This window comes from Cimex lectularius, unplaced genomic scaffold (assembly GCF_000648675.2).
Source record: "Cimex lectularius strain Harlan isolate CLEC.00 unplaced genomic scaffold, Clec_2.1 scaffold8, whole genome shotgun sequence".
NCBI classification, from domain to species: Eukaryota; Metazoa; Arthropoda; class Insecta; order Hemiptera; family Cimicidae; genus Cimex; species Cimex lectularius.
Window position 1 is genome coordinate 3,499,750 of NW_019392656.1, and position 124,491 is coordinate 3,624,240.

The 124,491-nt window shown below is 34.9% G+C and overlaps 12 protein-coding genes and 3 long non-coding RNA genes across 27 annotated transcripts in view; 6 read left to right on the forward strand and 9 right to left on the reverse strand.

Moving 5' to 3' along the window:
* LOC106664671 (cationic trypsin-like) overlaps positions 1 to 5,179 on the reverse strand; it is a 5,709-nt gene extending 530 nt beyond the window's left edge. The window contains exons 1-7 of one of the 2 annotated variants that reach the window (XM_014390606.2): positions 5,071 to 5,178; positions 4,930 to 5,012; positions 4,589 to 4,680; positions 1,602 to 1,740; positions 1,031 to 1,144; positions 744 to 908; positions 1 to 638 (exon numbers count right to left, since the gene is read on the reverse strand). The exon at positions 1 to 638 is cut by the window's left edge and continues 530 nt beyond it. In XM_014390606.2, coding sequence (XP_014246092.1) covers positions 423 to 638; positions 744 to 908; positions 1,031 to 1,144; positions 1,602 to 1,740; positions 4,589 to 4,680; positions 4,930 to 5,012; positions 5,071 to 5,116 — 855 coding nt within the window. In that variant the 5' untranslated portion in view covers positions 5,117 to 5,178 and the 3' untranslated portion in view covers positions 1 to 422. Of the gene's footprint in view, positions 639 to 743; positions 909 to 1,030; positions 1,145 to 1,601; positions 1,741 to 4,588; positions 4,681 to 4,929; positions 5,013 to 5,070 lie in introns of both variants that reach the window. The other variant, XM_024224748.1, reaches the window with a different exon arrangement.
* A 147-nt stretch (positions 5,180 to 5,326) lies between these two features.
* LOC106664536 (transforming growth factor beta regulator 1) lies at positions 5,327 to 12,904 on the reverse strand. The gene is made up of 7 exons (XM_014390349.2): positions 12,586 to 12,904; positions 9,455 to 9,566; positions 7,343 to 7,450; positions 7,132 to 7,271; positions 6,930 to 7,072; positions 5,613 to 5,844; positions 5,327 to 5,551 (listed from the first exon to the last, which is right to left on the reverse strand). Exons 1-7 carry the CDS (start codon positions 12,724 to 12,726, stop codon positions 5,375 to 5,377), a joined length of 1,053 nt encoding a protein of 350 aa, XP_014245835.1. The 5' UTR covers positions 12,727 to 12,904; the 3' UTR covers positions 5,327 to 5,374.
* Positions 12,905 to 15,501: 2,597 nt separating this feature from the next.
* On the forward strand, positions 15,502 to 25,114 carry LOC106664535. Of its 2 annotated transcripts, none has more exons than XM_014390348.2 (12): positions 15,502 to 15,678; positions 18,178 to 18,527; positions 18,588 to 18,785; positions 18,874 to 18,975; positions 19,257 to 19,425; positions 19,514 to 19,635; positions 19,746 to 20,293; positions 21,846 to 22,083; positions 22,777 to 22,984; positions 23,941 to 24,146; positions 24,209 to 24,507; positions 24,586 to 25,114. In XM_014390348.2, exons 1-12 carry the CDS (start codon positions 15,669 to 15,671, stop codon positions 24,983 to 24,985), a joined length of 2,850 nt encoding a protein of 949 aa, XP_014245834.1. In that variant the 5' UTR covers positions 15,502 to 15,668; the 3' UTR covers positions 24,986 to 25,114. The 2 variants fall into 2 exon arrangements, with proteins under 2 accessions (XP_014245834.1, XP_014245833.1); XM_014390347.2 differs by lacking the exon at positions 15,502 to 15,678 and adding an exon at positions 16,282 to 16,473.
* Positions 25,115 to 35,998: 10,884 nt separating this feature from the next.
* Positions 35,999 to 66,958, forward strand: LOC106664623 (serine proteinase stubble). Of its 2 annotated transcripts, none has more exons than XM_014390531.2 (10): positions 35,999 to 36,101; positions 52,827 to 53,024; positions 59,883 to 60,404; positions 60,527 to 60,937; positions 60,994 to 61,644; positions 63,487 to 63,563; positions 65,506 to 65,606; positions 65,696 to 65,964; positions 66,028 to 66,182; positions 66,262 to 66,958. In XM_014390531.2, exons 2-10 carry the CDS (start codon positions 52,937 to 52,939, stop codon positions 66,421 to 66,423), a joined length of 2,436 nt encoding a protein of 811 aa, XP_014246017.1. In that variant the 5' UTR covers positions 35,999 to 36,101; positions 52,827 to 52,936; the 3' UTR covers positions 66,424 to 66,958. The 2 variants fall into 2 exon arrangements, with proteins under 2 accessions (XP_014246017.1, XP_014246018.1); XM_014390532.2 differs by having other exon boundaries at positions 52,859 to 53,024.
* LOC106664624 lies at positions 38,083 to 42,218 on the reverse strand. 3 transcript variants are annotated; one of them, XR_001340210.2, is made up of 3 exons: positions 42,137 to 42,218; positions 38,473 to 38,605; positions 38,083 to 38,401 (listed from the first exon to the last, which is right to left on the reverse strand). It is a non-coding gene; the product is annotated as an uncharacterized LOC106664624 (long non-coding RNA). The 3 variants fall into 3 exon arrangements; XR_001340209.2 differs by having other exon boundaries at positions 38,473 to 38,611; XR_001340211.2 differs by having other exon boundaries at positions 38,083 to 38,408; positions 38,473 to 38,611.
* A 1,353-nt stretch (positions 66,959 to 68,311) lies between the features above and the next one.
* Positions 68,312 to 70,329, reverse strand: LOC106664578 (trichohyalin-like). The gene has a single exon (XM_014390429.2). The coding sequence runs from the start codon at positions 69,973 to 69,975 to the stop codon at positions 68,374 to 68,376; it is 1,602 nt and encodes a 533-aa protein (XP_014245915.1). The 5' UTR covers positions 69,976 to 70,329; the 3' UTR covers positions 68,312 to 68,373.
* Positions 70,330 to 70,366: 37 nt separating this feature from the next.
* Positions 70,367 to 76,955, forward strand: LOC106664576 (synaptonemal complex protein 1). 4 transcript variants are annotated; one of them, XM_014390425.2, is made up of 10 exons: positions 70,367 to 70,529; positions 71,942 to 72,087; positions 72,145 to 72,305; positions 73,590 to 73,717; positions 73,773 to 73,922; positions 73,978 to 74,166; positions 74,222 to 74,347; positions 74,424 to 74,530; positions 76,013 to 76,112; positions 76,173 to 76,955. In XM_014390425.2, exons 2-10 carry the CDS (start codon positions 72,002 to 72,004, stop codon positions 76,935 to 76,937), a joined length of 1,812 nt encoding a protein of 603 aa, XP_014245911.1. In that variant the 5' UTR covers positions 70,367 to 70,529; positions 71,942 to 72,001; the 3' UTR covers positions 76,938 to 76,955. The 4 variants fall into 4 exon arrangements, with proteins under 4 accessions (XP_014245911.1, XP_014245912.1, XP_014245914.1 ...); XM_014390426.1 differs by lacking the exon at positions 70,367 to 70,529 and adding an exon at positions 71,636 to 71,721; XM_014390428.1 differs by lacking the exons at positions 70,367 to 70,529; positions 71,942 to 72,087; positions 72,145 to 72,305 and adding an exon at positions 72,474 to 72,754.
* LOC106664579 lies at positions 72,014 to 72,973 on the reverse strand. The gene is made up of 2 exons (XR_001340205.2): positions 72,811 to 72,973; positions 72,014 to 72,382 (listed from the first exon to the last, which is right to left on the reverse strand). It is a non-coding gene; the product is annotated as an uncharacterized LOC106664579 (long non-coding RNA).
* Positions 76,956 to 78,646: 1,691 nt separating the features above from the next.
* On the reverse strand, positions 78,647 to 83,366 carry LOC106664571 (ras-related GTP-binding protein A). Of its 3 annotated transcripts, none has more exons than XM_014390420.2 (9): positions 83,274 to 83,366; positions 83,113 to 83,199; positions 80,010 to 80,109; positions 79,886 to 79,952; positions 79,606 to 79,828; positions 79,449 to 79,544; positions 79,168 to 79,382; positions 78,989 to 79,104; positions 78,647 to 78,931 (listed from the first exon to the last, which is right to left on the reverse strand). In XM_014390420.2, the coding sequence occupies exons 2-9, from the start codon at positions 83,122 to 83,124 to the stop codon at positions 78,846 to 78,848; spliced, it is 915 nt and encodes a 304-aa protein (XP_014245906.1). In that variant the 5' UTR covers positions 83,125 to 83,199; positions 83,274 to 83,366; the 3' UTR covers positions 78,647 to 78,845. The 3 variants fall into 3 exon arrangements, with proteins under 3 accessions (XP_014245906.1, XP_014245905.1, XP_024080493.1); XM_014390419.2 differs by adding an exon at positions 80,204 to 80,288 and having other exon boundaries at positions 83,113 to 83,282; XM_024224725.1 differs by having other exon boundaries at positions 83,113 to 83,293.
* A 48-nt stretch (positions 83,367 to 83,414) lies between these two features.
* Positions 83,415 to 92,392, forward strand: LOC106664570 (pantothenate kinase 4). Of its 2 annotated transcripts, XM_014390416.2 has the most exons (15): positions 83,415 to 83,992; positions 88,618 to 88,709; positions 88,790 to 88,986; positions 89,049 to 89,232; positions 89,295 to 89,387; positions 89,593 to 89,755; positions 89,816 to 89,922; positions 89,995 to 90,157; positions 90,262 to 90,469; positions 90,532 to 90,684; positions 90,799 to 90,886; positions 90,957 to 91,161; positions 91,219 to 91,373; positions 91,529 to 91,698; positions 91,787 to 92,392. In XM_014390416.2, the coding sequence occupies exons 1-15, from the start codon at positions 83,764 to 83,766 to the stop codon at positions 91,995 to 91,997; spliced, it is 2,418 nt and encodes an 805-aa protein (XP_014245902.1). In that variant the 5' UTR covers positions 83,415 to 83,763; the 3' UTR covers positions 91,998 to 92,392. The 2 variants fall into 2 exon arrangements, with proteins under 2 accessions (XP_014245902.1, XP_014245904.1); XM_014390418.2 differs by lacking the exon at positions 88,618 to 88,709 and having other exon boundaries at positions 83,904 to 83,992; positions 91,787 to 92,391.
* On the reverse strand, positions 86,885 to 88,207 carry LOC106664572. Its single transcript, XR_001340204.2, has 3 exons — positions 87,459 to 88,207; positions 87,300 to 87,402; positions 86,885 to 87,239 (listed from the first exon to the last, which is right to left on the reverse strand). It is a non-coding gene; the product is annotated as an uncharacterized LOC106664572 (long non-coding RNA).
* Positions 92,393 to 93,825: 1,433 nt separating the features above from the next.
* LOC106664642 (putative malate dehydrogenase 1B) lies at positions 93,826 to 100,817 on the forward strand. 2 transcript variants are annotated; one of them, XM_014390559.1, is made up of 19 exons: positions 93,826 to 94,060; positions 94,123 to 94,329; positions 96,690 to 97,018; positions 97,072 to 97,306; positions 97,363 to 97,638; positions 97,708 to 97,837; positions 97,891 to 98,079; positions 98,154 to 98,222; positions 98,293 to 98,337; positions 98,425 to 98,685; positions 98,747 to 98,782; positions 98,842 to 98,883; positions 98,949 to 98,996; positions 99,332 to 99,367; positions 99,476 to 99,550; positions 99,620 to 99,679; positions 99,869 to 99,949; positions 100,379 to 100,498; positions 100,562 to 100,817. In XM_014390559.1, the coding sequence occupies exons 1-19, from the start codon at positions 93,923 to 93,925 to the stop codon at positions 100,792 to 100,794; spliced, it is 2,610 nt and encodes an 869-aa protein (XP_014246045.1). In that variant the 5' UTR covers positions 93,826 to 93,922; the 3' UTR covers positions 100,795 to 100,817. The 2 variants fall into 2 exon arrangements, with proteins under 2 accessions (XP_014246045.1, XP_014246046.1); XM_014390560.1 differs by having other exon boundaries at positions 93,872 to 94,377.
* A 3,783-nt stretch (positions 100,818 to 104,600) lies between these two features.
* LOC112126174 lies at positions 104,601 to 105,414 on the reverse strand. The gene has a single exon (XM_024224737.1). The coding sequence runs from the start codon at positions 105,317 to 105,319 to the stop codon at positions 104,630 to 104,632; it is 690 nt and encodes a 229-aa protein (XP_024080505.1). The 5' UTR covers positions 105,320 to 105,414; the 3' UTR covers positions 104,601 to 104,629.
* Positions 105,415 to 108,825: 3,411 nt separating this feature from the next.
* LOC106664423 lies at positions 108,826 to 116,202 on the forward strand. The gene is made up of 7 exons (XM_024224747.1): positions 108,826 to 108,975; positions 109,368 to 109,559; positions 109,618 to 109,737; positions 109,905 to 110,162; positions 111,360 to 115,319; positions 115,512 to 115,898; positions 116,140 to 116,202. The coding sequence occupies exons 1-7, from the start codon at positions 108,961 to 108,963 to the stop codon at positions 116,200 to 116,202; spliced, it is 4,995 nt and encodes a 1,664-aa protein (XP_024080515.1). The 5' UTR covers positions 108,826 to 108,960.
* Positions 116,203 to 118,214: 2,012 nt separating this feature from the next.
* LOC106664484 (protein unc-45 homolog B) lies at positions 118,215 to 121,352 on the reverse strand. The gene has a single exon (XM_014390229.2). It carries the CDS (start codon positions 121,148 to 121,150, stop codon positions 118,352 to 118,354), a length of 2,799 nt encoding a protein of 932 aa, XP_014245715.1. The 5' UTR covers positions 121,151 to 121,352; the 3' UTR covers positions 118,215 to 118,351.
* Between the last annotated feature and the right edge of the window lie 3,139 nt (positions 121,353 to 124,491).

Here is a 124,491-nt window from a genome sequence, read left to right on the forward strand (position 1 = left end):
ATTCAGTGAAATTGTATGCTACAATATCGTTTTTTGCTTTTGATTAAGCCAAAGCAAGGTTCTGAGAAGGAACTGATGGTACACACCATCGCACGTGATTTTATCATCGATAAAACAATAATAATTAGAGAAAGAAACATAAATAAAAATTTAAACTGAATAAGTCTTGAGATTATACAACTGTTACAATATAAAAATTTAACATAATACATTTAAATTGCAACTAAATTTGGTATGATTAGTGTCTTTTATTTGGAATAAAATGTGAAATTCTTAGTATAACCTTATGAAAAATAATTTAAAACACAAAGTAAAACAAAAAAAAATACAGAGAGAATTTTTATGAATGAAAATTGATCGATGAAAATGAAATTGAATCAATCTAAACGTTTTGGAATATCAATGGATTTTTTTAAAGTATATTAAATAAAAAAAATTATAAAACACATGAACAAGCCAAGACTTATCAGAAGAAATGTTGGATGCAATGATTCGGATGAGTTCTGTTGTATTATCCAATCCCGGTGGGAAGCGATTTCAGTGTAAACACCCGGTATGTGAGCCTCTCCACAGCCAACTCCAAATGAAACTATGCCAACAAGCTTGTCTTGGCAGACTAGAGGACCACCAGAGTCACCCTTAAAAAAAAAAATTAAATGTGATTAGACTTTTTATTGAATAAAGAAGGTGCGAATTTCTTACTGACTTAAAAATTTCTATGATCATAGTAAAATTAAAATTACCTGGCAAGAATCATGACCACCGTTTTCGTATCCAGCACAAATAACTCCTGTTGGAAATGAAATCTCCATTAATTTGTAAATAGTCTGGCATTGTTTTAAACTGTAAAGAGGGACTTCGGTGGACATGAGAAATATCGATGGTATCGCTAAACCTGAATTGGGGGGCTGCAACATAATAAGTTACTTCTATGATTGTGTCTAAAATTTGTCTCTATGAACCAATAAATCAACAGTCAAAACAAGTAAAACTAATTTATACATTACAATAAGTTTGAAAATGTATGGACCTCAATCAAACTTCCCCAGCCGCTTACGATACAATGAGTTCCATCCGGAGGTGTACTATTCGCCAAAGCGACTGCTCCAATTGTGTAATTATTCAACTGTATCTTGTTTTTTGTCTGGAAATATTTCCGAGTTTTAAAAGACAAGGATTTGAAATAAATTAAATTTAGCTGAACAGTCGTATAAATACAATACAGATAGCAGAAAAGAAGCAAAAGTTGAAAGCTAAAACAAATTCACATGGCATATACAAACTGCCAAAATTAAAAAACATTTTTTAGTTTCTTGAATAATTTCATTGCAGACAATATGTTTGAGCAATATTAAATATACAATTTTTGTTGAACTATATCTTGCCTTAGATCTCCAAGAAAAAAATAATAATTGGCAGACTATAAATCACTTTACTATGTTTGTATTTTATACAAGTCAATACATTAAAAAACTTTAATTTTCTTAATTAAATTAAATCATGATGAATAATACATTGAGAAACACTCACTAACAAATAATCACAGACGGGACGAAAGCTTCCATAGACAAACTATTGACTTTATTGATTTCCACGCTTACTTTTAACACGGCTACATCATGTTTTATTGCACTTTTGTCATACATTGGATGTACAGCAATGTGCACGACTGGGTTGAGCTGTCCTCCTGTACTGTAGTTTTCACCGACGACACAAAATATATTTCCTTTCCTTTTCGCTCTGACAAATGATATAAACAGAAGTGGTTAAACAATAATATATATTCAATAATATATCAGGTAAGCTTTGGTTTATATAGCAAACCACATTAATGATATAATTCCACAATGACCAGGGAACAGAAATAAATTACATTATCATCAGGGCAGATGTTCCTCAAGGAAGCATCTTTGGCATATTTCTTTTCACAATATCACAAAATAACATGCTTATGAATCTTAGCTGTAATTTAGAAATTTATCAGCTGAAATATACAAGATGCAAAAATGGTGAAAGTGAATAAGAGCGTTCAGGTTCTGTCAAAAAGCGTTCTTCTTTACTAAGACTAACCTATTGACATGAGCAATATCTTGTACTTTTGACAAATATGAAGTCCTGTGACAAGACTTCAGAAAAGAAACTTATGTTAAAATGACTAAGCCTACTTGATATTATATTTGAATTCAAGTAGAGTTCGAGGTCCAACAATATATCCTGGCAACCCTTCCATTCAAACCTTTTAGGCGAAAATACTTAATGCTCCCAATTTTATGTTGAATCAAATAATAAATAGCCTTTAATACCATTGTCCAAGGCATAACCAAATTTTTACAAGCGATTCTGCTTGAGAGTATTCCAAGACACTTTAAAGTGAAATTGGATAAAAGATGTAACAGACCAGCTGGACTAGTCCTCCTAAAATTATTTTGCAATGTCACAATTGTTTTGTTTTTTTAAATCTTTTTTAATCAATTAACAAATTTTGACACATTTTAGCCTTTCAAAGAACCAGAAGACACCATAACATTGTATTAGGGCATCCCGGGGCTAATTTTGCCAAACCCCTATATGCAAGTCTAATATTTTTCGATGTACTAACAACCCTTAAAATTTTATTCAAATTTAACATCTATGTCATTGTCACAAGTCAACATTTTATGAATACTAGCTTCTACGCCATAACAAAAATAAAATGAAAAATATTGTGTAATGAAGGTATGTGGTATCTTTGATTCGGACACTGCCAAATGGGACAATAATGAAAAATAATATTCAGCAGATACTTGCTGCGCAGTGGAAATAATACAAATAAAACAAAATCCAAATTACAAAAAAAAATTATATTCCTTTCTAAAACATAAACAAACAAATTCAATTTTTCAAAATAAAATATAAAAAATCTCAATCAAAATAATCTTACAAAACAAGAATTAAAATATTTTCTTTTGCCAACCTGTTAACGTTAGATTATACGAAGAAGACGCTTCTACTGCCCTCAAGCTACTACTCGTTATGGCAAAAGCAGCACTAGTTTTTCAACTATTTGTTTGGCAAACGAACTATTTACATTTTTATATAATACAAATCAAAATAACAAAATTTTCTTGACAACAATTTAAACAAATACAAAATAAGAATTTTTCGAAACAAATTATTGTTTGTTTGAAAATAAAATAACATTTGCTTCATTGTTAATAATAATAATTTAACTTCAAAATTACAACATAAAAAAAAAGAAACAAAAAGTCAATTAAATAAAAATTGTCGTGATTTTTATGACAATTGTTACATTTAACAATTAAAAATGGTTTTCGGAAGGCGATAGCCCAGAAGGAATGTCAAAGGATTTCTATTCTACTATTTTTAGACTGAAGACAAATCATGGCCTATGGGGTAGCTACAAGAAGAGAATCGGTTTGGCATCGTCTCCGAACTGTCCCACTTGCGATTGCCCTTCAAATCCTTCCCACATAATTTTTGAATGTCCAGAATATGAAAATGAAAGAGACAAAAAAAATCTGAGCAAAGTCCCAAATATTTCAAAACCAATAAACTTAGAATCTGTCCTAATAACCAACAACCCATCAGCTTTCAACACAATCTATGGATTTCTACAGTCCATAAACGTTTCTTTTTGATTATCTTCAAGCATGAAAATTTAGAAGATGAGAAGATGATGGAGCTGAATATTAAATATACAATGGTAGAGTGGTGCGGGCGTGCGGCGGGGACCTGGCCCTGGTCGGCCGATCACGCTCGACAGTAAAATGAAAATAGAAGAAAACTTCATGGGTAATATGCCAGCGTAAACCAAAAAAAAATAAAAAAATAAAAAAAGAATTTTAGGACAAATTTCTAGTTGAAAATGAATTGTATAATGTGACAACCTTTCTGAATTTTAGTTAGTTTTTTTAAATTCGTTATTTGGTTATGATCATTATTGTTTTTTGTCCTTTATATTGTTTGTATTTTCTTTCTATTGTATTTATATGTAATATTTTTGACTATGTTCATACAATTTGAAAATATATGGATTGTCACTGAATAAAGATATTTTGATTTATTTATTTAATTGATAGTTTGAAATTGATTGAGAGAGCAGCTTCGTCAAAGCAATTTTTGATCATATTTAGACCTAAATTTTTTTGTTCTCCTTCGACCCATTGGTCAAAACCCTTGGGCACATGTTGAATATTTTTCAATCCAGTACCACCAAAAAAAGTTCCAATGAAATTAGTGAAACTTCTAAGTAAAAAGCATTTGTTTTAAAAGACTTCTACTCTGACATGGTTTTATCTGTTCAGGTAAAACTACTCAAGATGGTGTAATCATTTAACTGTCAAAACTAGCACGAATTGAATCAGGATGCTCGTAAAACAACCTATGCTGGAAGTTTGTTGGACTTGTTGTTTTTAAAAACTTGGATAAACCAGCAGTTGGAGAAATCATAAAATATTAAGGATACTGATAAATTGTAAACATTTAAAAGATTATTGTGCAAATTTTTCAAAAATCATAAACATATAATAGACTATTTAATTTGAAAAGGATAACAAATTATGATAGATAAATGTGAAAATTGACGTACCTAGTAACACAGTGGGCTGCTGTGACAACATGGTATTCATTAATTATGGAACCGCCACAAAAATGGTAGCCTAAACCATCACGGATAGACACCTGTAAAATTTGAATATCTTGTTATTCTACAATATAAGAAAACTTAAAAAAAAAATTAGATTAAATTAAATTTACAAAAAAAATTTTTCTGTTGGTGACAGGCAGTGATTATTGCCAATTAATTTTTTTTTTTTTTTTTTAAATAATTTTAGGCTAATAATTATTAAAACCAAAGTCTGGACTACTTATCAAATTCATTTTTTTATATGCCAAGAATCGGACAGTGAGTATGGCAGTGCTTGTGCTTACCTGGTATTTTACAGCAGTTATGTCAGTCCTGTTCCCTCCTATAATTTTAACGATGCCCTCTGGGTCAGTTTGATTGCATTTCGCTTTAAAAACAATAATTAGAACATGCAATTATTTTAGTTTTCCCTTTAATATCTTTACCTTCAGGGGTAACAACAATAAATAGAACTATTAGCAGGTAATGCATTTTGAGACTGGGCCGTGTATCCACACCTTAACGTTATCTTATCTCAGGTGTAACACGTCACGGAAGTAAAGTACTCAAATCTGACTTCAAGATTACAAAAATTTCATTCAAAAATTTTATCATATGAGTATTTCACAAGTTGGAAGCAAATATGAGGGAAAATTAATAATAACAAGTATATTATTATTCACATTTTATTTGCAAAATTACACAAATTTACAGTAAATTAATATTTAAAAATAATAAAATCAAATATAATTAAGACAGCAACATATTTCTGAGAGTGTTCACATCCTCCAAATAATCACTACTAGAAGATTCATGTTTGATCATTGATTCAAGATGTGATTTTGAAAACAATATACTTCTTAGGAGAGCATTGTAACTGAGCGATGCTTCCATCTCATCCGCTACGTACTCATAATTTGGGTTAATCTATAAAAAATAAAATCAAGTAAATAAAATAAAAAATCAAATTGAAGAGAAGACAAATTACCTCGAATTTGGTCCAGACGTATCCCTTACATTTACGAACCCCAGGTGAGCCCTGGATTAGGTGATGTATCGTGGGATGGGATATGCCAAAGAAATCAGCACCCCGGCCCTTTGCATTGACAACCTCGGTGCCTAGGCATGCGTTAATATGAGAAAGTAGCATCGAGTGACATTGATCAATAGAAGCGCTCATGATCGGAACATCCAGATCTGTATCAGCAACTATTTCAAACCTAAAATCATAACATTTTATATAAGCTTCATGTTATAATTATATTATTTATTATTCTTATTTATATTTATATGTTATAGTCCTAATCAACTTTAAAATACCTGTTAGAGCAGACTGGGAGAAAGGGATTCCAGTTATTGCTCACCATATCTGGTATAATCATGGCGCCAAAATTAAGTATGGGTCAGGAGTTGGTATTTATGAAAAAACCAAGGACTAGAATTCATAAAAGGCTTGGACAATATGTCAATTTCAGGTGGAGACTGAGGTTAGTGAAAAATGTACTAAGGAGATGAAAAGGCTAGTTATCGTTAACAGAAGAATAACCGTCTACTCGGACGGCCAGGCGGCTCTGAGGGCAATTACTGCATTGGTAATAAAGTCCAGTCATTTGGGATTTTGTTAGTGTTGACAGACAATGGGATAAACAACAAAATTTCTTTTGTCTGGGTACCAAGGCAAACAGGCAAAGGGCAACAAAGTGGCTGATAAATTGACCGAGGAAAGTTCACTGGCCCTGAACCCTTTTGTGTCTACCAAACTGCCAAAAAAGTCGATCCATAATAAGTTCTCCATTCAATGGGAATGAAGCTCAGGACAGAGGCATGCGTTTATCAAAGGACCATCACAGAAGCTAACAGCAGATCTATTTAACCTAGGATGTGTTAGGACAAGAATAATAGTTGGACCGCTAACTGGACGCTGTACACTCCAGAGGCATATGTATAGATTCGGAGCAGCAGAAACAAGCCTGTGCAGATATTGCAAAGAAAAAGAAAAAAAACAATGGAACCTCTATTGGTGCGAAGGCTTATTCAGGCAAAGATTTTTACTCTTGTGAGAAGAAAAGCCCGAATCATAAGGTAGTCCTTGAAAAAGCTTTGGGATCTGGTAGCTTAATGAGGATAACAATGGAGATACACAATAGACCAATACAGGTCATGTGCACGGGTCGCAAAGAGGCCAAATCCTATAATCTAATCTAATCAACTTGTTGGATCTGTGAAAAACTTCTTTGCACAAATAAATATAAAGCAAACAGCTGTCGATCTTTAGTTTTCATTTAAAATTAATTGTAAAAATTACCTCGGTGCAGAGCCACCATCCATGACTTTACAAGTATAAACACACTGTTTCTCTGGGTCTTTCAAACTTCCGTAAATCCTCGTAGAACAGTAGCCAATGGGATAAATGAGATCTTCAGTGTGATAATCTGGCTTTTCACATACCTAAAAAAACACAGTTGAGAAGTGATGCAGAATATCAATAATTATGTTAATAGCCTTACTTCTCCGAGGCTGTGCACGGTGAAATCGCCGAGAACGATGGGGAAAATCGGTTTTCCACTTGCGTCTAGTGGGATCGACTTAACGATCTTCTTCTTCCTTGGAACGGGAGGCTTTTTCAACTTTGAAGATTTAAACATGTCTAATATTGTTAAAATTTTAATATTAATTAATTGGTGAGAGATAGAGAGAGTAAAATCAATAATAATTTACCAGGAGATTCTATGAAACTTTTCTCGCTCTTCTTTTTATTTGTGTTTGGTTTTTTTGGAATCACATTATCAATACTGGTTGGAATCGGCATTCTAAACCCTTCAAAATCTAAAAACAATGATAAAAACAATAATAAAATTTATAATTAAATAAACAATACATTCATTTTTTTAAACTTTAATAAGATTACACTAGTAAGATGTTAAACATATTTATATTTGAGAAATACACAAATAATTAATTATCCATTTGTTTATTTTTGTAATTAATCTTGTATGCATCAAAATTAACAAAATATCAGTTTTTCTATGTAATTAAAATTTCAGCAAGAATTGTTTAACTTAAGAACGGAAAATGAACTCTGCATAATTCATAAATTCACAAGAATTCGGAATAAAATTGCAACGACTAGAGAAATTTTTACAATTTAAAAACTGTAAAATTCATCATGGGCGTGAACAACACATTTTGGATTCAAAATAAATTAATTGTAGGAGAAGTTAATGTGACAAAAGATATTATGACCTGGAGTGTCTCAGCAACAAGTTTGTTGTCTGGGTATCCAGACACTTAGGTCCAGAAGGTAGCGAAAAGGTGGATGAGGTAGCTATGGCAAGGACATCCCACCCTCTAGACTTAACCACCATGATCCAGCCCTCTAGCGCTAAATATACATGGAAAAACTGATGAAAAATGATTAAGAGAGGCAGTGTCGGTGGGCCGGATCAGCAGAGAAGCTCTTGTATATCAAGAGCACTGTCAATAGGTGGCCCTCAAAGGATCTGACGCATAGAAGAAGGGTCATCCCACACCAGATTAAGGATAGGCCAAGCAAGGGATGTGTCTGACAAGAAGGGTACCAATCCTTGGCTCCATATAGTGTGTGTGACCACCCAATGTGAGAATTGTGCTTGAGCATGGCAACTATCTGTGTCCCCTGTTTTGATTCTTGAAGTAAACAGGGTTGTAATGATGTATCACTGACAGTTTTGTGTCTTTAGCACGTGTTATGAGTGAATGCACTTATTGGCGTGACTTTGTAGAGTGAGAGGGCCAATGGCGGAAAATTGAGTTGACTGACCCTCTGTTAGGTTAGTTATTATACGATGGCTGATGGGTAATAGTTAGGGATGATGGAGAAATTTCAAGTGCTCCACAGCCCTTAACTGAGTTGTATAAGAAAGAATGTATTTAAGAGTGAGTCAGAGTGTGAATGAACTTAAGAACCAGCATTCCAGGCTGAATGAGCAGCTGTTGATTGCCTGGAGTGAGGTTGGAACCTTGGTGGCTCGGATAAGACCAAGGTCTGACCATAGACTGGCAACCCTGGGATTAGTGATTCTCGAGACCACTGGTGATTTATTGTAAATTAAACAAAAGCTGGGATTGTCGGTGAGCTGTGAGAAGTGATAGTAACCCAACTCTGATATACATGCACATGCAGATGTGAGCTCATATAAATCAGTAATCAGTAATGTCAGTGACAGTCACAGACAACTTTTGTTGCATCCGTCATTTGTCTAATATTCTTTAACAATAATGCTCGACTTATCACCAATAATATTCACTCAATTTGTCAAATCAATTTTTTATTGATGTCAATACTAGTTTTCATTGTCTTTTCATATCATAATAGAATCAGAGAACAATTATCAAGTTAAAATTGTTGTTTTTTTTAATTATTTTATCACATTAATAAGATATTTTATGAGGGGGACTCATTAAAGTAGTAAATAAATAGTAAAAACATAAGCAAACAAAACTTATTTATCACTATCATTTAACAAGTTTTCTTTACTTGCTGTTCTTAATTGCGTTTGTTAATCATGCATAAAATAAAATCCTTATTATAGTTTTTAAAGTTACAGTTTAAAGAAAGAAATTACTTTACATGATACTCACAAAAAACAAAAACAAAAAATTATTTATTTTAATACATATATATTACAAAGATTTCTTGCTTTGTTTACAATACTTTACAGTGCAAAAACAGTAAATAGAAAACGCCCACGCTCATCTAATTTTCCGAATTGTTTCAATTTGTAAAAACAACAAACCTTGAACATTTGTTTCAAGCATGCAAAATAAAAACTCAGGGAATCGCAGACTTGCCTCCTGAAGGGTTGTACTGTTGAAGCTTTTTGAATAGGAAACTGCGCTCCTCGATGAGGAGCAGCGTCTTCTCTTGGAGGATCGCTATCTGGTCGCAAAGCGCTGCATTTTCCTGCAAGGGAACATCGCATACAACAATTGTCAAACTTGGCAAAACTTGGAGAGGCTTTGCTCAACCATCTAATCATTGCATTATTGGAACAAATAATAATAAAACAAAAATATAACATAAAAATTAGTAATAGGAGAAGATAGTTTATTTACTTTAATTAATTTTTTGTTAATTTTGTTAAATTTTCAAAGTTTGTATCCCTAATAAATGTTTAAGGAAAAAACCAACTACATTCATAATAGTTAATTTTAAAATAAAAATAAAACAATAAGTGTAGAACAATTATCCCGTTATTTTGTACAAAATTTTTAGTTTTTTCTATCAAAATAAATTTTCCCATTTAAAAAGAGAGTAATTCATTCGATAACCCAGATAATTGATTTCCATATTGAACTCTAAGATTACAAATCTGTTTTTTGGTCCTCCAATGGGGAGGGGAAATTGTTTTTAACTTCAAAAAGTTTAATACAATGAACTACAATTGTCAATTATGCTGACGGTAGCTGATTAATCAATTGATTTAGCTCTTGTTACATAGAAATAAAAAATAGTAAAGTAAAGTAACTCTTGTCATATAGGAGGGCTTGACGTGTAAATTTCTTTTAAGAACAGCCAAAGTCACCATTTATAGGAAGATTCTGCCAGTAGTCATATGGAGATTGGAAATGTGGACATTCACCATAGCAAAAGAAAAAAAAATACTCACTGCTGGGCAGTGTTACGAGAATATTCTATGCAGTGGTGGAACATAGCGATTACATGGCCCATAGAGTTGTATAAGAATGAAGATTAAGCCACAACTATACAAAAGGGGGACTTCACTGGTTGGGCAAGTGTAGGATGGAAGCTGACAAACTCGTATACTGCGGTAAGGGCCATGCTAATTCTGTATCATTCCATTTTTAGTATATGTACTGCTTAAGTGAGTACCGTGGTAAAGGCATCCTGCGAGCAAGAAATCTAGAGGCTGACCAAGCTTCCATAGGTTGAAAAATGTGGAGAATGACCAACAGAAGCTAGACAAATGTAGAGTCTTACAAGGGTTGTAATACTGGGAGTCATGGATGAGAGGTCCACTCAATTTACAATGATTATTCAGAAATCGTGAGATGCGGTCTGGTGTGGTGTAGGTTTCAGAAAAACATTTTCTTTATTGTGCCATTATAAAAAATATATTTTGCATTGTATAAATTCCCTTTTTCCACATCCTACATGTATTTGTTAAATTTAAACAATGTTTATAAATCCCAGGCCCTGAAGATGATCTCAATAAAGATTGAAACGTTGGCACGATAAAGAAAATGTTTTTCTGAAACCTACATCACACCAGACCACATCTCACAATTTCTGAATAAATCATCGACTAACAGTCACTAATCACCACACATTTCAATTTACAATACTTTTTTAATATTATGTTCAATTAAAAAGTCATGGTCTATGTCATATTCACACATCCTAACCACTCAGCTACTGTGGTCTCTTAAATAGAAATATAAAGAACTTGTAGTTTGGTTGACTTCAATCATCCCAGTCTGCTAGTCTTGCTATGAACTGTCAGGTACATTTTGCTATCTTCATGGAAATACTTCTATATAACCCACCAATGAAGATGAAGAAATGCCATACTGCATTTGACGTATAAAACCAGCAAGGAAAGGAAATGCAGTATGACTGAAAATGTCCAATTTGTTGGTTCATCCTTCCACAGACTAAGAACAAATCTCTGTGCAACCCACCCATAAAGATGGCAGAATTCTGAAATGTGCTTGACACCCCAAATCAGCAAGGACATGAAAGCAATATGCACTGCAGAGTTCAAAGAAAAATCCCATGATAAATATACAATATCCACCAGCATTCAAGATGGAGAAATGATAACATGAAAAACAAACTTACAGAACGAATCAGCAAGGGTAAGAAGACTGGATGATTGGAAATGACCAAACTCTAATAATCTTATTTTAAATTTTTATACAAAGACAGTTCAGAAAATTAGTGTCACATTTGGATTCAAACCCACGATCTTCATCTAGTGAATCCTGCTCGTGACACTAATTTTTCTTCTCAACTATCTTTGCATAAAAATGGGAAATAACAATTAATAATAAACAGATAACTAATTAAATAATTCTAAATCTTATACTAAACTTGAGAGACCACCATAAGAAATTTCAAATTTGAATCCTATCCAAGCTACCTCCAACATCCAATCACCTTATACTTATCGAAGACTGGTGCAAAAGGTGGAGGACAAGAATGAATGATGAAAAATGTACCAACGTACGTTCACATTGAGAAAACTGTCTTGCCCTCCATTGTACTATCAACAACAGATACCGACTTCCATTCAAATCAAATAATTGGGACTGTACCAAGCAAACTAACATGGAAACCCCAAACAAGACTTACTTGACAACTACAAAAACTCCTACGACCAAAATCTGCCTTGACTGTAAAAACTAAAGTAAACTAACTTTATACAAGTCTTTACTGTGGCCACTTTGGACATATACAGATTGGAACTGAGGGGTTCTTCCAAGCCATCTAACATCCAATCCTTCCAATCAAAAGTCCTCAGACTAATTGTCAAAGCTCCTTATTACCTCACTATCCACAACGACCTCGACATTTTATCAACAAACTGATCTATTCCCGATTCAAAGAGTTTCAAACCACCCACTCGATCCATCCTAACCATACTGCTCGAGCCTGGCTACATTCCCATCCTGAGAACCCGTCATGTCACCTTAATCGACAATGACATCAAAACCTCCTTGCCTCATAATCCTTCACACTGAGTGCCAGCATTGGCTGATTTCTCATGGCATGTGTCCTCCAGAAGCAGTGCTGATATTAGTGTTTGTGATGTGACTTTGTGAGAAAAAGTTTTGTATTTGTAATATGTACGAATATGAATAGGGTAAAAATAAAATAATTTTTAACAAATCTAGTTTCATAATGGTATGTTTAAGAGCCATGTAATCAAAATATGTTTTTGATTTTTGGAGGAACTTACGAAAATAAGTTCCTTGACAAGCTTCCGGATCTGCTTGTACTTGGTCTTGTATTTGTCCGTTTTACCGATGGACCCGACTGGACCTGGGCGGATATCCTTCCGCGACGGGACGGTCCCCTTGCCTTGTCGGAAACCTAGCATCCTGGGCTGCCTGCCTCGTCCATCCTACATAATTGACAACTTGGAAACAGTCGGCGGTTCTTTTGTTTCGGGAAGCAGGCACTGAAGCACCTAAGTCGCTTGCCAAGTTGCCGGTTATCCAACAGTGATGCGAACATGTATGTAATAAAATATCCTACATTCTTGTTAATTATTTCAATTAATTATTCTTTTTTTCTAAGGACTTGGTTGGAATGAGAAAGTTAGTGTCATGAGCGGGATTCGCACCCAAGATCTTCGGCAAATTAGCCGAATCCCTCTCGTGACACTAACTTTTTTCATCTCAACCAAGACCTTAGCTAAAAACGAATAATTAATTGAAATAAATAATATGGTCAATTATGACCACTAAACATGTATGGTTTCCTGCTAACTTTTAAGCCTTAGCTTTGTTGATAAATATTAGCTAATATTCAGATTTAATAAAATACTACATACATATTAGCATCCAGTGTCTAATGCTGCTAAGAGCCACTGACTCATTCACACACACACACACACACACACACAAAATTCTTAGATTAAGACAGAGTTGTAAGATGATGTGTAATAAGACTACACCCTGATGCATAAAATACAGAAAAAAAGTGTTTAAGTGTACTTGATTGTCAGAGAATCTATTAATAATGAATAAAATATATGCATTCAGTTCTCGGTTTTTCCTGGCATGTGGCATTTATATTATTTAATATGGTAAAACTCCTAGCGTTTATTGTAATTCTCATTGTAACTGTGAACATTTTTTTAAATAAATTATATTTTGTGTGATTTTTTTTTCTTTTTTTTTTTAACGCGGTTAATATATTTTTCAGCTTTCACCATAATCGGCTCAGCGGGAAAATTAAAAATTATAATTTTGTCTAACTAGGCAAATGGACAGCTGGGAAGAAAATAAAACAACGGCGTTTCGAACATTCTCATTATAATTATCAATGAAACAATGAACTAATTAGTTCACGGCCTTTTTCCGAAGAATGTTTCCACCAGTGGGCAGACGCTTTCAGAAATAGTTATAAAATAAAATTTATCTATTTTAAAGGTACAAATAGGTCTTTAAGCCCCCTTACACGTACATACATTAGAAATAAATTTAGTTTTATAAACGTAGTAAAATAATAGCAAGGAAGCAAAACGTACTTCCCGGTGAAGCAAATTTCATAGTCTTGACCCTGCAATTCTGAAGGGTAAGGCTAAAGGTCTAGGAGAGTTATATTAATCCATATTTATTTAGCGGTCATAATTCACTATATTAATTATTTCAATTAATTATTCTTTTTATATAAGGTTTTTGGTTGAGATGGAAAAGTTGTTGTCACGAGCGGGATTCGAACTCTTCAGGTCAATACGCCGCTTCTTTAACCACTTGAGCTATCGTGTCGTATTTTGGGTACAATTTCTGGAGCGACCGGTATCTGAGATCTAATAGAAATAACTTAAACTGGCAACTAACACCTCCACCGTTAGCTGAAAATCTAAAAACAGGTTAAAACACCCACTTTTTCGATTTTTTTAAAAAGATATTTTAGATGTTTCACCAGTTTTATAAGGGGTTGTTGGGGTCAATTTCTGGAGCGATAGGTATCTGGGATCACGATCGTCCAAGAGGTTAGAGCAGCGGCGTTTTGACCCGATGGTCGTGAGTTCGAATCCCACTCTTGATATCAACTTTTCCATCTCAACCAAGATCTTAGATAAAAAGAATAGTTTAGAAGAGTTTTGAAGGCTTGGGATAAGATTGGTCTGGATAAGGAATGAAGGAAAAAGTTAATAGATATTGAGGAAATTTATTTGATTTAATTTAAAATGTATATATAAAACTCTAAATTCATAAGTGCTTCGAATGTAAGGTTGCTGAAGTTTAAAACGTAGTTATTGGAGAAAAGTAAATTTTGGTGAAGTCTATTTTAGACAAATGATAAATCATTGAAGAAATTGGTAGACCGTAATCATAACTTGTGCATACAACAGCTCTTAAGCAGTATGACCACGACTAATACAAATAATAAACATAAATTGCCACAGAGGGGAGTCTGTTTAGATTTATTAATTGCAATTATTTAAAAAACAGATTACTTCACACCTTTGTATTTACGTAAACACTTATCGTCCGCGCGGGACCCGGTTTTTATGTACCTTTCTAATACCAAGCAAAGTGCTAGTATAGCTTTCTAATATAATGTTTCGATTCTCAAATTCTTCTCTTCTTCAGTGCACTTCAGTCTATACATGGTAAAAAATTGTCCATATGACCCCCTTAGGGTTGGAATTTCAAAGAATCCTTTATTAGCGGCTATCCATGGCATTCTAGGGATGCACTGTCGAAATTTCAGCCCTTTAGGTCCAGGGGTTTGGTCTGTGCATTGTCTGTCAGTCAGTCCCGGAACTATTGTATATATATATATTGAAGATAGGGATGGAATTTCAAAAAATCCTTAATTACAGGCTATCCATGGCATTCTAGGGATGCACTGAAGAAATTTCAGCCCTTTAGATCCAGGGATTTTGTCTGTGCGTTGCCTGTCAGTCAGTTACATTACCGTTGTATACATAAATTTTATTTTCTCTAGTTGTGTGGTGTATTGAAAAGCATTGCAAAAATAAAAAGAATCTAAATCGATAAATGAAGTTGCCGTACAAATAACAATTTTACAATTAATTGTTAAAAGTTTTCATACTACCGGTGGGAAGCTGTCTTCTTACTGTTGCGTAATCGAAAAAAAAGGTTTTTTAATCGATAAAATTGCCAATTTACCTCTGTGAGTCACCACATGTTACGACAAGTTTTTCAAAAAGTGTTTATCCTAGTCCGTTCGTTGTTAAATGTTCGTTTTCGCCGGGTTTGTTAGTTGATACCCTGATATTAAAAAATCTTGATTTTCTCTCGAGGCAGAACAGCTTCAAAGTCAGACGGAAATAAAAGGAAAATGAACGAAGGTGAGAAATTATGGCTATTTACATTATTTTTATGGCCAAGTTAAATTTTGCTATTTATTTAATTGATATTAAGCACTAAGCAGATGGAGGTCTGCCATCTAGGCTAATCGACTTATTAAAAACTATGTGTAAGGAGTATGCATTATTTATGGATTTTATGATTTATACCGATGGAAAATGAATCTAGTTTCTATTTTTTTAGTTGTTTAAATTTAAATAAATGCCATAGTGTAGTTTCTATATTAAGTTTGTTTCGTTTACCTAATGTTCATTTTTTTGGGATAGTTTTGGCTTTTGAAGGTTTTATGATACTTTCCATTATACATTTTCCTTTGACCTGTTTGGAAAAGAATTATCCTGCGGTAGAAGAGGAAACTCAAGGGCCGGCAACCTGAACGTGCCACGTCCGGTCGGTTATTGATCCTTAAGCTGGGGGGTGGTAACTCGAAAATCAATACTTACAATCCCTCTCCCCGGCCTGGTTTGAATTTTTGAAAAAAGGGAGATTATTCTCGATTTTTGACCCCTTCCTACGTGTCAAATTTTCCAGAAGTTTTACCGGAAAATTTCCCGCCGGGACGCGGGTTTTTCCGCATTTAATTTAAGCCGGACATTGCCCTTGTTCGGCTCACGCCGGCCGCCCCACCCACCGGTCGCCGGTGCTGCTTCTGTTCCCAACCGCTTGGCCGGCCTTGATTCCCGAACTATTCTCTCTCTCCTTCCCAAGCTGATTGCTTTTGACTTGCAAGAAAACTTTTACAGCCAATCGTTCAAAAATGCCGCCGAAAAAACGAGGTAAGACGGAATTTGTTGTATTTATTATTTGGAATGATCTTGTTTTGAGAAAACACTTTTCCTTTTGTCGCGTTTCCTCCAATTCCGTCGCTCCGCCTAACCTTGGGATGCGTCGTCGGCTTCACCATCTTAATACTTTCCAACAATTAACATTTTGCCGGATTTCTTTGTAGAAATGTAATTTCACATTCGCAGAACATTGTCGTTTGTTAATTCGTTTCTATTCTTTAAAGTTGATTTATTGATTTTCCTTTCACATCTCTTCAAAATATAATCGAAATATCCAGTTCTTTTCAATTACAGCTAAAACGCATATTTTGAAAGTTCACTATCGTCCCATAATTTAACCTCTGTTTTTTTTTTTTTTAACAATTTAGTTTTAAGCGAAACAAAACCAACCAGAAAACTAAATCAAATTGACCTAACAACTGAAAATCAATTAATTGCAATGGAGTCTCACGGATCCGAACTAATTATACTGTGTCTCTGTTCAGATTAACTGAAAATTACAATAATACAGAAGCAATCTGTAAAACAGGTCTGGTTTTAAGAAATGGTTTGCATAGACACATAAGCTGGATGTTGGTGGTAGTTGTTGGTCTGCAAGTTGGTGACTACATGCTATTTGGTCAATACTGATCATTGTGGCCCGCCTTTCATTGCCGGTTTGCTCTGTTAGACAAGTTTTGACTTCTTGCCATCTTATTGGTAAAGTAAAAGAGTCACTATTGACAAAATGCCATTCGGATGAATTTCTGGCTACGACTGCAAAGATAGGTTCACAAAAATGAAACGAGTAAACTACAAGTTCATCACCATCCTCTGAAAAAATCTCACAAAGACCTCAGTAACAGATTGTGATTTACATTTAAATTCTGCTGGAAATTGCGATAAATGCATATTTTGCAAACTAAAAAATTAAATTAGGTTGTCAGGGGTGCTTGGTGGTCGTTGGTCTGTGAGTTGGTGAACACGTGTAAAATGGTCATTACCTTTCATGACTGGTTTGGCCTGTTAAAGATACTCATTGACTTAGTGCCATCTTCAATGGTCTATACACTCCTAAAACAGACACTATTGTCAAAATAAAACAAATTTCTAACCACAACTGAGGATAGGTACACCTAAATGATCACAAACGACCGAACTGGTTACCAATACTGTAGTCAGGGTGCTACCCCCACAGACCCCCATAACTGACAATGATTTTCATTTAAATTCTGCATGAAAAGTAAAACAGTAAAGTCATATTTTGCAAATGTATGGGTCACCAATGGAGGTACCCTGTCAGGATGGACCGTTGATTAGCCTTGGACCCTAAGAGGACATGGAAAATAGCTTGTAACCAAGTCCTTGAAATAGGCTGTTGTATGCTCAAAATAATGGCTAAAAAAATTAGATAGAGAATCCATGTGCTTCTGCCTGCCAGCATTGTTATCCTGACTTCCTTTCAATCCCATACTGTGTTACATGTGGCCTAGGGGTGTCAGTGGCCGCAATGATTGGGGTATTCACTCTGTGACTCATCATTGTAAGGTCCTGGTTTGAATATTAGCGGATCTAAATTTGAACCCAACTTTGTTGCACAAACTTTCAACATGGCCAATGTGTTAGAGTTTACATTAAGATGAGTGATGTTTGGCGCACTGTATAGTAGTGAATTGAATGGTATTAAATTCCTTAATTTAAAAATTTCTATTGTAGGAGGTGCAGCTGGAAGGACGGCGACGCCAGTGAAGGGAAAACCGGCACCCGCCGCAAAGGCTAAAGTCGAGGAGTCTGTGGAAGAGGAACCACCGAAAGTCGAGTTGAAAGAAGAGGAGCCTAAAGTCGATGTAAAAGACGAACAGGAGGTTCAAGAAACAAACAAAGATGAGTCGATGGAAGTGACCACTGGTGAGGAGGCGAAGGTGGATGCCAATGGTTCACACGTTGCAGAGGAGGAAGACGAGGAAGAAGAAACGGCTGAGGGTGACAAGACCGCCTTGGATGAGGAAGATGCTAAAGAAGAAGAAAAGAGTTTGATCGTCAAACTAAAAGGATTTCCCAAAATGGTAAAAAAAAAATCTAAAAAATTATATATAAAATAATAATTTTGTATTTTAATATTTTAGACATTGTACGGAATGCATTTGATGTTGCACGATCTTTTTACCAACGAACTCAAGATTGCCCTACCGAAGGTCAAGTTGCCAAAGGGAAAAGAAAAGTGGATTTACGCCGAGTGCGTGACTTTAGAGGACAAGAAGAAGATACTAGAAACTCTCAATGCTACGTACAAGTACAAAGATCAACACCCCCTTCAAGCAACAGTTGAGTTTTTGTTTTTTTTAATATAACGCTACTTTATGTTATTTTCCTCCAAGTAAATAATTAATTTAATTTTTTTTTTTTGTTTAGTCTGGGTGGGTTGCAAGTGAATACAAAGCTACTGAAGTTCTTGACAAGGAAACTGCTTTGGACCTTCTATTCAGGCATAGAAAACTTCCGTACAGAGAGCAGGTATTTTTTTTTATTTTATTTATTTTTTAGGGGGCCGCGGTAGCCGAGTGGTTAGCATGAGAGACTCTCACGCCGCGGTCGTGGGTTCGATTCCCACCGTTGCCCCTGGCCCTTTTTTTCCCAATAACCCCCCAAATTTGAACACACATATACGAATTTGTCACATGGCTAATATGCATAGTTCATAACGCAAAAAAAAAAAAAAAAAAAAAAAAAAAAAAAAAAAAAAAAAAAAAATTTATTTTTTAATCTTCACATTGTCTCATTCGTTGTGCTTCCAGTTGAACATCAAGAGCGAGGAGACTGAAAAGATGATGGACGAAATTTTCAAGAACTTGAAAAAAATCAATCCTAAGTTCTCAAAGATAATCAACAAGTATCCGGAAATAGGAAAAATCGTACCTTTAGTCCCAACCTACGGTTATTCCCTTGATTCTTCATTTGCCATTGGTAAAGTTATTTATATTTAACAAGTGTCATGTTATAGGTACGTTTTTTTGTCACTTTTTTTTTTAAAGAAATTATTTTCATTTTTTAGAAATTGATCCTGAGACAAAAGAAGTCGTTGTTGGCCTAAGGGCTTGCAGCAAAAATGCAGAACGTATCATCCCTATTGATGAGTGCCCTAGTGTCCCAAAGACAATGGCTGAAGCTGTTAAGGTTCTTATTTTATTTTCTATTTATTTTATACATTTTTCTGTTTTATAAAAAAAAGTTTCATTTATGGTTTATTGATTTCTTAAGTCTAAAATTCATTGTTTATTTTTTAGGATTTTGTTTCCCATTTGAGTGAATATGGGTTAGAGCCTTTCAATCGTGAAACCGAGTCTGGAAACATTCTTGGCGTTCAGTGCAAGATGAGCACAGCATGTGAAATCATTCTTTCAGTCCTTGTGCCGAAAGAGAATACATTCTTGAAGGAGTTTGTCAACATCAAATCGCCTGAGGAGGTCAACAAATTGAAGGAAGAGGCCAAGCAGAGAGAGGAGGCTAAGAAAGCGGCTGAAGAGGCCAAGAAAGCTGAAGCTAATAAAGCTGCAGAAGAGGTGAAAAAGGAGCCAGAGACCACAGAAAAGAAAGAAGGCGAAGAAGAAGAAGAAGTCAAGAAGGAAGAAGCGCCTAAACCGACTGGAGAGAAGGCCGACGAAAGCGTTCAGTTGATTGAACTTGAAGATGAAGACGTCAAGGCGACAGACGAAGAAAAGGCCAAATACGGACGTCAGCTCAAAGAAATCAAACCTGGCCTTATCAGATATTTCCAAGAACGCGGAAAAGCCCTCGGAATCGTTTCTATCTTCTCTAACTGGATTCTTTACAAGTTAGTCCAAATTTGTCCTATTTCTCGACTTACAAAACAGTTGGACAAACAATTCTCGACATATAAATTTTCACAATTTTTTAACACTTTAGTTTGGTTACAGGGATCATCTTTCACCCATCCTCCTAAAGATCTTTTGTAATTAGCTTGAAAAGATCAAAGAGACGGAGAGATGTGGTACATTCTTTGTCCGATCCAGGGATTGTACATGTTGGCAGGATCCAATACTACATTGAGTTCTGGTCATTCAGGCCGAAACAATATTTCTTACAAAGCACTTTATGCTTTTTTTTTTTTTTTTTTTTTAATTAGTGAACTATGGACTAAATTTGATTGGATAAACTAAATTATATCATAAAAGTAGTAACCCTCAGTAATTTGTGCAATGTTAAAACATAACAGGTTAAAATCATAATAATCTGTAGACTGCCTACCACCATTTTATTAAATACACCCAGTTACTTTTTTTTTTAGTCTTTATGTTTTCAGTTATGTAAATCTGTTAGCCTGGATAATTTGCAAATAATTATCGGGGTTTTGCTATATTTTCTTATCTTAAATGTGTAATGCTAAAAGAATTTTTTATTTTTTCCGAGAAAAACATTGCTATGACAACACACTGACAAATTACCAAAACAAGACTTGCTCTTTTAATTTTTATTTTTATATTACATTAATTTACTAATTTTGACTTAACACAATTACATTTTAAATTGATACTCAATTTTTATAATAATTTTTAGAAATTGTGAATAATCTAGTCTAAAAAGTACAAATTGAAATTATGGGCTGCAAAATGGTTTTAAAAAAATCTGTCGTGTGATTTTACATTATAAAAATTGAGTATTCAAAATTATTTACTAGAATAAAAATAATTAACAAAATATTAAGGAATAATTTTCTCAACAGGATCATTTTGTGTTTGTCTTCTTTTATTGTACCTATTTTTAAAGAAATGGTGGTATATGTGCTGGATTATGTTCTTTCTTAGATTGTTCAATCTGCAGTTAGTTCAAAATATGCCATGAAAGTAGCAATAGCACTGTTTTATATACCAAAATTAACCAAGTGAAATTGAGGATTCTTATTCTTTGGTTATTTTACTTTTATGAAATACAGTTTCAGGCTCAATCACCAGTAGTGTTAGTACATTGTTTCTTCCATAAATACATGTTGAACAATAAACCCATGTTTCGTTTTACAAGAAATCATGGCATTTGAGAAAATAATTTCTGTTTGTTTGATTAACGAATTGCACTCACATTAGTCTACATCAATGGTAATTTTGGTTGATAGTAGAGAGTGTTATTCATCAAATTTTCCTCATTAAATTTTTCTTTTTCTCTTAATATTATTGTTGATGAATCATAAAGGCTGCATTACAACCTTGCAGTTTTTGAGCATTTGTTTGTGACAAGTGTTTTGCACTATAAATGCCTTCGTTCTCCCATTTTATTCAGTTTTTTAACCATTTTGGTTAAATGTACTTAAAAAAAAAATATTTTTTAATTGTACTTTTGTATTACAAAAAGAATCACTCTGTTCATTGCAGCCGTCGTGGTGCCTGGGCTAATCGCCAACATTTCTACCATCATATATGCGGAGCGACAAGCGTGAAGGAGCAAACCCTAAATCTGCATTACGATTTGTGGCCATACAAGCAATGGAGCCCTCGTACATCAATTTTTGGAACAATTATCAATACGATTGACAGCCTTGTTCATCTTGACAAGTCAACATCAGTAGCAGTAGCTTCTGAGTACCGCTTAGTGGCATTGTATTATGCCAAGGTTTGTTATTGAATCATGTTATACAACCATGTCCAGACGGCCACAGAGAAAATGTGACGGTTGTCTTATTTCTCTCTGCCGTTTCTTAGCCGTGGCTTTGACCATTTTTCAGCATATCGCTGAAAATGCCAATGCTGTCGCTCTATTTTCCAGCCCACAATTATTATTTTGTTTATTAATTGATATGTTATAATTAATAAACCTGCAATTAGCCTCAACTATTTACAAAATCTCTATTTTTCTCTTACCAGTGTAGAAAATAGAGATTTTGAAACATTTGAAAATTGAAATGGCAATTCTTTTTTTCTTTTTCTTTCTTTCTTCTTTTTATATATATATATTTTTTTAAACTAAAACTCCACGTTACTAAGTTAAATAGATAACTAAACCAAACACCAGTTTGGAAGAAGTACTATTCTCATTGTTAAAGAATAGCTTCTATTATATTTAAAATAAAGCCAAGATGAATAAAGGTCAGTGTCTTCCCAAAACGTATCAAATTTCACCTTAACTAAATCAAGCAAGGTGATATGTGAACTGGAGGTAGAGACTTTGTGCAGGAAACATATTTTTTTTCTTTCTTTTTTTTTCCTCCTTTCAGTTTATCTAACGTCACTTAAGCTGGCTAAATTAAATTGTTCACATTTTCGTCATGTGTAGGCAATCCGTTTATACCGTTTTTCTGTTGTTTAGCGTTGTAAAGACGTCATATCTATTCATTTCTGGTCGATGAAGAAGTCCAACATGCATAATCGCGGTGGCTTTTCTTGGTGGATTCAAAAGCAGGGTGTGAGAAACATGGAGTTTGTCGCCACCAAGGCGTCTGCGCTCTCAACCCTAGACAGGACCAACTTTGCTCGCTCCCAGGCACCCAAAGTGGCCATCATTTGGGGATTCACAAGTAAGAAAAAATAATTTTTAACACCTTGTAATACTTTTTTAAAAATTTATTTACATCAATATTTTTAAAGGATGTTATAAAATTGAAAAGCTAATAATTTAATCAAATTACAATAGTGGGGCCTGGTGGATTATGGATCTTAATTTTTTATGGTTTAGTGGTAAACAGGATGTCCCAGTTCCTTCTGACGAAACTCTTCGTTTGGAGCAAAAAATGCCCAGGAGAAAATTTTCGGAAAGTTTTCTGTTTTGAAGATATTCGTCAATTTAGGTTTTTCCAACTTTTCACTACCTTACCACATAAAAACGCTTACAACTTCCAAAATGTTGAGACTACAACAAATCCAATTACACCATTGCTGTAAGATACTTACATCTATTTGCAATAATCTGAATGATATAAAATGTTAGCCAATATCAGTTGGAACATGTCAAAATTACAAAATTTAAAATTTTGGTCATGATCGCACGTTCTACTGAGGTTACAAAAAAAATACCTACAACTTGTCAAATTTCACAAAAACTTTTTCATCTATGCTTTACGTTGATATATCCAGGTTTTTAAATAACGTTCTAGTAGAGTTGAAAAATAACAATTGAATGTTCGAAAACGTGAGCTGAGGTAAATTTGAAGGGTGGGGTAGAAATAAATAAATTAGAACTTGCAATCCTTAACTATACAGGGTGTCCCAGTTCTTTCTGACGAAAAATAACAATTGAATGTTCGAAAATGTGATTAAATGGTTAACATTATGGTTATGTCTGTAAAGTAATAAACATGCAGGTTTATCATCAGTGATCTTACTGTTCATTTTTGCGGTTTTGTCTGTCAGATGCTTCCATGAAGATGATAAAACACATAAAAGTTCTGGTTCATCACATCACCACATCATTAAATTATCATAGTTCTCTAATGACTGTCACTGCAGATTTTTAAAAAAATAATTTGTTTTGTAGAAGTCGCTTTGTTGCGCAAGCTTACCAGCTTGGGAGTGAAGCGAATCGTGACTGTTTTCAACATCAACCGCAACGTCCAGAACATACAGGCTGACATTCAGAAGTATTTTGAGGCCATTGCTCCTAACATAGCAGCAACCAAAATTATTCCGGTTGACATTCAGCCGCATGGAAACCAGTATACGCTTGTTTGCTATCTTGAGGAGGTGAGTTGACGGACAGCTTTGTGTTTTGAACAATAGGGCTTATGGTGGATTGTTTTTTTCAGGTGATGGGAATGGCCGGCGGTCAAGTTGGAATGAAGAGAAAAGGGCCAGTCGAGATGCTTCACGGAAATGCAAAACGCAAACGACTCCCTTCATTACTCATGCACGAAGGGCCGAAAAAGGCATGGGAGACAGCTCGTCCTCCGCCAATGGTGCAGAACACTATGGATCCCATCAACTCGACCATCAACCAACTGACTGGCTTCATGCAAAACCAGATTCTCTTCAACGAAATGGTCAAGGCTGGAATCCAGGAGATCTTCCCACAGAGGGATCAAAGCCGGCCCATGAGTCCTCCTAGGTTTGTTTAAAAATTGTTTATTTAAACTACCCTTGTTTTATATAGAATAAAACTTTATGACTTATATGTCTTATTTAGGTTTGGTGGAAGAGGATCAGGTGGTGGTAGTGGTAGTGGTAACTGGGTAGGAAGAGGTGGAAGAGACGGTGGTGACAGATTCGATGACTACCCACAGAGGTCTGATAATTTCAACGGGAGAGACCAAAGTCCAAACCGCTGGAACAACAAGGGCGATGATGGCAACTTCTCGCGTAACAGGAATCCATCGAAGCCGATGAAAGACAACGTATGGGGCAACCAGGGGAACAGCAGTGGATCGTACGGCAATAAACAAAACTGGCTCAATTCTGGCATGGAGAAACAGGGCTTTAACAAACAACAGAACTTCAACCGGAATGACTCCCGCGGTGACTACAATTACGACCGCAGGGATAACCGAAGATCCCGTGGCCCAAATTCTAGTGGGAACTGGATGTAAATCATTACGCCGACCACCCAGACCTTGTGAATTTGCTTCTTTTCCTTAATAACCACGACCCACTTTTAGGGTTTGTAAACTTTATTTTAGACAGTTTATTCTAGTAAATATAACTAAAGTTTTAACTACCGATCTAGTTGATAATTCTAGATGTACTATTCTGTCATTCCTTTTTAAAATATATTATTTGAAATAATTACAAATATATTAATTAGGCTTTGACACAAGTAATTTTATTACATAATTTTCGACTACATGATTCATGTATTTATACAAAATAAATGTTAAATTTTTTTTAAAAGTTTGTTTATAAATTTTCCATGCTCCCTGTAATTCCAGGAGACAATCTGTAGATTCTACTTCGAGTTTAGCTAATTCAATGTTGAGTGTCGCACCTATTCTTACATTTGCCCCCCCCCCCCAAGCAGAAAATATTTTTTTTGATGAAAGAATATGATCTGATTTCTTGACTTAACATGCTGGCAACATCCTATGCTTGACCATTTTGGTTGTCCACAGTGGAAACCAATTTATCACTATACGTTTGTTACCGCACTGATTTGTAAAGACAGTGACATAATAGACATAATAAAAAAATTCTTTTTTTCTAAAATTTGTAAAAAAAATTCAAAATGTCATTAAAAACGGATTTCACAGCAATGTTAACAAATCCTATTACACGACATTTGAAAAATGGCAAAAAAGGAGGGAAAATTCAAAAGGTGGGGTTGAGATGGGAAGTGAGTGTCCGAGTGGATCGAGCTCACGATAGCTCAAATGGTAGAGCAGCGGCGTAACTAGCCGAAGATCATGGGTTCGAATCCTGCTTGTGCCATTGACTTTTTTATCTCAACTGAAAACCTTAATTAATTGTAATATATTAATTGGTCAAGCGGACTACGAAATTAGTGAACTTAATGTTAACAATGTGATACCAAAGGCTGAGACACCTGATTGAGATTTTACAAGCTTTGAAATTCGGGGGTTTTCTAAAAGAGGTGTGTCCTTCCAGAACGTCAGCCATAATGGAGGTGTTAAGATCGCTCTCGTACTTGAAAATAATAATTATTTTTGTATTCTTTTACCGTTTTCCAAAGTGATAAAAATTAATTGACGCAAGAGTGGTGTCCCCACAGTGCTAAATAAATGACCTAGGCAACCTGCAGAACACTTGTTCAATTTAGGTGTGTAGTGTTTGAATAACATTTCTACTTTCTTAAATAATTTTTCTTTTATCTTACATAATCATATAAAATTGGTAAATGATTAAATAAAATAATGCATGCAAATCTCATTCCTTCTCTTCTCCTTTTTCTTGTTAATTGTAAGATAGTTTGCTATTTAAATTTTGAGATATTAAAATTTTTTTATTTATTTATTCATTCCCTTTTATTTGGTGGTTCATGATTTGAATCCCACCTTCACTTTCATTTGGGAATAATTGGAAAAAAGTATTCTAAAATGATCTTCCCATAGTCCAAGGCATCCAACAGGCAGCTGGACCAGGAATTGACTTTGTTTCCTTTTTAAACACAGGCCTCCTTTCCATCCAAAAACCCACACTTTTACCGCTTCCTATATTTGTCCATTTTGGTTGCCCATAGTAGAAACAAATTTACTGCGTAAAATAGTTCTCTGGTACTTAAAAGTAATGTAATTTTTAGAAAATACAAACAAAAATTTGTTAAGCCTCCAGTTTCTTCTGCTATCGTACAGCAAAGCATAACCGCATTCCAATTGGTGTTCACTTCTAGGCGCTCACTGCACCATATTCTCCTGAGTTGGAAGTGATGGGCTGCAGATTTGTCTCAAACAGGCATACGATAGAAGGCCTCAGCCAACTTCTCATGTTGATAAAGGCCTTGCTAAAACATCTTTTACTTCATTTAGGATTTGGTGGGCACTATGGAAAGGGTTTTGTCTTGCGGCAATGACAATATTTCTATCCTCCCTTAGCGTCATAATGAGCTGAGAAACACCAAATGTCTCTGCGATATCCACTTGCCGGTGACCTCGATGACTCATTCTCACAATAATATTGCGAACTTCTGGTTCAAGATGATGTCTTTCCACAGTAAAAAAGAATACGACTGGATTAAAATGGAGAAAAGACGAGAAAAGATGTTTGTTTACAAAATGAATAATCTTCATCTTTAAAATTCTTAAGTAAATGTGTTATTAAAATTGAGGATTAACAAATTTTTTGCTTTTTAGTTTGTATTTTCTATTTTGCTTTAACCAACTAACAAGAATATATCGATTAATTTAATTAAAATGATTCGAATAAGAACAAATTACAAATAACCCTATTCATTTTTGCCAAGTTTATGATACAAGAGTTGTGCCCACATGGTGCTAAACTTGCCCGCAGAAGAAAGTGTTTTGGGAAAGTAGAAAATATCAGTTGAAAAAATTCAACCATTGAATGCAAGCCCACTAATCAAATTTCTTGATGAACTAGGTGTGCTATAGGTATGGGGGATTCAATAACTCTCAGGTGGTGTACTATATTAAATGTTACATCTTATGTACGTCAAATAAATGCCCTCACTACTTAATCAACTTGACATGTTGATAGAGTTGGACTTGGTAAGATGCCCTAATTTTTTTCAAAAAAATTAAAATGGGAACTACTTGATACACGTTTGAGCTCAAGAATTATTTTCAAATCGGGCTTAATATTAAACAACCATAAAAATATACTTTCTATGTAAGGTCTTGGTTGAGATAAAAAGTCAGTGTCACGGACCACGAGTAGGATTCGAACACACACCAACTCTCCATCTCAACCTAGAACCGTTTGAATTTTCCTCCTTTTTGTCATATTCAATGAAATGCATAAAAATATAGTTGAAGAAGAAGAAGAAAAATAACTTTATTCTGGGACTGGTGTCCCCTAATAGTAATTTACATGAAATAAATAAAGGAAGTTCCTTCTATGAAATTAAAAGTAAAAAAGATAGAAATCTTGGCACAATGTATACCAGTAAGGCGTGCCAGAAGAGAAATTTACAATAATATTAAACAAAAATAACAAATGTTAACGTGAGGTCTCTTCTTGGAGAGAGAGGAGGTGATTATACAGGGGGATCTAAAGGAGGAAAAGGAGGCAGCGCTTCTCGGCCTTTTGGCTAAGATCAAAGTGTAGTAAAAATATAGTTTGGTCATTTATGACGATGTGTGGGTTCACCTTCACTCGCAGTTTGTGTAAGTTTCTGTCATCTAGTTCCTCACTGAAGATGGAGCAATGCCAAAATGAGTATTCAACAAACTGTGAGTAAAAAGAGACCAATAAAATTGACCCAGTGCCAGCATCATTTCTGAACCCTATCATCAGTTGATTTGGTCAGTCAGTTGAATTTCAACATATTGCCTTCTCACCATCTTCAATGTAGTAGTAGAACTACAAGAACAAAATGTCCCACTTTTTATTTGTTCATTATCATAATAATAAAAAAGTGTAATAAATTCAAATATACTTCTTGCTTTGACGGCTCGTAAGTATTTTAATACTAAACTCAAGACAGATCTGTTGTGCAATTTGCATATGTGCTCATTTCAGGGGCTCATGGAAATAAAAATGGATTTAACAAAATATAATAAATTTCCAATAAATTCTTATCCTCCTATGGTCTGTAATTTGATCCTTGCTGATCATCTCGATCTGCCTAAGCTCGTAAACATCTCCCTGGAGTCAATATGAAAAAATCTCCGAATTTGATCTAAGAAAAAAAGGCAAATTTAGTGTCATCTTTTTGGATAGTTTTCAATTGAACACTATTTAAAACTTTGGGCTAGTGGACGTGAAGTCTGACGAAATGGCAGAAGTTAAAGATATCCTACTTCTCTTTGTCGTACTCTTTCAAAGGCAATAACGATCCATTCTCGAAGGGCTAGATAATGAAAATTCTCGATAATAATAAGTCTCGGCATTGATCACAAAGAAATCAACTCGGTCAGCTAAAGCCGGACTTAGACCAGAAAAGCCTTACTCAGAGTTGAATACTTCCAATGTCTATTTCCGCAGGAACGGTCAATTCTATAAAATGAATCCAGCCCAACAAGATATTGAGAAAAAGCGGCCTACATTTACCGAATAGAAATGAGTCGTCATCCGTCCTCGAAAAAACCCATCATATTTTGCTCGTGACTTGGCAAAAATGCCCAGCCCACTCAAGCTAGGAAATGCTAGCTCACCCTGAATTCGTACATATTTTTGATTCGTATTGTATTGATTTAAGATAGAATTGTCAAAAGTATTGCCGATACATTGAAAAAAAAAACAAAAAACAATTTGATTTTCCATAATATGTGGGAATGTAAGAAGGTATTTGAGGAGAAAGGGTATAAGAAGGAACATTTTGTATGACATAAAAAATAATAGTCAATTTTAAATAATAGTTGCAGGACTAATAGATAAATATATAGAATATGTTTTATATGGTTTATAGACTTGTTAAAGCAATTTTTTTGCATAAGTGTCACGGGAGAAAAGGAAGACGCTCAGGGAAATGAAGAGGTCCAGACCTTTTGTGGCCGAAATCGATTGGTTTCGCTATTTTCACATCGTTCGTTTTCCTTATGAATAACAACGGCAGACGGTTTTAGGACACAATAACACACATAGAAGTACAAAACCGCCGCTCTATATTTCCAACACTTTCTTACCGGGGTGCTGTTAAAGCTCCGTTATACATTTATCCCAGATATCGTTCCGGTTCGATTATATTTATCAATTCGTTTCTGGTCCGGATCTTAAAAAATATATCGGAGATAACTTCGATATGGCACTGGAAGTCGTTTAGAATGGGAATTTTTTAACCGTGTTCCGAATAAAACGAGAGTCACGCTTGTGACTGTCATTGAAAACCATTTCGAACGTAATGAGAACCGTTATCAAAAAAACAATTGAAATAACAATATTACAATACAATTCTTGTTATTATATGTTATTGTACAGTTACCAAACTGCTCATCTGTACAAAAGATTTACGCCAGGAAATCATAATTTTTCGTAAATAAACTTAACAATCATAGAAAAAACTGTGTTCGACTTACAGTTGATGTAACTGGTTAAAATATGTCGATTCTTTAAACACGTTTAAGTACGACCAACAGCGAGGTTAGGCTGCGAAACAGCCCAAATGTCGTAAAAACTTTACACCAGGCAATCAGTTTTTTTTTTCATAAATAAACTTAACGAACTTAGACAAAACTGTATTTAATTTACAGTTGAAATTACATGTTAAAAAGCTGTCAATGCTGTGCTGAGAGTACTTTCAAGTCTGACCGACAACAAGGTTAAGCCATCAAATAGATTAAATGTTAAAAACCTCATTTACACCATACAATCATATTTTTTTCATAAGTAAACTTTACAAGCACCCATAAACCATATTCAACTGACAGTTGAAATGACAGGTTAAATTATGTTGCTGCTTAAAGTATATTAAAGTCTGACCGACCGCGAGGTTAAGCTATGAAACAGCTTAAAGGTTAAAAACGTTAAACCAGGCAATCTTATTTCCTTCACAAATAAACTTTACAAGCACCGAAGAACTGTATTCAACTTATAGTTGAAATGACAGGTTAAAATATGTCGCTGCTTAAGTAAGTTGAAGTCTAACAGACAGCGAGGTTAATCTATCGCATAGCTTAAATGCGAAAAAACTTTAAACCAGGCAATTATTTTTGTTTCAAAAATAAACTTGACAAGCATGTAAAACTATATTTAACTTACAGTTTATATAACAGGTTAAAAACATATCGATGCTTAAAGTACATTAAAATCTGACTAAACAGCAAAGTTGAGCTATCAAACAGCTTCACTATTAAAAAAAACATTAAACTAGGCAATCCTATTTTTTTTTACAAATAAACTTGACAAAGAAAGTGTATTCATCTTACAGTTGGTTTAATATGAATGACAGGGGATCATTGGGGGTGGCCGCAACGGTTTAGGCGTTGACACGACGCTCATCACTGTAAGGTAAAGGTCCCATGTTCGAATCCAGCGGCCCTGTGTTCAAACTCAAACGGGCTTTTTTTTCAAAAACACCGGCACCCTGAGGGGAAAAAACATGAATGTCAGTAAGGTTAAGCTATCAAAATGTTTCCCTGTTCAAAAATTTACGCCGGTCAATAATTTTTTAATCAAAAATAAATAAGCAGCAAAGAAGTAATATATTTGGTAAAAGATTAATACCGGTTAAAAGTGGATGATCTAGTGTAATTCATTTATTTTATATCTACTTCATATGCGCGCGCGCGTGTGTGTGTGTGTGTATGTGTGTGAAATTAAAGTTTTAAATTATTATTTTATCTGTTGTTTATTACAAAAATTTAGTCGAGAAAAAAATTGTTTTACTTCTTAATTTTGCTATCTGGTATATTAGAAAATGAATCGCCATGTGAGAGTCATCTTGTCTTTGTACAATCAACCTTATGACTAAGCTCTACTTTCACTCATGTTACGAAATAAAGTCAAATTTACCAAAGCCCAGCCCTTTAGGAAAAGATGCAAGCTGGAGAAAGTTTCTCATTCCTGAGTTATCCGGGTACTCGATTTTAAAACTGATCAGGACAGCAAATAAGAATAAATATTATTGTTTTATCTTGGAAAAAAAAGTATCTTCGATGAGGTCAAAACAGAACGACAATTCTCTAATCTTTTGCCTAGCTTTCCAAGTTGTTCAACAGCAGGTCGATACATCATCCCATCTTTAATTATTGTTTTATGTTGTGAACTACTAAAAACTTCGTATGTTCTGGGCGTTAAATTTGATCAGGCTTTAGTCAGCCTGGATTTTGGACCGTCTATTTCAAATATTGTGTTTATATTTTGACTTTCACCCACAGTGTTTGAGAAAAAAAATATCTAAGAACAAAACGGCGACCATCGGCGGACCTATAGAACAGAAAAGATAAATTACCATCAGAATCAAGATTCTTTGAATTATTCTTGGATCCAATAGATTCTGCCTTTTTTTATTTTGGATGAGAATATTCAATAAAATTCTTTTTTTTATTGTTTCAAATGAAATTAAAAAAAAATTAAATGAGAGGAAAATAAATAAAGCAATTCTTGTACATGCAACCGCAGTCTCCAGTACCTATTTTCTTATTATTTTTGTTCTTATTATTATTTCTATAACGGCAAAATAACACACAGGCCAACTACTCAAGATGTCGATATCTTGAAACACCCCTGTCAGACAAAAATCAGATTAAACCAAGAAATAAACAAGCTTTTTGTTTAAAATTTCTAAAAGTGGGCTTTACTCTCCCCCATCAAAAAAGTTAAGTTGTACCAAGCTATGATTCACCCAAATCCCTTTTTTCTCTTTTATGGACTTGCAAAAACAATGACCATTATGCATCCAAGCGATTAAGTAAATAAGGTAACAAACGACGCTTGGCAAAAATATGTCATGGAGCTTACCTACCTACTATTTTATTTACGCTACTGCTGGTGCCACATGCCACCAGAGTAACTTATTCAGGGAGTTTCTTTACCTTTTTAAAAGGCCTAGGAGGTCATTAGTGATGCTATTTTTCCTTCGTCCTTTCTAGTTTGTCTATCGAAGATAACGACTGAGCCATATTCTTCCTCCTCAAGCCTACAGAAAAGATCAATTTTATCAATACCTGCTTATATTATTTTAATTTTAGGTGACAGCACCTTATCAAAAACCTGACCGTAGTGTAATACAGATAGATCTTTATTTTATTTTATTTTTTTTAACGCCTGGCTTTTGGATTTTACGAGTCCATTTATATTTATGCTGACTTCTTTTGTCCAAGACGATTGATTGATAATGCAAAGTTATTGAGATTAAAATAATGCTTCTAGCAGTAGATTCTTTTCCCTGACAGTATTCAGATTGGTTCATTTCGTTAGATTTATATTATCACTAGTGTTTTTCATTTCTTGTTGCCCAGTTTGTTATCACTTGTTGCTTGGTATTTTCCGATTATATAGTCCTACCTAACCTCGCTGTTTTAGTATGTCAATATGTTCCAGTGACTGTTCTGACAAAAGTAAAATGCGACAGACTAAAATGCGAGTGTAGGCAGGACAAATAGATCGGGAAAAGAGCAATATACCCATATACTGTTTACCAACCCACTGACCTCATGAGGAAATCTCACGCCTACATGTTTTATTGAATTATGCTCAGTTACTGTGCCGGTAACTTAGGGTAATTTATGCATTCTTCCTTTAGTTTTGCATTTATTTATAATTCAATGCTTTCAGTATCTGTAGTTTGGTAGTTGTCGATCATTTTGTCCTTCCTATCTATAGCTATTCAACGATTGTACTGTAATGATGGCGAAAGTCTTGTTCATTATCCCCCTGTCTCCAGAGGATATATCAGGCTTACATATTTTATTGATTGATCCTTTTTTACCGTGTTACGGCACCCAAGTAGTTTAGCACAATATTTGCATTTTTTCATTAGTTATGTGTTTATTTATAATTCAAGGCTAGCAGCACAACGTGACTAGTTGATCTGATCCTTTTTCCAATAGTACGACTTGTTCGAGAATTCTTCTTGGGTTTTGCGGAGTGATAAACCGGTAGTTTGCTCGTTACCGATCATTTTGACCACATTGGACAAACCAAAACAAGGATAGATGGACCGAAATGATCGGTAAAGTTAAAATTACAGAGTACTCGCAGACAATGTTGTTACGAAGTTTTGGATGCATTTATTATTGAAAGCTTAATCAAGCATATCATTAAGCATAGTTTTTCTAACATACAACTTATGTTGTTTCCACTTGGGTTCTGTGGGGTGATAAACCTGTAGCTTGGCCATTTTCAATCATTACAACCTGCCTATCTTCGGTGTTTTGGCTCGTCTTTAAACGCTTAATAGTTATTAATTAGTTAGCACCATTTTTGGCCGAAAAAATATCAAAAACAATATCATACAGTTAATTTCAAAACTAACAAAACACAAAACCTATAAATATTTGTATTTATACATTAATATTTAAATATTCTAATTAATTATGTTTTTATCTAAGGTTTTTGGTTTAGATGAGAAATTAGCGTCAAGAATCAAGTGCGGGATTCGAACCCAAGACCTTCGGCTCAATACGCCGCTGTTCAAGGGATTAGAGCAGAGGCGTATTGAACCGAAGGGCGTGGGTTCGAATCCCGCTTAGATAAAAAGAATAATTAAATAATATATGGATAGAGTTGAAAATCACAGTACTACACATTGATCAATCGGAAAAAAACATCACTCCGGTGTTGGGTTTGCTTCAGCGTCTTGCCTCGCTTTACTTAGAACCCTGATGTCGCATCATCTGATTACTTTTCAGAGCAATGATAACTTTGAGAAATACATTAGAAAACCGATTTTTTTCCACTGTATTCTGACATATTTTTGGAAAAGAGCAAGAAGTGCGAAGAAATATATCCAGTAGAAGGTGAAGTTATTGCACTGTACTACAGCAGCCTTGAAACTTGTAGCCTTAGCGCGTCCGACTCGTATTTGCCATGCTAGCGGTCCTGGGTTCGAACCCCCTCACAGCCCATTTTAATAAATAATGGCTTGAAAAACGTTTTCTAAAGTGGTTTGACCTCTAGACCACAACACCCAAAAGGTAGTTGGACCTCCTGTATGACAGGAATTACCTTACTTTTGGAACCGCGGTGGACGATGGTTAGGGCGTCTGACGCGTATTTGCCACGCGAGGGATTCTGGGTTCGAATCCCGGCGTAACCCATGGTTTTTAATGGAAAACGGTACGAAAAATGTATTGTAAAGTAGTTTGACCCCCCTCGACCACAACATCTAAAGGTTAGGTTGGACATTTGCTTACCCGTACATGTAGGATGTGGAAAAAATATGAATTTATACAATGCTAGAAAATTTTAGATTAAAAAAAAATATTGTGTTTATAAATCCCAGGCCCTGAAGATGATCTCAATAAAGATCGAAACGTTGGCTCGATAAAGAAAATGTTTTTCTAAAACCTACGTCACACCAGACCGCATCTCACGATTTCCGAATAATCATTTATATTGATTATTTATTAATTATTTATTTACCAATTAATTCATTATTAGGTGAGGAGCCTGGTTCGTTCTGGGGGTGCTGGGTTGGCTGGCTTGGGTTTTCTACAAGGGTGCTCCACATGCAAAGACAAATGGTCTCCGGGAAACGGGAAGGATGTGGACTTTTCCTGGGTCATCTGTTGTCATGTAAGGCTTTTATCCACAACCTCCTGATGCTACCGACATTAGGTGTATACCCGAATGAAAAATGGGTATATCGGGTAGTGCCCTTTGGGGGTGGGCGCGAATCGTTGGGGGTAGCGAGAGGTTTCTCACCAACAAAATGACATTGTCAAAAAAAAAAAAAAAAAAAAAAGAGGTAAACCAGAATGATCCGACACGACCAAACAAGTTCATCACCCCATTGTCCTTAAGTGAAATCTCATGCTTACATGTTTCATACATTTATCATTATCGCATCCATGGTAGCATATGGTTAGTTCTGCGCCTTACCATTAGTTTTGTATTCACAATATAATTCAAATCTGCAGCACAATCTGACTTTATTAGTTTTTCTAATAGTATAACTTTTTGTCATTTCTTCTTGATGATTCGGAAGTGATAAACCTACAGCTTAATCGTTTTCCATTATTACAGCTAGCCGAAAGTTTTTGAAATAAATAAAGACATTAATGAGGTTTCCTTTGGTTCTGCATCATTTGCGTAAATTGTGAGTGTCTGTGATGACGTGACCCACCAGAACCACCGTTCGCTTCGGTTTCGGGTTTTCCGCGACCGTCCGATTTCCGGTGGCCCCCCTATCGTCCTATACAGTTTAGGGTCAAGAGCTAAAAACCACCGAATAGCGCCCAAGAGGGACGAGTACCACCTCCAGTTGCAGGAAGGCGGTAGACACCCCTTTCCGTACCCCCTCTAATCTTGAGTCTCCCCCCTCCGTAAAGGGGTGGACCGACGGGTCAACAGCCTGCACTTCTTCTCACTCTTCACTCAGCTGTGATCAAGGACACAAGTCGGCTCCGTAAATCGTACCCAAGTCAAAAAAATTTCGTGTGCTCCATCCACATTTTGGCTTACCGATACCAGGTAATTTTTTTTTTTAGAAATATTTTCTTAATATAACTTAGCCATAAAACCCAGGTTCTATGCCTCCTCAAAAATTACAATTTTCTTCTATACCAAATTTCATTTTTTTTAAAAATAATTGTTAAGTAGTTCACTAATTCACGTGACAATATGCCTACCATGAAGGCTTTTTTTAAAAATAAATTTTGGGAATAAAACTATAATATACTATACTATCATTTGATTTATTATTAGTACTATTCATATGCAGTCACAAATTTAAAAAAAAATCAATATTTCTTTTGAAGATTTACGAACAGGGGAAATAAAAAATATGTCTTAAATAATCAAATCAAACCTACTTTACAGATGAGGTCTCAAGAACAGTAAAACTATATCTTTTTTAATTCGAGCAAAATTTGACCAAAAATGTCAGAAACACCCTACAAATACGCTAAAATCCCCGTACAGCAGAAAAATATAAAAAATTGGTTTCGAAGATCATAAAAAAAAAGTTTGGTTTAATATTTTGAATTTTGTAGGTCACGCGTGTGTGTAAATTTTAAACGCGTTGTAAAACCTCACACGCGCACAAATGATTTTGCCTCGAACTGTATCATGAACAGTCGGATTCTTGCCGATTTGAGTCGTTGAACTTTGACAATCCATAGCACTTTTTTTTAACATGGAACGTCGTCCAAAAACTAACATTATCCAGTAATTAAGAAGCATTTTTGACCATGAATAATTTTTAACGATCAAACCTCATCATTTTGTTATTCTGCAATAAACTCGAACTTCTGACCTTAAAAATTTGCCTTATTTTTATACTTCAATGTGTAAAAAATGTGACATTTCATCGAAACCCGGTGAAAAACTTGGATGAAAATTGGTTTAAAAAACACCGGATTGGATTTATATGCAGAAACCACTGAAAATTAACTTTGTTGGCGCTTCCGGTTTACATTTTAACCGGAAGATGTTAGCAACAAGTGTTTGTGTTTATAACATACTATTTATAAATATATTGCATAAACCCTGCGCATAATTCGATTAAATTAAGGGAAAAAATGCGTAAAAATTAATCAGTTGATTACGCGACATTTTATGTTTTTCTAAATTGTCAGAAAGAATGTATACTAGTTTATGAAGGTTCTACCTTTGATCTTTATGAACTTAAAAAGGAAAAGCTTTTTGAGTAAAATGTATCACATTTCATTGTAAGTATCTCACCCAGTTTGACTCAAAGCTGGTGAAGTACGGAACGTCGCGAGAACAAACGGACCTATTTGCCAAAAATGTCACTTAGGTAACACAACTGTGTTCAGTTGAACAGTTGTCGCAATGATTAAATTGATTTGATTTCGTGTTAATTATAAATTAATTGTAAACCGTTAGGGTTTTTTAATATCTATCAACTAAATAAAATATGAAAAATCAGTCTAGATTGTGATAGGATGTCGTCTCTCTTTCGAAATTTTAAGTCTCGCTTGGTAAAGGAAGAAAGGAAATGCTCCTTTATCGGCTGTTAAATTGGTCTTCTGCCACCGGGACGGTCGGAAAATCGGCGTGAAAATTATGAACCGTCTCCTTCCGGGTCGTCCCCAAGGGCAAGGCTGCCAGGACGTTCTGGTCTTATCAATCGGCAGTTTTTCCGTGCCGGCGTCACAAGATAAGCAGAAGGGAGCAGGAGAGCCGGGTTAACTGTTCAGGTAACTGTATGCGGCATTTTTGGAACGAGCCCTCTCCCACCAACTTGCTCACCCTATTGGGTTTTCATACGTAGGTATGTAGGTCATCCCCTCTATCTCTTGAACCGACGCGGGCTTGACACCGCTTCCAGAAATCCAACCCCCGGCCAATTTGATAGTCGTGCCGACGGAGGTCGAAATTTCGCGATGTTAGTCCTCCTTACCATCAATTATAATTTTGGTTTTGAAAAATCCTCTCTTCTTAGCTATTAGGACACCTTATAGGCACCACCCAATAAGATTAGGTAAAAAGAGATAACTTGGTGGTTTATTGTTTTTGGTTTGCTTCTATCCTCGATGTTTTTGTCTATCAGGTTCGTCTCGGTCCTTCGCCACTTAAATGGCGTTCCTTTTGTTAGGCATATGGCAATATATAGGCAGGTGGTAAGATCTGACCAAAGATGGCAAATTGTATCTGACAGCCTAAACAGGCAGGTATGCCATAATTCAAATTGTGGCAACGAAAGAATGATCGTTTAAGATCAATCTGGTCCACCTGTCTTTGCTGTGACTATCAGCGTTCCACCGTTTAGCAATCTCCATCGTTAAATTTCATCAACATCTGTTTATCTGAAAACTTCAATCAAAGTAATACCTGTCTCAAACTGGCAAAGATAACATCATTTCAATTGTTAGATTACCACGTCGGGTCTGCAGAGTGATGAGCGTGAAGTTTAGTCATTTCCGATCATTCTTGTCCGCCGGTCCTCGCTCTCTTTGCCTGTCAGCCTGCCATCTTCAGTGCTTTGTGAGTTATTTTTTTGTTGTTTTTGACTGTAACTAGGATATCGTTTTTTATTGCCAAAACGCAGTTATAACTAATCAATAAGTGTTGTCCCACAGTCCAAAACAGCAACGATAGGCAGGGGAATTGACAGAAAACTTTGTTCTCTTGTATCGGTGTAATTTGTTCATTACCCATGATGTTGGTCTATCCTCACTGTTTTGGACTATCCACTGTGACCAAACTGATCGGTAATGAGCAAACTGCGGGTTCATACTCCGCAAAACCCAAGAAGAAATCACACTCAAGTCCTACTATTAGAAAAAGTAACAAAACAGCTAGTCAAGTTTTGCTGCTAGCATTGAATTATAAATACACACAATACAACACATAAATAACTCTAGGCTCCAAGCGATGGCACGGTAAATAAGATATAAAATATGTACGCTGAGATGTCCTCTTAAGGTCAGCGGGGTGATGAACCTGTATTTAATCGTTTTCCCATCACGAGTCTCGTTCGGCCTTTCACCATCATCAGTGACATACAGAACAATCACTGAAATACGTCTAACCAAAACAGTAAGGATAAGCAGGTCAAAATGATCGAAAACGACCAAACTACAAACTTTGTACTGTTAGGAAAAACCATCCAATTAACTAGTCAGGTCGTGTCATAGGTTTTGTATCATAAACTAATGCAAAATTACTGAAAGAATATTAAACTACCTATCCTAAACTACTTGGGCACCATGGCAAGTAAATCAAGATAACTATAAAACATGTAGTATAAATATATTTATATTTGAAGTCAGTTCATCATCCCTCAGTCATTTCCGATCATTCCGGTCCGCCTGATTCGTCGTGTCTGTCTGACAGTTTTCCATTCCACCAAAATCAGCGTAGGTTTTGTGTTAGTTTTTTAAAATTAATATGTAATTTTTTCTATTGTTTCGGTGAAAAAGTAGTTTATGACTAATTAATAACTATTAAGTGCCTGATAAAACAGCTTGGATAGGCTATAATGATCGAAAACGACCAAGATACAGGTTCATCACCCTGCAGAACCAAAATTACACAAAAGATGTATTATTAGGAAAAATATCAAAGCAGATAGGCTGGTTGTGCTGCCTGTTTTGAATTATAACTACCAAACTAGTGGAAAGATGCATAAATTATGCTAAGCTAATGCTAGCATAACACAGTAAATAAGATTATTCGAAGATCGTGAGATGCGGTCTGGCGTGACGTAGGTTTTAGAAAAACATTTTCTTTATCATGCCAACGTTTCGATCTTTATTGAGATCATCTTCAGGGCCTGGGATTTATAAACATTGTTTCAATTTTACAAATACATGTAGGATGTGGAATAAGATGGATTTGTAAAATTTAAACAATGTTTATAAATCCCAGGCCCTGAAGATGATCTCAATAAAAATCGAAACGTTGGCATGATAAAGAAAATGTTTTTCTAAAACCTACGGAACACCAGACAGCATCTCACGATCTGCGAATAACCATTGACTAACGGCCACTAAACACCACACTGTAAGTAAGGATAAATATATAAAATATGTATGAGTGAGATGTCATCTTAAGGTCAGGGCGTTATGTACCTGCAATTGGTCGTTTTTCGATTTCATTTCAACCTTTCGCCATCATCAGTAACGCGCGTTACACCAAGATAGCAAGGATGGGCAGGAAACGAAACTATTTGTTGCTCAGCCTGCGGAACCCAAGAACATCCATACAAATGTTGTACTATTAGGAAAATTATCAAATCAACTAGTTTGGTTCTGCTACTAGCTTTGAATAATAAACAAATTGTCATGGTAATTAAGAATACATCTGTGGAATATTTAGTGGTAGAACCTATGTCAAGCATTAGCCACTTTTACAAAAGTTATAACAATCGTGAAATTTCCTCTTTAGGTGGACTTGTTTGGTCATTTTTCGATCATTTTGGCCTGCCAATCATCTGTTTTTGGCTTGTCAAACGATTTTCGGCCTTTCACCATAATGAGTGACAAAGAGAACAATCACTGAAGGACTAATTAAGCCTAAATGATCGGAAACAATCAATTACAAATTACAACAAATTTGGTAATAAGAAATGAAAACCACCTGTGTTAACGTGTAATTTGTAAACATTTTCATTGCTTTATATTTTCAGACATTAGTTGTAGTTTTGTTATCTCGACTTTTAATGGATCCCTCCAAATCATTTAGATGATACTGTCATTTAGTTCATTTCATGTGAGAGATTAAAAACAGAAATTTCTGTCGAGACAATCACCCCAGGAAGATTTTTGTTTAAATTTTAATACAGTTTTTCTAACATTTAATTAATTGTATATTTTATGTCTGATGTCCTCGTTGGCTTTGTTCCCCGTTTTTTCTCCCTGTTTTGCTTGTTCATCACGGTAGAACAGGTGGACAGAATAAGGCGGTGCTTTGTACGTGTAGTGCCGTACCTGAGGAGAATCCAGGGTACAATTGATCCCCTGGTTAAACAGGGTTAAGCCCCGGGACCTTTGTCGATCAGATCACAACAGACATGACAAAGTTCAATGCCCATTTTGAAAGTGCTGATTTTCAAGTTATTGCACTTTCTTCGCCTTTACGACTTTACGTTAAGCCTCCTAGGCGTTCAATTGTCCTCGGGTGTGAGTCGAATCCTTTGTCGGTGTTTTGTACCTGGATAGAAAAGGTTCCTGATTGACAAGTATAAATCCCATTTTCTATTTCCTTCCTGAGATTTTTTTTTTAATTATGAGAATGTGAAATAACGGGCTCGCTTTGTTTTCAACTTCCTCAGTTACCTACTCACATGTCCTCCACATATAAAGTCCTATTGTCGTCTGATAAAGTTAAACTTTTTTACACGGCAAGAAGTAATGTGTAAAATGAAAAACGCACGTACCGCGGCGGCCGTAAAGGATCTGTAAAATTCTCAGGAGAAGAAGATGAGAAAAAATCCCCCGTCTATACTAGACCCAGGAATCTCAATTAAAAATAATTGTGCTGAAGTTTATGTTCCTGGCGTTTAAATAAAAAGAGAAAAACTAAATAAATAAATCTTGCCCAACCCTGAAACCAGGTTTCTAGAGAGATTCAGGCCCCACACTTCCCAACACTTCCCAATAGGGAATGCGAGCTACAAACTAGCACCCAGCAGACTTGTCTAATCGTCCAAAAAAATTATCCAGTTGAACTCACCTCACCAAAAAACACTTCAAAAAACGCTGGGCTGACAAAGGGACGTCCTAGCTTCCACAACACACCACTGTCATACACTTATTAAACCAATATACCTCAAAACTTCGGTTTTTTCTCGGAGCGGAAATTCTTGTTTGTTACACGTTTTATAGTCAGGTGATCTCTATCTATGTTTGTTATTCGTGTTTTTGCACTGCGCTATAACCAGTTAGTCCTCTTTTATAAAAAAAAAAAACAAAAAAAAACAGAAGATGCCTTATCGAAGGACTATTACTCCAATAAACCCTCATTTGTCTTTATATGCTCTGGTGAGCTGGATCACATGATAATTACTAAATCATAGATTATTATATGAAAAAACTCACCCCAGAGGTTGAAAGTTGTCCCATTACCTGGAAATTTATCACATTCATCAGTCAACATCATGAACGATCCAATTTTTCCTATCTTTACATTAGTATTATTTAAACATATGAAAAACTAATGGTTGATTGGTCATTTATTATCATAAAACTTTTTGGCGAGTTTATCAATTATTGTAGATTACAAACCTAGCCTGGAATCCTGGGAGACTGTTCCAAATTTTTTTCACGGATCGAGGCATGAAGGACCATTTAGTTTCATGAGCTGGTGAATCAACCTCAACAAATTGTTTCCTTTTTAAGAAAAAAAAAGAGAAAAAGAAAAGTTTAATCATTTCAATTCTACTGCTTTATGGTTATAACTATAGGACGGGAAAATTAACCTTTTTAAAGAATAGAAGAGGTTGTTGTACTTTCGAGTTCTTCTGGGTCATTTGGAGATGTCATTTTCCAATCGTTGGTCACCTCAGTAGGATCGTTTAGCCTGAGCGGTTCAGCAAGAAGAAAACAAATCCAAAAAGTCCCGGGAAGTTCATGGTGTGATGAACCATTGTACGTCGACCTTTTCTTGTCTGTCCTTTGAACTCTCTCGTGACTTATTGCGGTGGAAATGAGAAAAGCGAAGCTCGATAAACTTTTTACTAAAAGATAGGATAACAGGAATCAGGAGACAGGTTATCGTCTGAGAAGGTTAAAGCACTTAAGAACTTGAAGACTTTTTTGGTTCCTTTTTACAAAAAGCTTGAAAATTATTTAAAACAGAACCTATACTTTTTAGTATATATATTTTGTGAATAAATAGATAAATGTTGATCAGAGAGAAAGTTTTTAATTTATGAATTTGAACTGCACCAGGAACAAACACATTGGTTGCTTGAATTTTCAAAATTTCGTCCTAATTGGTTTCTGATGGACCGCCAGTGCGTAATTTCGTAAGTGACCATTAACATAATTGTTCGTGGTGTTTAAAGTCTTTTTAGAAAGGTCGGGCTTTCACTATTTCGGGTGTATGAAAAATTGTTGGAAAAAGAAAATCTTACGAATTGGTTTTAATCAGACGTGAAGAATGCTTAATATTGAGATTTAAAATTAAAACCCATTGCTGCCATTTTTACCTATTAGGAACATACAATTACAATAGTACAATAGCCAATTTCATAATCCTGGTTTTATTGTTAGATGAATTTTTCTTTTTGTTAAATGATATGAACTGTAGGCTATAAAATAGAAAAATAAAAGTTTTTATGTAAATAACTGTGACCAAACGAAACGATACAGCGAAGCTGGGCGTACCAGAGAGCATTTTTTTCAAACCGCTGTTCAATTCGTAAACAATCCTACTAGCCTTTTTTTTCCAAAACATCGTAGGAAGTTTATTGTTATTTGGTTGCATCTGCCCACCCCTGTTGAATTGGCCTGTTTCTCGTTATCATCAATGTGTGGTGTTTAGTGACCGTTAGTTGATGATTATTTGGAGGTCGTGAGATGGGCCAGTCTGGTATGACGTAGGTTTTAGAAAAACATTTTCTTTATCGTGCTAACGTTTCGATCTTTATTGAGATCATCTTCAGGGCCTGGGATTTATAAACATATTTTTTTTAATCTAAAATTTTCTAGCATTGTATAAATTCATTTTTTTTCACATCCTACATGTATTTGTAAAATTCAAACAATGTTTATAAATCCCAGGCCCTGAAGATGATCTCGAAAAGATCGAAACGTTGCACGATAAAGAAAATGTTTTTCTAAAACCTACGTCACACCAGACCACATCGCACGACCTCCAAATAATAGTTATCATCAATAACACACTGAAAGACCGCTGATGATGGCAAAAGGCCAAAATACACCTGTCAGACCAACCTCTGCTAGGATAGGTAGACCAAAATGATCGGTAACGACCAAACTACAGGTTCATCACTCAGCAGACCTCCACTTTTTTTGGATGTTATTTATGTTCTTTGCTTTATATCCGTACATGGTATGACTAGAGAGGATTTTTGAAGAGCTGTTGAAATAAAGGAATTTGGCATGTCATTAAACTTTTTTTTTAAATTAAGGAGTAATGTAACTTCGTAATTTGGCCATAATTTAAAGGTATGATAAAAACCCACCGGCTTAATCAGTAAATTAACCGTCCCAAATTGCTTGAAGAAGAGAAGAAAAGGTTGAAATGACAATCGCATTGTTTGTGGCCGGCAATTAGACCCGATGTCTCAGACACGATCCTGTTTTTTTCTGCCGCATCGTGATGACTTTTTGAACTGCCCAACATCCAGGGGGATCTGCTGTGTTTTGTTAATGATTTGTGAACTCTGCTTTGTATATTTGATTAAACCGCTTCGGCAGCTCGACCAGAACAAGAGATGACTAACATTTCTGAAGTCATGGTCTGCAAAGCTGGATGGTCGGGAGTAACGGTCCGGTTGGGCAGCCCTGCTCGGCTTCTGTAAAACCGATTCCTCAACAACTTTATCATGGAAAACCGCATCAGTTTTGATTTATTTTGACGAATGGAATGTTTACGGCGCGAATATTGTCGTCCTATTCGAGTCCAAGAGAAGGAATTGCGATGCCCCTCCTTCCAACTAAAATCCCTTTCACAATTCCAACAGGAATCGATGTTTATGTTGTCAGCCGGCTTTCACAAACTTTACAAGGCTTCTTCAATCAACGGGTGAAGGGGCTGGTAAACCGTTATGACCCGATAGAGCCGGTTGGATTTCGGTTTAACCACAATGGTAAATGAAGAGCATCATATGGGGTCTTTGCCTCGGAAACATCTTTCTCACTGGGTCGTTTTCCGCTCTGCCGGCGCCAGCCGACCGGCTATTGGCCTCAGTTCCTTTACGTAAGTCTACGGAAAAGATCCTCTGGCTGACAGTCGGCATGTTTAAAACGGGAAATTCTCTGTGTATGATGTGATCTCTGGCCTCATTTCAATGCATCAAGTTACAGAAAGCTTGCGCGATTTTTAATTCTATAGGACTAAATGTAAAGTTTTTTTTCTTTCAACATACAAAACGAGTGAAGACAACATGAAGCTAAAGCGACAGAGTTTACCTAATACCTAATGTCCATTAGTACTCTCCGGAAAGAAGTTGTTATGCCAGAATGCCAAGGGTTTTAACTAATTTACAGCTTTTTAGCTGGTACGATCTTTTTTGAAGTTCATTATCTTCGGACTTGGGCCGGGTTAAAAAATTTTATCTCGTAGATCCCCCCGGTACATTTAGCTGTACCACGCCTTGAAAGATAGACGCGTTTATGTCGAGAATTCCACTTAACCGATGCGGTTTCTTGGCCTGTCGAGAGGTTATCTGGGTTCGCTCTCGTAATCCGTTTTTTCCAAGCCGAACACGTTTTTTTTCGGGTTTTCGAACCCATATGTCACGATTGACGTGTAACCCCCCGGGGGCACTCACTATTCAGTCCGTTTCATTATGAAAAAATCCATGGGCGAACGGACAAAGCGTCCAACAGCGGGACGTCGATAATGATTTTCTTTAATTTTCAAGAGGCAAAAGAAAACTCTGAAATCACGTTTTGCAACGTTTTCCCCCTTTGACTCTTTTATGGTGTTGGAGTGCCATCTTCCTCGGTTAATTCAACCTAATAAAACTGTGCGAAACGGACCGGCATAAAACTCAGTTTCACATCATTTAGAATTTCTTATAATTGCATTCCTCTTGAACAAGGGGCCTTTGAGAAAATTGTTTAAGAAATACGGACGATCCCGTGATGATTCCCACGTTTTCAAAATTTGCATTTTTGCGAATTAATTACTTCTATTCTTATAAACCGTTATTCAGGTAGTTCAATAAGACTTTTGTTTTCTGTATAGTGCGTGAATTCCGGTTTATAACGTGCTTAGTAACAGTTAGGCCGTTTGTTGATTTATGTCCCTGATAATCCTGGTTCATTTATTCTTGCTATATGAATCGTAACCGAATTTTCAAAATTACTTAACAAAATTAAAAATTCAGAATCACTGACTGCAGAAAGAGGACACGTCCCAAAAACTAAATTTTACAGGAGAGGCAAAAACTGTTTTAATGAGGTATTTTCTGTTTATGAAATTGTGAATAAATTACAGAACCACAATTAGGCTATTCTACAAATTTATTTTGAGATTTTCCTCAAATTCACCAATGCTTGTGAGCAGGTAGCCACTTTTGTGGTGTGGACATGTCTCTGTTCTGCCCTCAACACTTTTTTGTTGTTGAGAAGGTATCGTTTTCTGCAAGGAATGAAGTTACCACCTCCAAAATATTTAATACAATTAAACATACATTCAAACACCATTAAGAAAACATGAGACCCAAAAGAACAATATTAACTTAATAGTTTGTTTTAAGGAGCTGTAGGTCAAGCGGAAAACGACCTCCAACAAATCTGAACTGCCTTTTGTGGGATGTACTTCTTGAGTCTCTTCAAATTCCTTCGTTTTTGCAGCATTGACTGGAAACTTTGACGTGTACAACTGTGCAGTTGGTAGCGCAATATTAGGAGTATTTTACTTCGTCAGGTGAAAATGGTAGGCTACTAGGCCATCAATGAACTCAGACGTTTTAATGCCTGGTGCTTGGGATGATACCTCAAAATAATGGCATGATGAAATCATGAATTTCATTTGACCTTTAGCAGTTAGTCTTCGTCTTTCCAAGGGCGTAGTTTGTTTAAAGACTCCTTTTTGCGCTCAAGGCAGATTTGAAGGCCCGTTGTTTTTCCATATCCAATCAAGTGAAATGTCTCATATTAGCACCAAACATAGTTCTATTTGTAGTATATAAGATAGCGGGAAAAAGTAGAAAAAAAATGGACATGTCCCTTTTCTGCAATAAGTGATTCATATGAGGTATACTCTAAATGAGTAAAAGAGAATATAAATCGTGCTTCGTTTGTCGGTCAATGAGTTTGAAAAGGAAACCAGCACAAGGGCTCGATCAAACTGCTAACAAGTAAGCATACTCTGGAAACTTTTCTCCTAAGACATTTGCAAGCAACATAAAAACATTTCTTTTTTTGGTGTGGGATTTGATGAGTTTTTTCAAACCAAGAACCATAAATCACGAACACTGGGAACGCTTGCATTGGTCATGACCGTTAAGGGTTTTTCTATTTCCTAGTTAGCGAGTTGATATTGATGTTTGATAGTTTATACGTGCGAGTGTACGAAGAGAATGACTTCATCTTGGGCCAGCTTTAACATAGTTCGGTCAACGGATATTTTTAAGTTGGAAGTTGTTATAAAGGATTTGTCAGGGGTCTGCCGAGGGGAGACGATTAACCCACTTATTTTCCTTGGAAGGCGAACTAGCAATTAAATCGGCAAGGGCCGGCAAGGGTCGGTGAACCCACGGGCATCAAGGTTATGGACTTTTTTCTCAAGGTCATCCCGTGACTTCAACGCCCGAGGTGTAAATAGCGCGTAATGGCGTTACGGATCCTGAACTCGACGGCTTCGTTCTTCTTCGTTCAAATCACTCGGATTCCTCGTTTCAGACGATCGAAACCTGCATGGGTCGGATCGTCGAATTGAACAGAAGCTCTTTTTGTTTCAAGTAGATTAAAATGATCCATTAGAAATGAACAATAAAGAATCTATATGCTTCCATAGTTCTTTTCTGAAGATAGCGTAAAGCGGAAACGTATATTAGTAAAACCTATCCTTTACATATTTTCGAAAGGTAACATGATAGCGTTACCAGTTAAAACTTCATGAATTCCATATGAACAGAGTGTTTCTGTCTGATTTTCAGCAATAAAACCAGGTGAAGAATATGGGGGAAGAATAAATGAATGAAAAACTGTTGTATTTTCAACATAAACCAAAATACAATAGAGAGAAGAAAAACAACAGTAAATATACAATGGATCGAAAAATCCGTCTGTCGTAGTGTTCGCCAGCAGCCAAATACAAAATGGCGCCGACGAACACCACCGAAGATAGGAGATATAATTAATAAGAAGATTGTTTGTTTCGGCACCAACGGGAATGGAAGATTCCGGATTGATTAGGAGATGTTAGTTTAGGAAGAATTAAATGAAGGAATAAATAACGAACGAAAGGAGTAATTGAAGGCTCACTGTTTAATGAAATTTCTATGGCTTACAAGATGGATGATGATCGTATTGGAGACCTGAAGGCGATGACGGTCTGAAGGCGATGAAGGCCGGAAAGCGGTGAATGCCTCTGCAGGAGATATGATGCGTTGTTTGGCGATGACTAGGGCAGTGCACCGGCCTGGTTCCAGCAGCGTCGATGATGATGGATGATGAAATCCATGTGGCGACGGCAATGAGATGATGCAATCTAGGTGGTGATGTCAGTGAGATGATGGAGTCTTCCGGGGATAATGTCGATGGTCTATGGATAAATGGAGATAAGATATTAAGGGAAAATGGTGATGATAGGTTTAGGACCATGCGGTCGGGAGATGGGATGCACGCGGAGTTGAAGATCGTAAGGCAATTTGAAGGGGGATCCGTGAAGATTCGCGTGGCGATGAGACTTTAGGAAACGGCGATCTTACACGGTGGTTAATTACTATTGTGCAACACTTAGGGGAGATGACAGGGCGATAGGAGATGTGCACGCTCCAAGAGCTGGCGGAGAAGAGAGCCAAAAAGGCTGGAAGGGGGACGGATTTTTTCAGGAAAAAGGAGGGAAGCGTGTTCTGATTGGTGGATTTTGAGAAGATAGGGGTTGTTGATACAGGAGTACAGTGTATATCACAAATTGGGCGCTTCGCTGACGGCGACGCACCCGAACACCTAGGTCGCGGTGTTAAAATAAACGCATTTAAATGCTTCTGTCAGCTCGTATATGTAGCTCCATGTCTGCATCACCAACCCAATCAAAGGCTTGAACAAGGCTTCAAAGGATCTTGTACCAACCAAAAAACCCGGAAGTTCACCCATTGACAGAGTGAAGCAACCTAGGTGAAGCAAGCTCCCAGAATTGAACACCGCCAAAAAATGAAAAACAGATTGAGGGCATGCGAATTGCAAAGTGAACAGAAGCCCTGCTCACCACCCATATACAATTATAACTGTCTTGTTGTATATGGGGAAAGTATAAAGCACGTACTTACGATTCTTCTGATACGGGGATAGCGAAAGCACCCCGATACGACGTTAAAATTTAAGTTTGAAGAACCGCAAAGTTCCTCTTCTTTCTTCTCCTTCATATTCGAAAGCATAAATAAAAGTGAGAGAGAGAGAGAGAGAGAGAGAGAGAGAGAGAGAGAGAGAGAGAGAGTGAGAACCGATTGTTCCAGAATTTGAGAAAACCCTGTTCTACCGTTGCGGGAATGGCCTCCAACAGCAGTAGAAATATACAATTAATTATAACGATAGCCCATTTACGTTGTAGTGGTCAAATGACCAAGTTACTTCTTTCAAATAATTATTCTTTCTATGTAAGGTCTTGGTTGAGATAAAAAAGTCAGTGTCTCGAGCGGGATTCGAACCCACGACCTTCGGCTAAATACGCCGCTACTCTACCACTTGAGAAGTCACGATAGCTCAAGTGGGAGAGTAGCGGCTTATTTAGCCGAAGGTCATGGGTTCGAATCCCGCTCGTGACACTGACTTTTTTATCTCAACCAAGACCTTACATAGAAAGTATAATGATAGCGTCGATTCAAACATTTTGCGTGGTTTTATGTTTAAATGGTTCATCGTCCTCTTTTCTTAAGAAGCAGAAAGGAGTGACCTATTATAGGTAAAAAATCTTAATCAATTCAATAAGAGCAATCAAAGTGATTGAGAAAGAAAAAAAGAGTTTTAGACTGTAATTTACGAAACAAACAAAACTAAACTTTTGACAGCAAAATCAAACAAAATGTAGTTCAAACAGACGAAACCCTCTTTTTCCGATAATTTTCTCCCTAAAAAATCTGAAATTTCAAAACATCAATCAGCCTGAAATCTTTAAATTTTCAAACGATAGAATCCGAAATGGAACTGCCAACCAGTCGTGGTTATCCAGAAAAGGCGACGGCTAGTTGATAATTCAACTCACAGCGTTTTGTTCCGCACGTCCGATTCTTCGGAATCTCTTTAACTGATGGTTGAAGAATCTTCATTTGAAAATTGCCTTCAGTCTTAATTTAAATTTTGAATATAAACAATGAAATAAGAAAGCGGTAAAAAAAAAACTACCAACAAGAAAAGAAGAAGACCATTTATACTTCATAACCCTCAGTCTCAACAATTCTGTGAATTTCAAACTCAACAGACAGACAGATAGATATAAAGATAGAGGGTAGAGAAATATAGATAGATATATGGAGAGAGAGAGAGAGAGAGAGAGAGAGAGAGAGAGAGAGAGAGAGAGAGCGATGAGACAAGAGAGAGTAATTCAAAATCGCTAAACTTAACGCTTTCTATCCAACATTTTTACCAAAAAATTTGTAGCGAATAGGAGAGTGCAAAATTTTAATTAATTTTCAATTTAATATTGGCATTTCTTATTTTTATATCTGATGAAACCAATATTTCCTGTTCGACAGGTTTTTGTCATGATAATCAGGATTAAAACGGTTATACGCGCACACCACAGGACAGGAAGATCATCACTACCTTCTTTAGGAAGAATCCGGAGGAATAAAAAAATGTCTTTTATTAATTGGTAGCGTTTATTGCTTTATTTTTGACTTAGTTTCTTTACCATTTAAAACCCTCTGGTTGGACGAATAATCCACTTCCAAAAAGAACAAAGGAGACTTTTTGAATCTGATCGTAAAGGTAAGACTCGGCTTCTTCTTAATTATTTCCGTTTCGCTAATCAGGCCGATGCCCCTGGCTCTTCAGGAATAATATAAAAGATTCTAAAAATAATAAAAGGACCTTATACAATTCTTCTTCTTCTTCCGAACGTGGAAATTAGTGTCATAGCGGTTCAAAACCAGTTCCCAGAAGCCAAGTGTGTAAACTACAGACGAGTTTAACCAATCCCCGTGCTTGACCGAAGGTTATTAAGCGTGGCCGAGTTAGACTAATGTGGAAATGGGAGAAAATAGTTCTCTTACGATTAAAACGTATGAAAGAGTATACGATGAATATTTATTGTTTCCGCGTTGGCCGATATCAGCAGGTGTTTATATTTCGCTTTTTGGTATGCTGGCGGCAGGTGCACCAATCATGTTTATTTAAAATCTCAAAGCCTCTGTGTACTCAGAAACGACCCGATCTATCATCGTCAGTAAATCATCAAACTGAAAGCCCTAATCATATTAAAATTTCATGTAAAAAATTTCTCAATCAACGGCTAAAACGTTTTCAAATTAATGTTAATTCAATCAATTCAACAATATTTACACACGTTATTTACAACACAATATTTACATTATATTATCACTTACAACACTCTGGACCAAGGTATGGTCTTGAAGAAGAAGAAAGCAAATTTAGTTGCTTATACCAAGCTTTCGACCTATTTTAAGGTCATCATCAGGGCAAAACAAACTTAAACATGTCTACCGATTGATATATATATATATATGTNGAGAGAGAGAGAGAGAGAGAGAGAGAGAGAGAGAGAGAGAGAGAGAGAGTGAGAGAGCTACAAAGATGAATGGTTATATAGAGAGAGCAAGATAGAAAGTAGTAAGTAGATTGATAAATAGAAGGAGATTGAGAATAGTATATAAATAATGATAAAGTAAACTAGATTAAGGGGGAATGTGAAGGAGAAATAGAAAGATAGATAGATTTATGTACATATCATCTATTGGTGATTTTGATCATAGAAGATTATTAATCATTCTGTGGTTGGAAATGTTGGAACAACTTCACTGGGAAAAAAGTCGATCAATTGGTGTTAAATGTGCTGTTTTGATTATATTGCTTAAGTTACACCAAACTGGGCCAAAGCTGAGATTTTTTCGTCTCATCCAAATAGCGTTACGGGTGTTGCATAATTTGACCTTTTTGAAATAATTCTCCCCTAGAACAAGCGGAAGAAATCCGTCGGGCTTCCCCGGGCGTAAGGTGGGCGAAGACTTTCTCCAGACACTTTCTGGGTGACGCACGATTCTTCGTATTGTTTACATTTGCGACAAGTATGTCAGTATGCCCTCTAACGGTTCAGCCGCACCCACGCTGCTTCCCTTCTTGGGCAAAACAAAAGGGAACTTAACCTTGCCCACTCTGGTTTTCTATCAAGACGTAAATAAATTGGGTTGGGTTAAAGAAAATGATCATAAACGATATCGTTGTATCGACACCCTTTGGACACCAACATCAATGCAGACAACTCTTGTCGTTGACATGACCATGACAATGACATTGAACTGTTATGGTCGGCAGCAGTTTACTGTTTTACCAGTGATAATTTAAACGTATTAGCAAACATACAATGAAAACTTGGATGGCTCAAAAGCTAAACGCCAAAACACGAATTGCCAATGAAATTAGTGTTTATGACTCAATGTCATTCGTCTTTCTCATAAGGAGTCTTAAAATCCAAAATTTTAAAAAGCTGTGCTTAACATCAAAATTGTATTTGTTTGTGTATATTAGCAAGTCGTTGACCTTATAAATATTTCAAAATGCTTATATTTGAACGGGCCAGCAGGTACAAACAAGAAAGGGCATACTTTCTCACAGGCATTGTCCGTAAACCAATTTGAAAGTCACAAAATATAAATGAAAAATTATTAACCATTTTGAAATATTGTCCTAGGCCTCATTTCACGAGAGTTCACAACGTTCCAGATGCCGTTGAGCAGTAAGAAGTAGCGCAGCCAGCAGGACAGCGAGTGAGGAGTTGAGAGTTTCAGAAGAGGAGCTGCTATGTCTAAATCTCGCATTGGTGTCGGTGGCGTCTTCTTCTTGTATCTTCTCCACTCGGTATTGACAACACCACTTTGGAATCCACAAGGTAATTTTAAGAAATGTATTCAAAAGAACCAACTGTACAATTAAAATAACTTAGTTATTCAGATATCGTGAGATGCGGTCGGGTGTGATGTAGATTTCAGAAAAACATTTTCTTTATCGTGCCAACGTTTCGATCTTGTATTGAGATCATCTTCTTTAAATTAAAATAACAGTTTGGACGTTTTGACTTAAATATATTGGATAAGTTAAGTTATGAGGTTCTGGTTAACTTTTAATCACGCCAATCACTGGTCAAATATTTATTAATTATGTAATTTATGTAATAATGCTTCTTGAGATCTGCTGGGAGATGTCGATGTCATTTTCGATCACCTTGATCAGATTAGTTTCGCCATTTTGTTTTTAACCAAGTTAAGTTTATATAGCCTTCCTTCCAGTTCTGAAAGAATCTGGGAAGAAATAATTATATTTGCAAATAAAAATATTTGTAGACCCGAACTTTGTTTATATTATTATACTTCGTTCTATCTATTTTTCAGCATTTTATACCTCTTTCTTCTTACAAACATTTTTTTGTCATATTCAAAAGAAAGAGATACTACCACTTTTTTACCACATTAAAAATCACACTAGGACGACAGGATTTGTTTGTCTTTCTCGAAAAGTAAAACTAAGTTCCTACTTTTACCCATAATTATCATCAATTTTAAGAAGATTCCTGATTTCCTAGAATTCTGCTAACACCCTTTTCTCACAAAGTCTACGGGGACATGGATTGATACTCAAAAACTTAGTCTTACTAAAAAAAATTACTATATTACTTTCTGATTTCTCAGCATTTTGATACCATCTTTTTCACAAAGTTCACAAGGGGATGCAGATTTTTTGTCTCTTTCAAAAATAAAAACTAAGTTCCTTCTTCTTTATTTATCTCAAAAAGTTTAAAGTTTAGAAGGAGATAAGAATTTTTTGTTTTACTAAAAGAAAATTAAGTCCCTTCCTGCTTTTCCGCAATTCTGATATCACTTTTTCTCCCAAAGTCCACAAGAGGATATGGATTGATGATCTGTCTTACTAAAAAAGAAAAACTATGTTCCTTCCCGATTTCTCAGAATTCTGATACCACCTTTTTCTCACGCTTACAAGAAGTTATGGATTTGTTTGTCCCATTTGAGAATAAAAACGTAGTTCCTACCTGCTTTCCCACAATCCTGATACCGCTTTTTCTCAAAAATTCTACCAAGAGATGTGGATAAATTTGCCTTACTCAAAAAGAAAACTAAGTTCCTTCCTGCTTTCCTAGAATTCTGCTACCGCCTTTTTCTCACAAAGTCTACAGGGGACATGGATTGATACTCAAAAACTTAGTCTTACTAAAAAAAATTACTATATTACTTTCTGATTTCTCAGCATTTTGATACCATCTTTTTCACAAAGTTCACAAGGGGATGCAGATTTTTTGTCTCTTTCAAAAATAAAAACTAAGTTCCTTCTTTCTTTCCTAGAATTTTAGAACTTTTTAGAATTAGAAAGAATTAGAACTAGATTTAGAATTAGAACTTTTGTCTCACAAAATCTACACTTTCCAGCATACTCTATTTGCAATTAAAAGTTTTTTATTAAAAATTTTTTGTAACAAAAACAAACAAATATTGTTTTTCCAAAGTGTTTTTTTTTATATGTTGGTCAGAATACTAAAACATGCTTGATAGACTAAAGCAAAGTATAGGCAAAAAATATTGTCTGGAAGATGAATTTTATCAAAATATTAGATTAAAAGACATCACAGTGGACCTCGTTTGAATAATAAACGTTAAAAGCATTATATTGAATCGATTCATCAGTGATAGATGGAGAAATTAAACGTGCCCGAAAATAAGGTCTTTCTGACGCTTGTTCAAAAGCGAAGGCTGGATAGACGTAAATTCCACTTGATTTTTATGAGTTTTTCGTGACTTTCTGGCTAGTTGATGTTACACCGTTTGAAAATCTCTAATCTTGTTACAACGTTGTCAGGTGGTGTTTCTTTTTCACAGGAACACTTTCCCCTGTCGCGAGTCTTTACTTTCAGCGCGATCGCGACCCCATAACATATTATGCTATGTCGACCAGAGGCCGGATAGATTTTCGGTCCACTGGTAACGGTCTTCAGATGAGGAGCCGGTGGAGAAATGTAAGATGCATATGCTCATTCACATTCCCGGTAACGGTACTTGTAAAGATTTGGGTCACCGCCCTGGAATCCTCCGGGCTCAGGTGTGCCCCGGAACACGGCGAGAAAGGGAAAACACTGATGTCACCTCGGCCACTCTTTTAACGGGACAGTCCCGCTAGTCCGTGGGACTTTCTCGGTGGCCGGCGGCCTAGCAGTAGAAACTGGCCGGTGTTACAAAACCTCAACTGAAAATCGGATCCGATGTCGATTGATCTCGTGACCTTACCGGGCCGTTGCCTTTTACCCGATGAACCGTGCCTTCCAGACAACCAGACATAAGCTATAAGCCTCAGCTTTATTATTGTCTAATTTCAAAAGAAACAACGGAAGCAAACCATTTACAGAAGTTAGAGAAAATATAACAGACAAAACCATGAAAAATCAAGAACGATCAAGAAAGTCTATAAAGACTAAACGTCGGAAACATGAATGAAAGGAAAAAATCGTTAAAAATTCACTAAGTTACTTTAAAGTGAAAAAATATCCATCTATTAAAACTTCATTGAAAGGATCTGCAGTCTTCAGTAGTAAAGACGTTGCGGATCAAAACGTTCTGACCAAGGTTAACCGGCAAGAATAGACCGATCCAAGGATGATGAGATTTCTTAAGGTTGCCGAGTGATGACCCTATAGCTTGGTCGTTTCTAATCATATTGGTCCGCCGATTCTCGCTGGTCTCTCGGACGCGTTTTCGCACCATATTCATTGGCGTAAATTAGAAAAAAATGAACCCCTACCTGGTACTTGCAATAATACCCTTGTGATTACTTAAATTTTTCGACCATGAGCCAGTGTCAAGGTCGTTTATTGAATATAGGCTATGTCAAAATTGACTGGAGATTGAGTAACAACCAAGTTTCAGAATCCAAGTATGATAAAATAGAAGTTCACCCATGAAGCTTGAAAAAATTAAAATGCAATTCTTCCCCATATCGCTGCCCAAAGATCTTCACATTTAATAGAAACAGAGTAGATGGAAGATTTATTTACAACATACTTCTTCAACCAAAAACATGAATTATAGCTTATTTAATTTAAAAACAATTCCTACCTAAATTGATTCTTCCTTGTAAGGATCAAATGACCAATTTGTCATAGTTTTATCGTCAGATCAAGACTCCTGTAATAGCTGCTTAAATGCGGTTGCATAACGAGGTCACAAATTGTTGGGATGAAGGTATAACGGTGAAATAATGAGCATATACAGTCGAATGATAGAAAACCACTCGATTTCTTTTGAGACCCCCGAATAAAACTTCCACGGTTTTTTTTCGTTTCAATTTTCCGTACAGAAGAATCTATCCTCTTAGAGATTTTCCCGTAAAAGGATGTTTTTTCTTTTGGGAAGACGGGAGAAAAGCCGAGAGGAGGTTGAACGTGACCCGATCACGGGACGTGACCCCTCTACAGTTATTCCCTTCACACTATAACATTGACCCCATTCTCGTATGCATTATTCTACTTTTTCTTTCACGCCCCTTTCACGTCAGGTGCATCGTCCACTTGCATCTTCAACATTTCGTTTCCGTGAAATAAACTAACTTCGGCGGCTTTTTTCCCTGCAATACATACCTGCAATAAACATATCTAACTCTGTTGAATCGGCAATCAACACAAATATCGACTTAAAGTTTGTAATTCAAACGGTAAATAGTCTAACTTTTGATAAAGACCATCCCTATTTTCTGGCCAAATATTTTCTGCTTGGTCGTTTCCGAAAGTCCTGGTTTTGTTATGTCAGGCGTGTTTTGGCATTTCATCACCTTTTCCGAAAAGAGCTTGTCCAAAAAAACAAAGTTCTCTTTTTTAAGTAATCGTAAGTCATATCGATTTGAATAAGAAATTTGTGAGTAATGAAAAAATATTTGTTTCCAAACAAAATATCTTGAAAAATGTAGATTATGTGCGAAAAATAGGTACCAGAAGATCGAGAAACGGAAGGAACTTATTTTTTTGAGCCAGACAAATCTCCTTGCAGACTTTGTGAAAAAAGAGGTATTGGAAATGTGGGAAAGAAAACTAGAAGAACTTACTTTTTCTACTGGAGTAAACTAAGTTTCTTCCTGCTTTTTCAACATTCCGATACCAATTTTTTTCTCACAAAGCTTACAAACAGGTATTGATTTTTTGACTTACTCCAAAAGAAAAATTAAGTTCCTTTCTGATTTCCCAGAATTCTGGTACCACCTATTTCTCACAAACTTTAAAAAGAGAATTATTCAGAAATCGTGAGATGCGTTCTGGTGTGATGTAGGTTACAGAAAAACATTTTCTTTATCGTGCCAACGTTTCGATCTTTATTGAGATCACCTTCAGGGTTACAAGCATTGTTTACATTTAACAAATATATGTAGGATGTGGAAAAAAGTGAATTTATCCAATGCAAAGTATATTTTTTATATTCAATCAAAGTATTTCTACTTACTCAAAGTGTTTGTCTTCTGTGTAATTGTGCCATTCTTGCGTGTCGTGTTGAGAGTGCCAGTGAGATTTTGCTGTTTTATGTTTATAACTGGCTCTCTGGAAGACAAACACTTTGAGTGAATAGAAATACTTTGATTGAATATAAAAAATATATTTTGCATTGTATAAATTCACATTTTTCCACATACTACATGTATTTGTAAATTTAAACAATGTTTGAAAATCCCAGGCCCTGAGGTTGATCTCAATAAAGATCGAAACGTTGGCACGATTAAGAAAATGTTTTTCTGAAATCTACATCACACCAGACCGCATCTCACGATTTCTGAATAATCATCGACTAACGGTCACTAATCACCACACGTTTCTAACAAGAGATGTGGATTTCTTATCTTGCCCAAAAAGAAAATCTACTAACTACACTACTTCAACAAGAAAAAAATTGTATAAAATGCTGAAAAAGTAAATGGAATTTAGTGTTATAATGTTTCTCTAAAATTCTGGGAAAGCAGGAAGAAACTTAATTTTAGGTTGCTATAATTTGTATAATAATGACCCTCAAGAAGAGTGAAGGTTCAAAAAAACCTTTGACAAAAGGAGTTAATTAAAACAATAAATAAAGGGCATGTATTATTGGAAAAACGACTAACTACACTACTTCTTGTTAAAGTAGTGAGATTAAAAAAATGGTATAAAATGCTGAAAAAGCAAGATGGAATTTAGTATTATAACGTTTCTCTAAAATTCTGGGAAAGCAGGAAGAAGAATGAAGATCCAAAAAAACTCTGACAGAAGGAATTAATTACATAATAATAAATATTTACAAAGGACATTTATTATTAGAAGAACGACTAACTGCACTACTTCTTATTAAAGTAGTGAGATTAAAAAAATGGTATAAAATGCTGAAAAAGCAAGATGGATTTTAGTGTTATAACGTTTCTCTAAAATTCTGGGAAAGCAGGACGAAACTTAGTTTTAGGTTGCTATAATTTGTATAATGATGACCCGCAAGAAGAGTAAAGGTTCAAGAAAACCTTTAACAAAAGGAGCTAATTACATAATAATAAATATTTACAAAGGACATTTATTATTGGAATTTCTTAATTGGCAATTCAACTCCGGACGAAATTATTTCCCTTCTTTGCCAATTAAACTGATTATTTATCCACGAAATCCTCAAGAAATTTTTCAGGTCATCAGGACACCTGTTGAATTTTTTCCTTCTACTCGTCCCGTCGATAGGTATAGATCATGGGTCATTTGGATGGTATCACTTCCTTCATCCTGGCCCAATGCAATAATAATTAATAATAACGCATCTCTTATCCACATCCTTTATTTTCCATTTAATTTCTATTTTTTTTACTGTTAGGCATTATTTGATCAAATTCTTCATCCCATCGCTGACGACCTTTCAACCCTTTTCTCTTGACACGTACGACATGCGCCCATATGCTTTACGCCCATCCTCTTCTCGAATATAAATTTCAAGCATAAGAATTATTTCAGAAGAAGAATTATTTCCAGGAAATGCCAATGGCGATTAATTCCCTTGAAGGCTCCTATACCTTTTCTGTTTATATCGACCTCAGGCAACTTTTTTTTTCTTTCAAAGTTACTTAAAAATTCGTTATATTTAATACCTGGAGAATCTTCGAAGATAACACCTTCAGCAAATGTAATTTATCCACGAAATTCTCAAGAAATTCTTCATATCATCAAGCCACCTGTTGAATTTTCGACTATAAATCTGCTTGAAATTGAAAAAGATTCACTAAAAAGAGCAATTTTTACTGAATGTTTTATCTCAATCAAGATAATGAAAAACTTCCTGAAGAACAGTTAAACAAGGGTGACAGTGATCTCCCTGTTTAATACCCATCTTTAGGGCAAGTTCAGACCCAGTTTTGTCCATAGATAATAACATATAATAGCTTGTCACCTACGGTATCAAGGTATCAATTCTTTGAAATATTGTGCAATATTACAGTCAATATTTTGTTAAAAAGATGCTTGACTAGTGAAGTGTATAAGACTACTAAACCATAAAGCAGGAATAACGGAAATCATCGAAACGCAGATCACAAACCATGTTTTTACCGTACTTTTCTTGCTTCAGTGATTAGTTAAATATTCCTGATAAATAACTTCTACAATATAGGTATGAATGTATTTGCAATACATTTAACATTATAGATGTTACACTTTGTTCATACTTTCCACAGCATTGTTTATTCATTAAGAATTTATGTTTAGTTATAGGAATCGGACGAAATATCAGAGAATTGCCATGCCTGAGCCGGAAAACTGGAGAAACTGGGACATGCATGTTTGCGTTTTCTTGCGCCAAAGCCAATGGGACGCACCTCGGAACGTGCATCGATAGGTTTTACTTCGGAAGTTGCTGTAAGGTGCCCGAAAACGATCTAGAAGCGGTTCCTCCGGTCGAGGACAACCACTTGGGAGAATGGGACAGCACTACAACGCCCAGGAACAGGCCGGCGATAACTCAAAAACCGCAGGAAACCACAGGAAGCGAAAAGCCTCCAAAGCCGAGGCCGACTTCCAGCAAGCCTCCTCTCACCACGACGACCTTCAAGCCCACGAGCCTCAAGCCTTCGACTTCCAGGCCGTCGGTCAGTTCATCCAGACCTCAGCCAAGCAGTAGCAGGCCCATAGTCAGCGGGGTAAAACCGTCTCTAACGACCCCAACTCCGACGTTGGTAACTTGGACCACTTTAGAAGAATCGCCATCTAAGAAGCCCACCAAACCTCAAGGTAAACTAACTAAAGATCTTAATTAAAATATTAAATATCGCACAAAAACTAATTCAAATCTGTTATGTACTTGTTGTTGCAGTGTGAATTATATAAATTAATAAATGTACTTATGTTTTCAGTTTCAACACCGTCGGTTGCAACGCACAAACCGATTTTTGTCAATTCGAGCTTCTCACCTCCCAAAAGGCCCTCAACGACTCCGACTCCAGCCAGACCGTCCACGAATCCAGCAAAACCGTCCACGAATCCTGCAAGACCGTCCACGAATCCTGCAAGACCGTCCACGACTACCACGAGGCCCTCTGCGGCATCTGTCCCTGTGAGACCGTCCACGGTTTCGGCACCCGCAAGGCCATCTACGACTCATAAACCGATTACGGGCAAACCGCCCGTCGCAAAACCGCAGAAACCTGTGTCCTCCAGTCCTATCAACACCACTGCCAAACCGGAACAACACACCACAAAACCACCTTCGACGACTTGGATTCCCGTTTCGGTAACAACTCACGCTCCTTCTCCCCAAACTACAAGTAAGTATTTTTCTCGGTCAAGCAAATATGAATTACCTAATTGTACCTTTGTGCAGAGATACCTTTGACTTCGAAGAAGCCAACACAACCGCCGACTAAAAGACCCACCACGACTTCACAGAATGTAGTAAACGTACTGCAAGTCAGCAGTACGGCGAAACCGGTATCGACTTCGGGCAAACCGCCAGCTAAACCGACGGCTTCTAACAAGCCGAGCATCAGCACGACATCGAGGCCGGTTACTCCAAGTAGCAATCGTCCCCAACTGGTGACATCGTCTACTGTCCGGCCCTCGAGCAGACCTCCGATCATCTCCACGACCCACCGTCCCTCCTCGACCCAACGGCCTTCGTCTACCCAACGGCCCAGCACTACGCAGCACTACACGACTACTTCGGATTTCAGCTCTCCGAGTACATCTCGTCCGACTACGCACGGAGAACCGAGTGAAGTGTCAATCGGATCCAGCACCGCCCTCCCTGTTATCCAAACCACCCTGCCGCAATCGACCACACCTTCGGCATCGTCGTTCACTTCGACCTTATCCTCCTCCAGCTTCACACCCTCTTCCACCTCAACGTCCTCATCGACCACGACCTCATCGGCCACAACAGCCTCGACCCTTTCTGAGCAAGGATCATCTTCCTCGACTCCTCCTCCAGAAATAAACGAAGTGGAATCCTTCAACAAGACTAATTATAAGGAAGGTGAGTGAAAAATCTTATTTTTTACACGAAAAACATATATTTTAAGCATAATTATACCATACATTTTTGGTCGGGTGTTTATTAACAAGAAATAAAAAAAAAACAACTATAAATATTCAGATTTCTATTAAACATGTCGTGTGGTACATTGTATATTAAACAAAATCAAACAAACATGTCAAAGGAAAAATGTCAGGACATTAACTGCAAAGAAGTAGTGTTCAGCCTTGGGACTTGGTCATTAGGGAAATGATTGCGGCCAATTAGTCGTCGGAAGACGTTGGCCAAAACCAGAGGTCGTTCGCCTCAAGAAGAATTTCAAATTAAAAATAAATACAAATCTAGGATATTCGGTTAATTTTCACTTTAAGTTTATAATAGGACTTGACCAACACTGTCAAATTGTTTTCAAAACGCTGAGGATAAAAAGAAAGTCCTGATTACTTTCAAAGTGATAGCTATTTATTTTCAAGTAACTGGGCTATTGCTCTTTAAGGGTAGTAGTTTGAAGTTGTAAGGTCTGGATTAAATAAGGAACCCTTCTCTTTGGAGAATCATTTATGCTTATAAAGATCAGATTTAACCTTTTAAACAAAACTTTTTCCTCCTATCTAAAGTAGAATCCATTAAAAATACAGAACTTACTTGCAATACAATTTGGTTTTTGAACGCCTGTGTTAATCATTAATTAACCATAAAACAGTTATGCACATTTTCTGAACCTTTTTCAGACATTAACGATACACTGTTTTTTTAATGTACATTTTTAGTACAATATTGGCTAATAAATATTAAATAATGATAATTATAATAAATGTTGTAATTTGATTGTTTTTAAGTTTGTTGGACCATAACAAAAACGTCCTTCAGTATTTTCCGATTGAACTGGATCTTATGGAAATGAGATGCGAGCAAAAACCAATTAGTCTTTTGACGTGAATTTACTCACATTTTTGTAAATGTGCCTTTAGTTGGCATAACATTCCAGGGTCGTATTTTGAACATAACGCCTTTTTACTGGTTGTAAAAAGATTAGAAATTATAAACTTATAAACCTATATACTTATAAACCTATATACTTATAAAACTATAAACCTCTATATCAAAAAGCAAAAAATATATTTAAATTTTTAAATTAACGCTAAAATATAGCTTTATGCATTTTTAAATATATGAAGACTTTAAAATGTCTAATTTTTCCATTAACTTAATAATAGTAGACAAAAATTGTCTTTCGCTCTTTCTTATGAAGTTATTTTGATTATATAGTAAACATATAAAGTATAAAATTCTTCACAAATAAACAAAATCTGAGATCATTTCTTTAATGCTAGTTTATTATTTACTAACTTAAATTTTGCTTATGGGGACTGCCATGAGTTTACCTTTGAAAGGGGGGGGGTGAACAGTAGCTCTTCTGATAATGTTTTAAAGTGATAAAGTACTATTGCTCAATGGCTCACTTAATGGAACAAATGGATCAAATATAAGATTTGTTGAAAAGTCAAAAAGAAACGGGAAAGTTTTGGGTTTTTTTTAAAACAATTTTCAACCAAGTTACAATCTTGTAAAAGCTTTGGTTTTTGCACTCGAGAAGCTTCTGGATAATTTCCACATCGCTTCGTTATACCGCATGACGCTTTTTGTACCTGATAGTTATTGATTTTTTTTATATTCTTGTTGTGTTTTTTTGTGCAAAACCGCAATGGGTCACGGCCGGCCAGGATTTTGGACCCGACCAACACGTGCGATGCCGTAGTGGTTTGGTGGGGTCCAATTCTCGTTGATCGGCGAGCCAGTCTGTGATGGTCGCTCTGAACACCACCCTCTTTCTGCTTACAGTTTGCGGTCGTCGCCTTTTCCCCGAGGCCAGGATCGTCGGAGGGCAGGTCAGCGGCTTCGGAAAATGGCCTTGGCAAGTAAGTAACCTCAGGACTTTGTGTAATTAACAATTAAAGGACAATAACGAAAAGTAGAGCGATTAAGACTTACTTTGTGGAAGACAATGAAAGTAAAAATCCAGATACAAAAAGGAAAACCTGAAAAAGAACAGGCTTAGTACATAACTTTTCAGAAAGGTCGACCAAGCTTAAAGTGTAAAATTTGATAATTTGTTTATAAACAAACTTGCAATTTGAACTTTTCGAGGTCGCGTGAGTGTCAAAGCTTGGAACGCTCCCAAAAGACCTTTCGCCGGTTGAATGAAAAGTTCAGTACTTGACGGGGTGCTTGACTCCGGAGGATGTACCAAATGTACCGGGACGCCCACGCGGCAAAAATCCTTTGTGGGCCCGATGCGGATTTCAGTAAAGCCACACTTAAAATAATTGTTGGAATAATGAATCGGGACCAGTACTCGAGGAAGGAGGGCAAGACGTACTAATCTACCAAAAATTATCATTGCAACATGTTCCTGAACGCTACTTAAAAATAAATTTTACAATGGGATTTTCCGATTGATTAGCTCCAATTAAGACGCTTTTCTTTTATTTCCACGATGTTCTTCACTTTGGCTCTCTTTGAGAAAATTGCTTCCTTTGATCAGATTATCAAGAAAGATAAGAACTCACTCCATTCAAATTATTCAAAATTTTCCAGAATGTTTTACAGTAACTGGTTAATTATAAACGTACAATATTGAGGCTGATTGGCTAAATCATGTCGACTTAGTGTTTTTGACCTGGTTTTTAAAATTTAAATTAAATTATATTTGGGCTTTAAGAAAATAAACACTGAGACTGTCGTTCTTATTGCATCCTGCAGCACCATCTTACATCTAATTATGAAATTTTGTTCAAATAAAACTAAGTTCAACAACATATTAAGCAGTGTAAAAATACTATAAATCTAGTTTTCGAAGAATTGACGAGATGAGGCAGATTTGTACTTTTGTTCTTGTGTTCCATAAAGCTTCTACCTAATTCCGAATTGTTTATCCCTTCAACAACAACATTTAAAATCCCATTGTAAAACACAATAATACATTAATTCAAAAAGTTATATTCTTTACAGAGCTACAAGTAAATAAATATAATCGAAATAATAATCAAACGATGCATAAAAGTTTTACACCAATGAAACGAAAAATGTATACATTTTTTTTTAAATTTTAATCCTCAAAAAAGTTCCTTGATAAGATTAAATTTTAGCTTTAGATTTGAGATTATTTTTTCTATTTTGTCGTGTATTGGCTGGATTGCACACACTCATATGCTACTGAATGGTTCAATTTTAATTGAACCTGAAGAATTAATTTAACATACAGAGTTTCTATGTTGGAATTGATCACTTTTGAATTGTTTCAATTGTTTTGTTGAAGTCGTGAGGAGCTGTCAAGAATGAGGTAGTTTAGAAAAACACCTTTTTGCTGTCGTTTCGACCTTTACTCGGGTCATCTTCAGGGCATAAGGTGGGTGCTATTCTTGTGATGTCATATTGGTTTTGTGTGAAAGTGTTGTGAACTTTATATGTGACTCAACACTTTCTCACAAAACCAATATGACACCACAAGAACAGTACACATTTTATTCCCTGAAGATGACACGAATAAAGGTCGAAACTTCGGCAAAAAAAATGAAAAAGGTTTTTTCTAAACTACCTCATTCTTGATCGCTCCTCACAACTTCAACAAATTATGAAAAAACAGGTTTCAATAATATTTTTGGATTTGGAAGTACCAATTGGAAGTAACAGTTTTAAATCCAAAGATGTATTTTTTTTGCAAATTCAGCGTCTTAGTTTTACAAAAAACGCTTCAGACACATGCATTCTTTTATAATTTAAAAATTCAATACTAAAACAATTAATATAAAAATTAGCTTCTTTGAGTTCGTTATTCAACTGTTAAATTTTCAATTTCAGATTTCTTTGAGGCAGTGGAGGACATCGACGTTCCTCCATAAGTGCGGCGCGGCGTTGCTGAACGAAAACTGGGCAATCACCGCAGCGCATTGCGTTGAAAAGTCAGTATTTACAAGATCCTTACAGTTAGTTTTATGGGCGAACATTTCTTTTTATATGGGAAGATTCATTTTTGCCTAATGGATTTCAGTGTACCACCAAGTGACCTTCTCTTACGTTTGGGCGAGCACGACTTGTCGACGGAAGAAGAGCCGTACGGTTACGAAGAAAGGAGGGTGCAGATCGTCGCCTCTCATCCCCAGTTCGACCCCAGGACTTTCGAGTACGACCTCGCACTGCTCAGATTCTACGAGCCGGTGACATTCCAGCCCAACATCATCCCGGTCTGCGTACCGGAGGACGATACCAATTTCGTCGGCTCCACGGCCTTCGTCACCGGCTGGGGTCGGCTTTATGAAGGTACAACTTGAAAACTCCAATCAAATCTTCTTTATTTAAGTTTCTTGTTTTTGTTTGTTTTAGACGGTCCGTTGCCGAGCATTCTCCAAGAAGTCTCAGTCCCGGTCATCAACAACACACTGTGCGAGACGATGTACAGGGCCGCGGGTTACATAGAACACATACCGGATATATTCATATGCGCCGGTTGGAAAAAAGGGGGCTTCGATTCTTGTGAAGTAATTGACATTTTATGCCATTTTTCATAAATCTTTAAGGTTTTCAATCGAAAAATTATTAATATGATATGTTTTCCAGGGCGATTCGGGCGGACCGATGGTTATCCAACGGCCGGACAGAAGATGGCTCCTCGCCGGAGTGATATCCTGGGGGATCGGATGTGCGGAGCCGAATCAACCCGGAGTCTACACAAGGATATCCCAGTTCAGACACTGGATAAACCAGATCCTTCAGTTTTAAGCGCCCCTCCTGCTACTGAACTGAGAAATTTACTGGTCATTATGTTAACGATAATGTCGATTTTTTAACTTGATTTACTTAATTCGAACAGACTTCTTACATTCTCTCCAGGTCATTTTTTTCAATTAAGGAAGAGCAGAGTTTCCCTAGATTGAAAACGGTCTAAGAACACAAAAATAGGATGACCAATTGGAGAAAAAAGGCGAATCGTAAAACAAAAATTATAATTAAAACTATTAGACTCTGCACGCGAGATATGATTCTTCCTTAAACGACAAGTCATGATCGATTATCGATTGGTCATCCTATTTTTGTGTTCTCAGACCGTTTTCAATCTAGAGAAACTCTGCTCTTCCCTAATTGAAAAAAATGACCATAGAGAATATAAGAAGTCTGTTGGAATTAATAAATCAAGTTAAAAAATACTCCTACTTTAAGTCTACTTTTATTTTATGAACAAGGACAGCAACAGAATATTGTTCTTCAAAAGAAATTTAACATTGTGATATTGTGTATGTAAATATTGTTTATAGAAAAGGCAATTAATATATTTAATTAAACTTTATTTATACCAAAATTTCTAAATTTAATATGTCCTTCCATGGACAATTTTTATGTTCTTACTGTTTGATTGATAGCGTTCCTCAGTGTTTTTAAAAAATATTTTTATGATTAATTTAATTTGGACGTCTACTGGGGTCAACACAATCAGACTTTTGGAAATTGAAATTGTGTATAATACATGGAGATAATCCAATATTTATTTATATTCGTATTTTTTATTTAAATCAACAATCGTTTTATAGAAAAGTGTAAATAACAGGAAAATAAGTGCTAGTGTGATAAAACGTTGTAAAAGATGACAAATTATTTATTTAAATTAAGTATAATATTTTTTACTGTTATTCTTTTATTTTTTCTAGTCAAACTACCCCCACATCCTCAACAATTCAGACAGTTTAAAAACTTACAAACGATAAAGGGGCGTCGGTGGTCGCAACGGTTTAGGCGTTGACTGTAAGGTAAAGGTCCCGGGTTCGAATCCAGAGGCCCTGCATGCGAACCCGATCTACAAATAGGCATTTTTTTTCAAAAACACCGGCACCCTGATGGTTGATATGACCGCTGTTGAAAACCCCGTAAGAATAAAAATAAATAAATAAGTACAAGGGATAAAACTGTTTTACATAAACAGCTAATGAAAACCAAGCATAAAGTTGTCTAAATTATATTCCATGAGCCTTTGTAAGCATGGCATATTCAGATGTTTGGTCGAATATTATTGATTAAAAATATTTTTTAACAAATCTCTCAAAACATTTGGTTAGGGATGGTTAGGGATGGCAAAAGGTTATGGATACTATAAACGGCCATGTTGTAAAGATAATGGAATAAATAATTAAAATTAACATGAAAATTACCCTTTATCCTGTAATATTTTTGACAATCCGTTTGGTCAAACTAGAATATTTAAAAATGTGTACCGATTCACAAAGCTTAGATGTGCCAACTGTTTTTTTTTTCTCTTCGGCTAGATGTGCCCAGAATCTTTCAAAAATAGAATGTTTTCAGAAGATTGTCGCAAGATTGAAGGAAAAGGCTAAATTTCCTTGATCTTGAAAATTTTCAAGATAAATATTCAACGACTAAAGCGCATTAGTACAGTTAGACGAAATACGCCTTTTGACTAATATTTTTTCGTGAATTTCGTGGGAGGTTAAGTACACATGAAAAAGATATAATGTCAAATTTATCATAAAGAAATAAAATATATGGAATTATGCCAGAATGTTGCAGGATTGCCAACATATTTTGTTAATTTTGACACAGCATACAACCAAAATACTAGTATACAATTTTAAGAAAGAAAGAACACCGTTTTAACTCATGATTTTAAGCGCCAATCGAGCAGCCATGTCATTCTATGCTGTTTGCCCAGTGGTCGGTAAACTAGCAGTTCCGAAAAGCGTGTAAGAAAGGGTGTCGAAGGCCCTCACGGGGTTCGTTCATGAGGATGCGGGATTTTTCTAGGAGTTCCCGTTCTTGTTGTTTTTTCTGTTCGATCCAGTTCCTGTTTTCTTCCGCTGCTCTTCTTTCCAGCTCTTTCTCGTATGTGGTCTGTTCCATCAAACTGGCCAGGTGTTTTTCATGCATATCGGCGACGTCTTTGTCCTTGGCTTTGTCCAGTTGGTCGTTCTGCTGCCACCTGAAGTTCGAGTATTCGGCGAGGAGGGCTCGTTCTTTCTTTTCTGTTTCCGCTTTCATCTTGTTATCTTGGACTTGTTTGGCCCTGTTCTCATATACCTCTTTCATCAAGGTTTCTCTGGCTTTTTTCGCTTTATCTCTGTTGATCTTCCTCATGAGGTCGATTCTTTTCATCTCTTCAGCGATCAGGACTTCGAGCTCTTTTTCGTCTTGCTGGGCATTCCGCTTGAACTGATCCACCGATTCTTTGAACGTGTCCAATTCTCGCCTCTCGGCCATGCGTTCGTCCTTGATCTGTGCCAATTCTTCTGCGATTTCCCGGGCGTTCTGCTTCCTCAGCTCCAGGTCGAATAAGAGTTCTTCCTCTGCCGCTTTCTTCTGGTTCCTCTTGTTCTCCTCGATCTGGGCGAGAATCGCCTGCCTCCTCTTCATTTTCGCCATCGCGTCCCGCTTCTGAAAAATGGCCTCGTCTTCTTTAAACATTTCGTTCATCTTTTTCCAGAACACCATTTCCTCCTGTTTCAACTCCTGTTCGAATTCCCTCGTCCTGCGTTGGCCCAGCAACTGTTTCCTCAATATGTCATCGCTATGACCGTAATTTTTCGAAACCGATTGCCTTTTTTCGTAATCGAGGACTTCCGCTTTCGCTCGTTCCCATTTGTCCATCACATACGACCACATTTGTTCCTCTTCCTTTTCTTTCATTTGGGCCAAAACTTTGTCCTTCATTTGGAACTCGTTGATTTTCGTGCAATATCTTTTATTTTCTCTAAACAGCATCCTTCTGTATTCGTCTGAAGACTCCTTGAGAATTTTTTCGTAAGCCTCTTGTGCTTGTTTTCCTCTTTCTAGTTTCTGCCTTCCTTCGATCTGGTTTGCCAGAGCCACCTTATCCTGGTAGATGCGGTGAGCGCTCTGCTGGGCCTTTTCGATAAATTCGTGGGTCAACGATACTTCCTCTTCCAACAAAGCCACTTTAAGCTTGTTTTTCTTTTCCAACAGGTCTTCGTCTGCTTTTTTCATCCCGATGTCGACGAGACCTTTTATTTTACTCATTAGGATGTGATCGTCCGCTCCTGACCAAAACTTGACCCGGAAATTTTCCATCTCTTCTTCCTTATTTTTAGCTAAGGTCTGATTTTTCAACGCCCTCTTTGCTTCCCTGGCGGCGATCGCTTCCAACGTGATCCTGGCTTGTTTGTTCCTCAAAAACACTCCACAAGCCCCCGAAGGCCCTACGATATCCCTTGTCGTGTACTTTGAAATCTCGATGCCCTTCATCGGGTCGCTGCATTGCCTCTCGGGGCTTTCCTCGACCTGGCTAAAACACTTCATTATTTCGCTCATTTTAAAACTATTACAGAAACAAGGAGCAGAATCGAGGAGTCCTAACAAAATAAAATAAAAATTTATTGTATAAAACAAATGCCATCAGCAAATACGCTCGAACCATGTGTTAACGCGTTTCTTGTATTGTATAGGTTCTTGTCAGTTCTTCAAAATATATTTTTACTCGATTAAATGCTTAGTATAACAGGTCTAATTAACCAAGGAATCAACTATTCTAAAATTATACTATGAGAACTGGTAGTTCTTGAATATTTCGTCGTAGGACTGAATTCCGGTTCTACCATTGTTTAAGACCATCAGTACTTTATCTGTACAACCAATTGGCTAGAAAATGATGCAGGACAAAAAATTTGGCTCTTTAACAACCACAAGAAAATATCTGTATAAGGCACGTGAGTCACACATGAAGGACATGTGTGAAGCGCTTTGTGTTTACAGAATATCATCCAATAAAACAGTTACAGAAAATTCGACACATTGAGCCTACCGTCAACGTTGCACAATTTCATTAAAGCAGACCACAAAGAGGAACAAATACAGTATAAAATTAGGTAAGACAAAAAAAAAAAAAAATAGTAGGGAACTTGTTTTAAAAATTAGATCAAACTATGCCACTGTCTTGCTTATTGTTTACATACTTTCATGAGTTTACCTATGCTTGGACTATTGTCTTTAGACAAAATGTTTACACGAGCTTCTCAAAATTTGTGAAAGGTTGTCAAACAAGTCTGACAGGTAAATTTTATATCCAGCCATTTTCCTGCACTTTTTACGTTTTATTTTTAATGTTTTTTGGCCAACGCCTTGAGGTATAAAAGTCAGCCGAGCACCACGTCGTGACTATTGATTGGTGCAGTTTTTGCTTTAGTGCGCGACCGAGCGGATCGTCGGGATCAGCCAATGTCCCGGTTTAGCGCATCGATACGGCGAAGGAAAAAAATCATTTTACAAGAATTAGCCGCCATATCTTTTATACAACGGTGTTTCTGCCATTTCATGAACCAGTTACTAATTATCCTACTTTTTTCTCTGAGTTCAATTGCTCGAAATAGCCATGGAACATATCGTCCAACATTTTTGTCATCTTTATTACTAGATACGAGAAGGACTTGCGTTTTTACACCTTCGTTCGTTTGTCTTAAAAATTTTACATGAAAAAATATTGAACACTAGAAACTAGCTAAGAGCTGCAGGCATCTTATAACAAAAACTTATAAAATGTGACCTGCAAATCTTTAATTTTGTATTTTGTTTGATTTAACTAATTCAACTTGTAAATAAAACTAGCAACAAAAAGTTAGATCCCAAAAGTTAATCTAAATTTAAATCATTTTATGTCATGACAAAGTTTATTTTCATTGTTACAAACGAGCATCAATTACTTGAAAGAAACAGCGTTGCACGTGTATGGCCAATCCTCTCACACCAAGACAAATTTGAAGAAGTTGACTGATCGACTGATTCAGGATTTTTGCTTGTGGGATTTCGTTTATCCTTAAAAACAGTTTCCATAGTTACTAATAATCCCAAAAGACCTTCATATCTAAATTGATTTTACATATTGTCTGTCTACAACAAAATGCACACAATTTACATATAAAAGTATTGCCTTTTTCTTATAAATATACAAAGAGTTTTAATTTTTTTTTTAACATATTCAGAAAGAAAATAAATTGTTCGATTTAGATAGCTAGAGTTTTAAAAAGTTTTGAAGAACTAAACAAGAATCCGTTGCCTAGGAAGGTAGTAAATATAAACAAGTTCTAGTTGTAAGTTTTTTTCTCAAAAAAAAAAAAAAAAAAATGGAATTAGTGGATTGTGTAAAGCAAAGTTTATTACTTGTATGTAAAAAAAATTAAAATCAATAACAATTTTTTCAATAACATAATTTAGCATTAATGTATAGTCATTGTTAAATAATTACAATCTACCTAACATAAAACAAAAAAAAATGTGTGTTTAGCTGTGTCTATGTTGCGTTTCCATTTGGATTAGATAGACTGTGAATGAAAATAAAACAAAAATGACAAAGAAGTGTCAGTCCGATAATCCTTTATTTAAAATCATCGTGACAGAAGACACCAGTTTGGTTGAAAATGGAAAAACTAGGTATGCTTGAAACGGCCGTTTACCATGGTTGTTGCTAAAGTTTTGTAATCCTTGTAGTTATCATTTGGGGGCAAGGGAAAAATGTCCCAAAGAAACACAAAGTGAATTAACATTGAACACACTGAACATGGCTTCAGGCGACAAAAGTATCAAAGAGAAGAAAAATGTAGCTGTCGGCACCTTTCAACGAGTCTTGAAGAAAAGTTATATCAGAAAAGGTAGGTCTTGCATATGCTTGTAACTTTTTTCTTTTTACGTCTTATCAAAAGCTTCTAAATTAATCCAAGAGCGATAGCTTAAAATAAAAACATAAAATTAAAAATCGTTTAGCTGAAAATGAAAAATTCTCCATTAATATAAATATGAATCATAAGTATTACCATATAGTAATCATATTTTAAAACATTTTAAAATTTTGTTTTATTTGCACAATAGAATTGATGAGTTTGTCTATAAAATAAATTATAGTTTGCATTCCGAATTAAATAGAAATCAAATTTTTCTTGTTTAAAACCAATAAATTTTTGCTTTTATAATTTTTGACAGTTTGAAATGTGAATGGTTTTTCTCTAAATTCTGTGTTGGTGAACAAGTCGAACAGAGCTGGAATAGCGTCTTAATTACTCTCTAGTTGTTGCATAACAAAAGCCAGAATCTTCAAAAATGGGTATGTTGCTGAACAATAAAAAATATATTGAGGATAGACAATTTTCAGAAACATACCTGGCCATCTCCTTTTATTTCCAAAAAATTCTAGTTAGAAAACACACAACTGCAATGGCTTTGCCAAAGCCATATGTGACACATTTTTATTATAAACAAAAACTACAGCTTACAATTCAATTTTACAACACCACAGAATTGTGTATTATAAGTAAAATTGATCATACATTTATTTCAGATGAATAAATATATAAAAATTGTTATCATATGCATGTTTCCCTAAAAGCTTGATTTTTATTTTTGTTTATTTTTTTCTTTTTTATTACTACTTCAAAATATTTTTCGACTGCTGCATTTGTTAAATCGATTTGTCCTGGTACTAAAACAAAAATAAAAACATGTTAAAAGTTTTAATAAATGTACATAGCCAGGTTCATTGGCAGTTTACCAAAGTTTTCAACACATGGCGATAAAGAATTTTTTTTTAAATAGTGTCTAGGTGGAGCAGGGCACACAACATTATACGATTATATAATTTATTAAGAGATCCCTTTTTTCTCAGAGCAGGGTGTAGCTTGGTAATCAAGCTTTAAGTTCAAAAACCTCAAATATAAAGCCACGTTTTTTTCTGTTTAACCATCATGGTTATTGCTGGATATACAAGTTAGTGCCTTCTGTGTAATTCCAAAGTTTCTTGGCATATTATTGCATTTTAAACAAGCCTAGATGAAAGCTAAACTTGTACTGGCTTCTGATACAATTTTTTGAATTTTGACGTTTAATTCCTTGGAAATTGATTGGATAAGCAAGCTCTGTCTAAATTTCTTTTCATTTTTCAGTACCAAACCCATATCTACGGAAGCTGGCTCCAATCGGAATTGAAAAAAAGGCTTCAGAGAAGCATTATGACTCGATTAGAATTAAGGAACTTCACAACAAATTGTTTGAAGTCAAATCACAATTGGAAGTGGGTACAAACATCTCTTTGCAATTACACAAACTAATCACATTAATTTTTCCAGGAGGCGCAAAAGGAGAATGTCCAGCTGAAAACGTTACAGAAACGGCAAGAGGTCGAAATAAAAAAACTAGAGGACTCAAAGGCAGAGATGCCCAGGATGGTCAAGGGATACCAAGAGGATCACAGGATAATGACCATCAAACTGAAAGAGGTAATGTCGAAAATGTGCCAAAGGCGTAAAGTGTTTATCGAGGAAATTTGTGCAGTTCAAACAGAACAACCGTGAGCTTGAGAGGAGGATAAAACAAAAGGACGAGGAGATTATATCTCTTAAACTACAAAATACACATCTCGTAAAATTGACTAAAGATAGAAACCTGTTGGAGAGGGAAAAACTCATGAAAAAGGTTCAGCAGCTCGAGGCTCAAGTTTGTTCTCTCGAAGATGCAAATAAGGTAAAAACCAAATATGTTAAATATATATTGATATACTATTCTTTTTCTTCCAAAGAAACTAAGTAAAAAATTGGAGCTTGAAGAGAAGCGGATGAACTCAATACTAAGGCTAGAAATAACTAAACATAGAGAAACAAAAAATCATCTTGCACAAGTCTTAAAATCAATGGAAGTTTTACAGGTCTATATTTTATATGTTATTATTTTTTTAAATATTCCATTACAAATAAGAAATAACTTTTATTTCTTTATATTAGGGGAGAAACAACATAAATTATATTACACCGCAAACAAAGAAAACTGCACCTGCCAAAGTACTTGAGGAAAATCCTTCAGCGTCATCCGTCAACATTAACAAAGGAAGGTAATATATTTTTTGTAAATTTCTCCATGTTGTCTGCGGTGTGATGAACCTGAAATTTTGTAATTACAGTTATTATTTGTTACCGTCATTTTGGTCTGCATAGACACAACAAATGTTGAAACATATCTGTCAGATCAACCTAGCAAGTAAAGGCAGAACAAAATGGCCGATGTATGACCAAATTTCAGTAATTTATATAACTGCATGAAAACTAAAATGTTAGATAATTTTACAAATAAACTTTTTTATCCTTTGTTAATATTGTGTATGGCCCTACTATGAATCTCTTCACGTGCCTCATGCTTGGGCTGTTGCTCCACCAAGTTTTGAACTCGACAATTTTTGGATGTATCCTTTTTTTGTGGCCAAGTGCTAAGAGCCACAGTAGGATTTGGGGCTTAGGGAATTCATATTGGCTCTTTTTTTTGGTCAAAATTACATTTTTTTATTGCCTCTTTAACCTGAGGTCATTGGTGTCACTGACTTCTGTCAGGCAGAACAATCCCATGTGCTTTTTGCCTTTACCTCAAGCCTTAGCTTTCGCTGATCAGAGAAAATGACCACTTTTCTGGAATGTAGGAAAAAGGAAGACTTCTTATTTCTCTGGAGCAGGGTTCAATTGCGATTATTTCATAATGGAAAACTGTATCGAACCTAAGTTTAAAGTCAGTTGAGTCTTCAGGTACAACTCAAGGACACCAACTCCTGTTATCTATTTTTGAGCTGTCGGTATACCTGTACATATTGACCTTCAGATGAGTTCTTTTGGCCCACCCTTCTGGTGTAAGTTCTTGTAAATAAAGTTGTATTTGGGAGTAGTGGCATTATTTGGCGTGCCTGGGATGGCATCTGACAGTATCTCTTCTCTCAGTTTTTGCTGTTCATTGTGAACCGCTCCTCTGGTATTTCCTTGGATTAGCAACACCTCCAAGTCCACAATTGTGGGCATTGTGGGATTGTGTGTCCACAAATCTTTGAGTGCCACCTAATAGCCTGATCACCTTGCGCTATTAATTCTTAATAGAAAGGAGGGAAAATTCAATGGTGCAGTTGAGATGGGAAGTTGGTGTCCAAGTGGATCGAGGTCACGGTAGCTCAAGTGGTAGAGCAGCAGCGTATCAAGCCGAAGATCGTGGGTTCGAATCCCGCTTGTGCCATTGACTTTTTTATCTCAACTAAAAACCTTAATTAATCTTAATAGAACTGTGATGTGTACTGTGTACTCATTATACCTATGTGCAAACAAAACTTTACCCTGCATGAATAATACCATAGAGTACAAAGTGTCCCATCACAACTTGGTTGCCATTCATACCTTGTGTTTGCATATACACACTTTTGTATGTGAAAACATTTAATTAACTGTAAATACAAAGTTATACTGATAAGGTTAACCAATTATTTTCCAATAGTAACTGCCTATTAACTGAATATTTTAATATAAATCATTGTTAAATATTAAAGTCCTTTTTTGTTTTTCAGAACTAAATCACGTGTAAAATTGGAGCGTAAAACTGTATCCAGCACCACATTAGATGTTACGGTGGATGCACCAGTGCAGTCTCCCAAGATTTGTCTTCCAGTAAGTAAAACTAAAAGTTTGTGTTTCTGTTTGAAAAATAATATATAAAATGAACTGCAGAGTATTGTACAACAAGAAACGAGAGAGTTGACAAAGGAAGAGCCGTTAGAACTGCAACCACCTGTGATAGAAGAACGAGTGGTAAAAAAAATTGACAACATCCTTCCAGAGAGTAACAACAGGATACAGTTCCCCGAGCTTGAATGCGATACGAATCACAACGGGGATATCTTTTCTGTAGATAATCTTGACTGGGACGAAATTAAAAAGTACGTCCATCCAAGGAAAGACGAACTGATAGTTAAAATTGAGAACATGTTTGCCAAAGAGCAAAACGATAATGTTGGCATCTGTGAGTTTGAGTACGATGAGCAGGTCAGCGGGTTCTTGCCGTCAGACCTGGACAAGAAAGACAGCATGACAAACTCAAGCGGGTTTTCTCAGATTTCAAACAAACAATCGTCAAATGACAGTGTAAAGGAGGACATAGGGAAAATCAATTCTCCTAGCAACCATAAAGACATCAGTTTGGAAAATCGCAAATCGTTAACGGCTATTTTGGGCATTCAGAATGATCCTTTCAGTGACCAATTCAGTCGTGACAATAGCATAGGTAGTGAAAGCACGACATATTCTGTCAATAAAAAGTTAACGATGCCGCAAGAACTATCCACAAGGGATGACAACATAGGCGTACCTAAAGATGATAATTTGTTCAAAACCGAACAAGATTTCAACCAGGCTAAAACTAAAAAGAACAAGAATGCAGACATACTAAAGTATATATTTGGGAAAGAATTGTTGTTTGAAGTCAATCCTGAATAAAATACTATGTAACATGGATATTTTATTTTTATATGATAACATGTTATTTATATAAATTGTTTTACTCAAATGCAATATTCTATTGGAAGCATTATTAAACTATACATATTATTTTTCTCCAAGTTAAGAAATTATCACCTGTGTGGGTTTTTTTTTTATTGTTACATTTATACAATGAAAAAAGTAAAAAGTATTTTCTGTAATGTATGTGTTCAAAAGTAATATTATTAAAGCACAATAAATAAATATTGTATCATTTTGTCAAAGCAAACCCGATTGTCAACTATTCCCTTACAAAATTAAAAGCGAGAAAAATATAGACAAATTAACTAAACAATATAAGGTATAAAAATTTTCAAATCAAAATACCTGGTAGAGCAGACTGGGAGAAAGAGATCCCAGATTCCCAGTTAATGCCATGTCTGATATATAGATGTCTCCAGAACCGAGCAAGGGTCAGGAGCTGTATTTATGGAAATAAACAAGGACTAAAATTTATATATGCCTTGAGCAATATAAAACTGTCTTTCAAGAGGAGGCAGTTGAACATTGAACATTGTGCTGAGAATAAAAAGTATTGCTAAGAGAAGAATAGCCATAAACTCAGACAGCTATATAGCACTGAGGGCAATTACTAGGCAATTGGTAAAGTCAGTGTGGGATTGCATTAGAGCCGTCCGACCTTGGAAAAAAAAAGCAAAATTACCCTTGTCAGGGTACCAGGGCATACAGGGCAAAGGGGCAGATAAATTGACCAAGGAAGGTTTGATGGCCCTGAACCCTATTATCATGTACCAAACAGCCAAAAACATGGATCCATCAAACAAATGATTAAAAATAAGTCTTCAATTCACTAGGAATGAAATCCTGGGCAGAGGCATGCAAAAAGTTCATAAAAGATCATCACAGAAACTAAGGACAGAACTATTAAATCTAGGACATGTTAGGAGTAGAATAGTTGTTCCTCTAACTGGCCACTGCAGACTTTTTTTATCGGAAATGAATAAAGATACATATTTAATTCTTATTAGAATTAATACAATACAATACACAATACTTTATTAGAATTGATAAAAAAAAAATATATATAAATACTGATTCAAAAGGCTAATACCCGTCTGCTGAGTTTACTGCATAAAAGCTTACAAATACAGAAATATTAAAACAAAAAAATTCAAAGAGAAAATTAACATATAGCATGTGTATGAATCATAATAGATGGAAATATGAGAAAAAAAGAAAACAAAAAGAGACTCTGGAGACATAATTATGTATATAGCAGCAGCAACAAGGGCAGAGGTGCAATGAGGATGTTTATATTTGCCAAGGAAAATTCAAGGCATCTATTGGCCATTGAAATTAAATCCATCAGGCCGTGGGTTAAAAAGAAGTCTGCGGTACTTTCCTGGGAGAGGAAAAGCCCGGGCCTGAAGGATATATACGGAAGTCTTTGAAAAAGCTTTGGGATCTGGTAATCTTAAGCTTAACGAGAAACTTTAAACAATGGAAATGCACAATACTGGCCACGATGTTGTAAAGAGACTCCTTTTCTAATCTTAATCTTAAACTGTACTAAATAAAAACAAGTTGGTTGACCTAAATCTAAATGGTTATGTATTAAATGGCGACTTGTGTTGTAAAAATGCTGACATCACACTATAAATATAAATATAAAGAATAAGATGAAGTTGAGTAAAAGGAGACAAATAAACGCTTCAAAAGAAAATTATAATTTGTTGTATCAATATAATTTCACAAAGATTCACATTTAATAAAAACATTATAAACAATATTATGAAAAATATAAAATTTCAATAAATGAGTAACTATAAATCTTCACTGTACAAATGATTGTTATATTTATAAATTACAAATGTTCCATTCTTGAAACTTTTAATGGTTTTTCTGTCATTTGACTAGATTTTGACTCTCTTTCTCTAATTTCTCAAAATGCTTCCTCGCATTCCTAATATTTATCAAAGTAGCTGCTGAAGCTGAAATAAAATTGATGAAAAAATATATAACATTTTTTTTTTTTAATATGAACTTACGAATTCTTGGATCAGAAGTAATGACCATAACGTATGTGTTTGATGTGAAGACGTCAATAAATGCAGCAAATTTTGAATTTCTCACCTCCATACTTTGAAATTGTGCTGCGACTTTACTGTAAAAGTTTAAAATTGAAATATTAAATCATTCTCAGTATTATTCACATTAAACTTCATACCTGCAGCTTAACTTGAACTGTTTTATTATATTAGAGACTTTTTCGAATCTATGTATATCCCTATGAGGTCTGTGCTCGTAGTGGGATATTACAAGGAATGTCGCCCTTTCAAATAGAAGGACTTCATCGGCATCTATTATGTTTGCAAATTGGGTCAGAGAAGTTTCCAGCTCTTTGACATTTGGGATCAACATGTAAACAATCGAAGACCATGCCTGAAACATATTTGAATTGTATTGTGTATCATGAATATATCAGTTTTTATTGATTTTCCTGCTTACTTTATAAAGTGTTTCATCCCAAATAGATGTCCTAAAACATGTGCAATTGATTGGCTGTGAACGACTCTTCAACTCTGTCTCCCTGTCGCGAAATATCTACAAAAATAAAAATGTTTAAAAACATGTTTCAATAGACAAACCTTTGTTGAAAACATACCACATCTCTTTGGTCTTCTTGTAGCAAATCCATTTTATGAATGAGGCAGAAAACTTTAGCTTCGGGCGAGTTTTCCAGGATGGCTCCGACACAACTTTGGTAATAGTGCAAGTCTTTGTCGATTTCCCGACTCTCAACATCGAAAACGTAAATAAGAACTTCAACATTTCGGAAAATATTGTCCCTCTGGCTCACAAAATAATTTTCCATGAAGGCTTCTTGCCTGAAAAATGGAAATTTTTCAATCATACAATATTTTATTCCTGTAAGAAAATCTTACCCGCCACAGTCCCAAAGATTCAAGACTAAGTTCCCTAAGAACCTGACATGAGAATGTTCTACATCAACTAAAATATAAATATAATTAAATTTTGTTCAGGTGATGAAAAATAATTCAAATTTACTTGTCGCTCCAAGCCTCCTAGTGTCTCTTGCAATATAATTGGCAAATATAATTGACCTCATGCTCGTCTTGCCAGAACCACTCTTCCCCATTAATAGAACCTAATTTTTTTAAATTTTTATAATAATATATTTTAATTTAAAAAACACAAAAATAATAGTTGACAAGAGTTATTGTGAATAATGTATTACTTACTGAAACAATATATTTGATCATTATTTTCAACAAGCATGCATTACTTCTGAGTTTATCAATGTAAGTCTTGAATCACAAAATACATCTAAAAAATTGTTAATTGGATTGTATAATAGCAATACAACTTGATGTTGAGTTTACCAAGCTGAAAGTCAATAGTAGAGTAATGGATAATAATTTTAACTTATACAATAATATTGAGAGCAAATGTGTTTTTTTAAAAATTATGGGAAGTGATAAATGGTGCAATGTTACTTTTTAAATTACTTAAAATTTTAAAAATAAATAAATTATACTTATAAAGGAGTATAATTACAGAATTTTTTTTCTTCATAAAACTTCTGCCCAAGTTCATTCAAATCATGGGAGAACTCAACACAATTTTAGTGTAGAATTTGTTAATATACATAATTTTTTGTAAGATGCTTCTTTTGTGTCTATTTAAATAAAGAAAATAATAAACATACTATTAATCAAAATAAATGTCTAAATCCTAACACTACACACACTATATTTTTTAAGCATTAGAACTGTTAGACATTTTTGACAACTGGGAGATAATTACATAATTAGCTAGAAGTGGAAAATTATTTTCTTTACATTACAAGATAATAGCAAAGTTTTCATTTTGCGGAAAATTATTTTCTTTGCATTACAAGATAATAGAAGAGTTTTAATTTTTTAAGATCAACATTGACATTAATAAGTTATGGACTTTGATCAAATTACTATGTTAAGCTGATTGACACCGATCACTTGTATATTCTTACTGATTTTCCTTTCACTCGTACTCATTTCGGCTAAGGAAACACTATGACTGAAATATAAACCAGCACTAGACAAACCCAATAAAATGTTCAGTGTCGATTAGTTCTACATGTTTATCCACTCCACACCACCAACAATTTTACTATTCTATTATTTTTAATTAACGTGGTTGATTTAATAAATTATATACATACAGTAGGTGTTAGTTAAGACATTTATTATTGTTTGATATATGAAAATAAATTTATAATAAAAAAATTCAAAAAAATTGTAATTAGAATGTTCACACATTTCTAAAAATAACTTATTACCAACTTTGCACTGAATGGTTAATTAAATAGATTTAAATAAGAATATTAGTTTTTTACATAGGCTGGTTCTTTTGATCAACACTGATTACAGTAGGTTGTTTCTATTGAGCTAAGCAAATATGGTACTAGGTAGTCTTTTGATCAACATAGTTTTGATTATAAGATGAATAGATAGATTTTTCAGATCTTTATTAATGTTTAATATATAAAATAAATTATGAAATATTAATCTAATCATCAGGCTAATAATTAAAAAATGTAATTAGAATGTTCACACACTTTTAAAAATAACTTAATAAAATTTTTGCAAAAATTGATTAATTAGCTAGACTTAACTGGGAATATTTGCTTTTTGCATAGGTTGTTTCTTTTGATCAACACCGATTGCATCAAAATCATCTGTTGAGCTAAGCAAATACATATGAGGTAGCCTCTTTTGCCCAACATAGTTTGGATTATAAGATGAATATATAAAATATACAAAAGTATAGATTTTTCAGGATTTTTTATTAATTAATGTATAAAATGAGGCTAATAATTAAAAAAATGTAATTAGAATGTTCATACACTTTTAAAAATAATTTATAAAAAACTTTACAAAAATTGTTTAATTAGCTAGATTTAAGTAAGAATATTACCTTTAAGTATAGGTTGTTCCTTTTGACCAACACTGATTGGATCAAAATCATCTATTGAGCTAAGCAAATACGTACTACGTAGTCTCTTTTGACCAACATAGTTTTGATTATAAGATGATTATATGAAATACACAAAAGTATAGATTTTTCAGATCTTTATTATTATTTAGTATATAAAATATGTTATGAAATATTAATATAATAATCAGGCTAATAATTAAAAAATGTAATTAGAATGTTCACACACACTTTTAAAAAACTTGTTAGAAACATCGCGATAATTGATTAATTAGCTAGACAACTGGGAATATTTGTTTTTTGCATAGGTTGTTTCTTTGATCAACACCGATTGCATCAAAATCATCTGTTGAGCTAAGCAAATACGTACTAGGTAGTCTCTTTTGACCAACATAGTTTTGATTACAAGATGAATATATAAAATATACAAAAGTATAGATTTTTCAGATCTTTAATAAATACTAGGTAGTCTCTTTTGACCAAAATAGTTTTGATTTTAAGACAAATATATAAAATAACAGGCAAATAAAAAATGTAACTAGAATGTTCACACGTTTTTAAAAATAACTTATTACAAACTTTTCAACAATTGATTAAATAGCTAATCCAAATGAGAATATTTGTTCTTTACAAAATTTTTATTGAACTGCATGATTGTAGCAAGGGTTTTATTTTGACCTACATCGATTGCAGTATTGAGGTAAACAAGTACGGTACTAGGTACCTCTTTTGACCAATACCACCTGAGACTTAAAGTAAATTATGAAATATTAATGTATTAATTAATGTGAAAAATTAATGTGTGGTGATTAGTGACCGTTAGTCGATGATTATTCAGAAATCATAATTCATCATTCAGAAATCATCACCTTTGATATAATTTCTTTATTTACTAGATTGAAAGATAATGGTCGTTCTTTACAAAACTTTTATTAAATTCAGTGATTGTAACGAGGGTTTTCTTTTGGCAAACACCAATTGCAGTAGGGTGTTTCTTTTGATTGACATGCCAAATGTACAAATATCATTAGTTCAATATCTTCAAAAGTATACCAGAGTTAATTTTTGTCTGAAATGCATTCTTTAACGAAGAAAATCGTACACTAACATATAAGAAAAGCATTTAATACACACAGATAATAAATATTTAACAAAAAAACCAAACATGTTTCACCTTTTTCTTCATGTTGTCTGTTAAGCGAGGGACACCAGAAGGAGAGAGAATCGAAATCTGAGATTACAACCCACCGAATGATGCTAACTATTAAAAATCCAAATTATCAAAAAAGATTTACAATCAAAGGATAAATAGAGGATGAAAGGAAAAGTAAACACATTTTGCAAGGTTACAACGCTGTTTAACGATAACTCAGTACTCAGAAGGCTCTAGCCGAACTTTGGTACTCCAGAAGTACCAATTGTGATTAAATTAATGAAAATAAAATAATTTATACTTTCAACAGAAAAGATATTAATTATTAATGTTTTCTCCTTTCAATTTTGAACAGCAGGATATAAGATTAATTTTAAAAAATGTTAAATTATTTGAAATTTATTGATGTGTCAGTTTAAGTAGAAATGTGGTAGAAAGGAAACAAAATATTATTGGTTAAAATTAGTGTAATATGTTTTTAAAAAGAGTGGTAATTGTTAAAACGGTTATCAATCTGCAATATATGTCAGAATTAGCTATGTGTGCCCTGAAAAAGTTTTTTTAAATTTTTTAAATAATACTTTTATTGTTTTAAAAACTTCTTGAAATTTGTTTTTAGAGTTATTTTGAGTGGATCGTGTAACAAAAGAGTACCCAGGACTTTGTTCAAAAATGGCACGAAAGGCGTTCAATTTGAAGTTTCTGATAACCGAGGTTACAGACTGGTTCGAGCTTAAGGCACGTCTTCAAGTCCAGCCTGGAGCACTTTTCCACTTGAACCGCCCAAGACAAAGTCCAAAGAACATGGACAAGAAAGCTCCGCCGAAAAGCATCAAGCTCCCAGAGACGATCAAGGTGTTCAGGAACTTGAAAAAGGCCAAGCGTTTCGCCATCGACATAGGTGAGACGTCGATTCCAGCATTTTAACAAACAATTTCCACTGGCATTGGCAATCATGGCTTTTTTAAAAGTTTTTATTTTATTTTTTATTTTTACGAGCGTTAAAAAACACAAAATATTGACTTGTTTATTGCGAGGTTTTTTTTCCATAATTATTAAACATTTGCTTAAAGATAATCCTTTATTCTTGCTTTATTTCCGTCGAACTCCATCTTTAGTGATTGAGCAATCAAGTTGTTGAGTCACTAAAAATAAAAACACAAAACAACGCACAGACAATTTCTAAAGGTGGTCAAATTGCATTTGGACAAACGTGTAAACACTATTTTATCTTTTAATTTCCCCTCGGAGCTACCAACAATAAAGTCATTGCCCTCCACACACTGTGAAAGCTGTTTGGGTAGTTGATATTAAGCTATGGCCCTCTCATTAATCAGTTCAAACAAACAGTCTTAAGCTGCTGCGTACCGACTATGTTCCCGAACCAGGTTCGTCTTTAGTGTGTACGCTTCTGCACTCTGAGTGTGTAACAGTTCGCGAACATTCGATAGCGTTCCAATGGCTGTCGGTTTTTGGGCGAACTCAAAGGGGAGCACAGTAGGACAGTAGGTTCGTGGACGGCAGTGAGGAACTTTATGTAGTGTGTACCACTCTTGTAACCTAATAGTGCAATCTCCAAAAGCATGGAGTGGTCGGAGAAAAAATATCTAGTTCTTATCGAACTGTCCCTAAAATACCTATTATCGGGATCTTAAAGATTCCAATTTAGGTCTAGAATTTTAGGTCCAACGGGAAGCATGGTTAGCTCTCTTTTTAAATAAATATGCTCGCCAAAAACGACGGGACCTTCTGTAATCTTCAGCCAAATAGTGGATGAATATATCTTGGACGACATGTTAATCCTTCCACGTTCGGGTGAACACTGCAGATCTCTTGCGGAGCGGCCGTGTTCGCCACCTCGTCTCCACTTGAAGCGGTTACAGGATCGCAGAGCACTACTGGTTTGCGAACATTATGGGTACACAGCTTTACATCAACATGTATGACATAATAATTCAATGTAAAATTTCATTGTTATTTACTATGTACATACAATATGTACATTTTTATGCATGTGGAAACACCTGTTTCGCTTAAGAAATGGAATAGGAGCCTAATGATTGACTCGGGTGCCCAAGGGCTGTCTTTATATCAGTGGCTATGCCTACTTGCTTCTTGTTATGGTAAGGGCCAGTGTGGCATTAATAAGACTCAAAGTAACCTTTGGATCGCTGATCTGATGGACCAAAGCTCAACAAAAACCAGCTGCCAAACATTAGACATTATACAAACTCTGCTAATCCTACTTCCATTGGAAATATTTATACAAGGAGAAGCAAGAAAAGGCACATTTAGGCTTCAGAAACACTCAAAGTGGATGGGAACTAAACACTTCGGACTCACAGCATTCATTAATAAAATCAGAAACATCATACTATAAAGTCTCATCAAACTACAAAGGTGAAGAAAGAATCAGGAAAACATCAGATATAAATGGCTCAAAACACATGAAGGAACCAGATCAAGCATGTTAAGTCCAAAACATGGGCAACCAAACTCATTAGCGAAGTACACCTCTTTTAAACTGAAATACATACCATCAATGCTTATCCCTTGGAAAATCTTAAAAAAAGGTAGCTTCCTTTCAGAGCCAAGAGGCTTTTAATGCATTAGTATGTAAAAAAATCAGACCAAAACTGGTCAGTGAGTGCATCCAAAATCTCTAAAAGAACCTAGGAAAACAGAACAACCTTACATCTCGGGTTCCAGGACACAGGGAATTGTGGGAAACGAAAAAGCAGACCCACTGGCTAGAGGAGGATCTGCAAGACCATATAGTTGCCCTGAACCAATTCTCAGGATAACAAAAACGAACACAGTAAACTTGTGCTAAAACAACCCTCACCAAGACTGGCAAACTAACTGCTAGAATTATAGAAGGCTAAACTCAAAGGAGTGATACACCGATCACTAGCATCTGAGAACACAATATGGGTATATTCAATGATGATCCCAGTTTTAGGTACAATGAGGAGTAAGAAACAGCCACCCATATCAAGTTCGAATGTGAAACGCATTTCAATGGATACATAACCTGAGATACAAAGAAAACTCAGGTAAAGGAATTGTAGCAACAGTCAATAACCTAATACTCCTTAAAAGAAGGATCAAATCCACAGGCTAAGGAACTAAGAAAGTGCAATAAACCAGAAGGCTGCAGTGCTTAGGAAACAGTGAGTTCCAGTTTCTTCTGCTATCAGACAAAAACGTGATTCATCAGTAAAGATAACAGCATTCCAATTGGTGTTCTCTTCTAGGCGCTCACTTCACCTACTCTCCTGAGTTGCCGGTGGCGGGCTGTTGCTGCAGGCCATCTCAAAGGGGCATACGATGTGAGGCCAACTTCCCACAAATAATTACGAATCGTTTGTGGTGATAAAGACCTTGCCAAAAAATCTTATACTTCATTTAAGATCTGGCAGGCACTATGGAAAGGACCAGTCTTGCAGCAATGACAATATTTATGTCCTCCCTTGGCACTTCTATCCTGGGAGACCACACTGAGAAATGTCAACTGCCTCTGCGATATCCACTTGCCGGTGACCTCGATGACACATTCTTACAATAATATTGCGAACTTCTGGTTCAAGATGATGCCTTTCCATGGTTAAAGAGAATACAACTGGATTAAAATGGAGAAAAGACTAGAAAAAGTGTTTATTTACAAAATGAGTAATCTTCTCATTTACTATTCTTAAGTAAATCTGTTATTAAAAATGAGGATTAACAAATTTTCTGTTTTTTTTTTTTTTTTGTCTTTATCCAACTAACAAGAATATATCTGTTAATTTAATTAAAATTAATAGAATAAAAATAATATATACAAATATCCCTATTCATTTTTGCACAGTTTAGCAAGAGCGTCTCAGACTGATGGTACCAATGCTTTCTTAATATTGTTTACAGCTCACACCAGGCCGGATCGCCTTGGTTTTCAGTCTGTAGGGTGATACATCTCAGCTTTCACAGCCACAGCTGCACATTCATTGCCCTCCAGCCCGATGTTTCCGGGTACCCAGAGTATTACTACCATTTTGTCAAGACAACCCCATCTCAACATATCTCTCCGCCAGAGAATGACAAGAGGGTTGTCATTGGACCCCTGAATGATCTGTCCTAAACATGCTGTAGTGTCATAGTCCGCAGTTCTAGACCGGCGAATTTGGTTAGTTCTAAGAGCTCAGTAAAGGTTTGGTGGTGTACACTACCTGGCCAATGCTGTGAGCCTGGACAATTATGTCTGTAATGACCTAGGGTGGCATTGGTCGGTTTCCCATCTTAGAACCGTCCTCAGAGTCAAACCAGCTCTTCCTAGGAATAATTAAACATTATTCTTTGATTGGTTGAAAATTGGTTATATTTTGAACCTCATCTGTCTATTTCCACTTAGAATATCTACTATGGCTGATCAGTTGGAAAGAGAGTGCAAGGGTAAACAAACACACTAAATCACCGACAATGCACTGGGCCGATCATTTTGCATATGCAGAGTATAGCTTGTGTTTCGGTGTGCAAGTTTGCACAAGCTAAAGATGCATATATTATGCAGGGTGGGCGACCAAGACCCGAGGGGTTAAATGCCTGGGTAGACTCGTACCCCATTTTGAACCGGGATAGCGTGTACGCAGTCAAGATGCATAAATGCATTTAGGTCAATGATTTTTCAGATGGTCAAAGCAGAGGCAGAAACATGTCAACCTATAAAAAACAAACCTTAGACATCAGCACTTATTACTTCGGTAATACATTTCTTGCACTAAGGAAGTGCGTAAAGTCTAAAGAGGCACCAGAGAAAGGGCTTAGTTTTGTGGGAAAAAGCACTTTCCACAGTGTAGATTGAATCATAGGGCTTCCACAAAAGAACAAAAGATGTATATAGTATCAGTGGAGAAAAGTTTGGATTGACTTGAATAAGAAAAATAGAATAAATCAGACATGAACCTCCTACTATTGATAAATCATGAAGACACTATCTTTTAGTGATAGACCAAACGTGTCCTTGACAATTGAGATAATGCTTGTCACATCGCAAACTTCAACACAACCTTTCACAAATCCCAGGCCCTGAAGATGATCTCAATAAAAGATCGAAACGTTGGCACGATAAAGAAAATGTTTTTCTGAAACCTACATCACACCCGACCGCATCTCACGATATCTGAATAACTATCGATTAATGGTCACTAATCTCTACACACTTTCACAAATATTTTAATGCCAAACTATTCGTTTTATCAATCCATTTTCAAATAAAATTCTAGTTTTTCAACATCTTTCATTTAAAATTTAATCAAAATAGTTGTACAACAGAATCTTTATTTTACAGTTCATACAGTATGGAGCCACTTTTTTCCAAAAATATATCTGGTTTTATGAACTTGTGTATGAACTACAACTTCTGTTGCCTTACTAAAAAGTTAACAATGCTTACTGTTATAAACTAATATACATATATTGTATAATTATTTAAAAATTGTTATAGATTTAAATATAATTTTAAAAATATGAGTTTGTTTCTATTGGCAGGAGGCTCCTTAACAAAAATTGCTTATTTCTCCACAATGTCTTATAGGCGTGCTAATTATTGTAGTATTCACAAGGATATGACTTCATTAGATGTAAGAATCATCGACAAGAAAAAAATATAAAAAATTGATAGAAATTATTTGTTAAGTGTTAAAGACTTTGGATTTTTTAGGACCATTATTACGAGGTGTCTGAACATGCAAGACTTCATTTTGTTAAATTTGAGACTAAATACATAGAGCACTGTTTGGATTTTATCAAATCAAATCTAGTAGGCTCAAAAGAAAGCATGATGGGAAAGATAATAAAAGCGACAGGAGGCGGTGCTTACAAATATGCCAATACAATACAAGAAAAGCTTGGTCTGAAGTAAGCGCAAATTATTTACAATACACTTGCCAAGATGGAAGATTTTATTCGTACATTTCAAGGGTTGAGAAGGAAGACGAAATGAGTTGTTTGGTAAAGGGTTGCAATTTTCTGTTGAAAAATATAAGTGACGAAGCTTTCACTTTTCATCGGCATGCCAATCCCGAATATGAATTTCAAACAACCGACCAAAATATTTTCCCTTATATGCTGGTAAATATTGGTTCCGGTGTTAGCATACTCAAGGTAATAATGCACTATTTTAATGGGATGCATATGCTTCAACAATGTTTTCATTTGCATTTCAGGTAGAATCTGAGGACTGCTATGAAAGGATTGGTGGCACGGCAACTGGTGGTGGGACCTTCTGGGGTCTTGGAACTCTTTTAACTAAAGCCACGGTAATAATTAAAAATTAAGTTCCATAAATTTAATATTTTATAATGAACATAATTAAAATACAAATTGAGTCATTGTTATTTATTAGGGACCCTTACAACATAATTTTAAATGTTTGTTTATTTAAAAAAATTCAAATTGCAATGATGCCTTTTTTTTCGTTCCCACAGTGAAATTAAATTGAATAAAAAAACAGTTTTGTCTCAGGAATTTGACGAGCTGCTTGAACTCGCAGAAGTCGGTGACCACAGAAACACTGATATGCTTGTAAAGGACATCTATGGAGCCGATTACAAAGCTCATGGGCTCAACAGTGAATTGATCGCATCTGCTTTTGGAAAAATATGCCAGTCAGTGAAGAAAGGCCAGAGTAAGTTTTGTTTAATAAGTATAATAAGGTTTGCAGCTAATAGTTTAATTTTTGTTTCAGCAATAACTTGCACAGATGCTGATGTGGTACGAAGTCTGCTATTCACTATTAGCAATGACATTGGTCAAATAGCATCATTGTATGCCATGATGCATAATCTAAATAAGGTATGTGTAGAAGTCCTTTTTTGTCAGTACTTAACTTTCTTCTATTTAGTTTTATTTAACTGATTGGTTTAGGTTTATTTTGGTGGTTATTTTTTAAGAAACCATCCATTAAGTATGCACACAGTATCTTTTTCTATAAATTATTGGTCTAAAGGCAAAGTGCAAAGCCTATTCCTCCGCCATGAGGGTTATCTTGGGGCAATAGGTGCATTTTTAAAAGGAACGGAAGAATGTGGTAAGGAATTTTCATTCAACATTAACCAAATGTTTATTTCCTCAGTCGTACAGTTCAGTTCTTTCTAATCCGTGTTTGATGTAGAAAAAGTTGTTTACCTTTAGGTGAAAATTATTCTTGGCAAGAGAATTATGCCGGGAGCTCTGCCCTTGAACCTCAGCCTGCCATTTGGATGGATTCGATGGAAAAATCGAGGAATATCGCCCAGCTGGAACTTGATCGAGAAGTACAGAGAAAATTCTGCCCTCTTTTGCTCAACACGGCTCACTACGTTCCAGACACCATGGATCTTATCATTGACCACGAAGCAAGGTATTTTGTTTTTAAATATTCAACATTTTGTGAAAGGATGCTAACTTTTTTAACTTATTCAGGGTGTATTGGTTAGACTGCTTTGAAGAATCCATAAGGAAATTTGCAGATGCTGCGATCAAAAGTCAACCTGAGAGTAAAACTGCGGTTGAAAGAGCAAACCAGTTCAAGGAAAAGTTTTTGAGAAGACTACAAAAACTTAGACTTCATCCTTTGTAAATAAATTTTAATTTTTATATTCTTTGTTCAATATAAAAATTTTCATGTGCCAGTATTTATTATAAATTTCTTTGTAAATGAGTATTTATTTTTATTTTATTTATTTTTAGTGCTTATGGTAATTTGACCGTTCGTTGTTTGCTTGAAACAATCCAACATTGTATGAAAGAGTTTGATTTTCCTGATCCTTATTTACTCGTAAGTTCTTAATTATTTACAATTTAGTTCACAATAAATTAATTGTACTAACTAATTACAATTGCTTAAGGTCAAACAAAATGAGAACGAAGCAGCACTTGCACAGCTTCAAGACCGTCTTCAACACCTCGATAAATTGCCTTTAAAGGAACTTGAGCATGAACTTGTTCTCGGCCTCTTGGCCGGTAATATGTTCGACTGGGGTGCACAAGCCATAGTCGACATAATGGGCAAGGAGAAGTTCGGCCTAGCCGAGGCCCGGAGTAAGATTCCAGGTAGAAAGTGAAATTCTGGAGGATAAAAGTTTACTTTATTTCCGATCGATGTTCAAGGAAGGCCTTGGGTGATCGATCACTTAGACATGTGGCTCAATCGCCTGAGGGGGCCACCGCATAGTAAAGCGGCGATTTTCATAGACAATAGTGGTGTCGACATCGTTCTGGGAGTTTTACCTTTTGCTAGATTCCTGCTATCCCGTGGCACCAAGGTTTGTTGTAACTAATTGTGATTTACACAAACTAAATAATAATATTGTAAAAAATATTTAAGAAAAAACTTATTTGAAGCTTCTTATTTTAATGAAAGATAAAATACCTGGTCTACAGTAAAACTTTTATTTTTTACTTACACAATTTGTTTCAGGTGATACTTTGTGCTAATTCTGGGCCAGCAATAAATGATGTAACTTTTAAAGAACTTGAGGTCATTTTGACCAATGCTGGCTCAATTTGTCCAGTCTTAAAAAAAGCAACTGAAGAGAAAAGGCTTGTGCCTATGGAAACTGCGCAGAACGGTCCATGCTTGGATTTGAGGTAAGTAGAGGAATTATCTATTAACAGTTACACAAATAAATTTAATAATCTATGTTTTTAAATACTTATTGGTTTCTTCATTTTTCAGTCGGCTGGATCACAAACTTGCGAAGTCTATGGTCGATGTGGATCTGATTGTTATTGAAGGTATGGGCCGTGCGATTCATACTAACCTTGAGGCCAAATTTAAATGCGAGAGCCTCAAAGCGGCGGTCATCAAGAACAAATGGCTAGCTAAAAGGATGGGCGGTGAAATGTTTGCTGTCATTTTCAAATATGAAACCCCCACCAAAGTCTAAACCATCTTTTATTATTTATTTAATGTTTTTTTGTAAATATTTGAAAACTGACATTGGTTATAGTCAGAACGAGTGTTCTACCTGACAGTTTTCTTTTGTTAAGGTGGAATTTTGAAATCAGAAATTTTGGTTAGCGCTTTAATGTGGTTATAGGATGGTTTTTAAAGTCAGGGTTGTACAGGAAAAATATATTTTTCTTGAACTTGAAAATTCCTGCTGGTGAATGTTATTTCTTATAATATATTAAAGAAATTAACAAATTATTTTGTCTTATTAAAACATAAACAATAACATTTATTGTAATATATATTAATAAAGACTGACCTTAATGCAATTTAGATAATATTGCTATCTACTTATTATGAAACCTAACGTTTGTTGCTGTGTACTATATTATTGTATTGTAATATATTTTATTCATCTACCACTTGTTTTATTTATCCTATTGATCTTTTAAAATGCGATCCGATTATACTGATCTAACCAATCTACCAATTAATGTTAATATTAAATATAGTAATGTTACGTAATTAAAAATTGTATTGTAAAAACTTGTAAGTGTGATAAATAAATATTAATGATTAGTGATGAAATGTAGCTTTTAAAGTAATCTTTATATAAGGTATTGGTTGAATAGAAAAGTTAGTGTCATGAGTGGGATTCGAACCCACGACCTTCAGTTCAACACGCCGCTGCTCTAACCACTTGAGCTATCATGGATTTGATCCACTCGGACACCAACTCCACATCTCAACCTAATTTTCGAATTTTCCCTCCTTTTTGTCATTTCTCATACAGGTTCGAATCCTGCTCGTGACTAACTTTTTCATTTCAACCAATACCTTACATAAAGATTAATTAATTGAAAGAAGTTATTTGGTCAATCGGACCATGAAATATAATGGTTTTAAATCTAAATAAAATAAAATAAAAACTGTCTACATGAATCATAAGCAGCAAGGTAAATAGAAAATTTTATTCATGAAAATTAAAAACTTCCACATTTACCTTTTCTACACTGCCGTAATCAAGTGCAAATCTTATAAGTGGCATTCCTAGGCGCTTAATATATAGGGTGAAGGAATTGCATCAATCAATTAGGTGGGGCATATCGAGCTACCTATCTCTGCAGCCGTGCATATATACAAGCTTTAGCCCAAAATTAAGTATCCATGGGTCAACCCAACATGGCCTATCCTTAATTGGTTGGGGATGACCCTTCTTCTACTAGTCATGTCCTCCGAAGACCATCTATCGACTGCTGATCCATAGTTTGTTTCACTGAGAATAATTTTTATCTACATCTCTGTTATGACCTTTGTAACAGTTTTAGATTATAATTAGTTTTTATAAGGAAGCAAAGTCTGCTTGGTTCCCCAAATTCTTCCATTGTGGTTCACTGGTATCTCCTGACATCTCTAAGCATGCTTTATAACAAATAACTAAACAGTAAGATTAAAAAAATCATCCTTCTGGTGTACTAATATTTATTTATTTCTAATTAATATTTCTAATAAACACCATGAAAATAGTACAAAAGCTGCCGAAACTGCTAAAGTATATTTTCAAAAAAAGCTACACTGTTTGATGAACAAAAATTTATATTCTGTTTATTTTATTCACCACTTCAACAACAAAATATACTTTTTAAAATTATATTCTTTTATTGCACCTTTTAAAAGAAAAACAATTTCTTAAGGGATAATTAAAGTTTCAAATAATAGACCAATTATAGTTTCACAGTTGAGAACTTATTTCTCAATAAACATTACATTTTAAATGTATTTGTGCATTGACCAAAAAAAGTTTATTAAAGAAAAGTCACATGTTAAAAAAATTATTTATTTTTTGGTAGAACATTGATTGTAGCACTGTTTATTCCCAGGAGTGTTATGACAAAAATTTGAAAAATCAAACTATCTAACATGACGACCATTGTTCTTGCAGGACGTGCCGACTCAGAAGAGTTAGCCATCGCATACAGCGTTCTTTGGGCTGCGAAGCAGAAGTTTGGCCGGCTCTTTGAGGATAGGGTCATCAGAAAATTGCCCGATGATTACACGGTAAGCCGATTAGATTTTTGTCTATACTTTTTTTTTTAATAAAAAATACTGTCTTGTCTTAGCCATGGCTCGAGAACACGTGCAAGGAAAACAACTGGAAGGAGCACAAGGAAGACGTGATCTCTTGGGTCGAGCTCGGCTTCAAAGGAGGACCAAAAGATCTCATAGGAGGACTGGACACATTCCTTGAATACATGTATGAAACCTACAAGGTCCTGAGGCCGATTAAAAGAGCGCGGGCTGAAAACGTAGCCAAAAAGACAATCGACGTAATTTCCACTTTTCACCTATGTTCTTTGCATAACTAATGAACTTGGGTAATTATGTATAAAAATTTCAACATTTCCCATATGTATAACATATGATTTCATGGAACATTTGAAACTATTAAATTCTTTGAATATTTCAATAAAGCATAAGTCATTACAACATGAGCATGTTGCAATGATATTTTTAAAATACAAACAAAATGTCATTTGTGGAAATCAGACAGAGGGAATTTTGTTTAATTGAATTTAAAAAAATTAAAAGTATTTAGTAATATTTATGTGTGTATTTAAAATATACAAACATGCCTTAAACATTTGGTAGAAGTAGAAATTTTTGGCTAAATTTGATCCAATTTGAACAAGAGATAAATAAATTGAATGATTATCTTTTTCTTATTATTCTTACTCTTGCAAATCATTATAATTAAAAGCCTTAATTATTAATTATGTGGACAAGTTTTGTTGCTTTTCACTGCTTTGGTACACCATTCAAAATATGATTCTGAATTTCAACCAATTTTTTCCAGTATTAAGGTGATTTTTTTATTTATATATGTGCAATAAAAATAAATTACGAGCGTTCTCCATGTTGTCTGCGGAGCGATGTACCTGAAATTTAATTGTTACTAATTATATTGATCTACCTATCCTCATTGGTTTGGTCTGTTGGGCATGTTTTATCATTCGGTGTGTTTGGAAAGAAGCATAAGGATATAAGTTGGAAAGGCACATACTCATTACTGATTATTGCAAAATGACAAAATGCTTCTAACTGAACAACCAAATGAAGATAGTCAGACCAAAAGAAACGATAAAATTGAAATGAAATAGTTGCCTTGAGGTTGTGTTTAGTTAATTTCATCTTAAACTATTATTATTATTAATAAGCCTTAGCCGTTTTAAACTATTATTATCCATCCAAGCTTTAATTTATCCTTTTAAAATTGTTAATGTATGCAAAAATCCCATTTTAAATTACATTTAAAAAAAAATTAGAATTCTGAATTTTTGTTCCATAATATAAACATTTCCCATAGGCTTGTATGGCTAATAATAATAATAATAATGGAGTCAGACTAGCAACATTCTCAGCATGAGTATAGGCTCATCCTTATCCTTTTATTCTTCCATTCAAATATGATAAATAAACTAATTCTACATAACAATAATAAGAAACGAAACACAATAACACTTCTTTTCCTTTATCCTTTTTTTTTTTAAGGGAGCTATCTTTCTTATTTAAATTGCGATTTTGGGCATTGCAGTTTATTACCCCGCAATTTGTATTTTCTTCCATTTCATTTTTCCGCTCCGGCAGCCTCAAAAATTTCTGAAAAAAAAAATCTTGCACGCACAACTCTCATTTAAACATTAGCAGACAAACATTCAATGGTATAACAATTTGGGAAAGGTCTGAATCTCATTATAAATCCAATAAATTTGAGAAAGCTGAAAAGTGCTCTTCGAAAGAGAAACTGAGGACTCAGTAACTCCTGTAAATCACTCGAAATTGTTATACCTTTGCCTAAACGGTTGCAAATTGGGTCTGTCGACCAAAATATGTTTTACTGTCAGAATGATACGTACATCACTTCGCATACATCGAGGACAAGTTGGAAGGTTGTTGCCTATTAAAAGCCTATTATCGATTAGCCTGATGTGACCTATTCGCAATCTAGAGAGAATCACAAGTTCTTTTCTCTCAAGTTCCTCAGTTGGCCACTTATGTACAAATGGCTTAATTTCTTTCATACTATCTCTACAGACATTCCATCTTGCCGCCCAATTTCGTTTGATAATGTTTTTAACATAAACAACTATATCATCTAGCTTAAACTATTATTTTCAGTTTGCTTCATTCATCCCCTGGTACAAAATGATATTAGCAAAATATTAAATAACTGCAAAGTGCTAATGAAAATACACTTTAAGTTTAAGCAATTTAATCGCGATTGTGTCATAATGCTCAATGAACATTTCTTTTAAGTTGAGGTCTAATAAATAAAAATGGTTACATTTCAATGAGTTATTTAATAAAAATGTTTAAATTAGTGTGAAATTATCAGAAATTTTAGTACTTTTAAAATCTCATACCTCTAGATTTTCTATTTTAGTAAGATATAAGATGGTACAAATTAGTATAAAAATGTGTTGTGACCTGTCAATTATACATAATGTGTGAGATGTAATGTCTTTTTTGCCACTTTTACACAAGTTGTACACAGATCTGTATACATAGATTGATTCTTGTAGACCATCAGTGTTAGCAATTTATTATGTACCATAAACAATTTTAATTCTGGATTAAGTATTAAATTTAAATATGGTGCCATATTATTTAACCATTCAAATTTTTACAGCAAATGAAATTTGACGAGTATATTGAGAAACTGGACAGCTCGAGGCCGAAAAGATATTTTGTCATTACTATAATCGGTGCAAGTCATAAAGCGACTCCAACTTTAATATACGAACTTCTCCGGGCCAGATTTTGCATCGATCAACATGGGACAATAATCCATCTTTACGACGAGGACGAAAGAAAACTTGAAAAACTAAAAGACAAAGTAGAGGATTTAAATTATATGGAGGGCCTTCTTAATGCAAGGTCTACCATTAAGATGTTCAACGACTTGAAAAAAGCATTAGAAGGCGTTAGGCTTCTCATTTTCCTAGGGGATGAATCAAAGTAAGTTGTAAATTTAATTATGGCTTAACAATTTAAACTAAAACCTGTTCCAGGGGGAAATATCAAAAATTGAGCCGGCAGTTAAGATACTGTTATTACCAATACAAAACTTTGGCCAAAACGATGGAGCCTTTCCTGAATGAAGATGTCCATGTTGTATTTACATGCATGGACTATCGTTGTTTCATCGCCAGTGTGTTCGCTCGTTTTTGTAATTCAATAAATGTGTACAAAGTGGTAGCAATAACTAGCCACTTAGCTCTAGAGCCAACTTCATACATGGCAAAGGTTTGCTTTTTATAATCTAATGAATAATAATGATTCTTTAAACGATTATTTTTCAGGCGACTGGTCTTCCTCGTTCACACTTCAAGTACCAAACGAGCATCGTCTGGGGCTGCGTGGGGCTAAGCCACTGTGTAGATCTCGCCAATGGTGATGTCCTTTACAATCTGATGAGGTTCAAGAACAACTTGCCACCTGAAGATTTCGAAACGATGGATGACATTACAAAAGAGTTCAAGCACGAATACTGGGGAGAAGACAACTGGATTCTCAGGAGGCAAGACTATTTAGTAAAAGGGTTGAAAAACACGTGGTACTATGTAGGGAGGCAGAAGGTGATTAAGTGATATAAAGCTAAAGCACCGGTTGGTATTATTTATTAAATTTTATCTTATATGTTACAGGAGTATCTTTTTATGTACATGAACACAAAGACATACATATCTCAGATAAAAGCAACAATAGACACACTTGAAAGCTGGTATGATCCCTGCCCAAAAGACAACCGATTATCAGCAGGAATCAACAGCGATGGTTAGCGAATAATCCCCTTGTTTTGATTTTCTATTTAAACATCTTTATTTCAGGCAATTATGGTTTTCCACTTGGTCTATTTATGTCTCAACCTGTCTATGTTGATAAAAAAACGAGAGAATGGAGAGTGAAGCCTAATATTTTGAAATCCAAAGATTTGTTGAATCTTACCGACCTGGTGCTTTTCCCTTTGAGTCTAATAAGAAGGCTAGTACATGGACATGTCTTTCAAGAGATTATTAGTATGTCAAATCAAACAATAGTAATTCCTTGATTAGAGTAATGGATATCCGTACTAAAAAATGTGCATTTTCAGTTGACCAGGATTTCTTAAGTTTGGTACAAATAGGTGACATTGTAATTAAGCAAAAAAAAGAACAAGAAAGTAAGCAAATTAATTTAGGCAGAGTAAAATTCACACTGTACAATTTACATGAACAATTTACAATCAATAGGATTAGAAAGGGAAAGGTTGGAAAGAGAGCGATTACTTGAAGAAGGTGAGTTATAAAATTAAAATTTAATTACTTGTAAACAATCATAGGCATCATAGATGTTTCTCCAGCATATTTTTTTTGTAAATATAGAAGGTCTATTCGAAGAAGAAGAGGGAGAAGAACTAGAAGAAGAAGAAGAAGAAGAAGAAGAAGAAATGGTCAATGAAGAATTTTTGAATGTCGAAGCTGAGGAGCCCTCACCGCATGAAACATCTGAAAGGCAAACAGACTTTGAAGATGAATCAGAAGAGGGCAGTCATGAAGAACTAGAATTAGAACATAGTAGAAGTGGTTCACTTGCTCCAGATAATGATCATGAAGAGGCTGTGGAAGAAGAGTCGCATGGACCAAGTAATTTCCTTTTGATTTTTCTACAGTTTCTAAAGATTCTCACAATCGTGTTTCCTTTCAGACATTGCTCCATTTTTAGACGCAACTTACATTAATGGTTCGTTAAATATTAAAAAGTAAAGATGTTAAAGTAAGTAACAAGTTCATTTTTTACAGATAAAGGATTGCAGTATTATATAGGGCTGACAGAAAAATGTGGTAAGTTATAATTTTACATGTTGTACATAACAAAATATTCGTTTATGGTTTTGATTGTATTTCAGAACCAATGTTAGACTCAGAATTAAATGAAGAGCAAAGGGCGCTACTAAGTAAGTCGTTTAACTATTGAGTTTTTATTCTAAATTTTTTATATGTTAAAACTTTAAAAGTTTGCAAATCTCAAAGACTCATAAATGAATTGATTTTTTGTCTATAATTTCTCAAAGTTAATTCAAGTCTTTATAAAGTTATTATAAAGATATCTTTAAATTTGGCAAAGCGCTTCTGACATGGCAACTTACAAAAAGTTGATGCTGGTCTGAGAAACAAATTGTTCTTGACACCTTGACAATATAAAATTTAAATTTACCTATTATTTAATTGCATCAAGAAAAATTTAACTATTAACTAACATGAAATGTTTACTCAATTTTGTATTTTGCAGATTTAATAAACGAATTCAGAGGAAAACCAGTAAAAGGTACAGTCATACAAATCCCTCTAGTTTAAATCAATCTAATTTTATTCACAAAAAAAACCACTGTTTAAATATGTATGCAAATAAAATTACTTTTTTATTACCACTTAGAGGCATTCATTTTGAGGAAAAAAGAAGTTTATCCACCCAATGGAGTAAGACCATTTAATAGGAGATCAACAGCAGGTGAGCCTTAGTCAGAAAATGATTATGAAACAACTATTATAACACTCAATTTATAAAAAATATTTTCAGATCGTGCTAAAGATCCTGCCTTCTTGGTTGCTCGTCCAGTTAAATTTATAGAAGTGCCGGGTAACATGTTATTTTACTGTTCTTATTTAGCACTTTTACTTCGATGTTTCCTTCAAAATTACAATAAATTGTAAAATTAATTATTACAACTGAATAAATTACAATAAATGGCTTATTCTAAGTAAATTTGTAGAAAAATTACACTTTTTTTTTCTCCAGTTGATTAAGTCACATTTTATTTATTTTCAGTTTTGTCGATTCAGTGGAAGGAAATTAAAAAAGTTATCGAAAGGTTGCAGCAGCTTAGAAAAAAGTCTCGAAAACAGATACGTATGTACTTTTCTAGCCGCAAAGCTCTAAAAAAAATCTGCATAACGTTAGTGGTCATATGTTGGTCCTTTCCCCTCCTCAGCGGAACTCTCTCCCTCTTTAAAGAAAAAATACAAATTCTTAAATGTGATAATAATTGTTTAAACTGAACAAAAAATTTGACATGGCCCTTCCAAATGTACTAAACAACTAAGGTACAACCATCATGAATTATGTCATTGTACCATATTTATCTATAATGCAAATTGTAGATTAAAAAAAAAAGAAAAAAATGGCTTTGAATGGTATCAGGATTATATACATAATAAACACCACACATTATATACATTAATTGCTGAAACTTTTAATTTCTAAAATATATAATATGAATACTTTAAAATAAACAAGAGCTGACCTACATTTCATTATTGTTTATAATCATTATTTCAGTGGAATATTATGCAAACAAAGTCATGTACATTTTTAATATGAAGGATAATAAAAGACAAATCAATAAACAGAACGAATCTTTCAACATTGATCCCATTCTTTCAGATGATGAACAATACCGTAAATATTCTCCGATTACTTTCCGTAGGCATTAAAGCTAATCAGTTCTTTCATTTATTTTAGCCGAATATGATATAACCCAGAGGGTCAAGTCGACGGCCTATATGGATACCTCTTTCCTGTTCAAGTCGGACTTCAACATAGACTTCCAAGTCCAAGACACGAGGCCGCTACCCAAAGAGTTTACCGAGCCGCAGGACGCCTATGAAAAGAGGGCTTTCATATCCACCTTGCAAGCCGTGGAGGATTATGCAGAGAAAGTGTACCATAAAAATGCAAAATCCCTTCATGTTTGAAAATAAATCTTATTGGACTGATATAGACTGTATAATTAGTATTATATATATAGAACCAAGTGACAAAATTATAGACACACCCCTAATTGTTATGATTTTTTAATGTAATGGGTTTGTACTACAAATATTTATTCAAAACACATGAAATAAATATTTTTCTTCATTAAACTTTAATTTTTCAGTAAATAAGAGAAAAAAATTATTAAAATTCTAAAATTAAATGATTTTGTCTGCGACAAAATTATAGACACATGGGATAAAATCAATTTAAAACAAGGTTATAATATTTTGTGCCATTACCACTCAGTTTTATTATTTCCAGTAATCTTTCTGGAATGGTTTGGTACAAATTTTGAATAAAATCTTGAGGCAAATCTGGTGTGAGTGCAGGCCATTCAAGTTTTTCAATTCTGTTCTGTGAAAACCATTCTTTAACAATTTTTGCATTGTGTATGGGTGCGTTGTTCTGCTGGAATGTTGGAGTCCCTTCGCATAAATCGCTGAAACTAGTTTTTTCTTTGTCCAGTAATTTCTTGTAATATTCTGAATTGACTTTTTTTTTTTTTTTTTAAGAAAACAAAGATTCCCTTTTTTATTACGCCCAATACACCCCAAATCATCAAAGATCCACACTCATTTGGCGCCATGACAAAATTTTTTCTTCTTTAGTTAGATCATGAAAGTAGTATGCGTATCTGTCCGGGCGGTCCAAATTGAATTTTTTTCATCAGAAAAAATAACTTTTCGCCAATAATATTCATTTTTCAAAATTTCAGCAAATTTGACACGGGCTAGTTTGTGGTGGGGTTTCAGAGCTGGTTTGCGTTTCAGTTTTCTTCGGACTATGTTTTCAGTTTTTTTAAGGAATCTCTGAACATTTCGAACAGAAACATCAACACCTGCCTTCTCTGCGATGGCTTTTGCAGTCGAAAAGCTGTTTGAATCAACGCGCAGGATGTGCGATTTGTCTCTTCTGGTCAAGGAAGGAGGTCTTCCAGAGCTATGCCTTCTTCTGTAGTCTTCACCTAGTCGTATTATCATCGATACCAATGAAAAACTTCGTTTTATGCGTCGGGCGATATCTTGGCAGCTCATTCCCTCTTCATTGAGCAAGTGAATCAACCGGCACTCCTCATTAGAAAATCTTCCTTTGGGCATTTTAAAATAACTTTGAATTGCTCCAAATCAACTCACAGTAATCACTTTACTAATGCACGGTACAGTGAATACTGTACTGAATAAACCTTTGGAGTTATAAAATAAACATAAACAAAATGTGTGTCTACAATTCTGTCGCAGCTAAATCAAAACAATACTGTTTATTGAGATGTACATTTGTATAAGATTATCAGATCATGCCATTTCCAGAGTTAATTTTCTATTAATATCATGAACAATATTCTAATGGCAAAAGAAATCATTTTTGACTGTTGAAATCGTGATTTTTTAATGTGACTATAATTTTGTTACTCAGTGTATATAATTAGTAAAATTTGTTTAGAAAATGGTAAACATTTGATATATTTTCAAGTATCCCCCTGGTTTTCTCAAAATAACATTGAAAAAATATTACAGTTGCTTTTAGCCTAAGCTCACCCCTTCAAACACAGTTGTTTTTTAAATTAAAATAATAATAATAATAATAATAATTAGACTGTTGCTAGTCTGACTCCATTATTATTATTATTATTAGCCATACAAGCCTACGGGGAATTTTTAAATTATGGAACAAAAATTCACAATTCAAATTAAAAAAAGAAACAGAAATAAATTTTATAATTTTATTAAACTTTATGCAATTAAAATATTTTGTATACATTTGGCCTTCTGAATTAAGAATTTTTAAAGAAAAATTAAAGCTTGGATGGCAATAGGATAAATTAGATTACGAGTGAATGTTTGGAGTCAGAGCTTTATAGCACTCAGAAGAGATATAGTTAACCTAAAATAGAAGGTTTGGATAATAATAATAATAATGGAGTCAGACTAGCAACAGTCTAATTATTATTATTATTATTATTTTACTTTGAACTACTTTACTTTGATGCTGATTCATAAAGTGCATTCAATTAATATAGATTAAATTGTTAGGATGCTAACCTACCTTATTTCATTTTATTAATAAATTAATAAGTAATTAGTTTTCTTTTTATGTTGTTAAGTTAAAACTACACAGAAAGAAATGTGAAATGACTCCATTGGATGATCGTGGGTCCATGGTGTTTGTGTCTAACAATGTTTATGTAAAAAATGTAACTTATAATAATAAAGTTCTTATTATTATTAAATATAATCTATAAATTAATGAAAAAATCATATGGAAATATGTAACTAAAATGAACTAATTAATAATTAAAGTTTAAAAACCAGTCTGTGTTTATCCGTGGAAGTGTTAACACCTTCTGTTATCTCCAACATAAACATTGGATTTTTCTAGCTCCCTTTCAGGGAGTACTGTTTTCCTTTTTTAACCATTATTATTATTATTGTTCTTTAATTTAAAGAATGTTTATAGTTTTATTTTATTTCACTATAAGGATCATCTCCCTTACATTGTTATCCTCCTTCCCCCGCAGAATCTGATGGAAGTCACAGATTCAACCTTGTACTGGAGTCACCTGAGATGCCAAACGGTCACATATCTTTTAAAAGAAACTAAATAATGAAAAATTTCATTGTTTCCTTTAATATAACGAATAAATTATTTTTATTGCAGGGGCATCCAACAGCTAGGTCCCCTACGCTATTAACAAATCTAATAAAATTTCTTAAAACCCATCCAGTGAAAAGTATTTAGAAAAATCACCAACACTCCTTAAAACGTCTTCAGCATTACCTATACAAAGACGAGGTCAACCCATTTTTGTCAGTAAAATAAAAATATTCAGAATTTTCTTTATCCCTTAAAATTTGTTTATTTGTGACAAATAAGACCTGGATGGGCACGTATATTTTCGTCTGCTACTTATTACAAATCATAGGGATCATACCAGTGTCACTGAAAAATTTACATGTTGTAATATCAAATTTTGTAGAAATAAATGGACCACAGAAATTTTAAAAAATCAATTTAATCGAGTGGTTTTTTTTTGTTTTAGAATGTTAGAAATGTTAGAAAATATATATTTTTTTCATTTTATTATTATTTAATTTGATTTATTTTTTTAATACATTTCTTTGGATGTTTCAGGAATTTACACCCATCATCAGTATCTTAAATTGTATTAAATTTATAATTTATTAATATCCATATTGTATTTTAAAATATGACTATCTTGCATCGACAGGGTGCATGGCGCCAAGATGGATTTAATTTTTTTAATGGGGCATCTGACTGCTTGGTCATTTCAGCCCCAAGCACATGCGAAATATAACAACATATTCAATACATATTCACAAGAATAAATTCTTTCACATCTATATACATTGCGCTCATTCTGTTTAAGCAAATATTATATAATGTGTGATTTTTTTTTTTTTTTTTTTTTTTTTTTTTTTTTTTTTTTTTTTTTATGCTTCTTAGGCTGGATTTAAATTCCCGAACGTGGACCCGCTTTAGTGGGATGCAAATGTGAAGAAACATTAGTATTTAAAAACTTATCATCGTTGTTATTGTAAGCTTATACGCGAAATAGCGAGGGTTGTTGAGGGGTTTGCAACAGCAGAGGTCATATCAAACCCTAGGGGTTCCGGTGATTTTCCACAGAAAAGCCAGTTTAAAAGTAGTTTTGATTCGAATGGTTGGCTTTTATGCGTTCAACTAAAGATAATTTAAATACAACTAAAAAGTAATAAAAGAAATCCGGTTTAAACAAAACAACTTATAATATGTATATTAGTTGAACAAATTCCATAAAAATGCGATTGCGAGAGATAGCACCGCGGGAAAAACAAAGGCTAATCTCATAGCTCTGAACCAAGTCGGCATTTTGCTCAAAGTAAGGTCAACATAGGCCGAAAAGAGAAAACCGGCAGAAAGTGTGATCGGGCATAGGACTTGAGGAAGCATGACGCTCAACAATCCGAGGGAAAATGGTACAAAGGACCATGAAACGCTTTCCCATGTCATCGCTTCTTTCTTCTCCAGCTCGTGTCCGAATCTGGTCCCGCCGTGGAATGAAAGGAGAATGGCGCTGTAAGTGATTTGCAAAGAAAACAGGCTGGGATGGAAGCCGGTAAGCAAGAAAGCCAATGAGGGGAACGCTATTGGTACCAAGCTCACGGCGTTGTACCAGAAGACCTCCGTTGGTCCTGTTGCCATGTCCTTCATTTTCACATCCCTGAAAATTGATTCCACTTGGAATCGGATGTTGTCGAAACTCACCGTGCTCGCTTTGCTAGCCTGCCTTGATATCGGAAGGAAGTGGTCAGACACCTTTTTCTCCAACAGCCTCTTGCTGCTGTAGTTCAACTTCGAATTATCATTCTGATTGCTGGTGCAGTGCTGGAGCTGGTATAGAACCGTGCTTCGTTGGATAGGGCACTTCCTGACAACTTTTAAGGTCGAAAGAGTTAATGAATACATACTAAAAATTTATTCTCGATTTTTTTGTTTTTTACTTAAATTTTTAGTACTTGACTTCATTAATTTGAGAATAATTTTCTGAAAAAAACAGGTGACCCAAAAATCAACTGACACGGATTTTAATCACAATTTGAACAACCACCAGTAGAAAACGGTCAACTATGAGAATTTTATTTAATTACCTCAGTCAAATAGACCTACAAAGATAAAATAGAAATGTATTTAATTAACTTTATTCGACGATTAATAGACAGTTCTTGCATTAAATAAAAATCCGAATAGCTAAAAACATCTGCCTCATGCTCATGAGAATTGTATACAAAATACTAGTTAAAAATTGCTTCTTTTACTTTCATACCCACTTGACGAAAATGACGAATAATTTCAAAAGACATACTTCACACCCAGAGGATGGTCTTATAGTTAAATTTATTTTATTTACATTGTTTCTGTATTTACATCGCAGCAATGAAGTAATCAAATCTTAATTTGGAATCTGTTTTTCAGTTTACATATTTAGAAATTAACTTTTAGCCTTTAGCAGAACCAAAATACACAATCTTTAACATGCAGTGATTACAATATTTAACATTTTATTATGGACTTCCTGGTCTAATTTTGCCAAACCCCTTTATACGAGACTAATATTTTTCAATGTTCTAACTTGGCTTAAAATTTCATTAAAATCGACTGATAGGGCGGTTAATTTGTGAACGCAATTTTTGGTCATTTTTAAATCTATTTTTTCTTGGCCTCCAGGGGTTCATTGGACCCTCGGACACGTTTTTAATATTTTTCAACCTAATATATAAAAAAAATTTTTTATTGAAATTCATGAGACCACAACCAAAGCTTCATTGTAAGATTTGCTGTCAGAATACCGTGATCTTGGATGGAAATTGAATAAACAAATGCTAAATTGAATTTATATATAGCCAATATAATAATCAGTTGGTGAGCTTCAGAGGTGGTCTTAACAGCAAACAGCAAAAAAATCATTAAAAATCTATTGTTAAATTATTGAAATTAAGAAATTTTTCGTTGGACTGATGTTTTGACTTGACACCATCTTCAGTGAAGACTGGCATGGAGGAAGGTGGCCATGGCATAAAGTTGATAAGCTTCATAATAATAATGTTTATTTAGTAACAAAACAAAATATAGAAAGCAAATGACCATTACACAGCGGTGAAAACCGTCTGCTGAAGTTTGAAGCCACATACACAAACAAAAAAACAATAAAGCATATAAATGGTGGGAAAAAACGAAACTAAAACTATAGAAATACAGACAAAAATATCTTGTGAATAGATTATTGTAAACTTGCGAGAATAGACAAACCAAGTAAAATTGTCAGTGTACCTATCTACTCGCAGACCGACAAACACCACCAAGTTCACATTCCTGCATGTGATGCCTACTTTTTGCAAATATTAAGTAATAAAAAATTATATTGCTTTTTCACTTATGTGAAGACATGGGTTATAAAGCAAGTAATTTTATATCTGTATCTAAAAGTGAATGATCGTATGTGTGTTAATCGTAAAAACGAAAACTACTGAACCAATTTCGATGAAACTTTCACACTTTGTTTTTATTTGTGCCGGACGGGTTAAGAGACTATAAAATGGGTATATAACAAATAATAAGAGTCAGGATTTACAAAATAAGAAAAATAACACTTTTTATTATCTCTCAGGGCAACACCGGGTAATAAAGTTAGTAATTTATATAAAATACCCAGCAGATGGCGAAATGTTGAAACTTGTTGAATTTTTTATGGTATAGCCGTGAAAATATGTATTTTTTGTTTCTGTGTTTTGTATGAGTGAGTGTATTTATTAGAGTGAATGGGGAAGGGCTGATGGTGGAATAGCATCCCCATCGCCCCTTGAGCTGTGTCTTGGGTCGATGGCGGAATATTTATAAAAGTACCCCATCGACTACAATTAGATTAGTTTGTAGTTGTATCCAGGTTGATGGAGGAATATTGAGTACTACTTGAATATAGGTGTGAATGTATTTATTTGTGTGAGTGCTTATTGATAATGTTTATGTATTTCGCAGGCGCACGATCAGGGCTGAAATGACCAAGCAGTCAGATGCCCCATTAAAAAGAAAAAAAAAAATTTTAATCCATCTTGGCGCCATGCACCCTTTCGATGCAAGATAGTCATCTTTTAAAATACAATATGGATATTAATAAATTATAAATTTAATACAATTTAAGATCTGATGATGGGTGTAAAGTCCTGAAACATCCAAATAAATGTAAATAAGTAACGTATTTACCTTTTATTAAAAAATAAATAAAATTAAATAACAATAAAATGAAAAAAAAAAACAATCAAATGTTTTCTAACATTTCTAACATTCTAAAACAAAAAACAAAAAAACCACTCGATTAAATTGATTTTTTTTTTAAATTTCTGTGGTCAGATTATGTCTATAAAATTTAATATTACAACATGTAAATTTTTCAGTGATACTGGTATGATCCCTACAATTTGTAATAACTAGCAGACGATAATGTACGTGCCCATCCAGGTCTTAATTGTCACAAAACAATAAACAAATTTTAAGGGATAAAGAAAATTCTGAATATTTTAATTTTACCGACAAAAATGGGTTGACCACATCTTTGTGTAGGTAATGCTGAAGACATTTTAAGGAGTGTTGGTGATTTTTCTAAAGACTTTTCACTGGAAGGGTTTTAAGAAATTTTTATTAGATTTTTTAATTGTGTAGGGTCAATTTTCAGAATAGCAAATTATATTTGCATATTGAATAAATGAGATCGCAATGAGGGTGTATATTTTGTCAAGGATTTGAGAAATTATTGGATTAACAAGTTGGCTATGGATAATCAAAACCTTGACAGATGGAATTGACAATTTCAAATCATTGGTTTTCAATTCACTCAACGATTCAATTTACATGGGAGATAAGAATTCAGCCTACTCGAGTTGATGGAGATCCCAAGATTAGGTAGCGAAGAAGACCCAACATACAACCCTCAGATACACCTTACAATGTTTTACCTATAGAAGCAAGGTTATATTTGACGTTTTCTTTAAAATAAAAAAAGAGATAATTGTTTGGTAGGATGCCTTTGACTTTCAACTTCAGCCATCATTGCAAATTCTTAACAAATATTTTGCATTTATTTGAAATTGTTTAAACTAACATAACTACTACACTTGTAAGATAGATGCTTTAATATATAATTCATTGTTTAATTTATACAATAAAATGTTTTATTATAAAACCAATAATTTATTTTTTTAAGTAAATAGGTTACATATATAGATGATGTGTATAAAAAATGAAGTTATGTGTTTTTTTTAACCAAAGTTAATCAAGGAATGAAAATTTTGCAAACGGAAAATATAATTTTTAAAATCTTTTTTTTATCAATATTATTATTTGCAGATCTTACTAAAAATAAGTATTAACAATAATTTGATAAATCAAGATGAGTAAAAAATCTTAAAAGAAAAAAATTCAAATAAACATTTGTTTTGGCAGCTGACCTCTTGAACTCTATTCAAAATTTTTTCTCTTTTGACTAATATGGAAAATTCCCAATTGCAAAATTACAACAATTAAATGAAATAAACTTCATAAAGACACGCTAAGTGATGCACAAAAACCAGGTAAACACATTTACATTGAATAATCGAAAAGTCGTTGGTCAAGTTACAATCAGGCTTAAGCCCATGAATCTCGAGCAAATAACAAGTGGGGATTTTCAAATATTTGTGTGTGTAACTTTTGATGTTAGGATGAATTTTGGACATTAGTATGTATTTATACCTTATTTATAAATATTTTAATGTTTCCTGTTTTTATTCTTTTCTATCATTTCTTTTAATCTCTGTAGTGCCATAGGTCATGTCGGTCAGTCTCTTCTTAAATGATCATTAAAAGAACTGTAAAATACATGCTCAACTGTTTTCTTTACTAAACCGTTGCGTCCACCGATACCCCCACAAATAGATCATTGTTTGTAAGATATCACATAACAAAATTGAATTTGAAATTTCAGGTCGCATACATAGGATTGAACAATTTATTTGGAAGAGTCGTCACATCCTTGTTGAAACAATCTCCTAATATAAATAATCTTGTACTTTACGACGACAAAAATGGAGGAGCATCAAAAGTCACGAACGGTGCGCAGCAATTATGTAAAGTTACAACTGTTGTCGGGAGGGAAAAGCTTCCGATGGCGCTTTCGGTATGTGGCTATATTTTTTTTTAATTATTTCAAAATTTACTTTATTTTTTCTTTTTAGAAAGCAGACATTGTGGTTATTGGCGATGAATTGTTTCAAAAGCCCTCTTCTGAAACCCTGACAGTTATTGGACAGAAAGCCGCGGAGTATGCTAAATTAATTGCTGTTTTTTCTCCCGATGTGAGATTGCTACTTTAAATTTTCTTTTAAATAACTCCATCCAGGTTAAATTAACTAATACTGTACAAAAAAAAGCAGGGCTTTGGCAGTTTTATAAATGATTTATTAATAATTTTGTGATAGACTAATATTTTTGGACAGTGGCGTTGATGGACTCTTAATTTCAGGCAATCCTTGTTGTCGCTGCATCACCGTTAAATTTTGTCCTTCCAATAATCGCCAGAGTCCTGGACGCCGCTGGATGTTTTAACCCAAATAGACTTCTTGGAGCCACATCATGTGATACCCTCAGAGCGAGCACTTTACTTTCTTCGAGACTACGTTTAGGTCCACAGAAAACAATTCTCCCAGTCATCGGAGGTGCGACGGCTACAACGAGAATCCCACTTTTTTCTCAAGCCAATTCACCTGTTGAAATTGATAAGGTAGAGTTGCTAGTGGATACTTTTTTTACAGAAAGTCTAGAAGTGAGTTTAAATTTTATTAAAAGAATCAATTTAACAAGAAAGTTTTTTGTTCCTAACTTACAACTTACCATTTCCCTCCATGGTAGAAAAATTTGTCCTACTTTGCCAAACGTAAAATAGCCCAAAGCCTTGTCCATTTTGTGAACGATCAAAGTGTTATTTTGAGAAGCTAGACAGGAAAAAAATGACTGCTCAGTGCTCAGCACATGTGGACTCTTTACTGAGATAATTAAATAAAACATCTGGCTTATAAAACAAAAACTGTATAACTTAATTTTTTTAGACAATAAAGCAATTTGCATTTGATAAATTTCACAAAAGGACTTTTCGCACATATTTAGTTCACAATTTAAAAGTAGGGAATATTTGTGGAAAAATAAATAAAATATGAATAATGGCTTTTAACTATTTTTAAATTTTGAGATTTCCTTATGAGATCGGCGTGGTTTTGAACCTGCAGTTTGGTCATTTCCAACTATTTTGGCCTGCCCATCCTCAAACACCTAAAATTGAAGTCGGCAAAATGCATCTGACAGACATTCAGAGGGAGGAAAAATTGACCAGAAATGACCAAACTAAAAATGTATAAACATATTAAAATCAACTGAACAAAAATAAGAAGGGAAAGGTTTAAATTTGGTTCCATAAAACTTTATCATTAATGTAATTATTGGAATGTGGTAATGTTAAGTATAGGTCATCAAAGAGAATAAAAATATTATAGTCGTCATTAGAAAATATTGTTTTGAAATAGACAAAATTTAATTGGACAATATGTGGAAAATTGTCTGATGTAGAAAGGAATCTCTTTTATAACATTATTTTAAATGTTAGTACTTGTTAGTTTCCAGAGAAAGTAAAAATTTGTCAGTCTCAAATTTTATTAATCTAAACTTGGAAATTTGTGTAATTTATTACGAAAGATGACATAATGTAATAATAATAATAAACCTTGGGGCACAGACCACTGTGACTATCCTACTCCCTCAGTTTTATTTGCTTTTGCCACTAGCAGATCTGGTTCATTATAGAACTATTACTACTGATCTTTTGACTGAGGCTATTTTCAAGCCTGTAAACATGAAAAATTTAATCTTCTACATTAGCAACATGTGCTACTTATAAAATGTATTAATAGTGTTGTTTTTTAAACAGGAAACCAAGCTGGACGTAATAGAGAAAATGAAGTTTTTTGATGGATCAAATTATAGTGAAGCTGATGTTATAGAAAGAGCATACGCTTCAGTCAGATTTACTCATTCAGTCTTGGCAGCTCGCAAAGGGGATAAGCCGATCCCTGAGATCGCTTTTACTCAGAATAATGAAATCCCGGATGTGGAATATTTCTCAATGCCACTTCTCATCGGTAAAGATGGAGTCGAAAAGATCATGAAGCTGCCAAAGCTTTCCGAATTCGAAGATGGCATGCTGAACATGGCTGTCGACTGTTTGAACGCCGACTTGGAAAAATCCAAGGAAATTTTTGAGCAACTTAAACAAAAAACTGAAGTCAGGTCTGGTTACATCCAAGAGCGTGTTAAAACCGAAGGGACTAAGACTGAAGAATTAGATGTGAAAACTAAAAAACATATGGACTCACTTAAAGAGAAGGAAGAATGTTTTAGCAAAAGTGGCCAGTGGTCGAAAGAAGAAGACGTTTCTTATATGGACCTTGAAGGTGCTTTTATGGAGGATGAATTGACAACAAAAAAAGATGGCAATGTTGGAGGAATTTCCAAAAATGCATTTATTGTGAAAGAAGTTAATAACGTCACTACAACACTTGTATACCCTGACCGCAGGAATATAACAAAAATAAGAGCTGATAGTCAGGACGTGGTTGTTTCTAACGACATTGAAAAAACTGATCCTATGCAAAACTTGCCCTCAAGTCCTTCTGAAATGCTAAGTAAAAATATATCCCCTCTGAAGAGCGTAAGTTTAAAAACTGGGGACAAAGGATCAAACATGCACGGTATATTAAATAGTCCAAATAAGTTGAAACTGGGTAGTTCAGAAGTTTTATCTCATGAAAAAGAAAATAAACCACTTTTGCCATCAAATTCAGGTGTGGACCACCTTCCCAGGCCTAGTACTGCTAATGATGATGACAATTTTTCATTTTTTGAAAAATCAATTGACAGATTATTGAAAACTGAAAATAAACCAAAATCTCCAATAAAAGAAAACAAAAAGCCAAAGAATATTTATCGAAACAAGAGAATAATTCCCAACTACTTTAAAAGAAGATCAGAAATGGACAATCATTTTCCCAAGTTCAGAAAGGCGATAGAAATAAAAATTAAGAGCATAGACAAAAAACCATATCCATTCACTTTAGATAACATCTCTGAAGCTAGGCATAAAACAAGAAGTTATGTTTTCACAAGTGACAAAAATCCCAAAGCCTATGGAATTGATGTGCCAGTTGGTTTTTCGAAATTTTTAAAATCAAGTGAACAACCTAAAGATTCTGCTCACGATGAAAAAAAGGAAACAAAGCCTTCAGATTTGTCGGTTAGTAAAACAGAATCTCTTAAAACTGTAAACACTAAAGTGAACACAGAGTCAGAAAAGTTGGACGAAAAAGATCGACTTCTTGATTCATTTGATAAAACACTGAGTCAAGAAAAAAGTGAAAGCAGTACAATAAATACTCCCAAATTAAGCATTACAAATAACGTAGAGAGTTTTTCTAAATCTGAAAATTTAACTAATAAGATAGAAATCACTGAAAACAATCATCAATTATCATCACAACTGCCTACAACTATGAGAAAAAATTCTCCTCTTAAATTTAATACACCAACTGACAAAAGTACAGCAAGTGGTTGTAAGTCAGATAATCTGCCTGAATCAGAAAAATTATCCTCAAAAAAAATAGTAGAGTCCTTGCTTGAAGTCACAAAGCCTGAAAAGCTTTTACAACCTACAACTACCATAAAATCTGATGTTTCCAAAACTACAGCAAATGCAGCTGAGGTAAAAGTGATGGAGAAAGCACACACCAGTTTACATGAGCATACTTCCAAAAATATAAATTTGTCTTTTAATCCCATTGTTCAAGAGGGAAAACATTATCAGGAAGTAAAATCTTTAGAACCAAAATGGAAAACAGACGAACCTATTAAAATAAAAGAAAAACTTTTAGAAATTTTCACTCAAGAATTGGATCAACGTTCCAGCATAAATTTGAATACCAAATTCCAACTTGATACCAATGCAATAGATAAAAAATTTCAAATACACAGCAGTGTGGGTATAAACGAAAAGTCAATCGTTGCACTTGACAAAAATCAAAATATAGAAATTGCTGAAAAATTGAGTCAAGATTTAACAATCAAAAACCAACATATTGCATATAATAAAATTAAGATAATTGCCGATAAATCAGAATGCAGTTTGATTAAAAGTGATGAAATAAAAAATGAAACTAATAAACGCCCCAAAACTCAGCAAAGTGAATTGCAAAATAAAATAATGATAGAGGCAAACCCGACAAAACCTGTAGAAAGGACTACCTTGGATGTAGCAAATGTAGAAATTGTATTAGGTGTACCCCATAAAAGTTTGACAACAGAAGTCTCTCAAGTTTATGACACAATAAAGGTTGAAGGTGAAATAAACATCAACCCTCTAGGTACTTGGTACGAGAATGATAAAAATGCATTTAACGATCAACCTTCATACTTTGAAAAAAGGTTAGCAACTAATACAACTGACATCACCGGGAAAAAATCAAAAACTCAAATGCGCCCTTCAGAAGATAGAATGTTAAAAACGATTCAAATAAAAAACAGAAGAACCTCACCCAACAAAGAAAAATTAACAACCTCTGAAAATAAAAAACATTTGACTGACTTTTCAAATCATGTAGCTAAATTACTAGCTAATGCAGAAAACACTGCCCAGCAAATCACTCCACCTTCTAATTCACAACGATTCCCTCTAACTAAGAAAAGAGAAGAGATAACCACTCTTCCAATACAAGGATACAAACAAGGAAGTACGCATCAGCCAGCACAATTAGAGGCCAAAAAACCACAACCCAACACTGCACTAAGTACAAGCAGTTATGATAAACAAACTGCCAGCAGTTATGATAAACAACGTACAAACAGTTATGATAAACAAAATATTTGCAGATATGATAAACAAAGTGACAGCAGTTGTGATAAACAAAGTTCAAACAATTATGATAAACAAAGTACCAGCAGTTATGATAAACAAAGTACCAGCAGTTGTGATAAACAAAGTGACAGCAGTTATGATAAACAAAGTTCAAACATTTATGATAAACAAAATACTAGCAGTTATGATAAACAAAGTACCAGCAGTTATGATAAACAAAGTACCAGCAGTTGTGATAAACCAAGTGACAGCAGTTATGATAAACAAAGTTCAAACATTTATGATAAACAAAGTACCAGCAGTTATGATGAACAAAATTATGATAAACAAAGTACCAGCAGTTATGATAAACAAAGTGCAAACATTTATGACAAAGAAAGTACAAACAGTTGTGATAAACAAAATGCAAGCATTTTTGATAATCAAAGCATTAGAAATAAAATTGAAGCCCAAAATTTAGATATGCCCATTGGCAAACCTAAAAATACAGTTAAATCTGAAATTAGTCACAGTTCATTAGAAATGGGAATGGATGAAATTGATGAGAGTGTAAATGTGCCACCTGATGAGAACAGTCAAGAAGACACTCAAAAAAATATTCCCAAACGAACTATTTCAGATAGTAGAAAACGAAGAAGGATAAATTATCCCAGTGACAATGAACAAAAGAATTCCTTTGTAAAACGGGAAGAGAAACAGAAATTCCTTCAGTCAAAAAATAAGGAAATTCTCAATAGATTAAAAGCCTGTCACAAAAAGAAAAGGAATGCATGTAAAGTACAAACATCTTCTATTCAAGAAAAAGCTAGTGCGGACTCAGTAAAACCATATGGATTTTCTCTACCAGTGCAAACAAATTTAAAACAGAAATGGGTATCAGAAAAAGTGTCACAGCCCAATAAAACTGCAAACAAAGTATTACAAAGCAATAAGACAGCACTTCAAAAGAAGACAATTGTTTTTATAAATGATGCAGTCTCACCAGTAATTAATCCTCACCATTCCCCTAAACCTTTGGAATCGGAACAAAATAAAACTAATGATGAAAAAACAGATGTTAAAAGAAAATTCCGATTGCCAAAAGCATTTAACAGAATATCTTCAGTGGTGAGCCCAACTGATAGAAATGATACACAACCTACTTCTGGAAACAAGGTTAAAAGTGAATTACAACAGCCAGTAGTGAAAGTGATAAATGATCAGAAACTTGTTCAAAAAGTCCACACTAAAACTAAGCTTGATCCACAAACAAAGGTTTCAACTCAAACCACTCATGGGAAAACTGAGAGTGTATTATCCGCCAAGAACAATGAAGACGAAACTATTCAAATAAACATGGAAAAGGATGCAAACAAAGACAAAGCACAGAATCTGGAGATTTGTCCAGTTGGAACTGGCACACCGTTTCCTGACTGGACCAAAATCAATGAAGATTTGATTCCATACAGCTCTGAATTCCCTAGCATAGTAAATTTGTTAAAGAAAAATTTTGAAGAAATGAATTCAGCCAAAGATCTGGAGTTATACATAAAAGAGAAAGCAGAAAATCCAGATATACCAAAAGTAAAATCACAACATGCTAACAATTCAAATAAACTATTATTAAATAGTGGGTTAGAAAATAAAAAAAATGTCAAGAAATCATTAAGTGATGTTGAATTAGTAAAACAAACAGGAACCACTGACATAAAGATTGAAGCTCTTAAAGTCACGCAAAAAATGGCTAACAATGATTCACAAAGACAGAATACACAATTATCCACTCCAAAAGATAAAGTTTGTATTCAAAAAACCAAAATTTCAGCTGCACCAAGCAGCACACTGCTTGCTTTGGATAATAAAAGTTTTGGCCCCAAAGCTTCCTTAAATAAAATGTGGGAGATGAAAAAAAATACAGTACAAAGCAAAAAAGTCAAATCAACTGTTGTACTACGTGATGACACACCTAACACGGGCCACTCTAATGATATTCAAAATAAACCAATTTTAATTAATCCAGTTCCGACCAAGGGTTTAAAAAATGTAGGAAATGTTTCTTCAAAACAAAATGCTATTCCAACTCCAAAACCTTGGGAAAAAACTAGATTAAACGCTTCCAATACTATAGCGCCTAAGAAAGAACAAAACGATAACAAACCAAAACAAACATTTTTAATACAAGATGCTAAAACTACAGTAGAAAGTAAAATAAAGATCACTCCGAATAAAGTGACTAAACGGGAGTCATTAAATGAAATGACTCCACGACACAAAGTTTTGGTTAATCGAGGCAAGGCAAAGGAAAAATCTATTTCAAAACCTGGAAAAACAGAAAGGGAGAAAAAAAGCCTGGGTTTAAGAATGTCAAATGTTTTAGTACTGACTGCTGATGATGATAAAATAGCAAACTCTCGTGAAAATAATTTATTGCAGATTTTGCCAAAAATTGAGAAAGAGAAAATTCAAATGGCAGAATCATCGCCTAAAATGAAAAAGAATTTTGTCGAATTGGCCCAATCATCCTTATTAGAATCACTGAAAAACTCGGCTGTCTTACTAAATGTTAAAGAAGCGTCACAAGAAGTTTTTTCGAAGCGAAAACAAATGATTGAAAATGATGTGTACAAAATATATAGTTCTGGGAATCAATTTTTTAAAGGCAAACCAAATGAAGTAGGGTTGCAACCACAGATTCCTAAAGCAGGGACCGAAAGAAAAACAGACGCACAACAAAAGACCATGTCAAATGAAGTGAACATGTTTAATAAAACAGCATCTAAATCATCAGAGATTAATGTCAGACATAAATCATTAGAACATCATACTAATGAAGACAAAAAGATTTTACCAAGAGTAACAGAAAAAAAAAGCCAAATAGAAAAAAGAACTACACCTAGACAAATAAGACGTTCGAGAAGCCAAATTGTTTTTCAGTCAAACACACCAAGACAAACCCATGAAAAAGAATCACAGGATATTAACAGACGCCGTCCATTTACAATAAATCAGAAAAAAAATTCACTTTATTCTGAAATGAGCATGGCAAATAGAAATGATGTGGAAGTACAGATAAGGAAGAACTGCATTCCAAAGCAGGAAGAAAGACACGCAAATAAACCTAACGCACCTTCACAAGCGCAAACGGCACAAAAGAAAAGGAACGGATCAAAAAGAAGACGCAGTTCATCACAGAGTTACAGACGGAATCAAATTAATGCAGCTCAAAATAAAACGAGACCTAAAACTTCTGAGATAATACCCTCGCAAAACAAATCACCGATTGCCAGCAACAATATATCGCTCGATGGCTCTTGTCCTTTAACAAGCCCAGCGAAAACCTGGGGAAGATTGTTTAATGTTTTTAAGCAGATTATTTCCAGGGATCTTGAGGAAGAGCAAGTCGAAAGAATGAAGTCTTTGAACAAAGTACAACCAACAAAAAACTGTTAGCAAAAAATAAACGGTTAAAGTTTAAGGAAAGTAGTTTGCCTTAATTTGGAAAACTGTCCTCACTCCTTCGCAAGATTTATTTAAAAATAATACCCATATCAAACGAAGCGCTCCAACGCTTGTCATTATCAGTGGCGTCAAACATCCAGTTAATTCAATAAAGTGTCTGTTTTATCTTAATCACTATTAGTAGTACTGCAACTACAATCTTCAATAATTACCCTTACTTCTATTCTTTCTAGTTTATAATTTTAATAAAATCTGTTTTGTAAAATTGTTCTCTTTGAAAATTAAAAATTGTATGTATGTGTACTTAAAAGTTTACTTAAGGTTTTTGTCTATATTGGAAATTATTGTATTAATTTATGATCAATCTACTTCATTTGGATCCCAAATGTCTTCTTTTCTGGAATAAATGCTTATTGGAATAAATAAAAAGCTAATACGTACTTTACTGTTAATAAATAGTTTATTTAAAAATACATGTGTACAAAATCTTCAAGATTTAACAATTTAAAAGTTATAATTACAAGATTATATAACATTGTTATAAATATAAAATCAGGTAGCCATGGAAGCACACAAATTTACTCATTTTCTGCTTCTTCTACAGGCTTGATTATATTCCACTTTTTGGCTGCATTAAGACCTTCTTGTGAGACTTGTTTTAAAATGGCTCTTGAGTCGTCATCGAGGACCGTGAAAGCCATAAGAATCTCCATAATATCTGTTTCTATGACTTTCTCTGCCAATTCTCTATCACACGAAATCATGTTATTTACAATGACAACAGCCCTGTGTTGAATTTCAACATTCTCATGTGCTAGAATCATATGTAAGGTTTCTAGCCAACTTTGTACTTGTATTATTTTTTTACAGCATATTTCACTTGCAGAGGTCAAAATTGCCATTGCGCCTGCAGCAGCTTTCATAGTCTCTTCATCCTCTTCACCGCAAAGCAAGAACATGAACTTTGTTCTGTCGTTTTCACCCTCATATAGTTTTATAACTTTTTCAGAAGTCATCATATTCGTCATGACTTGTGTAGCAGCTCTCCTGATCATTTCATGTTCTTCGTACATCATTGCTTCTATTTTAGAAATGCCACCCTCTTTTATAATGTGGTTTCTAACTGCTTCGTTCATGCTGGCAAGATTGCACAGGGCTAGTAAAGCTTCAAAATTTTCAAGGGCATTGCAGTCAGGCTGCAACAGGGATAGTAAAGGTTTAATAACTTCCATGTTCCGCTGACCTGAAAAAGCGACAGAAGGGTCTAAAGTTATACCGACCCTAGCTAAAGCTTGGGCGGCTTGTTTCATTCCTTTGTCAGTTCCGTCGTGTGTCAATTGCAATAAAGCTTTTACTCCTCCTTGTTGGACTATAATACCTCTGAGTTCTTGCTGTGAAGCCAAAGTACAGAAAACCCTGGCAATCATTTCTCTACAGTTTTGACTCTCAGCCTTCACAAGAGCAACTAGCGCTGAAACAATGCCCTCATGTACAAGACATGTGCAGCGTTGTGCTACAAAGTCAGGATCATCGAGTTCATGATCCTCCGGTATGTGATGTTTTGCAAACTTAGCCATTTCAATTAACTCAGGCAAAATCTCTTGCTTGTCATATGCATTGACGAGATTTACAAATGTTGTGACAACACCGAACACAGCCGCTTGGTTTCCGGATCTAGCCAATTCAAACAATGCTTTCAATGCTGCTTTGTCATTCACCAGTTTTTCTTTCACATCAGCATCAAGAGTTAGATATGAAAGGCCATCAGCAGCCCATCTTCTCAAATCTTTATCTTTAGAAGGGTTTATCAAAAACTTCTTGCACGCATCAGCAAGTCTTGAAGTTGCACCGTCTGCGAAGGGCCTGATGGAAGCATCTGTTCCTCCTGAACTGCCAAGCTTACACAAACCGACCAACGCCCTCACTCTGATGCCGTCGTCCTTCGAGTGATACAATTGTTTCAAAATGTTAACCCCTTGGGATATTATTGATTTTACTTTGTCTTTTTTAGTCGCAGCTGCAATAATACATTCACAGGCGACTTTCTGTTGCAAGACATCATCAGTTCCAGCCATTACCAAAATCATTTGCAACATACCGTCTTTTGAAATGATCGTGTTGCCTACATCTAAAGCTCCAAGAAGTAACGTCGTCAGTGCTGCTACTACCCGTACTTTTGATTCGATCTCTGGTGTGATCAGTTTCGACTTAACGAAATCTTCTATATTTTCTAAAAATCTGGCTCTTGCTTCATCATAATACATATTTTCATATATCCTCGCTAGACATACCGAAGTCAAATATCTCGTCGATTCTGTAATTTCCATCGCTGATTCATACTTGAATTCCTGCAGTTCACTGGCGACTTCCATCAATCTCTGCAACCCTTTAATCTTGACAAGCTCTTCTGCCCAATTAATTGCTTTATAATGCACATTCCTCGAAATCAACTGGATGATTGCATCTCTAGCAATACCGGTAATTGATCTGCTAGTGCAACCATATAAAAGACAAGTCAACAAGGTATCAATCTCTGTTTTATATTCTTGAAGTAATTCAGGATCGGGTTTTTTGTCCTTGGTCATGCCAATACCTGTAAGACTGCATATGATAGCTTGTACGCAATATTGCGCTGCATTCACATGCTCTTCGTTTCTATTATTGATCATATCGAGAAACCAGGGTATACCCAAAACCGAGATGACTCGTTTTGTATTCGGTGCATCCTGCTTGCAGATTTGGCCAACAGTCCGGATACAACCCAAGATGATCTCCTCTAATTTTTCAACCTTAAGTAGTTGGCAGATTTTTTCCACCACACCTGCTGAAAGCAAAGCTTTACACCCACTCGCTTCCTTACTGAGGACAACTAAATTTGAGACAGCTTTGATTCGCTTATCTTTATCTGCGGCAATGTCAAATACATATCGAAACATCTGTTGCACCTTGTTCTCCAGTTGAATATTCTGCGTATTCCGTTCTTCTACGATGCTGTGCAACCTGGTTAGAAATGGTTGGATCGATTTGTTGGTCGGGTCGACCTTATGCACCATCCTCGCATCCCTGTACGCCTCCTCGAACCTCTCCAAGCTTTCCAACGCCTGGCACCTCCTGAAAAGTGCTTTCGGGTCGTCAGGGACGATATCCAGGGAACTGGTGCAGCTCTCGACAGCGTTGTTGAACTGGCCGAGTTTCAAATAAACAGCTGCACGGTTCTTCAAGATGACGGCTTTCTCTGTGGAAAAATCCGGCACGTGTTTTAAGGCCGAATTGTAGTGCTTCAACGCTTCCTCCCATTTATTATCCTTGAAGGCTTTGTTACCTTCTTCCTTAAGAGTCATATACTCCACTCCTTCAGTAATAACGCCAGTTTCCATTTCTGTATTGTCTTATTACTTCAGTATATAATACGAGAATAAACTTGCCTCTTGTCCACGCCGCATTAAAAAACTTAAAAGAACAATCTAGAACCTCCGAGAGGCATTCAATTTAAAAATAAACATCATCTATATTTAGTACAGGTCCAGCTCATTTTGAAACTAGTGCTCATGACAAACAAAACATCAGGGTGGAGTTGATCTAACAGGATTATCCTCGATTTATCGAATCTGCTAATCTATCGATCTATTAGTTTATGCATGCCTCATCACTTGGTCCGCCTATTTTCGCTGTTTCAGTGAGATCTTCAGTATTATATTTTTTTATCTTAGTATAGTACTAAAGTACTATGTTTTGTAATGTTTAATTATGTTTCAATAATTATTCAGTTCTTAGCATTCGATAAGATGAAGAATATTTTATAATGCTCACAAATTAATAGTTTTAATTATTTTAAATATTTGTACATAGGTTTTCCTAAGTATTCAACTATATTATCTTGTTACTGTTCGATCATAGTACTGTAAAAACTAGTATCTGACTGAACAGTTATAAGTACACAAATCAAAAAGGAAGAAAACCACTAATTTTACAATATTTATTACAAGAAGCTAAACAAATACGTGGAACATGCTTCAGTTAAACTGCATGACTTTATAGTTACACTGAACTAGGTATAGGGATAAAAGAGGTGGCTTCAAGGCCTATTGCACCTCGATCTGAATAGATCTATTGTGCTCCCATGATATAACTCACTGGCCAGATTCAGGTAACTAACCAGCCTCCACAGCTTTGCCAGCGGCTGCTTGATGTATGATCTTGCTTGTTGTTTTTCTTGTCCTGGTTGCCACAACCTGTACCTACATCTTCCTGGCTGTATCTGCCCAGTGTTTCTTCTGTACTCCTATCCAGTGCATGTGCTTTCTTAAATGGCAGTGCCCTAGAGTCCAACCAGAATCCTGGTTCGGTTGCGGTTGCTTTCCAGTAATTCTTTTGTAAGTTTTGCGGATGGTCCTTCTATGAATCTCTTTGCGTGCCTCATACCTGTGATATTTTCCACCAGGTTTTGGACTCATTAAGGATCCCTTTTAGGATGCATCCTCTTTTCTGGCAGGCTGCTAAGCCGCAGTAGGGTTCTGGGCCCAGAGAGTCCATGTTGGCCTTCTTTTTGGCCAACATGTCAACCTTTTTGTGGCCTCTATGCCCCGAATATCCAAGCACCCGTGCCAGGGTCAGGCCATTAGTGTCACTGACTTCTGTCAGGGCTTCCATGCACTTTCAAACACTCTTTGCCTCGCACAAGGCTAGGGCCCTCAGTGCTGCCTGGCTGTCAGAGAAAATGGCTATCTTCCTGGGAATGTATTCCTAGCCTTTTTATTTCTATGCCACATTGTTCAATCATGATTTCAGACTGGCAAACTGTAGCATATTTACCTAGGATTACTGTCGTTTGGTCTTGATGTTCATCCTCAAGACCCCAGCTCTTGTACCCTTGTCGGTTTTGGAGCCATCAGTATACCAGTAGAAGTTTGCCTTTAGTGGTGTTCCTTTGGCCCATTCTTCCCGTTCTGCTATCAGTACTTTGTACTTTTTTGTAAAGTTATACTTTGGAGTAGTGGCATTAATTGGCATGCCTAGAATGCCTCCACTGATTGAGACTTCAATAAACTGACATATTCTACTGGCTTATTGTTAATCTTTGACTTTACTTCCTGAAACATTTCTTCCCGTTGCTGAGTATACTTTGGACATGCCGAAAACCAAGCTTGCAATGATATGTTGGGGAACATCCCTTTATAGACTAAACCCTTTCCTATTTCCTCACACCAACATTGCCATCCCTCCACATTCTGTTTTTTTCGCTACACAGTACAAATTCGAATATGGGAGCATAATGTATAAACCTCTTCCGCTTTTATAAACCACTTGATGTAGCCTCCTTCGCAAGCGGGTCCACCTTCTCATTACCTAAGATCCCGCAGTACACCAGAATCCACATAAATTCCACTCTCATACACTTCTCTTGAGCATTTTTTAACAATGCTTTATTTTCCCAGATTAAATGGTTGTTGACGTTGTGACTTGTGTGTGTTACTAAAGCATCCAATGCACTTCTACTATCTGATAAAATAACACATAATGTCCTGTATATGTATGTACATATCACATAATGTACTACTATTGCAGTACGTACTGTTTTATTGCCTGACTGGACTATTCAATTTAAATACTGTACCATAAAATCCAAGATACCATTACTTGGGATCTTGTATTGGACATCTACTTGTATATTACTGGGAAAATACCAGCTTTTGATGATGTCAAATTTCTACTTTATGCAGATGATCTAAATTTTTTAGAATAGTTGAAAATTTTGGTGATACCAATCTGCTACACTGAAACGTTGATAAACTAGTTTCACAGTGCAATGATAATTCTCTTAAATTGAACATTACCAAATGAAATGTAATGAGTTATTTCAAGGGCAATAAAAAGTTCTGTTTTTGATAAAATTGATGGCACTCCTCTAAATAGAGTTAAGAGCTTTAGTGATCTTGGTGTTCTGTATAGTTTGGTATTGTTTTTAAATATTTTTACCTTTTGTTGTAACATTTTCAAATGTATTATAATCTTTATTATTTTTTAGTTATGATAATTTTTAATGTATGTTCACGTTTTTAAATATTTTTAATAGAGTTTTACTATACTAATTTGTATTATTGAGTTATATAAGCTTAAATCTGCACATGCATGTTCATATGTACACTCCTAAACTAGTTGAGCCCATCACTTCTCACAGTCCACTGGACAATATCAACTTTTGTACTTTACAATGTATTACCAACAGGCCTCGAGAATCACCCACCCTCGGTGTAGTCCAGGGTCAGACTTCTGTCTTATCAGACATCATTTAGCCACTGACATTGAGCTCGGGGACTAATAACAGTTAGGTCATATCAGCCCCCAACGGAATCAGTTACTAAAACCAAACCCTTTCACTCCCTCATAAATATATTCTTTTATATTTTCATATCGTGCACTCAGTTAGAGTAGTGGAGTACTCCATACTCCTAGCTAGGAATTTTACGACTATATAACTAATATAATTGAGGGTCAGAGTACTCAATATTCCATCAGCCCTCGCACTACACATTCACGCAAATAAATACATTCACTCTCAACAGATGGTAGGGATACAAAATTATTATTACTGTATACATACAATAAAACAACCCTGTTTCCTCTAAGAATCAGAAAGAGGGCCCAAGATACAGTCTGATTATTTTAATTTTTATTGCTTCTAGATTTTATAATAGTACTTTTCTATCCATTCTACATT

Excerpts from the sequence above, each read along its gene's own strand:
- LOC106664484 (XM_014390229.2), bottom strand. The coding sequence starts at position 121,150 with ATGGAAACTGGCGTTATTACTGAAGGAGTGGAGTATATGACTCTTAAG.
- LOC106664423 (XM_024224747.1), top strand. Across the intron at positions 110,163-111,359 it reads CACCTGTTGAAATTGATAAG|GAAACCAAGCTGGACGTAAT; the intron begins GTAGAGTTGCTA and ends TTTTTTAAACAG. Across the intron at positions 115,320-115,511 it reads TAAATGATGCAGTCTCACCA|CCAGTAGTGAAAGTGATAAA; the intron begins GTAATTAATCCT and ends GAATTACAACAG.
- LOC106664623 (XM_014390531.2), top strand. The coding sequence starts at position 52,937 with ATGTCTAAATCTCGCATTGGTGTCGGTGGCGTCTTCTTCTTGTATCTT. Across the intron at positions 53,025-59,882 it reads ACCACTTTGGAATCCACAAG|TTATAGGAATCGGACGAAAT; the intron begins GTAATTTTAAGA and ends ATTTATGTTTAG. Across the intron at positions 66,183-66,261 it reads GGGGCTTCGATTCTTGTGAA|GGCGATTCGGGCGGACCGAT; the intron begins GTAATTGACATT and ends TATGTTTTCCAG.
- LOC106664536 (XM_014390349.2), bottom strand. The coding sequence starts at position 12,726 with ATGCTAGGTTTCCGACAAGGCAAGGGGACCGTCCCGTCGCGGAAGGAT. Across the intron at positions 7,073-7,131 it reads CCGTGCACAGCCTCGGAGAA|GTATGTGAAAAGCCAGATTA; the intron begins GTAAGGCTATTA and ends GTGTTTTTTTAG. Across the intron at positions 5,552-5,612 it reads ACGTCTGGACCAAATTCGAG|ATTAACCCAAATTATGAGTA; the intron begins GTAATTTGTCTT and ends TATTTTTTATAG.
- LOC106664642 (XM_014390559.1), top strand. The coding sequence starts at position 93,923 with ATGACGACCATTGTTCTTGCAGGACGTGCCGACTCAGAAGAGTTAGCC. Across the intron at positions 98,783-98,841 it reads AGACGCAACTTACATTAATG|ATAAAGGATTGCAGTATTAT; the intron begins GTTCGTTAAATA and ends CATTTTTTACAG. Across the intron at positions 99,680-99,868 it reads TAAATTTATAGAAGTGCCGG|TTTTGTCGATTCAGTGGAAG; the intron begins GTAACATGTTAT and ends ATTTATTTTCAG.
- LOC106664576 (XM_014390425.2), top strand. The coding sequence starts at position 72,002 with ATGACAAAGAAGTGTCAGTCCGATAATCCTTTATTTAAAATCATCGTG. Across the intron at positions 72,088-72,144 it reads GTTGAAAATGGAAAAACTAG|TTATCATTTGGGGGCAAGGG; the intron begins GTATGCTTGAAA and ends TAATCCTTGTAG. Across the intron at positions 73,923-73,977 it reads TGACCATCAAACTGAAAGAG|TTCAAACAGAACAACCGTGA; the intron begins GTAATGTCGAAA and ends AAATTTGTGCAG.
- LOC106664535 (XM_014390347.2), top strand. Across the intron at positions 19,426-19,513 it reads TGATTCTTCATTTGCCATTG|AAATTGATCCTGAGACAAAA; the intron begins GTAAAGTTATTT and ends TTCATTTTTTAG. Across the intron at positions 22,084-22,776 it reads TGGCATTGTATTATGCCAAG|CGTTGTAAAGACGTCATATC; the intron begins GTTTGTTATTGA and ends TCTGTTGTTTAG.
- LOC106664570 (XM_014390416.2), top strand. The coding sequence starts at position 83,764 with ATGGCACGAAAGGCGTTCAATTTGAAGTTTCTGATAACCGAGGTTACA. Across the intron at positions 83,993-88,617 it reads GCGTTTCGCCATCGACATAG|GAGGCTCCTTAACAAAAATT; the intron begins GTGAGACGTCGA and ends TTCTATTGGCAG. Across the intron at positions 90,158-90,261 it reads AAAAGGAACGGAAGAATGTG|GTGAAAATTATTCTTGGCAA; the intron begins GTAAGGAATTTT and ends GTTTACCTTTAG.
- LOC112126174 (XM_024224737.1), bottom strand. The coding sequence starts at position 105,319 with ATGTATTCATTAACTCTTTCGACCTTAAAAGTTGTCAGGAAGTGCCCT.
- LOC106664578 (XM_014390429.2), bottom strand. The coding sequence starts at position 69,975 with ATGAGCGAAATAATGAAGTGTTTTAGCCAGGTCGAGGAAAGCCCCGAG.
- LOC106664571 (XM_014390419.2), bottom strand. The coding sequence starts at position 80,224 with ATGATCAAATATATTGTTTCA. Across the intron at positions 79,383-79,448 it reads GGGATGAAACACTTTATAAA|GCATGGTCTTCGATTGTTTA; the intron begins GTAAGCAGGAAA and ends AATATGTTTCAG. Across the intron at positions 78,932-78,988 it reads TACTTCTGATCCAAGAATTC|CTTCAGCAGCTACTTTGATA; the intron begins GTAAGTTCATAT and ends ATTTTATTTCAG.